A 124,600-nucleotide genomic window follows, 5' to 3' on the forward strand; every position below is an offset into this window, starting at 1 on the left:
CCGGCCCCCGGGCTCCCCTCCCGGCCGCGCAGCCGCGGTTCACCTTCTGCCGACTGCGGGGGAGCCGCGCGGCGCGAAGGCGGCGGCAGCGTCGCGAGGCGCCGCGCGGCCGTTGGGTCCGTTGGCTCCTCTCAGGTGTCTCGGCAGGCGCGGGGGCTTGCCCAGCCGGCGGTGCTTGCGTCCTACGCAGCAAAAACAGGCTGTTGGGCCGGCTCCGTGGCTGCCAGGACGCGGGATAACGAGGGAAGGGCGTTGGGCTGCTGGTAGGGCGCCTCGGCCGGCCCCGGTGGCCCCAGAGTGGCCCGGGAGAGAGCCTGTTCCGTGGGTGTGCTGGGAAAGAGGATCGGCRTTGCGGGCTCCCTCCGTGTAGCTGGAAGGGCGCCCCCGGAGAGAAACGGAACAATATGCCCTCGGCTTCAAAATGCGGTAAATACGCCTTAGCTGCAGGCGACAGCTCGTTTTCCCCTTGGTTCCCATAGATGAGGTGTTACGCTGCTGGGGAAAACATAACCAGTTTGTGATTGCAACACCTCACAGAGTACCCCTCCTTTTCCTCGCTTAATAATTTCAGCTATAGCTGATGTAGCTTCTCAATCTGCTGTTTTTTGTAAGGGGCAGATAAGTTGCTGAGTCTAATTGCTGTGGTGCGGCTTGTCTGTATCATTGCATTAAACACTGGAGCAAAAAATAGGTATACTATCATGGTAGAAAAGCTTCAGAAATAGTTTGTCACGATAATTCGTTCAGGTGTTTGTCATAGTCATCTCATCTGCTATTGAGCAGGCATTTTGAGGGGTAAATTTCAAACAGCAGTAAAGATAAGTTTTTGATGTTTTAATGGAGGGGTTTTCTTTGTTATTAACAAAGAACAGACGTGTGTGTGCACTGGTACTTTTGGCAGTTGGAGATCTGAAGCAAAACGTAAGACAAAAACAATTTATCCAAAGCTAGGGCCTACACTATTTTGGGGTTTGTGAAAGTGGAGGCTTATCGTTGAAATCCAAACTCTTACACGTAGCCCTGAGCAAGTATCTAGTAATATATTTGGTCATAAACTGGGCCTGACTCAATCATCCATCAATTTTAGCTGGAAAATTCCTTGAGTGTATAAAACTTGGTTTGTATTTTATGACTCCTTCAATTTTTTTCCATTGCAATGAGCCAAGAGCCTTTTATTTTTGAGAGAAACTGAATAGCTCCCATTTTTTCTTATCCCACTTCCACCCATAGAAAAAGCACGTTATTTCTTTCAAATTAGTAAATCATATGTAGTTTGCACCACCTTTAATAGAGATGTAAATTGGGATTAGGACCTGGGTTAGCAAACTTTGGTCAGTTATGCTCAGAATTCAATTGCTGCTGTCTGCAGATGACTGTGCCCTAAATACTACACTACAGTCTGTGCAGTCTTGGTTCATTTGAAGTTTCACAAAAGGGCAAGAACCCAAGATGCCCCTGTTCTCGCCTGTGAAATCTGTGGTAGGAATTTATCCTTCTGTTGCTTTTTGAAGAATGAGAAAGAACAGCAAGGTTTTTTTGTTTGTTTGTTTGTTTTCCTGATCTACTTAATGGGCAAAGTCCTGCATACTGATGCAGGAGCAAATATCCTTGATGGCCTTGTCCCAAGCCTGATCTTCTCTGAAGAAGCAGATGGCATCATACTGGCAATGGCCTATTTCTCAGCTCTAGATGCAGATTTATAACTGTTTGTTGAAAACATAAATACTTTCTGGTGAACTCTATTTGTCATCTAATCTCATGATGGAGAACAATCTACAGCATCTGATTTTTGTTGCAGTGTAGTACTCTATACAAAGCAGTATGTTGGCTGACAAATGTCATGTTAATTTTATATCTCTATTTGTGATTTCTTCTCAAAACAAAGCTTAAACTTAGTTATGGGAGCTTTGTAGTGATTACTCTCTTTGCTTGGAGATGTCTGTGCTCAAAAAATCACCTGATCTGCAATTCTCTTCTTGTATATTGGGTTATTAAAAGGAAGTAAAATCTAAGTTGTCTTTTTTCCCCCATTTGATTTTATTTAATCCCCAGCACTTCTAAGAGCAGGCGTTTGGTAGTTCTGTGCAGTGTGTAGTACACCTTCCTGCAGATCTGTATGTTTGTTTACTGAAGCACTCTTTTTCTTAAAGCATGCTATGCTAATATAGTATCTTGGTCTTCTCTACTGAACAGTAGGTGGTGGAAAGATCAGTATATCTGAAACACTCTTTTTGTTAGTAGTGCTGGTGTAAGGAAGGATGCTTTGTTAGCTCTTCAGCCTCACCTGTGAGCTCCTGAGTTGTTTGCCTTACCTGCTTCATCTGAAGTTCTCTTCAACAGCGAGTGCAATATTTTGTGGTGAATTGCTTTCACCAGCATCTTTCTTCCAGATTGATTGTGTTCTGGATACCTCCAAAAGTTTTCTAACTCTAGCTGATAGAACTGGAACAAGAAAGCTTAGAATGGTGAGATATTTGTTTTGTAGGTGTACTTTTAGTGGGTTGGTACGGTTTTCTCCCATACATTTGATTTCAGTTCATGAGAAAATGAATTAAACTTGTATTTGAAATTGTTGTCTTTTTATGTAGGATATTGTCCCCTAAAAATGAGACTTCTAATGGCTTTTTCTTATTTCTTCTAGTTTTACTGCTCAGACCATGGTGCTGTTACCCTGAGGTAGATTATCAGACTCCTGAAGGAACAACCTGTGACCCAGTGGAACTGGAATTTGCCAAAATGAGCATGTCATCAAGGTAAGCTTAAAACACATAGTCCAGTAAAACACCTGCAGCCTAGGCTGTAGAAAGAAAGTCCTAAGGGCAGCATGGATTTAAATTTTTTTTTTTTGAGTATTTTTTGCTGCCACTGTGTTTAGGTCCTGCTGGGAGAGACTGGCTTGTTTTATGAGTGTAATAACAGTAGGTTGTCAGTTATGTCACTTGTTACAAAACGGTGCATTTTCTGAACCCACTGTCTCTGAGCTTTTCTGGCGTATTAGTAGTTCTCCTGAAATCCTAGCTACCTGTCTATGAAGTCTYTGGCTATTAAGTCGTCTTGACTTCGGTTTGAAGCATTTATTTCATTGCCTTGAGAAAACTACATAGGGAGTCACTTCTGTTACAGTCTCAATGCTTATTTTCTTGACTGATTGAGTAGCTTTTTAATCTGGATCTAAAAAGTTTTAAGTATAGCATTATCATTCTGCCAGTATTATGGTTTATAGAAAAGCCACTTGTAAGGACATTACTTAACTGCAAAATCTAAAGGGGGTAAAAAGTACAAGAAGTAACAAAACAATGTATGTTTTGCTTGCTTTTAGTAAGTGTAAATATTTATCATCATTAAGAAGAGAGAACATCAGAGCTATGCCAAACACAACAGATAATTGTTTTCAGTTCCGAAGGAAGCATCTGGTCTTAAACAGGAGAGTAGCAAGCGTACTACCTTTATGATAATGTGCAGATATACACTCGCCCATATTGTGGAGAATATCAGCAGATGACTGCTTCCTGCTATTTTTCAGCTGTGCTCTTGGTTGTGTGACACTGTAGTTTTATATGCTTTCAGTGCAAGAAAATGCTGGTTTTACTGCCTTGAGAATTGGTTTTATGCTCAGTAATTACTTGGCAGTTTTGAATCTGTTTCCATTCCAAATCTGGTAGAGTGGTTTGAAGCTGACCTGCTGCAGTTGTCTGCTTCAGATGCTTTGTGTTAAGCAGCATAACTATTCCTCTGTCCTATTTGTTCTGCAGCCTAAATTGTTCACTGCTCACCTCTTGAGTTTTGAAATATTTAGCAATGTCTTTTGATGCATATGTCTCACAGAAATATATATTTTTTTATTTAGCAAGAAAAGTCAAAGTCAGTGTTTTAAACCCTTTAGGGATTGAAAAATGAGAATAGAAAGCAATATGTGAAAGAAATGGATGAAAGGGATTAGAAGGAAGACACAACAGATTTTGTATTTGTAAATGTGTGCTGTTTTACTAGTTTGCTTGGAAAATGTGAATGCAGAATACAGAACTGACACATGAAGCAAGCTGTTGGGCCAACCAGTCCAATGGGGGAAACTCCATAACTAGACATCAGACTGGTCGATTTCTGACCTCAACTTTCCCTGCTAAAGTTGTGCTATGAAGCAGAAAGATTTATGTGACTTCTGGGCTTCCCCTAACTGATATGACTGAAGATCGTTTCATTATCCTTGTATACCCACATTTTGTGTGCCAGCTTTCAGTGACATTCTCTAACCTTCTGGCTGGTCAAACCTAAAGAATGTAACTGAATAAACCATTAAATACATTAAGGTCATGGAGGCAAAGCAAAACATTTTCTTTGAAATAAGCTCTTTTGTAGCTAGCAATGAAATTTCCTAGAATGTTTATGTGCTGCCTTCATTTTTTTGATACATGTAGTAGCAGCTGTGGAAAAGCTGATCTGTGTACAATAGGAATCTTAAGTAAAGTTAACCCTTTTGCAGTCTTTCTAAAAGCAAATTACTGACATATGTAGAAGGAAAAATGTCATGTACTTGGTTAAATAGTGCTTGTCTGGTAGTTATTATGACTTGGAAGTGGAATTACCTTAGCGTATATTACCAGTTAGGCACTTCATGCATTTCTTTGGGAAAATGTGGCAGTTGAAGAATAGGTGTGGCTAGAATGCACCATAGCTAGACACAGAAAAGGAGAATAACATATCCCATTATATCTCAAAGAGAAATTTCAACCAAATTAAAATCAGGAAGAGCAGCAGCAGCAAATTGACTTACTTAAAAACTGAAACCTCCTTCTGAGTAAGTAAATGTGTAAATAAAAGTAGACCAAAATGATAATGGTGCTGTAGATGGGGAGTGTTTTGAGCGGGGGCAGAGCTGACCTTGGGTGACAGGCTTTGTCAAACCTTAGTTTATGGAAGAGCACAGAAAAAGGAAGGGTTTAGAAGACTGGAAAAAGAGGATTGTCTTTGTGATTTTTAATGTGAGAAGGTTACAGGGTATTAGGAAGAGTTTGGGAACAGAAACTTTGTTGCCACCCTGGCTGGAAAAGGAGCAATAAAAGAATTGCAAGTGTAAAGTTGGTAGGACTGTTAGTATCCCTGTAAGAGCTTGTATTATTAAAGAATTATGTAGTTACAGAAGCATAATAGAAATGAATTGTGACTCCCTTGCCAAGGAATGTAAAGTGAGACAAAGAAGTGCTTTTTTAATAAATGATTCCAAAATACCCAGCAGTACAATTTTCGCTGTGGACATGGGAGACATTCAAGTCTCTGCTCTTCCAGATTTGGAAAAAGAAGAGGAAGAATCTATAAAATGAGTGCCCTACTGCTGGGCTGTAGATGCTGAGCTGGTTTTGGCTTCTTTCATAATTCTGCTGTCTTATAAAATTTCCTTTGAAAGTTTTAATTTTTTGTTTGGATGCAGTAATGTTGAAACCACAGCATTTTTTTGTCTGGTGGAATTCTTGTTTTCTGGCCAGGCCTCATCAAACAAAACTTAGAAGTTTGAAAATGTTCTAACTTTTTTCCTTTTTTACTACGTTTCATTCTAGTGCTCAGTTTCTCTTCTAGATTGTATCCAGATTTGGGAATCCATAGCTCTGAAACACTGTAAGGGAGGTTGGGAGGCTTCTTTTCTTTCTTCTTTCCCCACCCCTGCCCCAACTTGTGAGATATTGTAAAGCTCATGAAAATGCCTGCTCTTCAGAGATTTCTAGTCACTGTTCAGATGAGCAGCCCAAAGTTCAAGCTTATATGTTACGTCAGATCCAGACCTTTGAAGCTCATCTTAACAAATTGAGAGCTGAACTGATTTTGCCATCGAAAGTTTCACCTTTTTTCTTTTTAATAGCATTAGTGGATGTTTGAAGTCATCAAATCTTATTTCCTGCTATATTATATGCTATCTACCTGTTTCACTGTATACTGGGTGCTATATTCGTGCCTTTTCTGCCTCAGAGGGGGAACCCCCCCMCACACACACTTGATAATAAAAATGTGGTTGATTAATCTTTCTTCTTTTCATCCAGCATCTCATTGGGTAAGATAATAGTACTATTTCCCTGGACTCAAAAATGTACTCATGAAGCTGCCTTGATAGAGAATCTTGTAAAATTTGAAAATGCCTTATAGGTGTTTTACTGTCAGTAGCTGCAATTTCTCTAACTTTTTAAAGTAAAACTACACTGATTGGTTGAAATAAACTTGAAACAAGGTCTTTTCTCTGTCAATGGAAAAATGTAGATTTATTTCAGGTCATTGGGTTGGGAGAAAGGAAATTGGCCACTTTGGTATAGTCACATGATGAAGTTTCAGTGTATTTTGGTATTCAGTTGCTTGAAATCAAACCAGTCCCTTAGCACTCACTTATTTGGTGTCACCTGTAATTTATTTTTTTCCTTTCAAGGAAAAGAATGAAATTGGAGAACATGTCGGGCACAATCCAGCATGATCTCGGATCCTCTAGGGAGGAAGTATTATCACAGACAGTGGTAAAGAGGTCAATCATTACTGAAATGTAGAATCAGAATGCTTTATGGACAATCTGGCTTGTGGAGACATGCGAGACCAGTGCTTGTAAAAATCAAATCCTACTCTTCTCTCATCTGTTGGTTTACATCTAGAGTCTCTCACTTCTCCAAACTGTTCACAGTTCTGTGAGAGCAAGGCAATGATGTGTTAGTTTTGAAGAAAGATAAAAAAGGCCCATAAAAAAAAGGTGCAACTGTCATGCARAACCATTAAACATTAAAATCATTAAACAGTATGATGGAGTCTCCATCATACTTATTCCATAGCTGAAGATAATTCATGCTGATTGATAAGTTGCTTAGCATGCTCTAAAGGAAAAATGAACAACCAAAAGTGAATGCATTAAAGCTGTGATATCAGATATGACCATTCGTGGATGAAGGCTTTGAGCTTGCAGGTGACAGCTGCTGTATTGAGCTGTAGTGTGTTTCCTCATTTGGCTGGTGTGTTGGCACCTCTCCTTGTCACTGTAAGCTGGGAAGAGTGGGATAAGCTGTATTCTCCTATGCAGTTGTGTGGTGCAGTTGGCCTGAGGATTGAGTGAAGAGAGGAAGCAGGAAAGAACAGGTAGAAGAGAGTGTAGAAGAAAATGGTATGCACCTGGGAGAAGAGGACAAAGTAGGGCTTTGTGTTAACTGGGATACGTGCTCAGTGGGGGTGATGGTGAAGCTCAAGACTTACTACTCAAAGAACCTCTCTTGGGCAAAGCRTTTTCTCCAACTGCTAGACCTAACCTTTGTTTCATTTGGTACTCACCAAATTTCTTTGTTACTCTGTTCTGACAACAAACAAGCTTGTGGCCCTGGAATTATGTCAATGGGCCTATTTAGTTAATTTGACTTTTTGTATCTTTTAACATTTGCTATTGACATTTTTAATGGAATTATAATGAAGAACTTTCACTCAATTTGAATAGTTGAGCTCACAGTCAGCCTTCATGCATCAGTTATGATAGAACAACCCCGATAAGCTCCTTTCAAAGATTAAGGTATGGGTCTTAACTTTTTTTTATGTACCATCGAAAACTTATGTTAAGTAGTTAGTCTGTGGTGTGTTTTGCTATCCTTGGTGCTTTAAAGTTATTTCCAAAGTGATGGAATTAATTCAAAGTATCACAGAAGCATCTTGTGATGGTTTGGAGCAGTTTTCATACATTCCTGTTCTGCTGATGTGGTAATTTCAAGTTTAGGAAACTAGCAAAAGAAGTACAGTTGTAACCCCCCCTCCCAGCAGGATGCACGTTCCCACCCCTGCATTTGACCACTGGCTTAGTTTTCCATTGAGGTGGTATTTCTGGGAACACCCTTGAAGCTAGATCACTAAAATGATCAGTGTTGAATAAAAATTTAATTTTTGGAGAGCTATGTGTCCTTGTTCATCAGCAAGGTGTATAAAATCAAACAATAACAAACCTCATCAGGCTTACAATTGTGAATCACTCTGGGGTAGTATGAATCTGCAGAGGATGCTTGAGCAATGGCCTGCAAGCTAGCTTCCACAGAAATAAAGAATCCTGAAATGTGGTCTAGATTCCCCACTGTGTACTGAAAGAGATGCTTTCAGTATTGTTTTTTCTTTGTTTGTTTTAAGGCACTGAACAAGTTCATCCTTATTCTGACTGCAACTGTAGCCTCAAAGGAGCTTTAGTTGTAATACTTTGTTTAGCTCACAGTCTGTGAAACTCATTGCTATAAGGTGTAGAAGTTTGATTTAGAGATAGGTGTTTATCTGAATTGCAGTATGCTCATAGACACTTGCGTTAGGTGGATATGAGAAGATACAAACCCTCTTAGGTAGGGTGAAAAGAAACTAGATGACGGAAGTTAGTGGGAAGGAGCTAATCCCGTAACTGCCTATGCAAGGTTTCCTGTGATTTTTGCTGTTGGTCATACAGCTGGGATATACTGAACTAGGAGGAATGCTGGTATGTTTTGCTACAGTGTTATTTTTCAGATATTGATAGTTTTCCTTTTGTGTATTTGCCATTTTAGGCTACTGTGCATTGATCTATTGCACCACTCACCATTCTGGTCAGTCTGTCAGCTTTTCACTTTGAAGGCAGTTTGTTTTCTATTGGTATGAATTCCTTTCCCATACCTTCTCTGCCCTCTCTCCTCACACAGTATCAGTACTGTTTGTTGGCGCTTTAATAGATTATCTAATATTGATCACCATCCAGCTAAAGAGGGGGTGTTTCTTTAAATGTCTCCCGAACTTTAAATGATCTTCTAAGGTTTTCTTTTAATTGTTCATTTCAAGTTCACAACTGGACTTAGAGAAATGACAGTTACTTAGAAATGACATTATTAAAAGCAATAAATCAGACAATTATTTAATCTCAGTAGGACTATATTTTACTCCTTAAATATCAAAGGTTTATGTTTCAAGTTGCTGATGGATTTTGGCTGCAGACTGAACTGTAGCTGCTATGGAAAATTCCAGGAAAAGTTGTAAAATGATGAGTGAAAAATGTCAAGGGTAATATTTTTTTAACGTGATTTCATTCATACGTTTATATCCAAGAATGTTTCTTTAGACCATTTGGGAGTTGTGCTGTTGAGTCATGTTAGCCCTTTACTCTTTCGCATTTGCTCCATTTTGTTTGTACTTCCCAAATCTTTTTTTTCCCATTTTCTTTTACCCTGCTGGTTTGTTCTTCTTGGCTTTATTTTTAATTAGTTAAACATAAGTGGCCTTTGACATAGCAAAGATTATGAAAGCAGTGGGACATTGGTTACTGCTTTGAAAAAATAAGACAAATATTTTTTTGTTTGTTCTCCTTTGTCTATTAGCTCTCTCCTGGGGTTGTGTTGTCAGTGAGTGAAGTTAAACGGCCGCTTGAAGTGGGGGGCATACTGGAGTTTTCTTAGGATCTTAGTTTTCTGTGTATTAGGGTAGTGGCTAGAGGCCCTAAAAAATCTTAGTTCTATTGTGCTGTGCAAAGCTAAAAATGCATAACAGCAGCCTCTAAAGCTTACAGCATGCAGCATTATGACAGACCAGAGCTGGCAGGGAGATGAAATACTTGATTTTATGTATGCAGATCAACAACCAAAGACTTGGGGCCAGCATCCAATCATATTTAAGATCTTTTGAAAATCTGCCTTCCTTACAGTCTCCTGGAAATCTGACCTTTTATAGTCATTTCAAGGTCACAGAGGGAGACGGTGGCATGAGGTCTGAACTTGTTTCCCAGCTCTGCCAGTCCAACACTAAGCTTGAGAATATACCCTTTCCACTCACTTCAAACCTTGTTATAGCTGGTACCAAAGGTGATCAGACTGTGCATATTTGGTCTCCATTTGAGATTTCTTTTGTTGTATTTCATTTGAAACTACAGCCTTTCATGATAACCAGAGGTGGAAGAGATTTGGACTAATGAGTTGATTCTGATGCAAATGGGTAATACAGCTCCCTGAATAATGAAGACATACTGTCCCTTGCCTGACTTAAACCARAAGTTGTAATTGAGATTCTAGTGGTGAAAGTAAAATTTTGTCAAAAGGAACATGCAAAATAATCACAGAATACGACCATCTGCATGTGCGTTTCTTTTCAATGAGAACCAGTTAGCATCAAAGAAGTTGCAGGACATTTTCTAACAGTTTTTATTAAAGGATATACCATCTATACTTCTGCTACCTTCCTAGAGAATGTTGTTTGGGAATTAGCACTTGCCACCTGGGACAAGTAGCAGTAGTTAAGTGCCTTGTGACTTGCATAACCAGATCTTTTGACGTCTGTCTGCTGAAACCAAACATGTCTCAGTTTCTGGTGACCAGAAAGACTGGTTTTCCTTATTCTGTCTGCAGATCCCCTCTGCTTTGAGAGAAACTGAAATAAGTGAATAATCGAGCTCTTAAATTTCCATATTTTTCCTTCTAATGTAGCTCTGTTGTGTTGCTGCCCTATTTTGTTAGAAGCCTCTCTATTAAGTGYTGTTATTAAGTGCTACTTCTCTGCCCCAAGCTCTGTGAAACTGCTCAGAAAGACAGTGGTGGCTTCATGTCCTGCATGGGATTGTTTGGGAATCACTTCTCTCTGCAACTTCAGAAGTCGGAGAAGGAGCCTTTTGCTGGAGCACACCATTGCTTGAGACATGCCGTTGGCATCCTGTCTCAATGGAAAGGCAAAGCAGGAAGAATGGCTGTGTGCTCAGGAAACTTCTTTGATAGTGGTGAACCCAAATTCCTGGCTCCTTTGGTGCTGGAGAATAGCACAAAAGCTGCCATGTAGAGCTAAAAATTATGACCGATTTCTCTATCTTGTTCCTCTTAAAAATTTTGGGGGAGGGATAGGAGGAGAGGACTTAATTAGCTTGAGCCTTTGGCTTTGTCTTTTGTGAGAAATACTTTTTGCCTGAAATAGAGATCAGCAACCTATTTTAAAAGGCTTTTAGGCAATGCTTTGGGGCCTTCCGCAATTTGAGTAGAATGCAGTTTGATTTACAAAATACTGGGTATAAGCTTGTGCCCCAGAAAATGACAGGGTTCGCATGCTGTATGTGTGGAAGCATACACAAAACACAGTGGATGTCTAAACTGAGCTTTTCAAAAATGGTCACCAAAGCATGCTAATCTTTTTTTATACTTGATCACAGCAGTCATACATGCAAATGTTGTGGCCTCTGTTCTCTGGATCTCCAAAGATTGGATTTCTGTTTTGGGGAAGGCCTTAAAATGCAAATGATCCAATAAATCTTCAGGTTCCTGCAGCTGGTCTGCAACTCAGATTCGAAAAGAAGCAAATGGTCTGTTTCCCTGGTAAAAGCCTAGGTGTTGCTGAAACATGGACTAAAGCAGAGCACCCTGTGTGTTCATGTTCAACTCTATGGAAATATTTATATTTTCATAAAACACCCTCTGAAAGAAGATTGATAATGGAAGCACTGACTGAACTGTAACTAAGCCACTACAAACAGTTTCCCCATTGCAGGAGCAGTGTTCTTGAGAAATGTCAACCTTTAAACAGTTTATATAATTATAGAATATAAAGCCCCACACTTTGAAGATTACACTGATCAGAGCTAAAAACAAAGGAAATGTCAGTACGAAATATCTGTTTTTTAGCAGTGGCAAACTACAATCACTGACACGTTTTTATTTTTCAAGGTGTTCTAAGTTATTTGACAATGAGAGCTATGACTACTATAAACAAAGATTCAGGGATAACAAGCTTCTTTAGCAGTCCTTTTCATTCCAAAACCTTCATCCAACTTGGATACCTGTGTTCCGGCATTTGCATGATGGAGATAGGTCGAGTTTTTTTGTTTTGTTTTTGTTTTTGCTTCTGGTTTACAGCTAGGGGCGGGAGAAAAGTGCCACTTTATCATACAGAAATGTTAGAGGAGGCCCCTAGTTAGTCTCTCTGTAGGAAAATAYGGTGAGTTTTTGCCCTAAATCTGTATCAGTCACGAGAGAAAAGGTGGATGAGACTTCTGACTCAGGGAAGGAGTAAAAAAAAATGTTGCTGAGAACAGTGTCTTATCTGACTTTGAACTTACTTGGCAAGCAGGAAGAAAAGAGACACAAAGCAGAATTGGAGCCCAGAAAGGAAAATTGTAGACTATGTATAATACCATTTTAATTCAAGCTTCAAAATTCAGTGTTTCTGCTGATAGTATTTTATTAATTGCTTAAGTAAGTTAACTCTGAGATGATCAGGGATGCAATTTTTGGTCTATATGTGGCTCTGTGGAAGCATGAGGTGTGAGCATCACTTGTAGCAGTGTAGTAAAGCTACTGTGATGCAATATCTATACTTTCTTCTCATGATAGCTGTGGCATATGTTGGAATCCCTTTTTGAATAGTTCGATGCTCTGCAGATCCTATAATGTTCTTCTGTACTGAGGGAAGTAAGTTTGTACAGTTAGCTAGTTTTTGATGCCCAAATATGTATCTGCTTGTAATTTAAAAATGCACATGGTACATTTGCATGCTTTACCATCCAATCTTACCCTGTTGCAGTTTTATCCATTGTTATCAGGAAATCCTTCTCTGCACCTAAAACATAACCTGGCCCTTATTTGTTTGTTTTTGAACTGTATTTTCTCCACTGTTCTCTAGCCTAGTTTTGTTATGGTCTGAGTTTGTTAAAGGCAATAAAAATGTCAGTTTTGGGGGCAGAAGCCCACAAAGGGGTTATAAATACTGTTTAGAGTTTTTAATTAAACATTACAGAAATGAAGCTAAAGATGAGGGGGAAGTTATCAGAACTTGGTGACTTGGYAGAGCAAGTGTATAAGCTGTACTAGAGAGGGAATGCAGTCTATAGTATTTACCTATCACCTAACTTCACACCAAGGCACTGCTGCTGAGAATGACTTAAAGCTGGTCATCTAACAGCATTCATCATTCTTGGAAATATCACTTACAGGGTGGTTAGTTACAGTGTAGGAATGGGGGAAAGTAAGAACCTGATGTAGAGGATTAATGTTAAACGGGAAAAATCCTCCAGTGGCTCAGTTCCTTCACATACAAAACTATGTGTTTTTAAAGATAAGCAAAAATCCCTACTTTTGCCTAATGTTCTAGGTAGTTTGATCAGTTGTTGTCTTTGGAGTCCATGGAACGGAAGCTTCTTGGACTCTGTTACCTGGCATGCCTTCAAGGAAGGCTGCTTGTGCGGAATGGTTCTCAGGATTGGATCCTGTATGAAGATGAGGATTAATTTGTATACTATTTTCAAGAGCTGTGTGTTAGCATTTCCTAAATCACTCAATCCAAACTTCAGATGGAGGTTTTCAAGCATGGTCAGTATTGTCCTGTTTCTCCTGTTGAAATGAATTGAATGACAGCAAAGGCTGAGTCTGTGATGAGTGCTTTTGAAAATATTGCTGCACTGTGGAGTTGGTGGTGGCAAGGCTGCTACTCACTCTGCCTTAGGAACACACAATTGTAGTTCCCCACATTACAAATACTCTCTAGAGAGAAGGAAGGTGAGTGAGGACACTGTTATAAATGGCACCAGAAGGGCTTTGCCTTAATTCTGTCTGGCTACCACAGAAGGGAAAATGAAATAATCTAGGATATGTTTGACTTCAATTGTACATAATGCTGTCTTGAATGAACTGATGAAAATTAAACAAATCCCACAAACATGAAGTTAAAAAAAAAAAAAAAGGATAGTGCCTTTTAAATGGTAAAGGGCTTCTGCTGTAATGTTGCTAAATATTGACATTTTAAATAGCAACTAGTTTCAGCATTAACCATAGAATTCTGACATTTTAATAGTGATCATTGGAACTTTTGTTTGATTTAAATGCTCCACTTAAATTTTTTTAACAAATTGTTGGCAGTCTGGTCATCTTTGAAAAGTGGCAGCCTCTTCTGGGACTACAACTACGGGGGAAACAGAGCTCTTAATTTTGATGGCTACAGTCAGTGAAATAAGGTCAGCCATATAAAGATGGGTGCTTGTTTCCTACTGCTGGCATTTGCATTTTGCTCTTGGCAGGAAGAAAAACTCAGCAACAGGTGAAGTGTTTTGTTTTTTTCTGAAAATGTGTATTAAAACTTCTCTTTAGTGGTCAAATGTAGTAGGCTGGAGCTTGGGAGACCTCATTCCTCCCTGAATTTGCCTTATTGGGTGGCTTTTGCAAATCCCTTCCCTCTTTGTGCCTTAATTTCCAGGGTTTAAAAAATTGAGTGGTAATGATCTTTTTAAAAAAAAAAGCATGTTGAGATTGGTGTTTTGAAGAAACTAGTTTTTACGATATTTGTAGAGACTATAGAAGCTTCTCAAACTATTTTAGAAGATGACAGCTGTGGTTTCCCTATAGAGAACTCCATCCATGCTCAATTATTCAGTGTTTTATGACCAATAATGAAGAGCTTAAAATAAAAGAAAAAACTTTAAATATAGTATTGAACATAAATGACGCTGAACTACCACTTCTGCCAGGAAGATGCTGGGAAAATCAGCACAGCTGTAGAAGTAATTCATTCAGTGCCACTTACTTCTGGCTAACTGCTAGTTTTACCATTGTTTCACATATTCTTCTAACCCAGTTCCTGCAGTGTATTTAAATCTTAAGGGCACCTGAGTGCCCATTTTAGCCCCACAAAATAAAACGTCTACTGTAAGAATCCATATCCCAAAGTTTCATATCATCTACACCATGTGCGTGGTGAAAGGAATTACCGTCCCCAGTTTTCATATGGGGAAGTGAAGTAAAATTTAAGTGAATGCCTTTTGGCTGAAGAAAACTGCACATTTTCTTGCCATTGATAGCAACATTGTAGCTTGCCAAAGTATACTTATTCTATATGAAATTTTGCTGGGTTGCAGCTTTGCAGAATGAGGAATTCCAGTAAATGTATATTTTGGTTGTGTCTATTCTTGACTTTCTTCATAAAAGAGACAGCATAAGCTATTATTGCTATTTGCAAAATCTCTTTGTGCCCCCGTACCATAGTGTTGAACTGAAAAGAGATTACCTACCAGGTTTTAATCCAAAAACTGAGGATTGCAACTGAATAAAAGCTAAGATAATGCCAACTATGAATTTTTTTTAAGTTTATATAGCAATGTCAATTTCCTGTTCAGTAAATTACTGTTTTTACTTAAAGATCAGCAGCATAGAAATAAGGTATAAAAACGTTATTGGATTCCATTTACAACATCCTTGACTTATTTGCACCTAGCATTTTAGGTTTTTTGTTTCTTAAACGTGATTTTTAATGTGGCATGGAGATTTTATTTTCTTAGGATTTAGAGTTTTTTTTCAGTGCCTGCTGAGGCTGTGGGAGTCTTTCTGATGGTGACACTGCCAAATTGACTGATTTGCTTCACTTAAGTAGAATGTGTGGTAGGGATCTTCTGGCTTCTGAGCCTGCAGGGAAGAGTCTAAAGTTCTCTAACTGTGCTCAACTGATTGTTTATATTGGATCTTACCATTTTTCAGTCTTCAGAAGGGAAGGAAAGGCAATCTCCCATGAAATTAAAATTGAGATTTTTTTTTCTTTGAGATGAACACTATTTAATAAAAGGCTTGTATGAGCCATTTCCAATTCAGTGAACTAAAGAATTTATAATGTTTTATATTCTCCAGTGTATTGTTTTGTTGCATATCTTATGTTTTGCACTAGAAACTTGAATTAAAAGATGTGTGAATGGTGGAAATGGTGTTTCAATTTTACTGCATGAATGTTAACAAATGGTAGGAAACAGTGAAACCAGCGGTGGACTGTCTGTTTTCCTGTTCAGTTTCAACAGAAGCAGGTTTAAACCAAAATGTCTAACTCCTTGGAATTAAGGAAATCTAAATTTATTCAGTGCAATGTGACTCTCATACAGTCTCATCTCTTCTGCAGCTCCTACATGGACGAGCAGGTAAGGAAAACAAAAGGCAAATACTTCTGTAAACTGGATTAGGCAAAGGAGCATCACCCATTTGGCTTGGGGTCTTTGTTTCTTTACTTTTCCACCCCTAGGGCTAAAGCCTCTACTGAAGCCAAATGTATCGTCTGTGGCAGAATGCTTAATGAAATTAATGATTTCAGAGGCTTTTGTCTCTGCAAAACAGTAACTGCAGTGCTGGGGAGGAAGGAGTATACCTGAACATAGTACCATGTGCAAGATCCATGACAGTTACTCCTGAATCTTTTCCTTCTCCTAGTCAAATACAGGCAGCCATGGTAATGGCTGAAGAATGATCCAGCCTGTGCCATGAAGGAAAGTGAGTGTTCTTAGCTTTGGGTGCAGAGTCTGAAAGTGGACAGGGGTCTCAGGGACCATGGCTTGCTTGAGAATTCATGTGACAATCAGAAACAACCCCTGAAAGGAGCCAGGTCAGCCAGTGGGAGAGATTCGGCATCAGAGAAGCACTAGTTGAGAGAATTTTAGAAATAGAAATTTTGAGAGATGCTCTAGGAAAAAGCCAGACAGCAGGTCCTGAGTTTCAAGAGGTAACTACAGGTTCTACCAGGAATCATAAGGAAAACAGACCAGAGTATCAAAACTGTGTTGTGGGAATGATCCCTGGCACATCCTAAACTCCAAACCATGCCTGAGCAATGTCTGAGATGATGCTACTTGACCAAGCCAAAACTGTGCCCCACTAAAAGTTCAGCAATGTGGAAGATCATGTGCCAGTGCTGGGGATTATTCCTAGAGCTTGTTTAGTCCACAAGGCTGAACTATTTTATCAMAGAAAACTGAAAGAGTCTGAAATACTGCTAATGTGCTAATGCTAGTACTGTTCAATATATTGTCCAGCGTTTGGGCCCACCCAGTTGCATCATTGCTTTAAAAAAGAGGAAAAAAAAAAAAAAAGGTCTTTGAGCAGCTCTGACCTTATTTTTGAACAATGTCACCTGATTTGATACAGATGCTTTATCAAGAGGTCCTTGTGATAGAGATATATCTATCAAATTATGACTGTGCTGATGTATGTGTGGATGGTGTTGCTGTGATTTCACATGTTCCAGGGCAGCCTGTTGTCCTGCATCAGAGACAGCTGTTTTGCTCAGGAAAGGTGTTTGTCCTGGTGAAGGATGGTCCCTGAGAGCCGTCAAAGCCGCAGTGTGAGCCTTGATTGTCTTTCAGGTACRGCTCATTCTTAGGAAACTCTTTTTTTCTCCAGGGAGGCCTGCAAAAGAAAGTAGAGGTTAAAATGACTAGTAGATCTGAAGCTTTTCACTTGCAGCACATCTTAACTGAAACACCTACTTAAAGTAGTGTTGCCACATGTCAAGGATTTTCAGTGAAGAGGGGAAAAGTTTGGCTGGCTTGAAATTCTCTTAAGCCTAGGTGAAGTGATCTGAGTAGAATATCTCAGCCGAGATATTCTGCTCAGTTCAATCTCAGTAGAATATCTCAACACTGTTTTTCAAAGATGTGTAACCCTTCATTGCTTTGAGTTACACTTTGTGGTTGAGATTTCTTTGTGAAGATGGCATTTCTTGCTTTCTGCTGTATAGCCTCTGAAAAGGGCTTGGGTAGGAGGTCTAGTGTGTTTTCACTTCAGGTAGAAGAATGAAGGATGTGTATATGGTTCACTGCTTCTCTGGTTTTTATGTTTGAGGGAGGGCAGGTGTGTTTCAAACTTAAAAATTTTTGGATTGGGAGACCTTTGGCCTGGCATCACATGGAGCTTGGTTAGTGATCAAGTCCACTAATAGACTCTAGCTGCCTGTAGAGGAGCAATCTGTGTCTGTTATAGTTGTATTTATGGAAAAGGACCCAGAAAAACAGGATGCCAGGGCTTTAAACCATTTTATGTTCCAGTATGAGTGGGATATAGAAGCAGAACCAGACTTGCTTCTTTGGGCTCTGAGATGACAAGGGACCTAAGCATATGAATAGAAACACTGATGTCGGGATGAAACTGATTTGAATATATGTAATGATTACATGAAACTGCTATAATAGAAATGCATTTTATTGATAGTAGGARATTAATTTTGCTTTCTGTAATGTATTGAAGGTATGTCAAAACTTCCTTAGGCAGGTCTAACTGTATTATCCTGCTCAGGAAGTAGGCTATTACAGTGAACCATTTATGTGGATGACTCAGGTTGCCTCATGAAATGCTGCTTGTGGAGTTGTGTGCAGAAAACAAAGGAGTGGGGACAGGCAGCTGAAGCATGCTGGACCACACAGCAAGAAGTCGGACTCTGAATAGTGAATTGCTGCTCTGTGCAAGTAGAAAATGGATAACCATTCATGTGTGTCAGGAGGACAGTAGGAGAGAAGAGCAAGAAAGTTTTAATTGCTTTAATGAGGTATTCCCCTGACTTCGGGATTTGTTGTCTACAATGAAAGAATTTATTGAAAGCCAGTTTGGTGTTTTATTTCTAACTTTCCTGTTCTGCTGAAGTAACTGCATTCAAATTTTCAATCAATTTATTAAAAGTGTACTTGCAATTTTTGTTCATAAGAGATTCAGATGTCTGTTCTCTATTCCACACCCAAGTATAATTTCAGTTGGTGTTAATGAGATACATGCACACATTTAGGGACACGGTGCCTCATATATAATTTATATGTTATTAAGAGACACTAGATGAAAAGCTATTATCTCTGATGTCCCAGCCCTGATAATATTTTACAGCAGCATTTACCAAACTTCAATCCATAGATTGGTCATGTTTTGCTAGCCTTCTTTATTTAATCTGCTAAATTACATGATGAGTTTAAAATCCTTTGACTTGGGAAAGTGTTTTTGCTGTCGTTTAGACAGGAAGCTGTGCTGTTACAGATGGACRTGTGACTGGAAACCATTACCAGTTACATGCCCATATAAAAAAGTATATATTATGAAGATTATGTATGTCCGTATATTTGAGACTCCCTGCTATATAAAGTTTAGCATGAAATGTCTTCCAGTGTATGGTGACCAAAATCTGTGTTCAAATATATGAAGTTTGCCATTGACTTAATTGGGATGAAAATTTTGCTGGAAAAATATGATCTTGCCAGAATCATTGTCCAGGGACAGAGGCTACAGAGAAGATGAATCTCTGTGGATGTTGTGATAGGAAATCCTGGAACATTCATGTGTACTAAAGAGATGGGCAAAACAGAAGGATATATATGTAATAGTATATGGATAGACAACAGAGGAAAAAGGTAGTGGAGAGACCTGAATAGGAAAACAAAATGATCACAGCAGTGGGCAAATAGTTGGGATTCCTGAATAATATAGAGGGTGAAGCAGTAGAGGAGCATGGGGGGTGACTGTTGATATTTGGCCTTCCAGATGATGTGCGCACTCAAATACAAAAACTAAAAGCAAGCCACCCCTTTCCGAGAGTGGAATCGGTGGAAGGGATCAGGAGCAAATCTTCTTGACATCTGTCCTCTAATTACTTTGGAAGAGAAGGTGAGCTGGGTTTGCACTCTCCCTCCCTTTCTATACAATAATAAGCATCATGGTCCCTGCCTCTAAATCTGAAATACTCTTAAAAATCTGCAGAGATCTCAACATTTTGGAGCCATGTCATTCTTTTAGTTTTGTTTGGAGCTGTACATTACTGCTCATAGGATCCCTGAAGTGAAAGCTGTGTGTCTTTGTGTATCTTTCTGGCAAACCCAATTAGTCTGTCTTTCTCAAAGGGAAGGGGGGGAGAAAAAAAGCCTGCAGAATGCCTTCTGCACAGACTGCAGGGAGCAGAGGAGCTAGCAAAGACACTCATGCGTGAGAGAGGGGCTCTTTGGTGTGTGTAGACTGTCATGGGAGGAAGGTCATTCAGGCCTATTTCTTCCACAGAAGAGCCGTAACAGTAAATCTCTGCTTTATACTGTGTCCCTCTTGACCCTACTATCCCTCACCTTTCCAAGCTGTTTGTAACCCAGCACAGCAGTGCTACGCTGTAAGTGTGGCTGTTCTCAAGTTATAAGGGGAGCATATAAGGTCATAGATGAAGGAGAAAAGTAACTTGTACAGAACACACTTCTACACAGACTGATTGTGCTGTGTCAGTAGGCCTTGAAATGCTGCTGGAGATGCTGTGGTGCCTGCAGGTTTTCTCAGCAGCTTTAGTCTTCTGTCATGGAAAGATTAATGCTGTGAGACACTTAACATAAGGGTATAAGCTGACCTCATATGCCCTATGATGACTTTTGGAACTGGTAGATAAGGTTATTCTCCAGCTTTTTTTTGCCAAGCTATTATCTTCCTGTGGGATCCTGTAAATAGTGTCATGATTTCTCAGTAATGCATAGGGGCTAAAAAGATGTCCTTTTATGGCAATCTCTTAGATGTTATACAGTTTTCAGTAAGGAGTTAATGTTGAAAGATTATTGTTATTGCTACAATGGATCACACAGGTCCATTTAGTTTTTTGTCTTTAGTTATAAAATCCAGRAGGAGAGCAAAGAACTTGAAACAAAGTTCCTGACAATAGGTGTCCTAGCAGTGACAGGAAAGAGGGAGTGTCGGCCTGTCCTTCAAGCTGGAAAGAAATGAACACAGCAGCTGTAATATTGTCCATATTCACATTTTCAGAAATACTGATCCAGACAACCCCCCTCCCCCATGGCAAAGCTCAGGAGCTTTGGATGTTCATCCTTGACTGGAAGGCAGGGAAGAAGCAGCTTTTTCTTTGGAAGGCACCCTTGGTGTACTAATAAAATCCTTCTGCGGTTTTCTTTTCCCCCCTCTTGTCTCCTTTGGAGAGAGTGGTTTTAGTGATGCCTGAATGGCTCCCTTAAGAAGAAGAACTCTGAAAATTAAGTATCTATTTTCGGATGCCGTATGTATTGACCTCCAAAACAAATCCATAGACTCCTGTTGTGTTTCCTTAGAGAATCTGTGGGAAGGAGAGAGTTGGAAGAACTAGTCACAAATCTTACCATGTTTTAAACTGTCCTAGAATGGCTTTCTCTGGGAGAACTATTTACAGTCTGTGGTTTAACAAATGACCCTATAAATGGCTTTCTTTCCAGAAAGTGAAGCTGCCGGTTGTTACAGCTCTAGCTGCAAAGTATGTAGCAGATTCTGCTTGTGAAGACTCAAAAATGAGGCAAGTTTGAACATGATTGGGACTGAATGTTGAAAAATCTTTCTTATTTCAGAACATACTTCTGTCTTGTTTAAACACATATCTTTTTGCAATTTTCAGTCTTCCAGCTTTTTTGTTTCAACAAAATCTGTCTGAAGTATCAAGGTTTTTAGTTTTGCACAAATTTTTATAGCTGCCATATTGCATTGCTTTGGTAGCAACCTTAGTGCTATTTTCTTATTAAAATCAGGTTATAAAAACAAATAGGGCTTTCTTTGTTTAAAATATTACAGAAGATTTGAAGGATGTGGATTGTCCATTTTTAAATGTCATAAATGTCTTTGCAAATCTTATGGCATCACTTGATTATATTTTGTCATACTTTATGGACATAGCTGTTAAAAGCTATTTTCAGAACTAAAGCATCTTCATGACTGTTGCTGTGGCAGCTTTTGCTGGGTCRCAGCAAAGTGTGAGCAATTCTGATACATAAATTACTTAGTTGTGAATCTTCTAGCTTCAGATAAATTTCAACATCAGAATTCTGAGGGGGAAAAAACCCTGTAGCAGTGTCTCTGAAATCTGAAAATCTTTTCTTGCTCACTGATGTCCTGTCACAGCTATTTCCTGAAAAGTGTACTGATGGTTGCCTGATATTTGTCTGAACACCAGTTGCCCTGATAGTGAATAGATGTACAGAAGAGGGCTTAGTTACAGTGACTTAGTTACAATCTGGTCTTTGAGTCTACACTAATTGTACTGAACTGGAAGCTTCCCTACTAGAGCAGGCTCTTGGCTTGCATGTCAGAGGATGCCTTACTTAAACAAGAGGACTGTAGCTGGTCTGAATCGAACCTTTAAACTTTTGAGCAGCTGGGTAACATGGTTTTCTGGTGCCTTTGGCTTTTGTTTCTCACTTGCATTATTGGAGGGATTGAGTTTTGCTTTGACTGGAATGTTACTGGTCTAGTCTGGCTTTCCTGAAGACGCTGTTTCCAGCCTAATGAGGATGTCAGAAATGCTGGGCAGGAGAAGGTTTCTGAACAATCCACCAGAAGGAAGGAACTGGTAAGATATGAAAATACTCTTACCTGTACACAGATATGTAGGTGATTGGCAGAGTTGGGAAAGAGAGGACAGAGCAAGGAATTGAAAGTTGGAAGGAGTTAAAGCTAATAACAGACCGTATATATATTATAAAAGTTGATTTGCAAGGGGCATTTAAAATCAAATTTAATATAAAATTCATTTGAGTTCTGACAATTGTAAATTTTTTTTCCAGCAGCTCTGTCCTGAGGAGCCTCACTTAGGCTGTAAGAGTTGTTACAGCCTAAGTTAGGAGATAGCTGTTATTGACCCAGTCCTTCTGTTCAGCTCCACATTGGCAGATAAGCTTTATCAGGAATTGGGAGCATCACTACAGCTCAGAGGGGCAAATTCATCCCCGAGGTAACTCCATTGAAGTCAGTGAGTTACAATAGCCCATAGGAATATTCAGTACCAAATTCATTCCTAATGTTACTAATAATTTTTATTGAAGAGCTAGATTAATCGGACTTAGTTTTTACGTCTATAAGTCTATTATCTTCTTGTCTTCTCAGCCCTGTTTTCTTCAACAGGAGCTGCCATTCTGGTCAATAGTAAGTAGTGTGTCTCTAAGGCAATTTTCAATAAAAGAATGATTTATTTGTGTGTACACACATGCACACACCCCTTGTAGCTCATTTATAACTTAAGGGATATGTCTGAATCACTGAAACCAAGACTTATAGATTTATCTTTGAAACGAACCAAATTCTACACTGTTGCAGGCCCACCAAGGAAAAATAGTGACTTAAGTGATTGAGACTTGTGCACAGAAGAGAAGACAGTGATGTGCTGTAGGAGTGTTAGATCTGGATGGGGTGGTATATACTAATCCTTTACTGAAAGTCTCTAAGTTCAGCGACTTCAGACTATATGTTTTGTTCTTTTTGAATCTTTGGAATTTGAGAAGTGATTCTCAAGCTGAACCAATAACAGATGGAATTTCTGAAACCCCAATGGCTTTCTGAAAGTATTAGTTGTTAGTCATAATTATTATTTTTCATTGCTGCTGAAATCTGTGGTTATCCAACTGAATTATATATATATATTTTATATATATATATATATATGTATAAAATACCCACTTTATTCAACCATCATAACACCATAGTTAGGTTAAAACTATTTCCTAATATATTCCTTAGCTTCTGAGTGATCCTAATCTTAGTATAAGTTCATTAGGCCTGATTCTGCTTTTGGTTTTATTTGTGTCATTCTTTAGCTAGCTAGCATTTTCCCTGGTTGAGCTGAGTGTAGAATTAAGCTCAATAACTTGAGTAGTCTTCCATTAGGGGAAAAATTAGCTTAACAAATTATTGTAACCTAAGGTATTTCAATTGTATGGAGCAGACTAATATTTGTCGTCACCTGTGATTGTTTGCATAAGGTAGAAGAGCAATATTACCGGAGTGAAAAAGTGAATTCTTCATTAGGTACCACAATGCTTGCTTTCCCTGTAGAAGGCTGCAGCTGAAATGAATCAAGAATGCCACTGTATACAGCATATACAGATATATCAGCATGTATCAGAAAAGTTGAATAATTGTATTAAACTCAGTTTTTCCTTTGGAGGCTTCATAGAACTTGTATGAATAAGCTTAATTTCTGTGAGGGAATTAAATAACAGCATTCATTTTATAGGGAAAGAATAAGGCATAGTAGGGTTACCTAAATCTATGCCATGTGTCTGAGTGTAGCTTCAGGCAACATTATGTAGCTTGGTGAAGTATACTCAATATAGGCTGTGTATTTAAAATTCCATATTATCTATTTCACATGCAAAAAAATCTTTGCAATGTTAGGTACTTTGAAGCATCTTTTCTAACCCCAAATTTTCTTGGGGTGGGATATGGTAAGAAGTGAACTACTACATGCTTCCTGAGGCTAAAAAACAATTATTTGGCATTCCTGAAGAGCACACTCTGCCTCAAGATATTGTTGTTGAAGTACTTTTTGTAATAAAGCTCAGCAAGCCATGTAATGCTTGTTTATTATCATTACTCTTAAACGTTTTTGGTGTTATTTTTATGAAAGCCAGGCAGTGTCATGAAAAAGCTCAGAGCACTATGCTGCTATGAAACCCTGAAGATGAGTCAGCCTTAAATAAGTTGTAGCAGACAACAATTGCTCTGTTTTCCAAATATGTGAAAACTATTAGCAGTTGCTAGGCAAGTTAATTTGACATCTTTTAATTGCATGGTACTTGTCAGTGAGCCAGAAAATATATAGAGTGAGCTTTGTTTGTTGTCATGTTAAGCACCAAAAGCATGCGTGTATTAGCTTACCTCTAGGTTAAGTACTAACTTCTCCAGCAATGATTTTTTTCAGTTGGGAACCTCACTYTGTGGTGGAATTGAAACTTCTAAAAGCTTTGCTGCATGTAACAACACATGACCTGGTTTGTTTATGGTTAGCAAGACACAGGAAAAGGATGTAGGAGTTGAGGTTTTAAAATTATATAGCATGTGCCATTTTTGCCCTGAAGGCATGTTTCTTAGGTGTATGTGGCTCCACTGTGTTATTTAGCCAGAACTTGCAAAGCTTGTGTATCTTGCGTATCAGTATAAGGCAATTCACATACAAATTGTGAAACTGTTCTTCTAGTAACAGACCTTCTGAAGTTACTGCTTCTCATCCTGATCTAGCCCAGGTCAGAGGCTTCAGTTAATACCCCTCAAGAGTCTGTGATGGTGACTTTGAAAACAGAATTACTGCCAATGCTCCTTTTTGCGAGAGTGAAACTTTTCTTGCTACTTACTAACCCTGTGGAGCACAGTGCAGCCCTTGCTAACTAGACTGTCTTCATGTCTGCATACAATTTTTATTTATTCAAAAGAGKGGTCATTTTGTTTTACAGGTTGTAGAGTTTTTTGTGCTTCAGGCATTTGCCTGCCATGTCACAGAGGCTTGACATTCTTTGCCCATGTATAGCAGGACTACAGTTTCTTTCCATGCTTCTAAACCATTTAAACATTTTAATCTAGTGACTTGGGAACAATTAATAATGTTTTAGTAATGTATTTTGATAGATATTTGACAAGAAGCTTGCTAAATATAGGGATTGTATTGCACAGTCCACAGTAAATGTTGTTTATAAATGGCTGAGGGTTTTTTCCTAGTAGAGAATGCAGTCTAATAGTACTAAGATGGGGAAAGGAAAGCTTCCTTTTAGAATTCTAATAAGGCTGTTCCACATTAAAAGATAAAAATCCAGCAACAACTGATGAAAAACCCCTCATTTTCATCTTTCTTCTTGGTACTGAAATCATATACCAACAACCTGATGCTTGTGTAGTCCCAGAAAACATTTTTCTGGGAGTCTATATTCATGATTTTCTTTGTTTCAAGAGAGATCCCAAGAGAGGAGTCCTTATTTTCTGTTGGAGTAAGGGCAATGTCATATCTCCTTTGGAAGAAGTAAGACAGGATGTATGGTTCTTAAAGTGTTTGGAAAACTTTTTCACTTACTCATTTTACAAGGCCTGTACTGCACTGGACTGAAGAATGGAGTAAACCACAGATACTGTTCCACTACCTCAATTGACAAGCTAACTATATACTTATATTTTTGCTATTTTAAAATATTACAGAATGCCAAAATAGGCACATGTAGCCTGAATCGATAGGAATAATTACAGTCTGGATTAAATGTTCATTTGCTATATCCTTGAATTTATGGCTCTTTGTATTTGTGTAAAATACATATTTTGTAACTCCAATTTAAATAACCTAAACAACCAAACTAAACAGAACAAACTTTAAAACTCTTCATAGTTAGTAGAAAGGTAGCATCTTTATGAACTGTTGGAAGCTCTACTGACTTGCTTCATATATTAGGCTGCAAAACACAGCTCTCAAGCTGTTGGTGACTCACAAAACAACCCTCCACCCCCACTGTTATTCCTGGTATGAAACTTCCGTTGAACAGATCATAAAATCCTTTAATGCATTTATTGTTTGAAATTCTTTCCCATTGTTTTTCAGCAAGTTTGCTTTTGTGAATCCTTTGCAAATGGTTAATTCAAATGTGTACTTTGTTGCCCATTTCACTCAATAGTGTTTGTATTCCCAGGCTGCCCATCTCTGAAATAACATCTGGAAACAGAGTCTGCCTACACATCCAGCTTTTCTCTTCACTAAAGATTGTGCCTTGATGTTGATGATGGAGAAAGTGTGGTGGATCAGTTAGGATGCTGTTTCRTTTAAACTGTGAAGCCACCACACCTTAACTTAATTAAAGCATCTAGTCTCTGTAGGCTTCCTCTTGATGAAGAGCAAAGACAAAGCTTTCGGAAAGCAATTGAGCCCATTAAGGGTGTGCATTGCTGTCTTGTGATGTCTTTTTCCACGGACTGTAGAGGGAATCTAAGTATATATCTATATTAGTATTTTAGTTCAGATCAGGACTGTGTTTTTTAAAACATATTTCCTATTTGTCTTATGCGTTTTGGCTTGCATGGAGCAATCTCAGAGCAGGTGTCAGTGCACTTTACCTTCTGTGGTGGTGTCTGCACAAGGTTGGGATCACTCTGGTTCTCCGTATTGTATTTGGTATTTGTCTTTTCCTATGGCCTTAAAGTGTGACACAAAAAATGAAGGCAATGTTATTTAAGCTTGCTAACAAAGTGCATGTTTGCACAGCTTTGTGGTCCTAAATTATCCTGTAGCAGTTCAACGTGTGCTATTGGTAGAATGAAGTTAGCCATTCAGGAGCTGCTTTGAGTTTTTTGAGCAAAACCTCCCTCATGTTTGCAAAGACTTGTCTGTTTGAAACTTCACTATGAATTCCAGTGAATGCTCATGTTGGAAGTTCCCCTCAATTTCCTCTGCCCTACATTTTTATCTCCGTATATGTGCTTATGAACATTTCAAAGGAGGTTGACTGTTAGGGGAATTACTATGCCTGAGAACTTTCTGCAGATCTGAATGCCTTTCACTGGACAGATATGGGCATGTTCACACGGCTGAATCTGAGTATATTTCTGGGTTGATATGGAAGTATTGCAGCTGTAGAAATCTTAGAAAATAATGAAAACCCTTCTCTCTAGGGATTATGCCTATTATGTCTATTATAGCCAGGTCTAATATAAGAATTTTCTCTAGCAATAAACATGCGTCAATCTAGTTGCCAGTGGTTAGGCACACAAAGTACATAAACAAGAAATAAGAGAGAATCTCTAACCCTGCAAACTTGAATCATAATAGGGGCAAAATTGGAATAAACTGTTGTGAGATTTGGAGAAAGCTGGAACAGTAGTCGAAAGCTTTTACAAAGTTCCCGTTTTTTGAAAGCTTTCTGGTGAAGAGTTTAATAGCTTTCTATAAATTGGCCTATTGCATTGCTTGACATCAGACTATTCTGTTTTATTTCATATGTATATGCATGTTTTACATATAAAACATATTACAGGAACTTTAGCTTCAGGATTACTTTATATTCCAGGAGATTTCCTTGCTACCTTAAATTTTAGATGGTATGTAAACTTTAATATTTATATATCAGGGAGAAGACACTTTATGGAAGCTTGTGCAAGACTTGGAATATCAGTATGCCTGCACGCACTTTTTCCAGCTAGATGATGTGTTTCGAGATTTTTTTTTTTTTTAATATAGTTTGAATATATTCAAATAAGATGAGATGCAAGTTTTTGAGAAAGGCAGCTTTTAGATCAGGAACCAGACAGATTAATGTTTTGCGAATTAGATTAGGGTTGAAATTGTCTGAATGAGTTTGATACCAGACAGTTAACCAAAATTTTTTCCTCTTGAATTGGATTAAGCTGTTGTAGTCACAGCAATTATACTGTGGTTTGTGGCCAGGTTGCTGCCTTTTATTATTTAAATAAATTTTAAGGAATTTTGAGTGTGACCTTTAGTAACATCAGATAGCAGCAGGAGGTTGGAAGGAAACCAACTAGCTAAAGAAATGTTGAAATGCCGGATTTTCTCAAGCATATAATAATCCATTATTGAAGAGGGATTATACTACAACTGTAAAAGATCTTTGAAATCTCTCAAAAAATTCAAAGGGATGTTTTCCTCATTTTTGGTGTTTAGTTCATATCAGTTTTTGTTTATTGCTCTGTTGGAAATGAAGCCATGCAAATTAAGAAATACTGGGGAATAATTATTGTTGCAAATACTTTAATACTCTCCTGATGTTTTGTTCTAACCAGTAATATCTGCTTATGCTGCTTGCATATGAAGACTGTTAAATAACATCGTCTGGAAGCAGAAAGAAAAGATCTATGGGAATGTCTCCCAGTCTGTCTCTGGGATTCTTATTTATCATTTTGACTTATAAAGGAAATATGCCAGATAGATTTAAATAATGATGATGCAAACCTGAATTGTGAGTACAAAGCTGGTTCAAATCCTATACAAGTAGAAGAGAAATCACTAAAGTGTAATAGCAATAGCTTCCTACTGATTTTTTTGTGAACAGGATCAAAACCTTTATGGAACAGTTTTGTGTGTGCAGTTAAATATAAGTCCTTGTAGGTCATAATTTTGGTTTTGGCCCAGAAATGGGACTGCGGCATGAGTTAAGGGACCTCAGGACCCAGTCAATAAAACCATTTAATTTACTCTATCAGCTGTACTTTCCATAACATTTCCCTCTTATGTACACGAGCACAAGTTATCTATTAAATATACATAAAAGGACTTTTTTTGAAAATGAAACAAAATTTTATGTGGAACAGGTCAGTAAATACTTTCCCCTGCTTTGGAAAGAAAAAAAGATGATAAAATTTCTTTTCTTTCTTATAAAGACAATTTCTGAAATAATGTTTTGGGAGAGCTTAGTCTTTTAGACAAGCTTTAACTTCTTGCTTAAAACTACTGTCTTTATTTGACAAAATATTTAGCCCATAAGCTATTTTTTGTTAAATTATGAGGCCCTTATTTGGCCAGTTCTGATTTTAATTTTATGGAGTTAAATTTTAAAAGAAGAAAATAATCCAAAATGTGTATTCTGGTGTAGCTACAGGACATGTACCTGGGTTGAAGATATTCCTGGAAGTAGTGCCGATATCACTGATGGGTAGAAGCAATGAAAGATATTGATAATTAATTTTAAAAAGCAGGGAAAACTGATTTGTAATGAGCTCTATCTCAGAAGCAGAGAAAAATTAAATATGTCTCTAATATAGGAAACTGAAATAACTCTAAAGTCTGTGGGATGGGTCCTAGATGGTGCCTAAAAAAAGATATTTCAGGGGATATTGCCTAAAGCAAAACCCCTGCAAAGGGTGGTAGGTTTTTTTGAGGTCTTGTCGTATGTGGGACTACTGTCTCTGAAAGCAAACAAAATAGAACCTGAGCTGAACTCTTTGTGCCCTGAACTTGCCTGCTGTGCTAACTTGTATTGTGAGGAATGTCAGAGCAGATACATCTCTAGTAGGGCTCTGCATGGAAAGGGTGAATGGGAGCGAAATTGGTTGATCACMATTCCTTTTTTACTTTTTAGTTGCTTAATTGTATTTTAGCTTTGTATTCAGTGACTTTTCTGTGCTACCTCTTTCTTGATGACAGTAGCCTCATGTACTTAAAGGGTAATGTCATTTGAGCTTCAGAAAGCATTGAAAAGTCAGTGGAAAATGTGAACTATTGAACTGACCTATTGCAAGGACAAAAACATCAAATCAGATGAGTAGAAAACAGCTCATTCTGTTCTTAGATAACAAAGAATACTTTATTCTACATGCCTAGGAGGGATATTAATATTTCAGGTTTAGTTTTTAAATAAATAGATTTAAAAATAAAGAACAAAACAGTTCAAGGGATACAGGGTCAGTGCAGTAGGTACATTCAGTTATTTGCTCTATAACATGCTTAGCAAAAAGGGAAAGAGCAAAACAGACCAAGAGGGTAACTTAATGATTTAAAGATATGGTTGGCAACTCCTAGGTTTCTTTTAAATATATTTTAAGCCACTGCAATGTTGATGCAGGCTTTTGGCCTGTCTAGGTAGGTGCATTTGCACCCAGTAGGCACGTAAGCTTCTCTTGCCAATCTCTCGGATGAGACAACTAGAAACTGAAAAACAGTCTGTTCTTCTCCAAAAATGGAAAATCAAGAAAGTTCTTATAAAGTCAATTCTTAGCCTAACTTACCATCCCATTAGGAATGGGCCTGTGCCAACTGAATCCTGAAGTCAAATTTGGTATTCGCATAATTTATAAAATCAACCCAGCTCTTTTTAAGGCTCAAACTTGCAACTTGCAAATGTGGATCCTTATCTGAGTTTTCCTAGATTGTAGAATGTTTTATGGAAAGTTTTAAGCTTTGTTCTGAATCTTACTGCATTCATGCTGTCTTTCCTTACGTCATGTTTGGTGATTGGGGGGTGGGAAGCAATATACAGAGCTTGCAGATTCCTTCTGTTTAATGTATGTGTTTGTCAGGTATCAGTACAGTGATAATGTTTGTAAGAAAAGTGAGTAGGTGTTTGCACTAGCAAGTGAGAGTGTTTGGCCAGACACTGTTTTGTGTGTATATCAAGTAAAATGTCTGAAAATTTGCTCATTCTTTTAGAATTACTTCTAGAATTTAAAACATGCTTTTAACTTTTTTCTTTACAACCAGCAGTGCTCACTTTTGAATTCCCACTTATTTGAGGGTCGTATTCATCATATTTGATACTTGTCCTTACTTGTTCTTATTCTCCTTTGTTCTTTTGGAAACTTTAAACTGTTGAGTACTGCCTTATCAATAGACTTTTTTCCCTTTGCACAATGTGGTTGTTGCTGCTCTCTGCTCCTTCAGCATTTCCTTCTTTGTGGGAGTCCTTCACAACTCTRTTTCTTTTCCCATCTACTGCTTGTCACTAGATGATGTGATATTCAACTGTCATGTCTCAGCTGATGGCTTTTGAATCCGCTTCTCTGTGCGTTAGTCTCATCTCTTACCTCTTGTCTTGTGTTAAGGTAAGTCTTGAGCCTCAGCATAGCTGAACCAACTCTGTTTAACTGGGCACATCCAACCCATTGCTCAAAAGACTAAAAGGATTGTTTCTCACTCTGCCTGCTACTTTCCATCTTCCATCCAGGCTGTGACTTAGTGATTAATAAACCGCTTTAACCTAATTTGTATGAATTTTCCTTCATGGACTGCCCCTAAAGCCCTCTCTAGGATCTTCTCCTCCCCTACCTTTAAGCACTTAGTTTTGGTAAAACTGCTGTACGAGTTTGGCTGRAGCCTGGAATTAGTCTACAATCACTATTTCAGATACTGTGTTCCTCAAGCTTCTGAAGTATTTTCAAGGAGATTCATAGCCTAAAACCATTTTGCTGCCTTTCTGCTTAATTATCATGTTCTTTGAATGCTGTAATCATCTGCTTTAATATTAATCTTACCTGTAGAAGTACTTTTTTGAAAAACTTTCTCTTACTTTATCCGTACTAGTCCACGTGTCCTCTTCCAGTGACAACTTTCTTCTGGTCTTTTTCCCTCCTGTGGCAGGTTACCTTTCTCTCATGGGACTGCTCCCTTACTTATCCTAGACAAAATGAACTACAAATGGTTTAAATGGTGTACGCGATTTGAATCATTTTGAGTAAAGTAGCCTGGGAAGCTCATACACAGGTTGCAGAGCTGGCGGTCTGAGAAGGTGGGCAGGGCAGTACCTGTAGCAAGATGCAGTGCAGCCAAGGACAGTCTTAGCGCTAGCTGACAGAGCTGACACCAGACAGCATGCACTGTGGCCTAACATGGTTCCTGCTGCACGTTCATGAAGATGGCTCCCCTTTTGCTATGTGAAATGCTTTGAAATCCATGTTTCTCACCATGGAGCTCTTGTGAACACCTTTGTCCCCTTCCAAAATTTCATCTCTAATGGTGAAAGCATGGTTACAGCAGAATTAAAACTTGGCATTAAAGTTAAATCCGGAGTACTTATTACTATCAGGTTTAATACTTGAGAGCTGGAGCTTAGGGCAAGCTGTCAGTGACCTCTTAGCAGAACACGGAAGGCTTAATGTTGTTCAGCTCTCGGGGCCACAGCTCTAATGAAGACAGTGAGTGGCCAAAAAATCAATCCATTCTAGGAATTAAAAATGGGACAAGATCCATTATCTTGCAGTGTCTGTTTCACCTCAGGCTGAGAAATTCTCATCTGTGGTTCTTTCRATGCATAGTTTGGAAGTAAGTCAGGAAACTGTTTTGCTACATGTCTATTTGGGTGCCAGCAAAGCACCCATACTTATTATAGGCTTTGATTCAAGATAAGCTTCCCTTTAATTATCTGTTGAGCAGCTTTTCCTATTTCCTTATACTGCACTTTGAGAAAGATGAACTTTCTGTATAACTGGGCCACACACATGCAAAATATCCTTTGAGCCAGGTGTTCCTAGACATCTACCAAAATGCTACCTCTCTATTTGGTCATTCTTGCGCCATAAGCAGAATAGGTGTTTTGTAGGGAATCTTTCAGGTTAGTCTCCCAGAACTGAGTGATGTGAAGAGGTCAATAGTCATTAAAAGTGAGATCTTTTGATCTATTAGTATTCTATTTTAGTGCTTCTTTTTTTCCCCTTATAAATATAGGAATGAAGCAACATTATTGTGTGGTATTATTTTAAACTTTAATATTTTAAAGTGAATTTCTTCACTCAAATTTGTCACTTGATGCAACACTGGGTGTCCTGGCAGGTTTGTGGCAATTACTATCTGCCTGTGAGATGGCAATAACATTGGAGATGAAGGCTTGCTCTGTTATGGACTGGTTTTGTCAAACTTTCTTCAGGAGGAAGCTGATGTTCTCAGATGGTTGCTGTATTCCAGTTCATAGGCTTTATTTCTTATAACATGTCAGAACTGTAGTCTTATTTCCATGTCAGTGGTCTGCTTTTGGGGCTAAATCYAATATAAGCTTTTAGTTGAGCTCCTTAGTTAACAGTTGAATTGGAAGTTGTTAATGGTCATAATGACACATAGGGATCTTTTGATCTTAGAGATTTTCTGACTTTCTGTTCTTTCCATGCACCTTTGTGTAATGTGTGTATGTGTTTATTTGCATTGATCAGTGGGTGGAATTTTCTCTGGGTCATAAACTTTATCCTGACAAATTGAAACATCTTTTGCAAGATGTATGTTCTGTCAGTCTTCAAAAGGAAGAAAAATTATTTAGGGAATAAAAACATTGATTTTAGAAAAGGAGAAAATTATCCTTAAACTCTACTATCTTATACCTAGGCATTCGCTATCAGTACTGTCGTTTGTGGCAGAAGATCAGAAGTAAAATACTCAAAGAATTTACAGTCCAGATGTAGAAAAATGTGTAGGATAACTAGGTTTAAAATAATTTTATTGATTTAAAGATTAAATAGATGTCTTCACGTTTTTAAGGTGGCCTACATTGTTCATAAGCAACAGTTGCTCAGCTGCAAGCACAGAGAAAGGAAAGATGCTTGGCAATGAAATAAAAAGCAGTTGGCACAYAGATCAATCTCTGCAAATTAGGAGCTTCAGCTGTTCTAGCAGTGAGGTTTTATAAGCAGATAAACACTGAGTAATGGGTAATGTGTGTTATGTGTATGGTCAGCAGTACAGAGCCCCGTTGCCTGTGGAGGTAAGCTGCTTTAGGCCTTTTAAAAGGTAGTGCCAACATGTGTGGTGTTCTCCATTATTGAAACTTGTTTGACTTTCCTGTTCTTTGGTGAATAGGCTTCCTATGTATAATAGTAGTAGTACGTGCAGTACTACTGATCATGTGCAGTACTACTGACTAAGATTGTTTTAATGGCAAGTAATGCCTTGTGGCTGGTGCTATTTCACAAAATTCTCTCTTCTGGTAACAATGTTAAAAGTACTGTTTAGTGGAGCATCTAGTATCCTTCTGTCAGAAGGGAAAGGAGAATTTTGGCAGTCCCAGTACAAGAGCGTGTGGCTCCTGCTATTCTTGTGTGTTCATTAATGTTCAAAAGAATAATAGTACATGATTTGCTTTGAGACAAAGTTCTTGTTGTAGGGAATACTACATGTAAGTGATTTCTCTATGTAATTTCTGTTAACAGTGTTATTCAGACCATAGGATATTGAAGTAAAGTTCCCTTAAATAGATGTTCTTTTCATGTCCCACTGATTTGCTCAATTTTAAGTTAAGGTAATTCAAAAACATCAGTGAGAAATATCTTACTAACTTTGTGTCTAGGTGATGGTTCTATTCTTGAAGTCTTTCTTACTGTACTGCCTTAATGTTGCTTTCCGAAGTAGTTGCTACAAGGTTAGTGTGGTTTTGGTCCACACATAATCCTGTAATCTCCTGATCTACTCTTCAAGGGTCAAAATAGTATCTTTTGAGTCAAATAACCACTGCGAATAGATCTCTGAAACAAAAAGCATTTTTAAGATATAAATGCTTGAATTGTTACTTTAAGTCTATATATGTATCTGTATATGAACAGTCTTTCATTTCAGTGTGTAATTTTGCACTTCCACCTAGAGATTACTTTTAAGAGTTCTCTAATTGTAGATACATGAGCAAATGTTCATCTAACTGTGGATGCATGAACAAGTTTTCCYAGTTTTGCTGGTTTTCATCCTCTTGATGTTAACATCCTGTGAATTGTCATTTTCAGATTTTATCTTTTTTGTGTTGTGTATAACTGTTTTGTTGTTGTTTGGGCTATATCCAAGTGCTTTTTTTCCACCAATGGACCAATGTTATCCTCTCTATTGCATGTTTATGGTGATCTGTGTGTATGTCAGAGAGAGATCCCATTTCAGCTGATCACCAGGTGCCACTCAGAGAATAAAATACGGGTGGTTCTGGGACATACGTTTATGACTGGCAATGCTTCTCAAACATAGCTTGAGCAAGCCATTCCTTTGGAAATCAAATTCATGCAACAGCAAGGAATCTGGAATACCATGTTGGATCAATTCCCTGGCACCTAGAAATGTGGCGTTACTGTTACGTTGAGCTTCCAGCTCCACAGTATCATGGAATTTGGACTGCAGAATTCAGTTTCTATGTGCATGAGGGAAAAACAAACTGATTTTTCCCCATCCTGTTCCCTTTGGGCCAAGCTGAGGTCTCAGTAAGAATAACATTCACTTTTTTTTTTCCCTCTCCCCTGAGTCAGGGTCAGGCAAAGCATAGATTTGAGTTGCCTGTTTGTTTCTTTTCAGTGTCCAGAATTAAGGAWCCCATATACAGCATATGAGAAAAGATAGGTGACTTGTATTCCGAAATAGCCAGCATACCACACAGCTTGTCACCAAGGTAGAAATGCTTAGCACAGCAATGTGTCCAAAATCATAGGCCTTTCAACTCAAATCCGCAAACGCATATTGCAGTCCAGCGCAGCTCTGCAATCTGTCRTCTTTCCAGGAGAGAGCTGAATAGGACTTACAATTCTGGCAAACAGTGCCTGGGAAGGACTGCTTGTACTATAGCATGTAATGGTTGGAGTAGTCAGCTGGGATGAGAGACTTGATCTCTAGACTCTCTGCATCTGAAGATTTTGCTTTTAAAATGATTTATGTACTTTCCAGGAAATACTTACTGGATGATAACCCCAAAATATTAGCATTGGGTATTCTTATATTTTTACAGGGAAACAAAACTGTCAGTCAAACTTAATTAGTGATTTGGGAAATAGTATTGTGGGGTTTTTTAGGTTTTGTTGTTCTTTCCTCAGGCATCTGCTGCAACGCAATATAACCACTAGCCTTAGAAGCAATCTGTTGCTGTCAGGTTATTGTGCATGGCTCATATCTACTGGGATCTTAAAACTGGTTATTACGTCTTCAGAGGATAGCTTAACGAAAAGCTACTCGTTGCTGGTATGTCCAAGATGAACTATTATGCATAGCTAAGAAAAATGCCCAGAGTAGGGTTTATTTATTTAACAATAGTATAGTCAGTCATTGTAGTGAATATGCAGATGTCACATGCATCTTTTAATAAGGAAATAATTTGTGTAGGTCACAAGTCTGTGAATAATCGTCCTTTGAAAGCAGCACAGAGTATGCTGTTATGAACCCTTCTTTAGAAATATTCCTTTCTTTTTGTCCAGTTTATACAATAAACAATTCATGGTTTGGATTCATTATTTAAAGGACAAGTAGCCAGCCAAGTTCTTTTGCAAGCTTAGTTCTGTATGAAAATCCTTTTTAAAGAACAAATTACAAAAACAAATACTTGCACAAACTGGATTGGAACTGCTAAGTTGAAGCACTCAGATTATGAATATTTCTTCCTTCTCACAGATCTTTTTTTCTTTTTGCTGAAATAATTACACTGAACTAAAAAGACAACAACCTGTTTGAACATGTTATCACTCTGTTCTTGATCTTTCAAGTCAAACTAGGAGCCAATAGGTCAAATGTGGCCTTAATTCTTCCTGACTTATGTTCACTGAAGCCAAACAATCTAGAAAAAAAAGAGGTGTAATCAGTCTAAGGCCTCTTTAATGAGGAATTCCCACATGAACTAGGCTAATATGCTGTAGGTGGTGAAGGGTCAGCTACAACAGGCCTGGGGAGAATTAAAGAAGAAATGGTCCTATGTCAGTAATGCTAGTTGCTAGGAAAATCCTAATCAGCTTGTTTGTAATTCACACAATTAAGACTCCACATGAAGGTACTCTGACTTCTTCCCTGGCCCTGATGAGTTGCTCAACTGCCCAGAAGCAGGGAATTGCAAAAGTGGCTTTACAGCAAAAGTGGTGCAGCAGTGCGTACTCAGTGTGGAAGGAGCAAGTCACCTGAATATACCCAAGTCATTTAATCATAAAAGGTGTTCTATATGTTAGAATGAAGTAGCCTGTTACGAAACTTGATGCAATGTTCAGTGATTTTTTTGGAAGTGTAAGTGCAGATGTTTGCAATGTGGAAGTTCTCAAGGGAAAAAGACTCCTCTATAGCCGTGGAGATGTGAACATGAGCAGTGCAGTTGGGTATGAGGGCCAAAAATCAAACTGCAAAACTGAGTAGCCTAGCTGTGTGAATTGTGAGGGTACAGCTGAGCAAATACTTCCCAAAGTTGTTCATGAATTACCACTTGGACCACAGTGTCAGTTTTAGTTGTGCTCTGTTTGCAAGCCTTCATGTTCACGTTTGTTAGTATTATAGCAAATAGTCGCTTGCAGAAATATCTTCAGAAACAATAATTTTCATGTTAGTATTTGTGGAAAGCAAATGCTTTTTGGATAAAGCTGAAAACCTAATTCTGAACATTAATCTCATGAATTTATCAGACATAGTATTGTGTGTCAATTGGTAAGATACCTTGAACTTCAAGTGTTGATTTACAAGCCAGTCTGTGGACAATTTATGATCAGRAATTAAATTATTGACCGTAGTATTCCCTGCTTGATTTATTTTTTGGTTTAGCAGGAAGGAAATCACAAAAAATGGATTTTTCATTTTGAAATGTTTCACTATTAATGTAGGTATCTTAATTTGTGTTCTGTTTTTCTCAAAACCTCAGTGACTGCAACTAATAAAACACAAAAATTGATGCCTTCTGAAAGAAAAATCTTTTCAGTGTCATATTTTTGGTTAAAATTGATTTCTCTTTGTGTAATCAGAGAATTAAATCTTTACTGAAATGGAAATCAATGGCTTCACCATACGTTTTTGCATGAAATGTCTTGTTAAAAGCAAATTAGAAAATTCTCTATCATTTAAGAGATGAATTTATAGGCCTTGTGTGTGTAAGGAGAAATTAAGGGAAGTAGGTATTGGTGCTCTTTAGCCTTCCAGTTTGTGTCTTGAGTAACATGGAACAAATTTTCAGAGGATACGTACATTTATTCAAAAGCAGAGTAGAAAAAAATATATTACTCATTTGTAAAATAGCAGCATCTGTCTATGACCAGTATTTGCATCAAAGACTTATATGTATGTAGTAATTAAATTGACTCTAATTTTTAATATCAAACAGAGCAGCAGGGTTTAGTTTGCCCTTAACCTTAAATCATTTGTTTGACTTAGGACTGCAGTAAATGCCAATTTAATGTAAATTAAATATAAAACCAAGAAGGCAATTCTGGTGTAAAAACTTCTGTGCTTGTCTTGACATCAAAATGTTCCTTTTTGATAGCCTCTACATTTCAGGGATGTGTTTCAGATTTGATTTTGATTTGCGACAAAGATTCATGTCTTCCATCAGGAAATGTGGAACAGTCCAAACAATTTCCATTTGAGAGAAGAAATATGCAAATGCTCTCTGAACTCTAGTTCCCAGACAAACCCCACAAGCTGTAATTGTGTTTGTGATTGTGTTGTACTGCATTGTTTTAGACATCAGCGTATTAAGTTCTCCTTTTCGAAGGATACTTTTATGTGTAATTCTCTTGTCTTAATTATTACTTCCTTGGGAAATAACTGTACATCAAAATGTGCAAACATGTCCACAGACACTGTGTAGGCATCTACATGATATTTTATTTCTTTATTGCCTTCTTTTGGTTCTTTATTGCAAACCATGAGAAGGGGAGAATTAATGTTGGGTCTCCTGCATCTTGCACCAGTGCTACTGACTCCTAAGTGCTTTATAAAGGGGCTGGGGGCACCTTTTCTTCCAGTAGCTTTCTATGTCTGCATCAAATCAAACCCCAACACCCACATCTCTTCAGTGGCTCAAGTTGTATTCTTAAATGCAATCTTGAGGAAATGTTTTACTTATTACATAAACAAAAAGCTTCCTTGTTTTCTGGGGTAGTTCTGACTTTGCAGTCAGTGTGATACCTCATTTGGCTTTGGTGTAAGTTGCTTTTGTTGTCCCTTCCGGGTGATGTTGTTATGAAACCTGAAGGAAAGGATGAAAAGTGGTAGGTGGGAATTAGAAGAGTAAATCCTGCAGCACRCGTTGTTCAGAGTTTCCTTTCATGTTTCATGGTGGAGATATCAGAAGTGTAACAAAGAGCACCAAATGGCAGTGCTTGCTTGTGTGAGTAGCCCAGGTCCTCGCAAGGAGGTCACATAGATTTAAACTGACCTTTGTGGTTTGAGCACTGGAGGAACAAGCTACTTTTCTTTAGGATAAGATTGCATCAGACTAGGAAATGGGCTCAGAATACATCAGAAAAATGTTTTGGAGTGAATGAAGGAAACATTTTGAGCTGACAGCATCATTGGATGTAAACACAACAGTGATGTTTCTGCAGCATGACAAACTAGAAAAGCAAAATCAACACGGCAACAAACTAGAGCAGATCAAAAGCAGAATAGTGATGCCTATGTGAATTAAAATTCTTCTGCGCTGTAGTTAGATGATGTCAGAAATGAAGCTCATACAGAAATTTGATTTTTATAAGAAAAAAGTTTGCTTGCAGTCTTAGTATATCTGGTCAGAGAGTTGGACTGTTCTCTGTGCTAGCGAAAAGAGCTGTGAACAATAGATTCCACTCCTTCCCTTAAAAAATCTGACAGTTTTTCCTTTTTGATCTTGAGACTCCAGATGCTTGAAATTTGAAGCTCTGAGCTGTTCTGTATATGAATGGGAAATGCATTCACATGTTTGTAAAGATCATCTAACTTCAAATACAGTAACAAACATACTGCTTTAATAAATATTTCAAGTATTTAAGTAATTGGTTACTCCTCCCTTTCTGCCATAACAGCATAAACAACAAAAAAAAAGAAAAAGAACAGTTTATCTGCAAAGATTTTCAAATATASGTGACGTTCCCCAACCAAGAGAAAAAATAGAAATTCTTGAAGACTAAAGAGGCATTTGATTTACCTGTCTTCCTCTTGCCAATATTTGTTTTTCCCTGTTGCTTGCTAGCCTAGTTGTGAATGTCAAGTGGGCTGTGGATCTGTATGGCTGAATTTCTATCCAGGACAATGTGAATTGTCATTGTGTAAGATCTAATGATCTGAAAAAGAACAATCAGCACTATTAAAATCTAAGCAGATGTAGTAATGATACTATTTAACTTCTACACATCCACTGTTTTTAAGATACTTTGAGAGGTCCATTACTGTGATTAGCCATTCTGTTGAAACATGAATCAATCAAGTGTACCTGTAAAGAATTATTTTGCTACTTGTCCCTCCTTGTCTTATTCTGGTGTCTCTTACCCTTTTAATTCTTTCAGTGTTTGCAAATACATATCCTATTAGTGTTTGCAAGATGTGTCAAGATTCTGAATTGCTGAAATCTCTGAATAAGGAGCTGTCCTTACTTAACCCTTCATGTTTTCATCACTTTCAAAAATACTTTGGGATTACAAGGCAATTTAGGAGGCTTTAAGCTATAGAATTAAACCTGTTTGAAAATTGAGCTATCTGTAGTTATTTCAGTTCTGCAAGAACTTCTGCATTCCTCTGCAGCTTATATCTTTGCTGTTCAGTAGTTCAAATTCTCTCTACAAAAGTCACAGCTCCCTTATGCTATGACACATGACAAATCTTCAGGTTCAACCCAACATATAAAACATAGATGGAGAAAGGCAAGTAAGAACTCTTYTGCATTGAGAGACATCCCAAGAGTACCTGCTTTCCCCACATGGTGGGAACTGCTGTCACTCAGAAGTGACATATTCTAGATAGAACCTCTAGAATATTTCACTTGTAACCTATTGTTTTGATTTCAAAAAAGCTGCTCTTTGCGATTATTTCATTCCCATAAATGGAGAAGGCAGAGCAGCTTAGGTCTTGAGCTCTGTAAAAGCCAAAACAGTTGCTTTCATAACAGCACTATTGACTGATCTAAACTTGAATTGTGATGGGTAGACGTCAAAACTATTTTATTTTTGTCTTTCAGCTATTTTTAATCTGACTTTAATGGTAGAAGAAATAAAAGGAAAACCYTTTTAGTTCTCAAATGCTGGATATTTTGGTTTAGTTCTTTTCTGGCTTGTTGCTTTTCCCTCTCTGCTTGGCCTTGTTGATGCAAGGCAATCAAGCTGGACATTTCCTGGCTTAATTTTTTTTAATGTTTGTTTTCAATTGAAATGTTTGTTTTGAATTTTGGCTTTCTATACATATTCCGCTTAGTGTTCAGTGGTATGAACACGCAATTCTGTCCCTGAGGTTGGAACATTTCTTGCTTATTTCCTGCCTTTAGGTAGGTAATGCCTAGATAGGACACTGTCTCTCTCTGTATTTTTAAAGCATGTAAAACTTAATATTTAAGTCGGAAGAAAATGAATTTTCTATGAAAGAGGCAGATTACCCTGCAAATGTGATTCTGAAAATAATCAATCTAGCACAATAATTTATTCAGTCATGGTGCCAGCTGTGTATATTTCTGTTACATCTCATCACATTCTGTTTGTACATCTGCCTGCAGCTGGTGTTTTCCAATTTGAAATAGAAGCAGCCATGCAGATTCTACTTGGATTTGGCATAAAGGTTTTTTGGGGTAGATATCAACTTTATGCAACTCTAGAATGCATTAGTTGGTTTTGAATCTGCAAGTGGAAGATATGATGATTGTTCTCTTCAGGAACTTTTTTGTGCATGTTTATGTAAATGGTATTGCTCCTTTAATGAGATCCATGCTGACTCTGTTTTCATTGTTGGCTGAGCTTGCTGAGTTTGCTAGTTAAAACTAATGAGCTTTTTATAAGACTAGAAGGCTGATTCCTTGCCTGTGCTTCAGGATTCCAGTGGACAACATAGTCTGATATATTCCAGAATACTTTTCAGTGAAAAGCATTCAATATTTGGATGCAGTTGCTGCCTGGACCTAAAAACTTATGATGTGGTGTTATTCAAGTGTTCTGAAGGAACATAGTGGGCACTGACCAAAGTGCCCACCAAAGAATCTAGTAGCAAGAGTATAAAGATGAGTTTATGGGAAACGGTTAGGCAATAGACTGAGATAACATAGGAAAAATCATATTGACTTAAGAAAACCATAGTAGTCGCTCTTAAAATATTATCCTCTTTTCCTAAATTCAAACTTAATCTTTTGAATTGCCAACACTTTAAATATATGGATGCGTACTTGATTCAGTTCTGCATGCAGTTATACATTAGCTGAAGAGTTGTTACTAGCCATTCTTTTCTTGGTCTGTATTACACAGGGATATTGTGAGTTTGGCACTTGGGCTTGAGAGATCAATTATCGCTTTTTGCAACTTTGGTCAAATAATTGAGGGCAAGATCCGTGAAGGGATTTAGTGTCCCAAGGCACCTAGTTCCAAGAACCTACAACACTGAGTTAGGCGGTAAGCATTCTGTATAATGCGTGGTGGGGGGAAAACCTTCTCAGAAAGGAAGGTCTCTTAGAGGAGATGCTGGACTTTTGAGATTGTCCTTGTGGGCTGACAAACGTCCAAGGTACTTAGGTCTTCTTGCAGATCTGGAACTTTATCTGCCTAAGTCTTGTCTGGAAATGGCATGATAACACATTCTTATTAGGAAGTATTATGAAGATGTTATGAAGATAAAGATAAAAAGAAGCTACTCTGTGACTTTAGACCTCAGAAGAGGACTAAAAAACACCTAAGATTTGTAGGYGACTTTGGAAATAGTGCTGAAGAAAATAACAGTAAGAAAGCAGGCATATGACTAAAATGGAATAAGAGGAAGTAGGTATCAGCAGATGGTTTACTTGGAAAAGATTGCCAAAGTTGCTTGCAGAAGCACATAAAATGCAGATCCTTCAGAGCTAAAGAGCTTTTGCCGCCTTAATGATTTCAAACCCTTAACTGAATATAACATTCTTCACCAAAGATGTAATAAAAGAAGGTTAAAGTGAATTTCTTTCCAGAATTTAGGAGAGATTTCAGTTGAGTTTAGTGGTCATTGTAAATCCTATGACAGGACTGCACATTTCTAGGTATCTGATCATTGCATGGAATGACCTTTCATTATTCCTTTGGACTAATGCTGAGAGAGCAGACAAACATATCAAGCAGCGTCTCACTTAGAAAGTTGGTGAAAATCTAAACACTCTACATCTCTAATGCAATGAAGTCTTATTGCATCACTAAGTCTAATCGCTTCCATATGGTAGCTGGCAAAGATACTATGAGACAGCAGTCTTTTTTTCCCTAAAGAATGTGAGAGTTATCTTAAAGAATTTTTATTTTTAGCCCACTTTTTGCCCAGAATGAGTCTTCCTGTGATTGTGCACTTGGGGCTTCCTTTGGGAAAATATGCCCTCTGGTTGTTTTGAAATGATAGAAGCATTTGAAAGTTATATCACTGTTTCATATCACTTTTCTTTATATTTAAATGAGAATTTGAACACTTCCATGCTTTTTTTAATCACAGAATCAGCAATAATTGCTTGGAAATATTTCCTTCCAAGCACAACTAAAATTATGTTTAATGACTGGGAGTCCAAATAAATTAGTGGGGCTTATGTTCTGATAATATGAAGAMTATATAATGTATAAGGATAATAAGCTGAAGGTATATGATTCATCGTAAATCAAAGTATGAAACATACTCATAAGAGAGTTTTTTCAGTGTTCAACTTTTTTAATTCAGGAACCTGTCATCCAAACCAATTTGACTTTTTAGAAACGTAAGAAGTATTTAATCGTGCCATGTAGTCAAAGGGAATAAATTGAACAGTCATTTTTTTCCACTGACACAATTTAGTGACATTGAAATCACCTTTCAGATCTCTTTAATGGCTTTGTGTGTTTACGTGCTCCTTAACTGCTTTAATGGAGACAAAAYGTTACCCAGTTATTTTACTGTTGTCAGGATGAGTAACATGCTGTGCCTCTCCTTCCAGTGTGTCAAAAAGCTTAATGTTRTAAAAAGCAGATGAAAAACTCAAGTGCAGTAGTCTGTGGTTTTTGTGTGTTAGTCAGCTTTATATATGCATGAAGGGTTCTAATATTTGGTTGGCGTATTCCATTGCTCTGCTCTGTTTAAGGTCTCACAAAACTTTACATAGATATGCTGGTGTTATCATTGTTTACAGCTGGGGAAACAGAGGGCMTTTCCGTTCTTTAGCAATTACTACACTGATTTATTGCTGGAATTATGGGGTGGTTTGGATTATGCAAGTGTGTATTTCCTTTTTTTGCCAATTCTAGCGGTATGCTTGTAGCTTGGGGGTAGGGGGTCGGCAGGGGGCAAACTGGTCTCCGAACTTTTTTGAAGCAAGCAGTGTTTGCTACTGGTAGTTACTATTTTAAACACTTCATCTGTTTTTCTCTCTCCATCCTCTTTGGATTTACATGAGTGTAATGCCCTAACTTTTTAGCAGCATTGTTGATTTGTGTTATGAAGAGAAAAGAACCAGACGTATTTTGACATTGGCCTTCAGTTTTCTCTCAAGGTATTAAGGTTTTGCAGTGCTTTTGCATTTTAAATTTACTTAGGTTGTAAGTATTAGCTCTGGTAAAAGAGGGCAAATTGAAATTTCATGTTTATTTGCAAGAATCAGAGGTAAAGTGTAGCGTCACTGTTCCTGGCATTTCTCTTTTCCACTAAAACAAGTGTCATCAGTACCTAACATGCCTCTTCTTTTTGGGGAGTTGAAAAAGGCCATAACTTAAAAGTGCCTCCCTCTTTTAGAGCAAGTTAGAAGAATAACAGAAGTGACAATATGGTTAGCCAACAGCAAACAAGGTACTTGATTTCTGTAATACTTTCAGGAGGACAACATTCCTCTGTTTTAAGTAAGCTCTGTCTAATTTCACTTTCCTAATAGTATGCTAATGCTGAGTTGAGGAACTTACTAACTGACTGAAGCTGATGCAGAAGTCATGGTAAATGGGAGGGTAAAACAGGAGGATGAAGAGAAGTGAAAATTGAGAATCTTGTAAAGAGGCTTTTGTTAAATAGCAAAATAGGTTAAAAGAAACTCTCATGAAACACTTGAAGTATTCTAAAATGATTCAGCTTTGATTTTAACACTAATCTGTAGTTTTAAACGTTTTTCATTATTAAACATTGACATACAATTTCATTAATCAAACTTTCAGAATTATATTAAAAACTTAAATCATGTTTATATTCTTCTACTAACCTTCGTGGAAGTAAGAGAAACAATGGCATAGCTTAAAAATAACACTGAGATGTGTTCTTAAAAAAAGAAAAAAAAGCTGAAGGAAGCAGTTTAGTCTCTGTGTCTGACAAATATGAAATTTTGTATTTGGTAGACAATCAAGATTCCCTAGTAAAATGTACCCTTGTGTGATAATAGTGCTTCCCATAATTTTGAGATGTTCTGCATGGAACAATGATAAGAAAATGGTTTAAGCTGTAGTAAAAAATCCTTTCTATCTACTTGTCCTCTTTAGACTTCCTGGCTGATCTATAAATTAAGAATAATGCTATTATGGCTATTATTAATTATGGTGTTTTTAACAAGAATATAGACAACAGGAGTTGCTTACCAAAAGGGTAACAGTTTAGCCTTGGGGAATTGCAGCTTCTGTTCCGTGCATTCAGACAGATTCATGTTTCTAAAAGGTTTTGATTGTTTTCTTTCAATGTGTGGTTGGAGAGCTTCATTGCATTACTGCAATTACATTCTGGAAAGGAATGGAAATGTAGAAATTAACTTATTCCTTGCACTAACTGGACACTAAAGATGTGAACTGTCTCCTGTAGGTTGAGTGGTATGTTGAGTGCCTGCTTTGGGGATGTTGTTTTTAAGTGACTTCCAGTTTTTAGAGTGAGATCAAGACGGGCTTTTGGAGGCCTCTCCACATTCCTGTTAAGCAGTCCTGCTTCAGAAACGTGCTGTCCCTGAGCAAGTGTCCCACCCCTGGGGAGATGTCTGCAGAACCAAGGGCCAGCCATCACTGTAAAGCTTTAGGTGGTATACCCCCGTTGGCAATAATATTGACAACGGAGCAGAATTTTCRTTGCAGCTTTTAATTGAGACTGCCRTAACTACATTCTTGCTACATAAGACTCTTTATTCTTTATACTYTTGTGTGCATATTTGTCAGATTTTATTTATTAATTTAAATAATTTTATACACAATATTGGAATAATCTGTTACATTAAAGCACAGCTTAAAACAGTTCTTATTTACACTGATCACACAAAGACAGAGGAATGAGGACAATACTTTACATTCACCATCTCTATCAGCATTGTAATTATAGTTGACCAGCACACATCACACACATCCATATTTATAAGAAATGTAGTGGTTTCTAATTACACACACAAGCATTTGGGTATCTCCCTTTCAAAAAATAAAATTGAAATGCCATTTCCCCCAGATAACCAAAGACATACAAAAAGGGAAAAAAAATAGGCAAAGGGACCTGCAGATTGCACAATTAATGGAATTAGGCATGAAAATGTGGTGGCTGTGTTTGGACACTTTTGGTCACTGGGGCACTCTGGAGAACATTCTTTACTAGTGGCAAGTTTTGAACTCCTGTGAAAATTTGTTCCTGAAAACTGCAATGTGGTCTCTTGCTTTGGAAGTGAACCTGTTGRATGCTAACTTATTTGGTTTAATATTAAGTCCTCTAACAACACAAAATTGCAGTCAAAGGATGCTCTGTTTTTTTGGCTTTTTTAGAATATAAATTAAAAACATATGACTTCCTTTTATGAGATTAAGGCAGCAATGGAGAATATTGTGCTACATTGTGTATTAGCTGTCGATAAAGTTTTATTCTCCTTTATCACATGCTTACATTTATAATCAAAGGCCAATGTATTATAGAACTAGACTGGCTGACTACAAAATCGTATAATGGAGAAATAGGTCCTGTGTGATAACCTTGTTACATCAAAGTTGAATTTTTCGCCTTACAATATACATTTATATTCTATGAAAAATTAAAAAAACTGGTAAAAAYATTAAAATATTTCCTATACAGAGGTACCATTATCTAAGGTAAAGTCTAGTCACTGCTATAAAAAGGCATTAAAAATTAAGTAAAACACTGGTGTAAACCAAGTAAATGCTTACTATAAAGCTCTTATTTGTAAGGCAAATCTTGATCAGACCTATTATAAGTTATTTTTAAAAGGTAGTATTTGGAGATCCTCCCTTTAATTATAACTGATATTACCCATAGCGCACACAAGCAGTCTTGCAGATAGGGTCATAAAGAGTGCAACATAATAAATCACAAATGCAGGTCACCTGCCTCTTGGCAGTGACTAAGAAACAACAAGACAGCTTTAAGAGCCCACTTAAGGCTTAGTAACTTCCTTAGTTCATTGAATTTATTCTGTTACCTCACTAAAGAAATCCAGGAGCCTTTGTTTAGCATTACAGCTAAAGAGGCACCTTTAGAAAGGAGAAAGGCAAAACACACCGGTGGCCCAATCTTGCAGTCAGTGCTTAAGCAAAAGGCCCACTGTTCTCAACATCAAAAGGGATGGCGGTAATGGTTGGTTGACGTAAAGGCTGCACCGTTGGACTGAGATCTGAGCCTTACCTGCCTGATCTGGTGTTCCCCGGCCCAAAAAAGGCTAGCGCTTGCATCTGGATATCTCACACATTCTCCTAAGTTGGTTGGTTTCATTGAAACAGTCACGGCTTCTGTGTTACTTCTAGTCTTCTGGCCATCTTTTATTTCTCGGTGTGCTTTTGTTTGCTCAAACAGTGATAGAAGTTTGTCTAAATATATTCTTTTTAAATGGCAAGAGGAAAACTGATCAAATTCTGTTATTAAAAGCATCTGTATTACCCAATTAACATTCTTCTGGCTGAAACATTTTTGTCTGCCACCTAGTTCTCTATAGTACTCTATCTGAGGCATGTAGATGCATCTAAATTTTGTCTCAGGTGATRAACAGTACTGCCTGGCAAATCAACGACCAGATGATCTTGGTCCTATGTTGATATTTTTAGTAGTAGTAATGTACAAAATATTTGAAATATTTCTGCCTTGGAAAAGTTTCTCTGTACATGGTGTACAAGTTTTGTCTGCTTAAGCTTACTTAGGGGGTGACAAAAACACCGTAATTGCACTTTTTATCACAGCTAAAGAACGTGTGTGTGCTTACTCGRTCATTGTGAGTGGTGGTGTCCGATTGTCAGCAAAAACTGCCCTTCAGGAATATGGATTATAGAGGGAAAAATGCTCAGTGAAATGTCTCCATTGAAGTCTGATTTAGAGGAGAGTGAAATAGCTGAACGGAAAAGATCATTTCCACAACACAAACACTCAAAATGAATTCTTGAGGTATAGCTATTCCATGCATGTGATCCTCTGTGAAGATGAGTGATGTAGAGTCAGAGAAGTAATGGGGCTTCGCTGAAGGCTTACCTTTTGTAAATTAAGTTCTAAACAGTTCTCTGTTTTGCAATGTGCTGTACTGGCATAATCTTTACCTAAGGAAGCCAGCATGTGGCTTCTACATGCTACTATAAAAAGCATCTTCTGGCATAGAGCACATACAAATAATTTTATGCCATTCTCAGGTACCAGCTAATATTGCTTTAATAAATGAAGATCTCTAACAATTTGGGTGTCCAAGGAGCTCACTGATTCAGTCCTGCATGGTGGTTTCTGGCTAGCATTGCTCAAAATAATCCATGTGCTGCTTAGCTGGTGTATAGATACGAACCTGGTAAGGCTGCATCAAGGACCTGTTTCTGACTTTTGTGATGTAATCTGAACAGTTTTGCTTCAAGTTTTAACAGCTTGACTTATAAYTGATTAGCTAGCTTAGGCTACAGGCACCAATAGCAGCATGGGCAGGAATCGGAGGAAGGGAGACTGAGAAAGTCTTTTCCTTCAGAGGAAAGTTTCCAGAGGTGTTTCCAGAAGACCCCTCTCTCCCTGTAATGTAACCAACACTCTAAACTTTGTTTTTCAAGGGTTTTCAGTCTGAAACATCATGTTGGCCTCTAATTTAGGGAGACTGAGTTCTTGCATATCAGCTGACCTGTGGACCATAAAAATTCTTAGCCCTGAGAAAATAGTGTGATAGAATAAACATTCTACTGCCATGAGAGGCTCAGGACATGCACGTGATTACTGCAGGTAGATTATGTGCTTTCATTTGTTGAGTTGTGATAACTGTCTTATGTGAGAGTCCCTCAGGCCCATTTTAAAATGTTTTAAATTGAGCAATGCAAATAAGACATTGTAAGTCTCTAATCTCTTGAAATTCCTGATCTGTGGTTTATATTTGGCTCTTAGGAAAGAGATTGTTTGCCAATGCCTCGTGAAATGTAGCAAATCAGTCCGGGATACTGGATGAAAGCTACCTACTCCCCCAAAAGCAARTATTGGTTAGCGACTACTCTGAATCAGAAGAAATGTAAAATGAACATTTAAAAACAAAATAGCTTTCTACGTGCCCCCTTCCTACAACCTAACAGGGCAAAATAAACTTAATTCATGTCAAAACAATAGAGTAAGAAGTGGATGTATATACAAAATGTTTGGGCTTTACTTTTTTAATAATACCATTGAAAGGATATTTTATCTTGCTGAGAAGAAATGGCCAGTTACAGGGAACTTCCTCTGGGAAAATTACATACAACATACATTGCACGTGCAGTTAGGGAATGTGTATAATAGTAACAGCCAAGTATTTCTCCTCCTACATTCTATATTTAAAATACCATGTTTGATCCTGGATTTCCTGCAAAGTCCTTCACTGTGGTAAGATATCTTTCAAGTGTTGCCAGTGTGTATGCCTCAGGACATGACAGAACACAAGAAAGACACTTCATGGTTCAAACAGAGGCCAAACGCTAAATAGCACTAGTGCTTTTTGGACTGCTGCACATAGAAACACACTGGGTCCTTTCCTAAAAATCTAAATCTCTGGAGTTTTAGTAATGTAGCTGTAGAACATGACAAATATTTGAAAAATTATCCTGCTGAATGGCAGCAGAAGGCATACAGAAAAAGGTAGATCTCTCTCCTTGGTGCTAATTAACTTTCTGTTGCTTGATGAAACAGTAAGGATTACAGGTAGGTCCATATTTCAGTGACAGAGAAGAAGGTAGGGCTGGTCAGGAGAGAGAGGCTAATGTACGATCGCCCCTTCCTTTATCAGATTTTAAAAAAGATTTTCAAGACAATATTTTCTAGAGCTGTCAAATGAGCTATTTAATTGCTTCCCTCAGTTCTTCCTACTGGCTTGCCACCAAAACTGCCAACTAGCAAGCAGATGATACTTCATCTTAAATAGGCTTGTTATCARAGTTTTCCACGTTTGGAAGTGGGCATCTCCTCCATCAGCATATACTTATCTCAGGATTTCAGGAGAGGCTGAAAATCCAAAGTTGGAGCTCAAAGTCATTCTTTCCCAAAAGAAATCTAATGTAGAAGCAGGAAGTATTTTTGGCAGAGTGGCTAAAAGCTCACAGAGACGATAGAGCATGGGAAAGGTGGTGGTAGTGGCAAAGGAAGGGACTTTAAGCTCTGCTAATCCTGAGGTTTCTCCCTCACTGAGCTTGTGACTGAGACAAATGGCACCCGTCTATGTGTTATTTTGGGAGAGCACCAGTCCCTGGAGCCAGTCTGCTCCCCCAAACAGGTATATCTGAGAGAAACAGTTGCTGCTTGGCTGGAAATTCAAGAGAGACTTAAAGGAAGATTTGCAGTTAAGAAATGATGTGGGTGATGAGCCTGACTGGGTGATCTCTTTAACTACAGTGATTGAAGAAAAGGAAGGTATCTTTGTGACATTTCATCCTTTCCATATTGAAAATACATTAGGAAGCTCATAGCAGGTGCCTATAAGGAGCTGAGTGCCAGAGCTGTGACTTTACTGGGCTATTTGTCTGTACCRTATCACTGAGTTGAGGAAAGGAGTATAACCTGGTCTTCACAAAGCTATTTTTCTTGAATAGACATTAGTCTGTGTCTAATGGCATCACTTATCATCCAGGAGGCATGAGGTAGTTGAGCATCTTATTCCATGGAGAATTAAGGACATTGTTCTCCATCTGTGGGACAGAGGAATGTCACTGTGTTATTTGAGAGACTTCCTCTGGGCAACACCTTTGCACTTAAAGCCCAGCTGTGCAATCCCTCAGTATGAAGTATTTCTTTTTCATTAGGACTATTCATGGTAATAAGATTCCCGCTATCCCTCAGATTTGCCTATTGTCTTCTGTATCAATTATAATTCTTTGCCTATAAAATCTCAGAACAAGATGGCAATAGTGCAGCAGAGTCCTGAGCTATAAATACTAAACTTAAGTTATACAGTAATAGAAATAAAAATAATGTAGTGGGTAACTGCTTTAGGAGTTGGCATTACAAATAGTCAACCCCCAACATGCTGGGTAAAGCTGATTTCACTCCCAACTTCACCCTGGTTTTAGAGCAGAGTGGTGATGAAATTTAACTTTCCATATGTGGGTTTTGCTACAGATGGGTGGGTTTTCACAAATGAACACTGATGCAGGTTGTTAGCATTTATGATCACATGCAAATCAAACAATGTAAAATGTGACAGGCCATTAAAACTCCTCGTTAAAGAGCCCCCAARACTTTCAAAAGTTAATTATATCTATGCTAAGAAACTTTTGAGCCATGCCAAGGCATGACTGAAACAGCTGTGTTATTGAAAAGTAAGGTTTATAACAATGAAAAGGTGATCCCTATGGCGTTTAGCAAACAATAAAAATGGAATTAAGTATGGAGTTGGGGGGATGGTTCTTTCTTTGAAGCACTCAACATTTTCACTGTTTGGACTCTCATGTCATTATAAAACTAACAGCAACATTTGAAACTCCCTTAATATTAAAATATATTTAGTAATGTTATTGGCCATCAGCTGGGCCAGAAAATATGACTTGCTTTACGATTAGAAGACAGCGTCCTTTGGACTTAAAGCCCTGTTTAAATAAAACCACTGCCTTGTCTGCTTTGTCGCACAGTCTCTTAAGCAAGAGACAATACTTGATTCATTCTAAAGTATTTGATTCTGTTTGGAGGGAAAGTATGAATAAAGAAAGAAGAGTTTTCCCTTCCATTATTTTGGACAGAAATCAGTGTTAAATGGGAAGGAACAAAATCACTTGAAACTTTTAAGTTGGGCTATTATAAAATATTTTTTTCTTGTATATTTAAAAAAAAAACCCATCATTTTAAATGGTCCTTTAAAAAAGGAAGCACTACATATATTTAGAAGGTAAGAAACTGAATTGAATGTGTAGAGGCAAAAATATTCAGAGGTAAGGTCCAGAGGTAAACTCCAGGCTGGATTCAACTGAGAAGCTGCTGCCTCTAAAAATTAGTATAGATCTAGTGGTAAGTATAAGAAGTAATTCAAAGCTACTGAGTCTAGTGGTCAGTGGAAGGATACTACAGTGATAAGTAATGATAGAGAACAAGAACAGCCCCCAAATGTAGAGTTTGTTCTGTGTCTTCTAGCTTGCATAATGCTACTGGAGAGAGAGAAGAGCAGGAGTAGGTTTAGAGCTGAGTATGCCTAAAATATCCTTCTAAGGTACTCAACACAGTCTTATGATGTTTTGGTAGATGAATCCAGATGATATTATAATAGCGTGCTCACAACAGCAGAATAAAGCCAAAGTTTGGTATTTTGGTGCCTCTGGGAAGATCAGCTTATTCTAAAAATCATTATCTCTATTCCTATGTATTTTATATACTGTACATTCTTTATCTGGCACAAAAAATAACAAAACTATTGTATATAAGTTGGCACTTAACTAAATAAGTCTGTAGAGTATGGATCTTATGATAAAGCCATTTTAATTGTTGACATAAGGGAATACGTTTCAAGTACAGTGTGGTATTGAAGTGTATTCTGTACTCAGTAGCCACAACAGAAATTCCATTCCTGTTACTCTTCAGCTTGTATAACTAAACTGCACAGAAAATGGCATGGACATATACAGCAAAGACAACCTTCTTCACCAAGAGAAGAGACTAATAACAAACCACTGAAAATGAAGAACCGAGTCTTCAGTTCAGAAGGATGCAAACTCATATCCCAAAGGATAGTATGGCAAGAAAGCTAATGACATTAATACATAGCTAAAGTCGCTCTTTTCTTACAATTGAGATGTGCTCTTTCCTTAAAGGTCTAAGAGCCTTCAGGTATTGTTGTTTTAAAACAGATCGTGGCATGAATATCTGAAGTATTATTACTGTCAGAAAAGTTTAATACACTTCTCCAGGATAAAAGAGCCTTTAACTTATGACTTTTCTCTGCTCCCCCCTCCTCCACTTCTACCAATAGCAAAGCTCACAAGTTTTGGTCATGTAGGGATCTCATGGCACCAAAAGATATAAGAAAAATTAAACTCAGTCTTTAAAGATCATTTGAAGCCAAGTAATAGAAGGAAGGCATTGAGAACAGAGAGCAGATATCTTTCCTCAAAGAGTCAGTAGATAAGCTCTGAGCCAGCCTGGTCCAAGCATAATCGAGGGAGCTTTGAACTTGACTTTTCTGTATTCCCAGTTTAGCTTAACGTATTGGCTTTTTCCTCAACCTGTCAGCTGTCATATTGTTAGCCAGTGCTGAAGCTGTAAGGAAACAGAAGTGATTGTTTAACATTATTGATTCAAACAATAGTAATGGGAGTTTTCAAGACATTGGTTGACAAATGCAGAGTTACAAGGAGGTCTCAAAATAACTGATAGATTTTAACTAAATTCCTGTGAATTCCAGTTGGAGGTGAGAAATGTTCAATATAAAGATTATTTAGTCATCTCTTGGTTCAATTTTAAAACTCAGAACTGCTGAATAATATATATATATATATATATATATATATATAAGACTTCTATGCTAATTTAGTTAGGGTAGTTGGTTACAAAGTTAAGATTAACAAAGCATTAACTATGCTTTAGTAATATTAGCAATAACAAAGCTATTCCTAGCTGTTCTTTGAAGGCAGCAACAAATTGATATAAGATGCCTTAGTGTTAGACATGTGGTTTTGAGGGATCATTAGGCATTTGCTTCAAAGTACAGTCTCTTCTACTCTAAGTGAAATTCATTTGCTTCTGTTTCTGCCATTGCATGTTTGGGTTTAAACGACCAGACCTGTGTAGGAACAGTGGTGTGTATCCCATTAGCACAGGAACATCTGCCTCTGAAAATGAAGTTATTACTTACAGCTGGAGCATTAAAAGTCTCTAGATAGCTGAGGGCAGGGAGGGGGGAATGAGGAGGCAGGAAGGGGTGCTGTGCTACTGCGTAACCTCACATAAATTGTGGTCATGAAACAGGAAGCCATTTCTTCCTTCTTCCCTTCTGCATCCCATAAATCTACATTTGGATTATTTCCTTTAAAATACAAAAAATATTATACTTCAAACAGTATTCTTTCCCATTATAGTTCTTAAGTTTATTTCAAAGTGAACAAAAGGCACATTTTTTGATTTGTTTTTTCCATACAAACATACAAACCACCACTATAAAATCTGGGTCATGTTTTGAGGTAGTGTGCATAATTCTAGCTTCTTTCAACTCTGAAGGCAGAAAGTGGTCCAGCATTAATAACTGTACATGCCTCATATTTGCATCCTTTTTATCCTCTACAAAAAGGAGTTGTATCAGTAAGCTCATTCTATTTGCTAAAAGGAAAGTGCTATCTGGAAACCTATAGCATATTTTTCTTTGCTGCTTAAGGAGTCTCCAGCAGTGTTTTCAGTCAACTACAGGCCTGTGGGGAAAGCAGATCCATCTTAGTAGCATACCATTTCATCACGGCCATTTTGTTGAAGCTCTAACACTGATATTTAACTATTTAGCATGCCTTGATACATACTTGGAGTTTAGAAAACGTGACTTCAGATWGCTGCGTAATGACTGAGGGAGAGGATATGACGTGTTCAAACATGCCTGATGATCTGGAAATAAATTCATCCCTTGATGAGATTTCACTGTATTCAGATATGACCTAAAATACTGGATACAAGCAATCTGTAACCTTGTGGGTTCTGCTTAGTCATTTTTTAGTGGTGGAAGGAAGGTGCCCAAAGCCTTCCAACAGTTGATGCATGTGATACTGAGCCTCCTGCACCGCATCATGCTGGCAAAAATAAAGAACCACCGACCTGTGAAAGGATCCGCGCTGAGGAGATTGGTGCAAAGCTGCAGTGGTTGCCAAAGACGGGAAAGGGTTGGTAGCAAGAAGAAGCATGGTGAAAGTAGTACAAACCTTAAACTGCCTGACACTTCCTTGAGCCACAAGATGGTGTTCATTTTCAGGTGTGATGCAGTAAGCTAGCCTCTAAACCAGAGGGGAAGAAGAAGAAAGAAAAAATCAGCCATATGAAGTGGGATTACATCTGTAATTATGGGGAAGTAGTGTGAACTTTATTTAAAACARTAACTTAAACCTTTAATATCACCGAGTCATGAATCTAACTCAGTCACTGAGAGAACAAGCTTATTATAAGCCCCTTGGTATTAGTCTTTAATATAAGGAGCAACAGTAGAAAGCTTATGCAAATACTGAGTACAAATATTTAGCAAGTGCATATGGAGGAGAATGCCAGGAACAAGCTGGTATCACAAGCCTTACATCCCCCAAATTCACACTTTTCTTGAGCCTTGTGTCAAAATGGGATTAGTTAGTTCCAATGGCAAAGGAAAAGGGGCAGTGACTATCCCCAGCTCACCCCCCTTGTCCCTCTGGCTGTCCCTTTGGTTCTGTTTGGTATCACATTCAGATTTTTGGTTTATCTTGGACTTTCAGCTAACTTGGGGAGTTCCCGTTAGACTAAGCGCATACCTTGCCCCCTACTTTGGGTTTAATAGCCACAATTTACTCCATCTTAGCTTATGATAGCTGTATGGGTGTAACATACAAGGCTTCTGCTGTATTTGTCATGAGGAGACTGAAGACCTGCTGTCCATGTGAATTGCAAAAAAACTTGTTAACACTGATTAATGAGAGAATGTAAATTTGACCAAAAGCTTGTGTATCCCGGTATCAGTAAACCTCTGCAAGCTGGCAAAAGCCTGTTGGGCCAGTACAATCTCTTCTTGGACATTTAGCTGCCACTGGAAAAAGGAGTTTGTAAACCCATGGGAATGGAACAAAATAAAGGGCTTAAAATTGCTGGAAGTGAAAACCAGAAATTGTGCACAGTGTAAGTGAGATGGTGGAGCTGATGAGAACAGGATGGGGGAAGAGTGGTTCCCACTTCAATGCTTATGTCAGAAGGGCACCTAAATGATGTAGCTGTCACGTTTCAGAAAGAAAGCATCTTATCCCTTTGCATCTGCCAGGTTTCTGTAAGGGGGATGTGTCCTATCTAGGCAGAGGTGAGATCCTTTTTCTGTGTAATTCTGTGTGGTGGTGACTTGCCAAAGAGTCTCAACGTCTTGCTACAGCCTTGTATAGCCCTAGATGTAGTAAAGGAGAGCAGTGGAACTAGATACAAGTTAGAAAGCCGATTAGTTTAAAAAATGACTATCACTATGAAGGGACAAAAGTTGATGCTGTACAGGAGTGAAGAGTTTTACTTTCTAAACACCATTAGAGGCTTTAAGAGCACAGACAAGAGTTTATAGTGACAGTGATGGTAAAATCAGTATGATCAGTGAGCCTTAATCTTGTGCCATTCTGAAATGTTAATTTGAGTAAATTGTGAGGAAAAATAGATGCAGTTTTTCCACTTAGAAACCAGGTTCTTTTTAAATAGAACAAAAATATATTAATATTACACATGCACATATAAGTGATGTTAAAAGAAGACTATAAAAGTTGCAAAGTCAAACTTCTTACAGTTAGAAATTATCAGAATTAAGGTTTCTCTAATTTGGTGCCTTTTTATTGTATTAATGCCTTTAATGACATGGTCACAAAYCGTTTCTCCTTCAGAGTTTCTGCTTTATTCAGTGCACAGACTGGGTGTACTCTGTGGGTGAAGTGGGTTTGTGTGGTGAAAGATGCTGCTCTCTAGTATCCTGGTTCTCTCACCGCAGTAGGTGAAAAGCRAGAGGCTAGATGATGGATCCATAAGCTGTGCCTATACCATAGGATTTAGGAGCGCTTCTGGATTTCCAAATCTGTTTCAGCACTTTGGTCCTATCTTGACTATAAATAGTTTCTTCAAGCACTTTGATATCGTAGCAATGATCACAATGGAAAGATCTGCAAGGAAATTAATTCTGTCCTTGGCAGAGAGTTGAAATAATTTCAGTAAATAGGGAATAGGGACACAAATTTAACGGGGGGGGGGGGAATACTGTGTGGCTGCTTTTAAAGACAGAGTACTGGGCTAAATAGGATCTATTACTCTGACCCAGTAAGGCATTCCTTATGTTCTCAGTGGATACTCATTAAATGAATGCAGCCCATCCTGCACACAGTGCTCCTTTGGGGACCCTTCCCAGCATGTAGTTATGTGGTTAGACTATTATAATGCTAAGGCAGGAGAGATCTGAATTAACTTTAGAGTCTTGTGAACTGTTATATGTACAGCGTAGAGTGATAAAACATACCTAGGACCTAACTGTGTTCAGGTAGAGCAGCTGCATGAAGACCATACCTCAGAGCTGAATATGAAGATAATATATTTTGTATATATTTTTTTGTTAACAAGGAAAAAAATCTCACCAGTTAGATTAATTATATGCATCATAAATTAGTACAATTTTTAAAGTTATGGTGCTTTCTGGAAAGCTAATTTCTGTCTAGAAACTGGAAGAGGATGCACTAATCCTACCTTGAAACACCAATCCATCAGAGAGCTGGATCCAAAAGGTCACTCATAAGTAATATGTTTGGGGAGCAAGAGAAACAAACTGCCAACTTACATCCAGTCATTTCATTACAACACTTCAAGATATTTTGCTAGCGTTCCACTTACTTCTTTAAAGGTCCCACGTGCATTCATAAATTTATAGATAATATAGGCAGGCACAAGTATCATTGAAGATAATGCTATTCCCCAGCCAATACGATTTGCCCAGAGAGGAAAGGTGTAGTCATCGTACGTCAGAGGTTTGAAATTTATTATGCTGACTATCACGACAAACTAAAGAAGAAAGAATAAAAAGAACCATGGTTTTGAGATAGGAAGAAACTGAGTGGAATGGAGAAGAGATTTCATCTGTTTGATTAGGCAGCCACCCTGAGGGATATTTCAACCCAACTTCAGTATTTACCTTCATCCTGTCTACTTTGCCCTTTGCCGCTTAARCTGTGGAAACTCTTGATCCATTTACTTGTACTAACAACCAGTTAATTCTAGGTGCTCTGGACAGAGATTATTGGTGGGAAGATCAGGTGACTGTAATTGCCTCATTTAAACTAGTAGTGTTAGGGAGGTAAAACAAAGATTCTGTAATCAAAAAAAAGCCTCTTCAGGAACTGTTTTTCTCCTTGTTTCCCAGAGGCCTAAGGTTTCATTTTCTTAGAGAAGTTTTGTACCCATTTTCCAGTGAGAAGCATGATGCAAACTCCAGCATGATACATTTACTGGGGAAAGGTCATGTGGTCTTAAGGCCCGGAAAACAGAAATGTTACGTATACCAGGGGCGCAAGAAGGAAAGTGTGGGGTACTACCCCATTTCCTTCCTGTTAAATCTGTGCAGGTTATGTGCAATATGCAGAGCTCCTTGATTTGCTTCTCTGGACCTCTATATTCTGTTCCTTCTAGCAATTGCAAATTATAGCTTGAGATTGGACTTTCAAAGGCTACACAAGGTGAGTAAAGGTACAGGTTAAAGGAAACCAATAGTATGAAATCCCGTTAATCAAATATTGATTTAATTTAGAGATTTTTTTGGACGGTGTTATACAGCTGTAGAAAGTTTTGAGAAAACACTCTGAGGAGATGTTTCCTAATACCAGATATCTGGATAGCCTCAATTTCCCTTCCCCTTGTGGAGAATTGTGTTTTGCATTAGGGAAGCTCCTAACGATAATTATTTCCAAATTATCCTAAACTACATATATCAAGTAATTACAACTGAATTTTTTTTGGCATTTATGTTTATGGTGCTTATAGCCTCAATCTCTTTTGGTGAGGCACTCCATATGCTTCATACAGTTGTTGTGAAATGCTACTGCTTAAATGAAGTGACCAATTTGCTTGAATTTTGCATTTTTAAATTCTAATGAGTAATAGAAGACTGCCTTTTTTCATCCTAATGACTATTTTTATAGCTTTCACTTATTAATTAAGTTAATTTTGGTCAATTTAATTTGCTTTATTTTTCTAATGTGTTCAATGCAGAAACCAAAAGATAGGCTATAAAAAGGTATATTTAAATTTACTTTTCCCCTACAAATCAAGATTGTAATGTCCTTTAGAAACTTGAGAATACCTACAGTCATAACAAAACTGCATATAAAAGGTAACAAAAATACCCTGGAGTCAGGATCATGAAGATCCCATTTCCACAGGTTTTAAAATATATCCATACCCAATAATTAAGTTGATGTGTCCCAGTTCTAATGCTTTCAAATGGAAAGAAAATGTGTGTTATGGTGGTGGAAAGATGCATCACTTACACTTTCACTAGGACGCTTATGCTGTATCCTGTAACTTATAAGCTTCTGTAAGAAGGCGTTGGGGCTGCTTTCCCCAAAATTTTATGCGTCCTGAAAGCTTAGACTGAGAATCACATCGGTTTTTGCTAGCTAGTTTGCTAGAGCTTTGCTCGAATTTAAAAACTTAAACTTCTAACAGTCTCCTAGTACACAAAAACTAAGGATGTTCGGTGYAGCCTTTTCCCTTTCTAAAACTTGTCAGCCTCAGTTTGAAGTGCTGCAGGCTATAGCTCCATATTAAGCTTCTTTACAGAACAGTGTTGAGAAGGCTAATACCTGCTTGCTAGATGTTTAATTAACCGATTAATTGGGGCCATAAAAAAAAAAAAATTGACAATAAATTTGGGCCTGAAGGCTGTGTCATCAAAGCCTGTCCGAGCTATCTTTAGATATTGGGTACATCAATACTGCTTTAAGAAGCACAGCTTTAATGCAACTAATATCCTAAAATCAGTGAGGTCAAATTTCCCTATATTTACCCTGACCTTTTGATTTACAGATAAGTCTAGGAGACAATCCCAATGTAAAATTGTAGTTTTGTTYTGAACTGAATCTTTGCACAAAACAACCAAATGTTCACGTTTTAGGAATTTTTTTCCAAATATAATGAAGCATTTGTGTGTTTTTCACATCAGGCAGCTTACAAGGTATATTTAATACATCTCTTCAGCGCTTCAAACAGCTAACCACTGGGAGTAATTGCATACAACTTATTCCAAGGTGTCACTCCACAATTGGGATCTTGGTGTCCGCTAATGAAATATGAATTACCATTGAAAGATGTGTTCTAATACACATATTACAAATGGAATGATTTTTAGTCAAGTAGTGTTCCTGAGTATACTGTTGCAATTTTTGTGTTCAGAGACAAAGCACACGTAAAAGGTTATGTCTCAAGAGGTGGTATACATAATACAGGCTTTGAGAGAAAGGGACAAGTTAAATCTAGTGGTAAATAACTCCTAAAATGTTTTCATCTTACTGAACTGGTAGGTATAATCAATAATACATGGTTTGGAGCTACTGAAAAGACACCTGGAGGAGCAGATGACTTGCAATAGCCAAAGATCAAGTTGATATGAAAACAGCGTATGTGTTTGTCCCTCTCTATCACTCCAGTGATACAACCAACACTTTGGACTTTTTTTTTAGTCTGGTAATAAAACATCAATACAAAAATATAAAGGATACTGACTTTTTTCAGTTACTTTTCACATTTTATATTAAGCACTTACCTTGTCACATGCTAAGTTCAATTACAATCAACTTATTATAAAATAATATCAGAAAATCTGGTGATAGTCTGAACTTAATACTTTGTACAAAGATAAAAGTACCCATGTTTCAGAACATACAACATCCATTACCAAGCACATTAGGAAAAATATCCTTCCTGGGTAACTCATCGCATGACTATTTGAGTTATTACATCATCCGCTGAAACATCTGCTGTTGATTGCTGTTAAATTTAGAATAGCCCGCCATCCTAATACACCTTGACTCAGTGCAGGAGGGCAAAGTCTGTTAGTTGTCTTTAAGAAAGTGTTCTGCAATCTGGAACAACCTGAGTGTCTGGAAACATACTTACTACCCAACACACCTCTGTGTAAAGGAAGAGATGGTTGGTTTGTTTACAATTTGATTTGACATCTGCTGGCCATTAATAAAAGCAGAATGAGCAAATCTTGAAGTAGAAGGTCAAGTGCATGGTAATGAGCAGCAGATCCAGATTACAGAAAAGTGGATCAAATGTAGTTTCCATCTAGCCACAGAACCTCTGTGAGAGAGTCTGCAAAGCATCTAATTACTGGAAATAGGAAAGGTTAACCTGGGATTTGATTGCTTTAATTAAAAGTGTAATTTTTTTTCTGTGTGCTTATGTAAGGCTGGTATGTAAGCATTATTTAGTTATTACTTAAGGAATTTGAAATTCTTTGAGAAGTGTGACCTGATGCATTCTAAGTAATGGGTCTGATTTGATTTGGTATAAAGTGGTGACATTTATTTCATTAAATTTYTCTCTGTTTTTTTTACTAACCATTTTGTATAATTTTTAGGCCCTACAAAATTTCTCTTTTTTGGAATTACTCTGTTATTCTTGCTTCCAAGATGAGGCTAGCCACAGGAGGTTGTGGTTTTAAACTGAAATCYGTAGCAGTTGAAATGAGAATGAGGAGGGGTGGTGAACCTGAGTTATGACACTCATGCCCTTGTTTACTATCAAGGGAGAGTAAAATTATGCAATGATTTAGTGGTGTGGGAATTTCAAGATTAATGACTTTAAATCACAGGTGGCCTCAGAGCCTTTTTCCTCAGCACAAACTCTTATCCCTGCATGGTTTTATTTTCTAGCAGAAAGATTTGTTTTTAATAACTATGGATGCTGGGGGATGCACTGTCTGAATCTAATTTTTAGTGTTTCCTGAGAAAAGCTACTTCCTTCAAAGCCTGCTAAAGTGAAGGAACAGATGACCACACCCACAATTAGCTCTTCCTTCACAACTGAAGTATTTTGTATAAAATACCATCAGTGCCATGGAGGAGAAAAAAGAATTAAATTGTTGTTGTCTTCTATTTGTCCTGACAATATCAGGGATAACAATGAGCATCTTGCTCTTGATACCTACTCTATATTGTAGGAAGCAATGTACTAGTATTTCTTCCATGATGAAATAGTTATCAACACTTACCAATAAAAAAGCAGGGCTAACAAATTTCCAGCACAATCTCCAGTAGAGGCCTGGCTTGAAGCCCATCATCTGTTGGATATCTTCACTGAATCTGTCCACACCTATGAGGTAAATGGAAACAGAAGGGATGTGAACATCAGATTGGCATAAATCTGAGCTGGTCATGTTGGTGGCATACCCAAATATTAGCTGCTGCTCTTTTCAAAAGTGGGAATGAATGACTTCCAAATCAGAAGAAATACAGGGCGACAACATTGGTCTCCTTTCAATGAATAGATCCGTCTTTGACTTCAGTATATCTAAGACTTAAATGTTCACAAGCATTAAAGATCTGTTGCAAACAGCATTACCATTGAAAAGGGGGATTTCACAAATATCTAGCAGTTAAGTTATGAAATAGAGACACCTTTCCTCGTTATGGTTGTGAACTGTTGTAACCTAAGCACTCAGCGCTCCTTTATGAGTACACTGAAGGAAAACCCAGACCTGTACACAAACTGGTTTCTAATAAAGAAGTAGATTGACATAATTCCTAATTATCCAAAGGAAGCTTTATTGGTTCTCTTTAATGGCATACCTCACCTTTTTTTCAGTGTTTCACTAAATACCCCAGAATATGCATTATGTCTATAACAAATGTCACTTCATCTTTTATCACCTCTTCAAGGAACTGGGTAGGCGCTTCTGTTATGCGTAAGCATGTACAAAACTATAGCAATGAGATGCAGGTGGCCTCTTTTAGAGTATCCAGTGTGCTTTTATATCAAATAAATTTCTAAAATTGTCACTGCTGTCACATCTTAATATCTACTAATTTAATGTAGCTGTTGTGGTAGATAATGGCCAGAGGGGAAAAGAGAGTTGCAAATGCCCTCTCAAATTAATCAAGTTCTCCCAAAGTCTTTAATGTTCCTTGAGTATCTGGTCTGAGATTTTTCACATTTCAGTATCTTCATGTTGATAGTGTGTGTGTTTGTACGTCTGCATAATTTAGTGCTTCTGAAAGTTGAAGTATTAATAGGTATAAAAATGAAAAGGAAAATGGAAATGCTCTTTTTGAGCAAATAGTGTAAACAGCTGTAGTGGAAATCTCTTCCCACAGCTAAAAYAAAGGAAGATCCTTTGCAGACTCCTATTTAAAAACATTATCTAGACAGTGACTTCAAAATCAGTGAATAGTTCAGGCTATCTCAGGCCAGTGTGCAAATCAAAAGTCTGCTATCCTGGGCTCCTCAGGACATACTGAGTTCTATAGCAGTGAATGAGAGAGAGGAGGCATTTCAGGTGGGTGTCTCTTCCTTCCTTATGGCTTCACAGATTTAAATCAGCATTATGAATTGCATCTCTGAGTACCATAGGAAGCCCAGCACAAGTATAATGTGTGTCCTGCGAGTGGCACTAGTCTGGTCTGGCTACAAATTTTGAGTAGTCTACAAGTGCATTTCCATGCTTTGCAGCAAAAAACAGTCTCAAGCTGTCTGTATGTAAGAGGAATGTATCTTTTTACTCTAGTAATATTAGTTCATGATAATTCACATTCTTTGGACTTGATTCTTTTCTGGAAATACTGTAGTCTCCAGTGGGACATTTTCCATCTTTAATATTTTTTAATTTAATATTTTAATTTGATATCTTTTGGAATACATATTTCTGCATTAACTGACAATTGGCTATAATTAACTATATAAAGCAAATATGCCTTTTACAGTGGTAGGACCACATCCATTTGAATGGTAGTTTCTTCCTTGTTTTTCTAATTAATTTTATTCTGGTTGGATTTCCTGATATGAGATATTATCTTGCAAAAGTTTCATCTAAGCCCAGACTATTTTCCCATTGTTTTTTTATAATTGGATGATTACTGCTACTATCAGAATGTGGAAGAAATGTCCCACTCAGAGTTGTCTTTAAAAAGAAAAAAATCTCTGACTGTAAGTCTGGAAGGTATTGGCTCAGAGGTAGGTATTTGTCTGATCAGTGTAACGTGTCATGTCAAACTACTGGTTTGTAATATGTCATTATACTAGAGAAATGTTTTCAACAAGTTTGCCTTTAATTGTGAACCCTACCAGGCAACCAGCAGAAATGCTGCTTTTTGACATCAATACTTGTTTGTTAGGGATACGGTAAATAGTTTACCACATCAGTTGCTTCTCTTCCTGGGGATCAGATCAGTAGCATTTATTTAATTTAACATATTTAATTAAATAGACAGGACAACTTGATTGACCCTTTACATTCAGTCAGAAATGTATTTACCAGCTTTGGACATTTGAGTGCAAACTTCTTTATTTTTTTTTTCTACCCAGTATTATGAACAGGTGAAGCAAGGTATCAAAATCTAAGAAACAATCTGCAAATGCTCTTTGAGTTTAATTGGATTCTATTTACAGTGCCTTCTGTGAACTTTAGAGTGACTGAATTTCAAGTGCAGTGAATCCTGAGAGTGAAATTCATCACTGTGCAGAAGGTCAAAGACAAGGACTAGATAACCTATGAATAAAATTTTTGGAAGTCCTGGACAGACATACCCAGAGCTCAAATAGTGCTTTATGGTCTATTTCTACTGAGAACAAGAAACAAATAGTCCATGCTCCGACTGCTTTTTCAATAGCATGCTTTTTTAACACTATACATTTTCAGATCACCATCCTAAGAATCAACCTGTAAAGTAGGACTTAGCTATAACTGTATATGACAGTACTTAGTGCTTGGGCTTTCTGCATTTCTTGAAAGCGTTTACCCAGTTTCCTTGTGATTCTGTGAGATAAGCCTACATTGTTGGTGACTCCTTCGGTCACTTCAAATTACTTGCCTGGAGACTTGGTCGCCAGTATGGAAATAGTCTCCTTGCTTTTTCACTGAAAAACTAACGTATACTTAGAGTTTATGATCGGATTCTGGTTCAATACACTAACCCCAAAGAGAATTTCAGTGTAATTTCTGAATTATGTAAACATTGAAGCTGCTTGGGTATGTCTCTCTGGGTATGTAATTGCTCATTAAACAGCACAGAAAATTTGGCCTATTCTATCTGTAAATCATACTGCTGTGTCAAGGGTATTAAATCAATAAGCAATAAAGAACTGATTAAGAAGAAAGTGAAAAATAGATTTGGCTATAAATGCAAGTTATCCTCCTAATAGTGGAACAATGTTCTTTGAGCTCAGTGATGGAGAGATCAGAGTTCAGATGGGATGAAAGTCTAGACATTGCCAATACCTTGCGCCCTGTCTGCCTGAAGACCTCAGCAAGTCATTTTGCTGTGCTCAGTTGCACAGAAGCTCCGGTGCAGTTCCTGGCCCTGAGGTGAAATTGCTCAGCGGCTATAGCAGAAATATTTTAAGGGCATGTTTCCAAAAACTAGTGTCATGGCTCTGACACTCATCTGGAGCCCTACAGGCAATTTTTGTATGTGTTGCTTTCTCCTCCTGTCTTGCTTGACTCTGCACACTGATGTGATGCATAGTATTCTTTTCTAACCTTGGATTTTTTTTTTCAATCTGGAAAGTTAAAAATAGTAATAATGCTGTATTTAAACGAATTTAAATGAAACCAGTAAATTTAAATTTATCGACTTAAGTAAAACCAGTAAATCGAATTAACTACACTGAATAAGAAAATAATAAGAACTATTAATAGCAATTACTCTGTTAGAGAAGTCTTTTTAGCCCTTCTCTTTAGCCCTTCAATTTATGACCATTGTCTTTTGTCCTCCTATCACGCACCTAAGTGAAAAACCTGGCTCTGTTTTTCAAAACCTTCCTTGTATGTACTGGAAGGCTGCTACCAGGTCCTCCCTAAGCCTTCTCCAAGCTCAACAAGTCCGGTTCTCTTGGCCTTTCTTGAGAGGACGTGTGCTTCAGTCCCCCGACCATCTTGGTGGCCCTCCACTGGACTCATCTTGAGTTTAATGTATTTTTGTACTGGTGGTGCAGACCAGGGGACACAGTATTGCAGGTGTAATCTAGCAAGTACCAAGTGAAAGGGAGGAATGACTTAATGTCCTGGTTATGCTCCTGCTGATAGAGCTCAGTAGCTGTTAGCCTTCTCTCTGCCAGCTCACACTGCTGACTTGCATGTAGCCACGTCCCTGAGCAGCTCTTCCTTGATTGCAAGTAGCAGATCCAGAAAAGCGTCACTCCTGGTTGCACATCTAGCACCTGTGTTAAGTTACTCTTGACACCTTCTCCTGTAAGAACCAGGATCTGATCTGTGCTTGCCTCGCTTGTGTTTCCATTCTGTGCAATCATACTTCGTCTTCATTGTCTTTTGTGCCAGGCACATGTATCAATACAAAACCATGTGAGCAAAGGATGTGTGAGAGCAGTCAGTACTTGATTGATTTCTCTCTTTTCCTTTTGCAAAGTCAAATAGTTTATCTCAGATTTTTTCAGATCAATTGACCTTAAGGGCTGAAATTTCAGTCTAAAGGATTTTCTTTGGAAAGGCTTTCACTAACTGAAAATAATAGAATTGAGGCCRAAGATCATTGCTAACTTGTACGGAACTTTCTCTAGTCGTTCGGGGAGATGCTCATGTTAGAGATTCTGACCGAGCAGAGATTTTCCTGCAAGGGAAACTGAACGGCAGATTTGTATCCCAGGGAGAGCTGTCTGCCTTTCCTTAGCATGTGTATCAGAGGAGTGAGCTCAGGGTTGCCCAAGAGGAAAAATGCTAACAAGCTAGCAGCCTTAACTGAAATACCTGTCTACTAAAACAAACTGGCTCCTCCTCCTCTTATAGGTTCAGGTGGTGTTTGCAAGCAGAAACTTCGCAGCTAATGAACATAAGTTTATTGTGAAGTAAATATAAAAATTTCCATGTTTTTTGGTCYGTGCCAAAATGTCGGAGCCTGCCTTCAGGCTGGCTTAGTGTTTCTGCTGGGTCACTAAGGCAACTGGGGTCTATCAGGAAAAAAAGGTGGACGAGATAATGCCAGATTTAATCAGTCAGAACAGTTTAAATAKCACCCGAGGCTGTAATAAGCTTTTTTTTTATAAAGCAACAGGTCATATTGTGTCAGTAAAAGCATCTATCAGCTGCTTAAGACAGATGAATAGATATTTTTCCAGTTAGAGGGAGAGAGAAGAAGGGAAGGGATGATGAAGGACAGAAGTTGCAACAAATAAATGAAACCTGACTAAGCTTGACCAGGTTACTCTGTGAACCACATCCAAAACCTAGCCATTGTAAAGCACATTAAATCCTATTTTAATAGCAGCGAGATAATAACTCGCACTTACTGAACAGTGGTATTTTTATACCTCTGCTTCTAAGCTAAGCTATGATCACTCTTCCACGTTCAGCTCTTATACATCCATTAAAAACAGGTGCCTGTAAAATTAGGTGCCTTCACTTATTTTGAGAGAAAACAGCGGATAAGCTGCTAGCTCCATGTTGATGTTGGAGGACAGAATTAGCACTTTAAAGCTAAAAAAATTTTGCTTTAGTAGGTTGAACAGCTTTACACAGGGATACCATTCCTTCAGCTCGCTCACTCCTCAGCAGTTTTTAATTGAGRGGGACAGGACAGAGTGACTAGAAGAACAGTGATGTGGTACAGATGGGGTAAGTCAGTGACTGACGGAGGTAAATGGCAGCGAGAATGATAGTGTCTAAGGACTGACTCATGTTAATTATAAACACTGTCTCTGAGTACAAATGACTTTCGGAGGGAGAACAATCATATTGGGAATCAGAGCAGCTAGTTCAGTGCAGACTTCAGGGGGAGAAGGATTTGCAGGCTGCTGTGACTTTTAAACCCTTATAATGAAGAGAAAAGAGGTGTGGCAAAATAGGAAGGTATGACATGAGAATTAAGAGAAGATAAGAAACTTATAGCCCAAGAAAGTTGATTAAACTGAAGTTTTGGTGGCAAACAATTTCAGACACAACCGATGGTTTGGATCATTGCAGTGAGCCGACTTGTAAGACCTCCCAAGGTTTTCAGTCCTAGATGGGTCGTTGAGTTAATGACAGATTTTTGATTAATTTTGCATTGCTGAACCGATTATCTCTTACCTATCTAAAAGATTTTGGCTTTGTATTGCCAAAATATTTATGATGCCTCTGAAGGAAAAACAGTATCTTCTGAAAAGGATCTCATAAAATGAGGAGAACAAATTTAAAACCAAGCCAGCAAGGAGGAGCCTGAGTGTGTATTGGGTTTTGAAAGTGGATAAGCATAACTGTTAATGGCAAGTGGTAGTRAGAGATAAGTACTGAATTTAGAAAGATAATTTGGAAGCATGTTTTCAAAACTTAGTATCTGTGAAGGTGATTGGAAACTCATTCAGTGAGGTTACARAGACAGCTGTGCTGACCGTTTGTATTTGCAAATTAAAGATTGTGTTTTTTGGAGAATATTTACATACTGGAGAAATTCTCTGGTGCCATACTGTAGGGCTGTTCACTTTAATATTCAAGGTGACTATATGGGATCTTTGGAGGAAATCCAGAAAATTCAGCTTGAAGAAAATGAGATATTCTTTTGGAGTCCTTATAATTTTACTAACTCTGTGACAGGATGAAGAACTGATAGCATCCTCCCCGAAAGAAAGAAAAAATGTTTTTTACTATTTCTTTAGCAAGATATGCCTAATTCAGACTGACCTAATTGTGCCTGATTTTTTTTTTCTGCATGATTTGGTGATTAACAACATTTTGTAATTTCCACTGTTCTGGAGGTGGAATCCCCATATCTTCTTATGTGATAGATGACGTTTTAAACACTAAATCTGTCCTTTAGGTTGTGGGGGGAAGGAGGGAATGGAAATGTTTGAAACCCTGGTCCAAGTATCAGAAACTCCTCACCTATTCAATGTTGAATAGGGATAGGTAGAACACCACAGGCCAGGCTTTCTCTTACACTCTCACTCTCTTTTGTAACTTTATAATCAGGCTTAGTTGAGTCTTGAAATATTTTTCCTGTAAGCAATGTGCAGTTTAACCTTTTTGTTTTGCTGCTTTGGGAATAGTAGTAGTCAGCTTTCTTGTCACTTATAGCACAGGATTGTGGGTTTTTGCCTTGGTGAAATTAGACAACACAGGACAGTTCTTCACAAGACTGAAGTTTCTGGAGGTTAAAGACTGAGCTCGGGCAGACTCGATGTCCCACTATTTTGCCAAATTGTGCTTAATGCACAATTTCAATGTTTTTTTCCACTAAGGTGACACAAGTGCATTCATATGGGTTTAGAGAAGTGGTAGTGGCTGTTTGCTAATATTGTGGTTATTTTATACAGCGGGAAAGAAAAAATAATTTTTTTCTTTCTTACAAGACTTACGTATCTAATGTGTTGCTTTTTGTTTATGTTACTTCTTTAGGGAGGAGAAAAATATTAAGGACAAAATAAGCCAGAGTAATTATTAAGGAAGCTGGGCGCATCTTCTGAGACTTAACAGTTAAGTTATATATTTTTTTCAGGATACCATAGCATATCTAGTTTGCACAGAGTGATTCCATCCTAATACCAGAGGTGAACTGAGTATTCCTAGAGCCTGTCATACTGAGGATAAAACCTTTTACTTGACTCCTTTTTTGTGGCATATGTTAATTCTATTTCTAGGATTTCTAGGGTGTTGCTGGATATTCCAKATCATGCAGTGAAATAAGATAGATTCTGCTGGAGTGTTTTATAATATTGTCTCAAACTAAAGGGACTAATATAGAAATTATTACAAGTTTGTAAAGACAAACTGTTGTCTTTCTATTGCATGTAGGCTTGGGATTGGCCCTGGGGAAATCATGGAAAGGAGGAACAGGAGAATCTGTATTTAGGCTAACCCACTTGCTTTGAAACCACGAGGGGTATAAACCTGCCACTGCAAGTCGTCAGCTATGTTAGCAGCTGCAGAGTACTGGCAAGATGGATAGCATTTTCTTCCCTTTGCAGTCATCTTCACAAGGCGGTTTTCTTTGGCTTTGTGCCGAGTTTCAGAATTTGGCCCACTGAACATCTGCATTCCTGTCACTATTTGTAAGTTAGATGAAAATCGCTGTATGAAACCTGGCTTGTCATGCTTTCCTGTGTACAAGGCTACATTGTTTTCTCTTAAAACAACATGCAAGCCTATCATGAGCACAGCTGGAATTTTAGAAAAGGTTTTGCAGGTGCAAAATGAAATGCTTACCATAAAACCAGGAAACTCCAATTGCCTCCATTAAAACAGCAAACAATATAGAAGTCCCAGCTGCAAATGTGTCCAGAAGTGTGAGCACATAAATTCCACCCTAGCATTGGGGAGTTAAAACATGCATTAAAACAAAGTCACAAATGAAATCACTTTAGTAGTTTAGTTTCTAGTTAGCAGAAATCTGCTTTGCTTGAAATATCGTAAGTATTCTAATATGGAGCAGATGCCGCAGACGTAGGTTCTTRTTTGCATACCAAATAGTGGAATCATATTTGCAGCTCTTTTATATAGGCTTTCTTTCACCTACATCTTCGCTGAACTGGGAAACGCGGTGTAGCTTGATTAATGAGCCTTTTGGCACTTGGGGTGTTTTCACTGGAAGTTGGATGCCCTGCCTGTTTGGCGGCATGCTCAGCAGCTTGGGATGCTGGGCCTGTCTACAGCAGTTAATGAAGATCTTAAATTAYGGACAGGATTGGAGTGCTACAAGAGTTTCCACGAGCCATTATCACTCAATTTCTTCTGAAGGCCAGTTATTCTGTAGTCCCTTGAATGTGCAGTCCTAGACTGGCTCTGTTCACCTGCATGCCCACATCTCCCTCTTTCCCTGTTGCCRCAGAGGGAGCGGTTGCACGTGAAGTCTTTGTCCCCAGGCAGCCTGGGAACAGGGCAGCTTTGCCCTGTGTTGTTAACCACCTCGGTGGCCGCAGCATTAGCCACCCTTTGCTCGGCGGAGACAGCAACCCACATCATCTTCCTTGACAAAAGCATGTCTCTGCAGTTTGTGACTGAGAACTGTAATTGCGTTTACTAAAGTCTTGCTTAATTGCTTTCTAGACAGAATTTAACTACATTTTACCTCATTATTACAATATGGTAGGGATTTGTGTAAATTACTGCTTGTTTTATTGAGTGTGGGCTTAAGAGGAATGGAAGAGTGTGGTGTGTTTACTTGTTTCAAAATGAAGCTGAACAAAGTGTTTTAAGATGCATGTAAATAACTACAATGCTTGCAGTTGAGGTAGATTTTGATAAAATTCTTTTTACAACCAAATTTAATCTGAATATGCCTGTTCAGAAGAGGAGGGAAAGGAATTATTTTCTGTTTCTAATTTTTCTATTTTGTATATCTTTTATCAATGGTATAAATAGCACTTATGCTATTTAGCTTTCTAGGTGACTTTCATCTGTGCAATCAATCAATATTTTCTTTTTTTGCTGATTAAAAACATGATCTTTTGGAAATAGATGTGCATATTTGCAAGAACAGAGAACAGTATTTAACCCTTGTCTTGATTTTTAGTTGTGGAGACTCATCTGAAAACTGAATGAACTTTGTTGTTGTGTTAGAAAGAAAATGTGGRTTTGTTGAATGGCATTTCAGTTTGACCTGCTTATTTTTGTTCTACACCTGCTCTAAATGAATGCCTCTGCTGTCAAAGCCTAGCAAAGTGAATAACAAATACAATTATGTAAAAAACATGTTTTGGAAATACAGCCTCAAGATTTCAGCGGGCAAAATCAAACAGATTATTTTAATATGATGGTATCACAAGGGTTTTTCTTTGTGTTTTATGTACGTGTTAGAAATGTTCTTCAGTTAGGTGAAGCAATACATTTGAACAAGTCTGGGCAGTTCAGTGCATTGCGGCTGGCTAGCTGAACTCCATCCTGCGTAGGTGCCATTATCGGAAAGAGCTCAATTGCTATCTTTAAYTGCTTTAGCTCCCTTCAAGGCAGTGGAATTGCACCTATTGGCACCTGTTTAGGATCTCAGGCTCTTACCTGTTCAGGAGCACCTGTTTAGGCTCTTGCCCACTGAGTTTCTCTCATACTTTAGAATTTTTTTACCCCAATTGAACATTTGAAGAAGGAAGGAGCATGTCCAGTTCTTTAGATAACAATAGGGACAGCATGGTATTAAAAGGACAGATATTTAAAATATGATATATGTTTTTCATTTCTCAAATGCTTTCCAGTGTGAGGAAACTATAGTAAAGTTATTGAGGTATTCTTTTAGTATAAAAAGAGCTTTGTCAACCTGTAAACTTATGCCATTTCARTAATTTCAATAATAGATCTGGAAACCATTCTGGGGGAAGAAGAGAGGTTTGAGCACATCTACTTTCATTGTGGCAACCTCAAATTTAGCATATTTTCTGACACTTTTGACGTCTTTGCCTACAGGGCTTTTTGCCTTTTTGTCAAAAATAGGAAGACGCTCTCACTGCAGGACATCTGACCTAGAACATTGTGATCCTCATTCTTCAATTAACTGTCAAAAGCCTGATGAGGCAAATGATTCAGGATGAAGAAAACCTCAGGAGATGGTTGTGATAAATGCAGTACACTAGATTTTCAGGATAGGTTATCAATGTGCTTTTTATGGTGTTAGTAGTAGGAGATCAGCTCTAGGTACATTAAGGAACATATGGGAGGGAGAGGAGATTGTTATTCTAAACTCCGCTTTCACAAGAAGTAAATGCTTCTGTTAGTAAATTTTGTTTGCTTCAAGAAGAGACTAGGCAGGTGACAAAGGACATGATCACTTGAAATCCATAGTTCCTCACACAGGAATAAATGCTCAACACAGTTCCATTGAACATGATAAAATAACACCAGGATTGCACAAACTTCTTTGGAATGGATGCTTGTGGGTTCAGTTAATAGCTAATAATCTTGTGCAAAAAAGACCAGAGAAGCATTATGGTAGGTAAGACTCAAAATTAAGAGACTGGCCATGAAGTTGGTTAAGAATTAAATTTATCAATAGCAAAAAGTAGGGCTGCCTGGGACACATGTATTTCTATCTGATGGGGTTAACTGCATTTTTAAGGTAGCTTGCTGATGGAAACTTTTGTTGTACTTACATTGGTGATACAAAAAAGGGCAAGTAGGAAAGTGCCAAAAGAAACACTGAAGGTGAAGAGCTTTCTGTGCTGCTTGAGAATTTGGAAATCATCTGCCAAGCCAGTGATGACAGCTTCCATTCCACCCATCTGAGGAAAGGAAGGCAGGAGCTCTGGTTAAACAGGATTGACACACAGTCGAAATACAGATCAAAGAATGTAAATCAGATTGTAATTCATTCCTAAACTCTGTATGGTTTCTGACCTTGCAGCCTTACGACACTGGCATGCTGAAGTACAACTTATTTTTCATGGGTAGAGAGCTGAGGATGCGGTCAGAACTGGACAGAGTGCCGTGGTTGGTGGCTTGGTTGCCATACTCTGTACTGACCCTTTGCTGCCTCCCTGGGCTAGTACATAGAGAATACCTGGGGAAAAACTGGTAGCTTAACTGATCTAACTCCTTCAGAGATTTTTGAGAGAGAGAGAGAACGAGAACCTGGGGAAAATCTATTGAGCAAAGATTCATTTTAGCCATTGATTATCCAAATCCAGTCTGACACAGACCAGGAGATGTCACTAGGTAGTAAGCATGATTTCATTTTTCTGTTTACTCCATGAAGGAATTTTACTTTGCTTTCTAGAAGTAAATGCTGAACATTAGCTTTTCTATTTTCTTTTTTAAAAAAATACATTAAATGTACTTTCCAAGTTTTCATTGAAATTGCTATTATATAGGTTGTTTTGAATTTTATTTTCTTTATATTAGTGAAAGCATTCTGCCCCTCCTCCACCAAGAAGTTCTGTGAAAATGAATACAAGCCTCCTCATAATGATGAACAAACTTATTTAATATTTTAGAATCCTTCAGGAAGACTGGATTCCCTCCTCTTTCTCTTGCTGAAAGAGCATGACAAAACCTGGAGTGCTTGGTGCAGTACAGTAGTTGGTTAGCAGACACTGGCATATTCTGGCCTTTTCCTGTAAGAATTTGGAGAAAGCGACGCCTCTCCTTGGAATCCGTAGCTGCGAATTGTCTTTACAGAAGGAGTGATTCCAATCCAGAGCCAAATGGCTGGGGGTGGTGGAGCAGGGTGTGGTTTTTGTGGGTGGGTTGGTTGGTTGTTTTTGAAGGAAACTAACATTCACAAGTGAAAGGGCCCGAAACCTAGTCTTGGCTTTTATTCACTGATGTTGTGGGGGTGGCATCTGTGAATACAGTTAAAGGTAGATTAATATTTGACGTTCTCAGAGATGGTTACCACACTGGCACTTTAACAGACTTGGAGAAATTGGAAATGGAAAGAGACCCTTTGGGTTCTCTTGGCTAAGGGCCACTTCTTACTGTATGGCTGTGCTTATTCCAGGTGTTTGTTTTCCCTGGCAAGCCAAGCCAGATACCTACCACAAACACTGTGTTTGCAAACACCACTTGTTCTGTTTCCTGTCCTTTTCATTGCTGTTTGCCAACACTGGCGTGATCAGATTTTGCTTTCCTTAAGCATTTTGCAAATTCCATTTTTGTACAGACATCTGTATTTCTGGGCCAGTGCAGGTTTATATGCATGAGTAAAAGTATTCATGTATTATTCTTCATCTTTAGTTTGGGCTAGCAAGAAGGGGAAAAATTTCGTCATTTTATCAGCTCATAGTATTTTAGTTAGCTCTGCAAGATTTTTTTTTTTCTTCCTTAGCAAGAGTTCTACAGTCTAAAACCCTATGTCTTCATTCACTCAAATGTATTACAGCCTTAAATTTACTGCACTAGCAAAGTTAAATGGGATGTAAAAACTTGTCTGTATTTTAATTCTGCCCCGTTTCTGCTAGTCACTTACATTTAGCATACTGGAAGTATGCTAAATCTTTCTTTTCCAGCCTTCATAGTTGCTTATAGTTGAAAAATGGCCAAAGTAGAAACCCAGATATGATCTTGCCTCAATCTTTTGAATAAGGATCTTAGTGTAAAGATTAAGCCAAACTTTAATGAGTCTGAGCTAGAATCCAAAAATCCAAACACTTGAGAAACATTTAGACCTGGATCGGAACTTTGCAGCTCACATCTCACTCCAAAAGATCTCATTCAGCTATTTGCCAGTGATGATCAAAGCTTCCTTCTGCAACCTTTTTTTACCTTTTTTTTTCAGTTTTGCTCTTTTCCCTGCCAGTTCTTTCTTTCCCATCCTTGTTCTAGAAAATGAACAARGTTTTCTGAGGTTGCAAGCAATAGAAAAAGTATTTTTTTTTCAGCAACAGATTCCTAGATCAGCTGTATATATTCTGAACTACACAAGAGGCTTTTATGTTTTAGAATAGTGAAGTGCCACCCTATTAAACATGATGAATATTTGTTCATGGCAATGTTCTTTGAAGACCCCATTTGTTTTTCCCCCAAATAAAACAACTTTTAAGCTAAATATTACAGGATGTCTGGATGCGTCTTTGGCAAGAACAAAGCAGTACAAAGACTGTTAGGGTACTTAGCATATTTTCTGTATGGCTAAAGTTTCTGTGATCCTGAATACCATGGTACAGTCATCACTGTAGAAAGAGGAAATGCTCTTTAGTGCTGAGTGACAGCCAGAAAACCAAACCTAATGCTGAATTTAACTGGAAAATGAAGTAAATCTTCTTGCTGCTAGTTCTTTAATGTTATTCCCTTGCTGTGCAAACATAGATGTTTTAGTCTTCAGTTCAGCCTTTGTTTTATGTAGATTAGACATTTTTGAGTAAAATAAGTGAAATGAAACCAGTGTAGAAAAAATCTGGTGTGATTATTAATAGTGATTACATTTACAGTAAATTCACTATCATGGATAGTCTAAAGAAAAAAGATGAGGCTATCATTAGCTATTGTCTGCATTTTCAATAGATTTTCAGCACGTGTGAAAATCTCTTCTAGAAACCAATCCATGTGTTACTGTGCCACCTTATACAAGTGGGGTTCAAAATCTTGCTGCAAGTTTGTGGTAGTAATAGCAGTTCATAGCAGTGCTCTTGGATCGTACCATTTAAATAGTAGTAATTGTTGATGAACAGGCCCTACCTAAGGTCATTAAAAAAAAAAAGAAGAAAAGAAACAGTGAGTATTGTCTGCTGGCTTGTAAATTATCTGATCTCTTCCTAAACCTCTTAAATAACATGAGTCTTTAAATATGCTGCCAAGAGTAATGTCATTGGTATGTTGGCTGTGACTGGGAAAACAGTTTCAAGGAGTATACAGAAAATTTATTTGAAATGTAGCAACCCCCCTATTTAAGACTGATACCTCTTCAGTTATTATAGAAGATAACAGTAAAAAAACCCCCAGCATAGCTAGAAGGAAGAATACTCACAGAACTGTCAATGCCAAGAGTAAGGAGCATGATGAAGAATACCACAGCCCAAAACGTAGATCCTGAAAGAGTTGAAATTGCCTCTGGATAAAGGATGAAAACTAAACCAGCTCCTGAAATAGGAAAAGAAAAAAACCCCCAAACTTCTAAGTGATATTTAGTTTACTAAACTTCTCAAAGCGTTTCTTAACTTCTCAAAAGTGTTCATTTTAACAAGATAAATTATGATGAAGTTGACTGTTATGTTAGTATACATCCTAGTCTGTGAGTAGTTTGTCATACTTGGAACAAAAAATTGTGTTATACTGAAAAAAGATCTGAAATATTTTAATAATGTACTTTGCAAGACAATTTTGAGTATATGAATCTATCCAATCTTTCTTACACTTCTCATGTTTTTTATGCGATTCATACCCTCAAAGCCTTGAGACAGGAGCTCACTAAACCTTACTAGCTATTTTTCAGCTGTGTGGTGAAAAAGGAACGCTGTGGACAGGCAGTCCACTGTTTGGAAGGAGAATTTTTGGATATGATGAAAGAGAGATGGGAACAGAAATGGTGGGTGGCCTGTTACCAGGGAAAAGACTGCAGCTAAGCTCACCCAGAACCATTTAAAAGCAGTAACCTACAGCACTGCACAGCAGCGTTTTCCCCAGATACTGTGCAGCAGTGAAGGCCTGTTTGCTGCACAGGCTGGTCTTGTGAAGGACAAGATGTCAGGGGATCCTCAGTTCAGTAGAGCTGAGATGAATCAATACCACTTACAATTTGCATTTCAGCAAGGTAATTAAATGCAGGTTTTTAGTGCCCAAGTAATCTTTCAGGTGACTTCCATGAGATCTTTCACCTCCTTGTTTGAAACAAATGTAAACATATTTGCAATAAATGGTGGAAGAAAAGTGGTAAAACTAGTGTAAAATTCACTTCCTACCTTCAGTGGCTACATCCTCAATTTTAACTTTGTGCTCGTGAGCCATGTAGCCCAATATGGAGAAAATTGCAAATCCTGAGATGAAGCTTGTGACACAGTTAATGGTACTAGTCAGCAAAGCGTCCCTAAATATGATGGAGAAAAGAAGATGCCAGTGAAAAAAAAACTTTAAGAACTAGATGAGAATTATGTTATAGTGATAGGAAGATTCTGGTGAAAGTGATAATCAAGCAATTATCCTGATGATCAAAAGCTTGTATCAGCATACTGTGCTATGATGAGTGGACCAACTGTCTCTAATTTAGATGACACCGCACGGGTTAGATGGACTAATATGTAGTCTTTGCCTGGATATGACCTTTAGAACAGAGGACATGCCTCTGTGAACATCAGTGATGCCAAACAGAGCTGTAATAAAAATAAAAAATTAAAAAAAAAGTAAATATTATTTCCTATCATCAGTTACCCTTCCTGTCAACATAGGTGCCATATACCAAGCTTTATCCTCTTCTGGATATTACTATATTTTAATAGCATTGAAGAATTTAGTATGTCCTGCACTTCTCATTAAAATGTTCCCCCATGGGAAGGCTGCAGGATCAAGAGGGATCAAATTGGACCCATAAACTCAAATTCTTTTCAGTTATTAAAGAAGATTGCTAGATATTTGTCACTGATAAGGTGATGACAGTATTTCTTGTTTCCCGCAACTCAAAAAGGCCTCATGCAAGTGAGTAACGTTTCTTTTCAATTAGTCACTGAGTGGATCAAGCGATCAACTCTTTATAAACTGAGCTGAGATAGTTTTACATGCAAAATACCGGGGGCTCACTCGTAGGTGCACTCGTAGGTGCAGATTTTCATATTTTCTGGCTCTGATTTTCAGTCTTGTTACTCTAGCTTGCATTACTGACGTTATTTCTCTCACAGAAGGTGTGTTGAGGTATAGATGGGAGAGTATAGTGGTGAGCTGTGGCCTTTACTTGGAAACACAGTACTTTTCCAATTTATTCTGTTACAAGAAAGCGTTTTGAACATAATTAAGATAATATCAGCATGTTCTACAGTTATTTTACCAAAAGAAGGGTATTTACAGGTGTTTTAAGTGTTTTGCATTATTGAATTAAAGTGTGCTTTTATTGTTAGAATAGAAACACTATTTTATGAAACCGTGCATTACTCATACAGGGAAGGCAAGGCCGATAAAGCAACACTGGGCAAATATAATAAGCTAAGAACAAAATAATATGATTTCATGTATTGCCTGTGGTGTTTTCTTTGYTTCACACCTATGTCTTTTAATTTAGGAGCAAAATTAGTCAAATAGCAGCTTCCCACATAATTTTGTTCTGTATGAGAGTAATGCAGAATTATTTGCGGGAGACAATAAATGTCATATTGGAAGACTGATATGACTAGCTTCTATCCAAAGGGTTATCCTTAGTAAATCACCTAGTCTGACTGATCAGCTGGTAACCTACAGTCATTCTGGGTTGAGTACAAAGCTTACTGAAGTCAGCGGAARTATTCCATGATTTTGGCTTTGGATCCAGTCAAAGCAATTCAAGTCCATTTCTTCTCCTCCACCTTTCCACTTTAACATTTTTTGTCATTGCTTAGTTCACAATGTGTCTATAATACGTGTACTTTCTGAATTTATATTTCATGGGAAATTTTTAAAGAATACTTGCTTTCATTCCAAAATGGAATGATAACAAAACTTTTAAATGTTAGAAGTTCTCTGAAGGTGCAGAGCACCAAAGTAGCTCTGGCTGAATTTCCATGGCAGTGATTCAGCAAAACACTTATAAATTGAATTGATTTAAACTGCCTTCTTAAATTAGATCCCAACATAAAATATCAGAAACATAACCCCAAAGCATGAAAACACTTCTGGAAACTGGAATCGTGGTTTTTAGTTTCTGGACCAGTAAGATTCCATCCCACGTTCACTGTTGCTTTTAGTGGTACTTTTGAAAGATAAACACAAGTACAGTTTACACAGCTGCCTAAAGTCTAAACTTAATCCCATTCTGTTTTGTAGTACAGCAGAAATCTTGGCAGGCTCCTGTTGCTAAGATTTCAGTAAGGAAGACAGAGATTCAAGTTTTGGGTTGGTCGCGATGTCCACACAAGATTGACCATCATTAATAAATGACTGAAGATAAAAAGATATCTAAATACTTATTCTAGCTGTAGTTATAGAGTAAAATAATATTGTTCTGAGGCAGTAATGAAAGAATAGGCTATCATACCTGTAACAGTTGTTGTCAAACTTATTGTAACTGGCAAACGCAATTAAAACTCCAAACCCAGCTCCTAAGGAGTAAAATATTTGAGTGGCTGCATCAATCCATACCTGCATAATGAGACCAACATTATTAGAGTGTTAGTTCAGTCCAAAAGATACATCAGGGAAATGCAAGAACTGTACAAGACAACTGGCTTTGGAGGTCTTGTGAAAATAAATGATCAGCGCTCATGAGATTGTAGTGCTTTGCAGCCCCCAAGAACTGTCACATGGAGTACAGTCATGCTCTGAAGCTGCTTACCATGAAGTGGTAAGTGCCAGAGCAGTGGGCAAGCTCCCAGTGCATGCATGCTGCTCCCCCTGTGGGGTATGCCTGTGGAGCTTTGATTGAGTACTGAAATGATGACATGATCTTTCTTCTGGGTGACACAAATATACTTCCACTAGTGCTTGTTCCAAGTTAGTTTCAAATGTACAACCAGGGATCTAAAAATAGTTAACAGGTCAGGAGTTGCAGAACACTCTTTCCCAAAAGAGAGCTTTCTTCATGGGTCTGTTATTACACTTTATATGATGCTTTCTTGTTTCAGAAGCTGAAGTATGACTGACCTGCTGTGAAGAGAACCATCCAAGATATCTGCCACCATCTTTCCCATTTGACTGGAAGAGTTGTCCCTGTGATAGTCATTAAATTTGAGTTTTGATGTAGCGGAGTCATTTTAAGAATTGTCCACTGGGGAAGATGTGTTTTTAATGCTATGTAAGAATAATATTTTCTGAACTGAATCTCCAGCACAACATCCACTCAAGATGTGCAGACAGCAATCAGGAACAATGTCATGGTGCTGGCCTCCTGAATTACAAGCCTGAAAATAGTCTTCTCTGGCTAATGAGGGTTTCATTTAGTCATTACACAGAGATATTTAAATAAACAAAACATCTTCCAGCTAAATTTCAGAAGGGTAATGAAATAAATGGCGTGAATAATCCTTAGCACTTCCCAAAATGAGATCTTCAAGGTTTGGCTAAATCTGCCAAGTGCTCAAGACATCTCTCTAAAATCAGCCCCAATGTATTTATTCAGCAGTGGTTTACTAACAGTTCTAAGGAGCTTGAGTTCCACCTGCCCTGGTGGTTTTATGCTAAGCTTTCATGTTTGGCCCAATCTAAAGAAAGAGGTTTATCCTGTCCTAACATGATATATGAAAGCACTTAGGCTAATTATCTTTTTTTTTGACAGAGATGCTCTCAGTTACTGCTTGCTGAGGACTGTGAATCATTCATTGAATCCTGTTGGATTTGGAGGGAAATGTAATTTTATGGGCTATTGAGAGCTGTTATTTGAAAGATGATATAATGAAAAACAGTCTATGATGTGCTTACTTTATTGCAAACCAGAATGGTTACGTAGATGTGATTTTTCTCAAATTGCGGTTCAGGGCTTAGTTGTCATGAATTTCTCACTAAACAGCAAAAAAATCCTTAAAATGAATTTCTTGCTCATTCCTTTTATATCCAGTTGCATCTTTATGTTCTATCTGCACACAAAGGTGGAGATCAGACAGGGTCATTCTCTCCAAAGAGTGTTTAATGTATATTATGGAAGTGTAGAGGAATGCATAAGCCCCTATAATTTTGCTTGTGTTTTTTAAACTTCCCATAACTGGTGGTGTTGACAGTCAAGTGCATGAAATCTTTAAAGATAAATATTGTGTAAACTATAACTAGATCTGCATACTGTTACCATAAAGTACTTGATATTTTTAGTGATTCTCTAGGTCTTTTGTGTCTTGGTGGTTGAGTTGTACTCATACTTCTGCTCTTTTACCGTTCAAGCGCTGTTAAATATCTGCGTAAGTCCTGTTGTTTCAAATAAGAGGTTAGCACCTGCTGTCTAGGAAGGGAGCTATGCACATATGTAAGTGTTTATTGAGTAAGAGTTTTGGCCCATAATTTCTGTTTCCTGATGAGCTGCTGAGAAGACCAAGGTGAAAGAACAAGGAGCAGAAACCAGAAATTCCCTTAGAACTAAGATTAAATGCAAAACATTCCTTTTGTTTTAACAAAACAGGATGCTAAACAGATGGTGGGGCTGRTTCTTCTGCCGTTTACACTCACACTGCTCTGTTGGCTTCAACTGAATGTCTTCTGATTCAAGTATAGTCTAATACATTTTATGGTAGGATATTAGTTTTTATGTGCATTAAAAATGAAGAAAAATCTCACAGGAGGCTATAGTCAGTCTTTCCAGCTTCCTTCCTGTTTGCTTAAACTATTATAATTTTTGTGCATATTCTTTCTCATGTATGTGGATTTAAAGAATTACTGCGCTGTGTGGAGAGGAAACGTGCACCCCAGACATTAATGTAATTTTCAGGAAACTTGTTACTGTGTACAAAAGAGCAAGTGCCTCCTTCCTGAGGTGTCCGATTTAACTGTGTTTAACACTGTTCCTTTTGCAGAACAGGAGCAGAGCTGCTGTTTTACATGGGTGCTCAACTTTCTTGTGCAGTGGAGCCAAGAGTATTACAGCTTTGTAGCTCCTGGACTTTCAGCAAGGAGCGGAGCTAGGCATTGGTCTAGTTAAGAGCTCCTCAGATGAATTTCTTTCTCTCTTTTATMGAACTGACCCTTTGTGGGTTCAGATAGCACTGACAATTGTGATGTGTCAGGGCGTGCTCAGTTCTGTGCAGGATGTAGCCCTAGGAGATGAGGGGGACATCCATTTTGTGATCACGATGCTCTAATGTCTTTTGTAAGAGCGCTGGCAGAGCATACTCGAGCTCATCACCGTTTAAATTTGATTTATAACATTTTTGTGTTGGATAACAATTCATTTGGGAAAAAAATCATAAGTCAGATTCAGGGACACGGTGGCAGGAACTGAAGCAGGAGTCTGTTCTTTCGGGGCCTGGGGACAGAAACTAAGCATGCAAATCCATTGCACCAGCAGGTGGCCCAATTTCCAAATGGGAGAAGGCTAATGTGAGCAGCAGTTTGGGAAGCTTCTCTTTAAAACTGGTCTTAGTCTTTTGTTTTTCTACAGCAACTTTTTTTAAAGTCATCTAAAAAATTTAGTCTTAGAAACAAATAACTTTAGGGTCAGCCAACTAGCAGCTGCACAAATGTTAAGCCAAGAAGGAGCAGTGCTCAGAAGTATCTTTCCGAAAGCAGAAGGCAGTTATGAGTTTGGAGGCCTAGACTTTGAGCTGATGTGAGCTGGCACAGTTCCATAGACATCTATTTGAACTTGTAAAGTTTTTGTTCCAAATACCACTTAAAATACTAAGAAAAAAATTAAGTATCATCTTTGTTCATCCTTGCATCTTTTTATTTATTTATGCGTATGCATAAATGTGAACCACTGAGGTGGCCAGTGCTTTGGTGACACGGGTTGATCAAACTGCGTTATCTGAACTGGGTTTGAGTACTCCAAACTGAAGTGAGCTGGAGTTTGGGTTCTGGTGATAACTCTTGTTGAAGGAATCCAAATATGGGTTATGCCAAGCTCCTAAAATTACCATTAAAAAAACTGAGGAAGGATTGTTTGGCTAGCAGTATATGAAATAGCTCTGGATGCTAACACTCAAGAGATCTTTGTCTGCCTTTTTAATTACTTGGGCAAAATCAGTGGAGTAAAACCAAGATGCAGTGCAGAGGAAGTGCATGGTGCAACTGTGTGCAGACTACCCAGGCATCTCTCTGCAAGCTGTGAATTTCCAAGGCAGTTCATTTCCTTCTGATACAGCTATGTCCTTTTCTATTTCATACCCAGCTGAATAGCAGGGTGGCCGATCCAGAGATGTCTGTTTTATAAATGGTTCATGCTATTTTTAGAATAGCACAGTGGTAAGATCTATCTGTAGCCATCAGATCTCTGCTGTTTATAGAGCTGAGATGCTGGTGATTTTATGAGTTAGACTTTGTTGCAGGTCTTGCTTTACAATGGATGAAATAACTTAGTCCTGAAGTACTCCACAGATTGAGTTGATTTGGTTATATTTCRTTAGAATGTCTTACAATATCATTAAATGATACAGTGAAATATACATTACTTTCAATAGTAAGATAAGAACATCTTACAATTGAAAGTCTCATTCATTTAAAGGACAATGGCCTGGAGGGTTAATCCTGACTTAATATGTTTACTAATGTGTTCAGATGATGTTGTTTTTATTTTATTTACTATGTTAACATTTAACCTTGTGATTCAAGAAGCAAAATCACCTTCTTGAGGGAATTYGTAGCTTTTTGAGAACTAATTTTTTGTATGACCCAATCTTCCTGTATAAAGGATATTGCAATCTACAGAGGGCACAGGCAAAGCATGTACTACTTAAGGGACTGCCAGACCTGAAACTGCCTTTAGACAGTTTCTAGTGACCAGAATAATTTGGATTCTGGTTGAGATATTCCTGTTGTCATCGTTATGAAGGTATTGGAAATTTAGCCTATCGGAGGAAGTGGAATTGTACTTGTACAAAAGCAAAAGCATGGCTATATCATTTCAGAACTTAGCTCTAATAGTTACAGTTTTAATAATAGATGGATCAGTTTTAATAATAACAGGGAATGAGAGCAGAAGAGTGCACTTACTGTGGCTTCTTTTAATCTTCTGAAATCTATGTGCAGGTATGCATTTATTCCATTGTATGCACCAGGCAAGGTTATGCCATGTATTAACAAGACAAATAGTACAACATAAGGCAAAGTGGCTGTTATCCACACAACCTGCAGACAACAGAGATCCCAAAAGTTAATCAGCTATTACAAAAATTTTAAGAACATGTGAAAAATACAACTGACACTTTCTTGGGTTCTATTCTGTTTTATGGAGAAGCTCTTGGTTTGTTTTTTATAGGCTGTCTCAAGGGAAAGTGCTGTTAAGTATTATGAAGAGTCCATATGTATGTATATGAATATCAGTAGGAGAAAATTTTGTCAAACAAGACTTGTTGGAGTGCTTATGCAGTACCAGCGTTCGTGTCTGACTGCTGATTAGCTGTTCAGCTGTGGGTTACTGAATAAGTGCAGTGTTTGCCTGATGTTAGGTGGTGATAATTCCATGAAAATGTACACAAAGCTCTCAAATGTATCCAACCCTAGACTTCCTGGTGAGGTGTTTTCTGAGGGATGTCAAAGAATAAGTGCAAATTACTTGCAAGGTTATCAGGTAGTTCTCTTGTCACAGCGTTATTTCTCATCACAACATTTTATATCATAAAAGCAAAGCATCTTAAGCCATCAAAACATTAGTAGACTTGTCTGAGAACAGGAAGCATGTGTCAGACTATTCAAAGTCTCTTCAGTATTTTCTGGATGAGACCACTAATGCTGAATTGAAAATACTACGCCAATAAAATTTCCAGTTTGAACATCACACAAACCAGACTTGTAGATAAAATAAAGGCTGAATCTGAAGTGTATATTCCATGCAGTAAAGTTCATATACAAAGGCCTCTCCCATGTTTTGGTCCCAGAGGGTCCCTCAGATGCAGTGATTTAGCTTTGATTAGTGATTTAGTGATTTAGCTTTCTAAAATTAGGAGACTTAATAAAGGAGTTGAGATAGAAGGAGAATATTAGCTCTACCTTTCCTGAAGTCTTCACGCCTTTCCACAGACTAAAGAAAAGAATGATCACCACCACCAAGAGGCAGAGGGACAGCTGCCAGCGCGGCAAGCCGAGGTCGTGGATGCCACGGCTTTCGTGCAGGTGCAGAACTCCTCGCCTGCGTACCAGACACACAGAAACAAAGCAAAGTCACGAGGGGAAAAAAGCTTTTATATCTCTCATTCTGCGGCCAGATAAAGGGATGCTGCGCTGCAGTACTGATGTCACTGGCAGTTAGTGAAATCAGTTTTGTGAAGCCACATACCGTGCTGCTTCCCGCAATGCCTTTCTGTTCTCAGTGGCCTGTCAGCGCCTGCTTAGTAGGTATCCTTGTCATAATGGTAGCGCTCTCTCTGCTCCTTCATTGRAAGTGTTTGGGGATTTTGGAAATGTCATTCATTGATTCCTGCTTGAACACTGAACAGATGCTCAGAGAGGCTACAGACTCTCCATCTCTGAAGAATTTAGAACTTGGCTAGTCAAGGTCCTGGGCAGACTGATTTACCTTTGAAGTTAGCCTTGCATTGAGTAAGGAATTGTAGGACCTTCAGAGAGCCTTTTCAACATAAATTGTTGTGTGATTCTAGATGCGCTGGCTGCTACCTGCTCCTCAGCAGGTTCCAAAGCTGCTGTGAATTTCTATTCGAATAGGCTATTGTGAGACTCCGAATGGGAAAAGGGCCTGCACAGGAAAGGCAACAGTGAGTGAATTTAAAATAGGTATAGTGCTCTGTGGTGCTCCCTGAGGTAAGGGAGAGGTAGTAGAAGAAATGCTGATGATGCTTACCAGGGTAGGTTAATTCTTTTGAGATCTATACAGTGGAATTAATTGAAGCATAGAAAAGGCTCTTTGTCCCCAAGACTTGTTACGCTTATGATTAGAGTTGTCAAAACACATTTCTGCATGCAACAGGGATATGGGCTAGCTATTATAATGGATCCCCCTTCCTTTAACTCAGTTCTAGGCAGTTGGAAGAGTCTGTTGCTGCTTTTTAAAATCTAAAGAATGCAGAAATGTTTTGTTGTACTTAACGCTGTATTTGCGAAGAAGAATGGCATTGCAGTTCTCCAGCTCCTCTGCACTGGTGGAGAACTGTGGAGCTAACTCCTGGTGGTGATACAGATCTACAGGCTGTTGGCTCAGGGATTCAAATTCTTTGTGTTTCAGTTCCCATCTAGATAAAATGGTCATAACCTTTTTGTCTCCTCCCTTTTCTCTCACCTTTATTTGCTATACACTGCTTGGGTAAAATAGAAAGTTGATCTCAATTGGCCTCTCTTAGCACTGTGATAGTACTAACAAAAGAAATCAGAATAAGCACTTTTCATTAGGGGATCTTGACATATTTTGTGAAGGAAATTGCATGTTGGAGAAATTGAAGTACAGAGTATTTGCCCATGGTTGCAGACATGTAGAGACTGAAGCCCAAGGCATCTAATTCCAGCCCCGTTCTCTGTCCATGCACAATCACTTACTAGATAGATGGTGCTTCATGGTTAACTTAAGTTCGTCTTATTGAACCAGAGTTGAATAAGCCCCAAGACAGATCAAACCTGTGTCAACTTAAATGGGTAAAACTGAAAAATGTCTCTGAATTATTTAAACTGTAGAAACATTCTGGGGGAAGAAAGACCTATTAGAACAAATCATCTAGTAATATGAAAGAGTTGCATACAATTCTCTTTTGATCCCTAAAGTATCAAGATATGATCAGCTAAGAAATAATTCTGCTTTGTAGTTTATAACATTTGATAAGAAATGCTATATTTTTGGACTGGTTCTATAATTTTAGCCCTGATTGGATAAAAGATACTTTTAGAAAGCAACCTTCTAAATTAAGCAGCTGATCTATTTTTGTTGCATTGTAAAGCTAATAACAAGTGAGGCATTAAAAGGGTAATGATTGTGTCTGTGGCATATATTCAAGAACCTTCCTGCTTAGAAATAATAAGGGGAGCTCAGTTCTCAACTATAAGCTGTAGAAACAATAAAGCATAGAGAGAGGCAGACTTCTTGGTATCTCATCTAAAAAAACCTATATCTGTAATTAAATGTAAGTTAATAAATAGGTGGGTCTCATTCAATATTTGCTTAAAGTGTAAATGGAATGAACATTTCTGCTGGTAGAGTATATTTGCGTTGGGATCCCAAGATGTAAAAGGATCTCGGGCACAAGGTATCTGATTCCACTCTAAACTAACCAGTTCAGGCAGTGATAACGGTGTAGCTGCAAAAGGTTTCCCAAACGTCAGAGCATTTCTCCAGGATCTTGGGAGGGATTTTACAGTCTGTGCTATTACAGTTACACTGCTATCACTCTCAGAGCTGGACATCGTAAAGAAGGTCCTTTGGATTACAAGGTATAGATGCACCCTCAGAAAAATTAAATTTGAACTTGCATTCTTTATGCCCATTTAAGTTTTTATTCTTCTTTGCCAAATATTCTTCTGGATTTGTAAGGAAGCCTGCTCCCTTGTGTGTTGGCTTTCCAAGAAGCAGCTGGCAATGGGTCTCACTGTTCCACTTGCCAGAACTGCCATTTCAGATGTGGGATTTCAGGGATTTTCAGGAGAATCTCCTGTCCAAGAGTTCTGTTAATCAGGGCAAGGGTTCATAAAATAGGAAGAGAAAAATACTTTTGTAACCAGTCAAAACAGCTGTACAGCTGAGCAGCTAAGCAAGGAAAACTTTAGAGACAGCTGCTGTTCATGAGCTCTCTAATCCCAAGGTGACTTTTGCTCCCCCCCCCCTTTTTTTTTTTAACCTTTTTTTTGCCCTTTTTTTTTGGTGATGTCTGAAGATAAGTCATAGGAGCTTTCTGAAACTTGTCTTTTTTGTGGGTTGCAGGGAAGTAGCTCATAAATGTCTGTTAGAGACTATATTAGTGTTCCTGCTGCACAACAAAGTGAAAGATCCAGTGCTAAGACTGGCATTTGGCCTAAGATGCACTGACATCTGAAGAGGTGGAGGGAAGCAGCTGGTAAAGTATTAGGTAGATTAAACCTTCTTGGCTTGAAGGATATAGGTCTGTTCTTTGAAAAATGGTCATTTTTTAGGGAAGAGGCAAATTTGAAAACCTAACGTTCATCATGTTCATCAAAGGTAGTCATTGTACATCAGTGATGCTGTTGCAGCATCAGTTAGCAGCTCCAGTTAACCCAGTTAGCAGCTTAATTACTTAGTTTCAGGAGCACCTGAGGGTGCTTTTACTCTATCTCTGTTAAGTGATAAGGGGCAGTGATAAATCCCTGAGTGGACCCTTTAGATTATAGATAGTCACTTCCCTTGTACTGGCTACAAAGAGAAGAAATGTGAAGTAAGAGATACTGCAGGATTCCCCATTCAAGAAGCTCGGAGGTCAAAGCACCTGAGTTCTCAGCCCTCTGATCTTACAGCAGTATAATGCAAACTGGCCAGCAACCATTCCTGGACTGAGGTTGCCCTTACTAACTGAAGAATTATCCCATTTCCCAAAATTGTACAGATGTGTACAAGTCATAGTCAAAATGGCATAAGCTTTACAGGTCAGTTGACTAGATATAACCTGGAACATTTATTTCAAAGTAGACCTGCTAATTTTTCTCAAACAYGTGAGTCAGGGAACCAGATGACATACAGCACCAACTTGTATCACAGTCTCTGTCTGTCAACTTCTTTTAAAGTGTGTCTAAACCTACTGAGAATGTCTAAGTAAAAGCTTCTGAAAGTCACTCTTATTTCAGAAATAGAGGTATTTGTCCAGTTCTACTAACAAAATAAACTGACATAATTGACAACTCTGAGTCATGGAGAAAGCCTGAAAGCAAAAATCAAAGGTTGTAAGACAACTGGAATTAGTATTTTGCCTGCAGACTATCATTATTGAAGAAAGAATGAAAGTAAATGAAAAATACATGCAAAAGGAAGAAGAAAATGTTACCCGAGGAGGGGGAAAAAAGGATTGAGAACAGACACTATTAGRTAGAGCTGATAAAGTAGAACAGGGACCTATTACATTATGCTGAGCAAAATACAAGAAGAGCTAATAAATCACTTCAGCTTTCTGATATTTTAGTCCGAGTTCTAGCAATATTTAGTTAGTAGAGCGCAAGCATCAAAGAACATGCATATGACTGTGTTTGTTCTTTTTTTTTCCCCCCACTATCCCACACTAGAGATAAGAAATTCACTTTTATCATGGATGTGTGCGAAGGAGCCTGATTTATGCAAAGACCACTTTCTGTGTAGGGGAGTGTGAATTACATCTGCAATGACTCTGTGACCCTTTTACACACCCAAGACTGTACATCACTATAAATATAGGTCCCAGGATTTTTTCTATCTATCTGCAGAAGGAGCAGGAATGAGAAGGGATTTCAGCTTGAGGTTGCGTTAAGAGATTCTGCTTTTTCTCTTTGGGAGACTTTATTCTAGTCCTCTTCTTTACTTTGCTCTCTGCTGCGAAGATTTCCCTAGTCACCCAATAGCCTTGGCACCAGTTTTTGCCTCCCTTCCACGCCACATTCAGCCAAAGGAAGGTAGTTCACCTCTCTTGAAACCAGCGGGCTGTTTGCTGTACCCCTGTCTCCTGTTTTGTCTTGGTGCAGCACTTGGGTCCTCTTCAATTTGATGTCAGTTCCCAAAGAGCCAACAGGAAGCCCAGCTGTTGGGCATTCCCAGATAACCCTGACTAAAGACACATTATTGAAGAGGCAATGCATGGCTGCTCGTGGGAATCAGGAGCTGAAGGGTCTAGTTGTAGCTCTTACAACGGGTAATGTGGAACAAATCACTGCTTCTTTCCTCAGCACACCCATCTACATAAAATGAGGATTATTATAATTCTTTGCTCTGTCTCCACTCTGAGCAATTGAGAATACATTCTTTATGGAAATGGTGAATATTTGAGTCTAAACAGGGAACCAAACCTAATGGAGGAAAAAAATGCTGAGGGTCTTGGTCTGAAAATTACTCCATATGTTCCATCCATAGGCAGAAAAGAGGAGATAAGAGTTTTGGGTGTAGAATTCTCTTGGATTTATTTCTCAGGCTGGTTCTTTCTAAGAAGCCTCTCATGTAATTCATGTCTAGCGAGATACGCAAGTCTGTATTTTGGAAATTTAGTAGGTTTTTGTACAAACAGGTCAAGTTAAATGTCTTAGAGTAGGCCTTGTTTTTTCCAATCCAAAGTCAATTATAATTTTAGGTTAAAATCCAAGTATTATTACATATCTGTGTAGCCTCATTATTATTATTATTWTTTTTTTAAAGGTAAAAGCTATTGGTCTAAATTTGTGGTGGTGAATAGAAGGGGGTGATCCATTAAAACAAGTTTTATGTGTTGGATCAGAATTGTTTAGATGGCAAAAATGTCATCAACTTACCAGCAAATTAAGATGTTAACAAATATATCTTATAGTCTGACAGACTGAGATCCTCATGACAGAAAGATTTTTATTAGAAACAAAATTATGTTTTTTAGTGTTTGAGAACATAATTTCTGAGTTCAGGGGTGTCTTCAAGAAATGACTGCTAGTACTCAATTTTTGAGGATAAAATTTCGACATTAAAATCTGCTCATGACAAGCAAATGCATGGAATATGGATTGTGACTTTGAAAAATAAGGTCTAAGGAGTTGGCCAAGTGCTTCTAAAAGTTAGTAGATGCTTCTGAGTGATCAAACCCAAATGCCTTTCATAGAATGAGTATCAGCAAAATTGGTAAGATATAAATAGATATAGTCCATGTCTGAGTCGTATTCCCTATTCTGGTAGTTTTTTATGACTTAAAGCTTAATGCAAATTGTAGATGGAAGATGCTGAAAGGACTGACACTATATACAGTGTGCAATCTATAGAAATTAAATTACATACTCGATTTAGAAGGCAATTTGAAACATGCTAATTGTGCTCGATTAGAAGGCTCTCCTACATGTATCTGTTGTTATATATTTGAGCAAGCGAGGTTCAGTCATTGCTGCCAGTTTTCTTCAGAGTATAAAATACAGTTGATTCTCATTTTGTCTATGGAAGATTATCTGGATTAAGCACCTGTGGATGGAGTTTGCCAAGCTCCAGGGATTATTAGTTCATATACAGTACTACTTAAATTCAGCCGTACTGTTTCCAGGGTAGTTTGGGTCCACAAGCTGCATAGCTGCATCTGAGCTGGGCAGAGCCTGTGTTACATACAAACTCTGTGGACCTGAGCTGACTCCATACAGACCTAACATCAGTGTCTCAGCACTATACTTCTGGAGCTAAATACCTCTAAAATATGCACTAAATATCTCTCCCACAACCCGGAGCACTGAGCAGCATGCTTCAGAAATAGCCCAGGGACTCTGCAGGAGCCAGCTTGTGTTCAGCTGGACCTATTCACTCCAGCTCTGTGCTGGACATGTCGCTGCATTGTGTTTCACCAACACCTTTGGGTTTTTTAGTTTCTCAAGAATTTCAGCTCCCTCTTGTGTTGGATAATGGAGCTATATAATGGACTTCAAGCTATATTTTGGGAATCACCTAACAAAAGATAATTTACAAGTGGCACTCTGGTTGACATATAATAGATCATTATTTAACCTGAATGAAACTATTTCTTTTTGAAGCAGGATAATCCAGAAATGATTCTCACTGAAGTCTTTACTCTGCTTAATTCTCTTATTTAATAGTGCTGATGTCCCTTCTTGTTTGTGCCTCCCTTCAGCACATTAATGTCTGCACAGCACTCTGAAAAAGAGGTTTTCAAAATCTGCCTTTACAGCCACTATCTTGAGATTTGCAGATAGAAAGGAAACAATTTGACCCTTCAGTTGCTCTAACCAATACTGAACTCACGAAAGACAAATTTGCTAGGAGAAAGTCAACTATAGGAATAGGCCCTTGCACCCCAAACTGAGGACTGCTGAAACACTAGCTCTGACATGACATCAGTACTCTCTCATAGAGAGCATTTGATGAAGGACAGGTGAGTCCAAATAGTGAGTCCAAATAGATGGTTGCTTGTTGTTTAATTATGCATGATACGTCTGCTGGCTTTGCCTTTAGCCGCATGTGCAGGTGGAGATGTTCCACAGAGAAAGGCTCTGCCTCTGATTGCCAAGATTTCAATCTAAGGTAACCTAGGGTAGATGCTGCAGCACTGACCTCAGCTGCTGTAATTGTTGCTCAGAGCCTCAGACCACTACCAAACTACACAGGACTCTATGTAAAGTTCAACAGTTTGAACTCTTCCTACAGGTTAATACAAAGCATGCCTATTGCGTGCAGTAAACATGTAACGTGCCTCTCCTGATATTTACAATATCTCATAAAAACCCTCTGGAAATTTAAGTTGGCAAAGTGGTTGTTCTTCTGCTCTTTTGGATTTGCTACACAAAGGCTTGTTATGGTTTAGGAATCATTTCCATAAAGTTGTCCAAAATCTGAGAACATTTGTAGACACTTGTATGGATTCACTTCCACGGTACTCACATTTAATTTCTTTTCTCTTTGTGTAAGTAAATGGTCAACAAATGTGAAGATGTGAACATACATGGAAAACAAATTTCGAAGCTGCCTATGTAAATATATGTGGAATAGCTGTTTTTATTTTGTGCACATGAATACTTGCACCAGAGATTTTTGTGCACTCAGTCAAAAAAGAGAAAGATTACTGTGGTATTAGGCCAATTCYAAAGAAGTCAGCACAGTCAAAAAGTAAACATACAATGCCCAGGGATGCGCATGTATAAGTCCCAGACCACAGCGTCATAAATGATGCACCCAAACATTTGCTAAATATGCCAGTGCAATTAATATATTTTTCATATCTGAAGCCATCTGCTCATGGCTATTCCAGTGGGATAATGTGACTGTAGATTGCCCAAATAAAGTATTTATTAATGTACCTGATTCTAAGCCCACTGAACTCAGTGCAGTTCTTCAGTTACTTTAGTAGATTTTCCAGTTTGAAGGTACAGAGCCTGGCTACAATTATGGTTAGTCTTTGCATGATCCCTAGGAGGCTAAACAGATGACTGCTACCTAACCTTAAACCTGGCAGAAACATCTGGCAACTCTTTCATTGCAATTAAGATTCAAAAGATGAGTAAGTCTAGAGGTTATTACTTTCTCATTGCTTACCAGAACTCTGATATTTGCATACAGGGTGAGGATGTTGCATGAAGAAATCTCTTTAAGAAGCTTACAGATAAGAGATCTATTCAATGGAAGCTTTTTGTCCAGGAAAGTGGAGAACTGCTGGTCATTTTTAACATGAGCTTAGTGTCTTGTCTTACCACATGTCATCAGTAGAATATAGGACTATCCATTCTCATGAGTCCTTGTTGTCTGATTTAGTTTTTACTTATAAGCAGAATTGTTTATGCTTACTTTTGAAAGTGCTCTGTCTTTTTGGAGAGGTTGCTTCACAGTCGTTTATATGAGGAAGAGTTGCTGCGTCGTCCTTTGGAGCACACAGTGTAGATTGCTGCATTTGACATGATACTGAACAACGTGGACCCTTTGTCTGGTCTGTGATGGTATTTTCTATGAAGACTTGTATGCCAAACCGGAAACTTGTTGGTTCATAAAAGTAACTTTTGCTTTATAGGACAAGGATTTTTGCAGAATATTGTTGCTTCACGCTCTTCTCAAATTCATGCTTATAAATACGGTAGATGTAGACTGCTGTGACTCAACATTGTCTTTATTCCATGGGCTTAGGCAGCTTTTTTACAATTACTTGTATCTGGGCAGTCTTGCCTTCACTGAATTGTGAATTCTGTGAATTTCCTTTACTGAATCTGGCATGAAAATTTCACTGTAAAAATGTGTTTTATTTCTTAGGCAGAAAGAACGGATTACAGCCCTGAGGGCTATGAGAAGAAAATAGCTGTAGCTATAGCTCAGTGCATTGTTGACAGTTTCACTAACTATTTTGTTTAAAAAGTTGCCAGAATTTGTTCATAGAGCAGATCATGCTTTTTACAGGAACAGTGCGTTATGAGAAGAATAGTGCTTTTGTTCCTCCAAATTGGTATTTTTGATTGTCAGCCTAAATGAAAGCAAGATGGTAACAAACTCTTCCCAGGCACAAGACCTGAGAGAGCAAATATAAATTATGTCCATATTCAGATGAAATATTTAAATAGGAATGATAGAATAGGTATGGGAACTTTTCTTCCAGTGATGCATTTCTGTTCTTCTCAAAAATGTGTTTTTTGGTGAATCATTTTAACATATATTGAATGACTAGGAGGTCATTTGCATTCTGTGTGGTTAATTCCAACCCCCTAGGAAGTAATTGAAGTACTGCGTGTCTCCAGAGCAATGTGGAATTCACATTTGATTCCTAACTGGATTTCTCTTATGACTTACTATTTCTAGAAGAAGAGCACCAGTTGCTATCAGCTTTTGGAGTTCTTTCTTTGCTAACTTTTCAGTGTATAAATATTTTATAACTGATTTCAACCCTCCCTAATGAAGTATTGTAGAGGGCCCACTCTCCTGTATTCCTGTTGCGAGCAACTCTCCCGTTGACGTCAATGGGATCTTGGCCTGAATTGAGCCTGAAGGACGGCAACCAGACTTATTAAAATGAAGAATTCTAGAATAGTGTAGAAACACTTCAACTCAAATTATTGCCCAACTCTTCAGGCTTTAAACCAACAGCCAAATATGTTTCTGAGTCCCTCTGTCGGTGTCTTGGCATGGGAATTACAGTCTGAAGTGATTTCTTCCAAGTCTGAGAGGCTTAGAGATTTCTTTGCTGCTGCCACTCCCCCGCTTCCCCCCCCGGACAGCTGGAAGATTTGGCCTACATTCTCAGTAAGGTTTCCCATCTCTTTCTCTCTCTCTCTCTCTCTCTCTCTCTCTCTCTCTCTCTCTCTCTCTCTCTCTCTCAGTGGTGAAAATCATTATGCTTCTGTTGAACTTAGTGGTACCTTTCCTTGAAGTACTAGGTAAAATAAAGGTCAGAGTACTCTCACCTATTCCTACAGTTTATCCCTGTGCTGGCGGAGGTCGAGTTGGAGAGTCAGCCCTGGCAGCTGCATCGATGAAGGAAAACACCTACTCTAAATCAGTGTCCAGAGCAGCTTTGTGTGAAGGAGACTTGTCCCAAAGAGGAAAGGACTGATAGCTGTTTCTTTTTTTTTCTTCAGTGTAACCACAGCAGCAGTCAGCCTCTGGCCTGTTTTGGAGGTATCTCTTTTCACTTATTTTCCCAAAACAAAATAGATATTTAGTGTTTCTGTTCTCCCTCCTTAGAGTTCAGCCTGCCCACCAGAAGGCAAAAGTTCTCATGTGTTCTTGATGTCAATACCCAGCCTAGAGAACCATGTTCAAGCTATACCACTTCCCGTGAAGTTGTGATGCTGCAGACCTATAAATCTTTGCTTGGGCTTTTGGCATCCTTAACACATTCCGTGCAGTTTTCCATAAGCTGCAGTGCATCCCATCAACACAGAGCAGCACAGTCCTGTTATGCTGGTCACTATGGCTGAAAACATAGCCATAAATACTCCAGACTGGATGGTCTTCTGTATACCTTTTTAGTACTGAGGAGAATAATGGAACTTATTTTCACCTCCACTGACAAAATTACTGCTTTGYTGAAATAATAAAGCCTACTCCCTTTCCGTGGTATTTTTGCAATATGCACCAATGCTACTGCTGTTTTTTGATCCCTGTTTTAATAACCTTGATCATCATACATCATTGCCTAAGTGCAGAGGCAAGGCTTCTACTGAAGTTTTACAGTGCCATCGTTTGTCATGATTTCTTTATGGTGTAAAAGTAGTTGCTCTATTTGCCTTTCTCTATATAACTAATCAAAACTCAAAATCTGAAATTTGTCATATTAAATCTGTTGCCTGAAAAGTAATTTTCTTTTACTGCTTGTATAACACAACACTGGGTAGCAGGACAAATCTTGAGAAAGTAAACATGATCAAATAACTTGGAAACAAGCATCTTCATGATGATGTTATTTCAGCAGTCTGACTCTTGTATCTCGTCTTACTGAGGGAAGGACCAGTTATTCAGTCTAAAGCTTAGGATTGCTGGCTGTAAGCAGTAGACTGACCTGCTGCACGCTATTATCAGTTTTCCTCTGGTAAAGATTTGTTTTAAAAAATGACTAATGGCTCTCTACCAGGAAGACTTAGGTGTAATTTCTCCATGATCACTCGGGTGAAGTTCAGCAGTAGTTCAAGTGGTAGCACAAGATGGTGTAAGGACACCCAACAGTCATAAAGGAATCCCAAGAAAGACTAATGTAACTGAACTGTCAGTGTTCAAAGTTTCCTTGAAGAGGTTTTCAGAGGGATGGTAACCAGTAACAATGTACTGCATCCAAAAATGATGCATTGTTTTGCAAACCCACTATACTGATGCAAATTTAACATTACGTCGTCAGTCCTGTTCCCTGACCCTGTTGCACACAATACGAAACGTCACAATTGGAAGATTCAGCTCTCCCTGTTATAAAAAGATCGTGGGAGTGAGTTAGGTTATTTGTTATAAGCAAGAGAAGAAATACTATTTTCTGAATTGGGTTCTGTTTATTAGGTTGGGTCTGAAAACATGTAAACTTTGCATAAGTTTGGGTCCACACCTGAGCTTTGCAGCTGGACTTGGTGAGCTAATCCAAATACTGGATAGTGAACAGACTGCCCCTTGAGATACCCTATTTTTGCAGCTGGGGAAGCAGATCTCATGAACTGCACTGGGTGGTTATTCTTTCCCTTTTTGCAATATAATCTAGTTGCTAATAACTACAGGGCCTAGGAATTTCAGTACTGCTCCAAAATTCAGGGACCAAATCATAACAAAAATCAAAGTCCCTTTTTTTTTTTCCTTGGCTGACTAAGGTACCTTTTAAAAACTGCACCTTGAATACCTTTTGTGGTAAGGAAAGACCTGAGTATTTGAAGTTTCAGTGTACAAGCAGAGTTGAGCTCTGCCCTGCAGATCAGTGGAACTTAACTCAGATTAAAATGTGTTGAATAGATTGATGAATATTTACTTCACCCACTACAAATGCAAAATCGTACCCCAAGCATGAAGTAATGGGCAAATGGATAGAATGACTTTAAATCATTAACGAGCAAAGCAAGAATATGGGGATTGCATTTTGTTTTAAAAAGGCTTAAACACAAGCAAATTATAAATAACTTTTTTCTTTTTTAAATGCTGTTCATATGGAAGCTGTGTAGCACTGCAGTTCCTCATCTGAGGATGCTGAATAATATTATTTCTCATAGTTCACTCTGAAGTCATGTTCTTTAGCTGACTATGTACAGTATCCTTCTGCTATAAATAATCTTCCATTCAAGTCATCACCACATCATATAGTTTCTTTGTAAGGGCAGTAGATTTCCTGCCTGTCATTCATTATCTGGCATGGCAGTGAGTTCCTCTGAACTCAAAAACCCCTTATTAATTGTTTTCAGAGCACTGTTTACCCACACCCCTACCAACAGGTTGTGGTATCACTGTTGATCTTTGTGTGCTGTCTTCAGGAAGAAAAAGCAGCCACAAATGTTTCCGAGTTCTGCATACGGACCCCTCAGACCTGAGCCAGGCGTGGTGTCACACACACYGGCTTCTTTGGGGTAGCAGCGGTCCCTTTGTTCCTGCGGGACAGGATTCGCAGCTCAGCTGGTATCCTTCCATTCCCAACACTAAAATATGAATCGATTATTCAGATGAATTTAACAGCTGATTCAATTAGCCTGATGCCCACCCTCCTTTCCCTATCCTAATCAAATCCCATTTTCCCCTGAGGACCCAGAATGTGACTACATATACAGGTTTATATCCTTGTTTTGTACTTTAGTTGTTCATTTGTATACCTCTTTGCTTTTGATGTGAAGTGTTTAATTTGAGCRTGCCTCTGCCTGTCTTGGCCTGTATTGCAGAATGCTCTTTCACTCAGGAATTAGAAAAAGCCCAGCTTTTTACAGCTGTGGCGCGCTCCTCCCTGCTCAGTGCTTCATCTCACTTCATTGAACTACTGAAGCAGCTGAGCAAACAGAAATCTGCTCTGAGATATTTTGCAGGCAGAGAAACAGGCTAAATCTGTTGAAGAAATGATTATTTTCAAACCTTAGTCAGCTCAGTTAGGCATGCAATGGTCTTTTTCATAATATTGCTGTGTATCCTTGTTCTGGCAAAACTGGCGCAAGCAAAAGTGGAATGTGAGGGAAGATTTGTCTTTTGTGTCCAATTCCATGTGGCTCAGTGGCAAATACTGCATTTTTACTGGAGAAACTGAAGCTTGCAGAGGCAAGAGTCTTAGTCACAAACAGGCACAGATCAACAGTACAACTGCATTTTAATCTTAGTGTTCTGATGCTTGTTTTAGAAGCTGGATGCTAAGCAATTTTACCTTGCAGAGGAAACACTCTTAGACATAGAATTTTGAAGAAATAGCAAAGTCAAGTCAACACTTACTCATAAAATTCAGCAGCTGGAGTGAGCTTGTACTTAGAGTACTTGGTGCCATTGCCAAGCACTGATGCATTGAAGAGTTTGGGATCTGTACAGTTTGGGCTATTCCAACTGTTGCCGCAGTTCGTCCAGGGGAGCTCAAATGTGAATGATGAAAACAGATAATACAGAGACCAAGCTATGATAACGTTGTAGTAGAAACCCACGTAAAGAGCTATGAGTATCACTGCATAGCCTACACCTAGAGACAAAGGAAAACTAGATTATACATTGCATTTTTATGCAACAGTAGATGCAAACACTGTAATATAGAAAAATTAAGCCATGCATTAGTTGCAAATTCATTTTAGATCTTCAGACTAAAAAGAACTTGTGATGTATACATACACATATGCACACACAGTGTCTTTGACCTTAAAACAAATAATTGCATTAATGGTTTTGAGAGAAGACTGGCTTTTAGCAAATCCAGTTGTGTTTGCCAGCAAACAGAAATTAAGCAGTTCAATGACAAAATTCTGCTCTTGTCCAATTCTGTTGCCTTTTTTTTTTTTTTTTTTCCCCCCAATGAAGAGGATTGCAAGCCCATGTTAGGAGTGAAACTCATTTCATAATGCCAGAGTCCTTGGCAACTTTACTCGGAAAAGTAAAGCTCAACGCTCGGGGTGGTTTCCCTGTGCCTCATGATCCCCCCAGAGCTGGTCTGGAATAGACATCAATCTCGTGTTTCATTCTCGGTGTTACTCTCCACATTGGCCTCCGCCAGTTTGTAACTGCAAATATGCACGAGACGTGAAGTCTGTGCTGATCCACTGAGAGCCTCGGTGGTCCTTGGGCGTGCCAGTAAACCTTGGTGAATATCAGGCTTGAGGCCAAACTGTCCTGGGACCTCCAAACCATTTCATTATTCCCCCAGGATTACACAATAGAAATCATGGCAAACTTTTACTCTAAATCTTAAATGCTGGGCATGGTATTTGGTGAATCCCACTATAATGCTCACTCTGTTGGCCTTGAACGTGTGTTTGGCATTTTTGCCTGGTGAGGCGTGCTTGGAGTGTCTGTCTAGCGAGAGCCGCAGAAAGCGTTCCCGTGAAAATGGACGTTTCCACTAGTTGGGGAGGGAGATTTGGTGCTAATACCAGAGCACACCAAAGGCTTGTTGTCAGAATTGTTCGGGAAGCTTATTTTACCTTAGCTGGTATGATTCTCCCTTTAATCTGTGGGCAGCTTTGTTCTCTGAATCCCACCCCAAAGGCATCTGTATTATGTTTAACAGGTAGAGACTACAGAGCTCTTTCGTAACTGTCATCGGTGCAGTATCACAACACTTAGGTGTAGACCTTTATTCTAATTTTCTTCAGTTTAGGTGTAGATACTGCATTGGAGGCCTAACAATCGCTCAGCAAAGCAGGGAAGAGCACACACTTCGTGTGTTCATCCTTGCTTCAAGTGAACATAAGGAGCAGAAGCTGACTCGGAAGGAGTCGGTGGTTCAGGCTGCTGCATCTACCACAGTTACTCTTTGCTCTTCAGGAGGTTTTTAATACAGAAGCCAGTTTGCTCATCCCTAATGTGAAAAGGAAGATGAAACTGTATCTTCAAATCCTTGTTGCTCGAATGGGTCTGGTACGTTAACATTCAAACTCTAGCGATACATTACAATAAATAGAATAGGAAAAAAATCATCTAAGGGGATGAATGTTAAAATATTAAGTACAAATAATAAGCATTGCACTGAAACTGGATTTTTTTTGTTTGTTTAAAAGAAGTGTTTCTGAAGCTCCTCCAGTTCAGGAGGACAATGATATTTAATATCAAAGATGCAAAAATAGTAGACCAAATGCATCTTAAATGTCACTCCTCTGAGATCATAAGAATGCTCAGAAATGAATTTTCTCTCTCGTTTCTAGATCTAACATTTTTTTTAATGTAATGCTGTACCACCCACACTCTAAAATAAACCCTGGAAAATGCAGAGATGAAAACAGACTGTGTTGCAAAGGTTACAGGATATATTTTTAATCACATGCATTATGAGAGCATCTCATTAGAAGCAGAGTTCTTAGAGTTCATAGCAATAATACTCATAGCTAAAATTAGTACTATAGTGCTGTTCATTTAGAGAAGCTGTTATAAATTTGAGTGTAGACTGTGTACTTTTCATTTAAGTGAGAGATTTGAGTTAACCCAGAAACATGTCAAAAGCATTACTAGAGTTTAGCAGTAAAACATATTTAGGTTTTATCAGAAGATTTGATCAAAACCTTGTTAACAGTGTTGTTGAGTTTATACTACTGCTGAGATGCAAATAATACTCAATGTTTCATGCTTTGTTAGAATCAAATAACTTATGCTGCAGATATTATATATTCCAGAAAATAAGAACATTTAAAAATCAACGTTAATGAATGTTTAGTCCACCCTGAAAATGTCAGTTTAAAACACAGCTGGAATGTCAACAAGACTATACATGAAATAAGCTCTGTTTTCCTTTCTCATCTTCCTTTCAATCCTGAAGTCAACAGATAGACTACTTCTGAGCTGAGTGGTATTTGGCTCAGACACTTTGTGAGATCCTTACAGTCTAATTTTGCAGTTAGGATTTCAAAATCCTCCTTGCCATCCAAAGGTATTAACTGATACCAGCAGGAAATTTGGTTGAAGCAAGGGTCTGCCGGTTCCTGGGCACTGAGATGGATTTGGGCTCCCATGAGGGGATTATAGCAGGGTTAGGTAAATCTATGTGGATTCATTTTCAAATTTTTAGGCACTTTTTTTAAGCTTGCTTATTTATGTGTTAGGTTTTTTTTATATATGTCTAATTTTCCTGTGAGTTTCGGGTTTGACTGATAAGAAAAACCCTGCAGCTTTCCTATTCTGCAGTGTTAGGCTCCTTAAAGAAGAAAGCTGTACTTTGAGAAAGAAGTCTAACATTTACTCAGTGTAACCTATATCCAAGTACCGGATCTGCCAAGTTTGGATTGCTATTGTTAAGCTCTTCAGCTTTTGTCAGTCTTGGGATGAACGTGATCTGAATTTTAAGCTGCTGAGAAAATTAGTAAATCAGCTGAGCTCGGGTGTATTCATTTCAGTCACTTCAGATAGCTCTGGGTTGAAAAGGCTTTCACTTAAGGTTTTAGATATAATCTGTTATAAATGTAGAGCAGCTCATACTTTTTGCTGGTGAACAGTTCTTAAGAAAATTCTTGAGCTTCCTTAAGACATATTTGTTTTGTGTTCAGAAAGAATGCAGTTTCTTTTCCCCGGGGGATCCCTTGAGCTCTGCTCAGTGCTCCCAAACACCTGACCCCAGCGATCTCTGGGTTGCAGAACGATTGCAGCTCAGCGCTCGGGACAACGCTGCTCAGCCTTTTAGTCAGTGACGCTGGAGAGTTAACCCTAGTGGGAAATACTCAATGGCGGTGGTAATATGCAGGTTTTAATAAACGCTTTTCATTGCTAGGTTTGAAAAGCACTTTGCAAAGTCTGTCAGAATTGTTACTCCCATTTCATAGGCAGGAAAACTGAGGTACCAAAGCACAGACAATTTATTTGATGTTACCAGTCATGGGGCCAAACTAAAGTCTTCCAAACTCCATTTTAGTGGTTTACCACCGTAGCGCATTGGCTTTTGCAACAAAAGCTCCCCAGAATGAGTTGAATGGAGTCAGCAGTTGTGTTAGTTGCTGGGGGGGAGAGGACTGGAACGAGCTGCATGGAATTTGGTCTTTTTGAATGTTCGCATTGCCAACGGCTYCTTCTGCCCAGAGAAAGCCAATTGCTCTCATTGCCCAGCATGGGGCGACAGGGAGGACGGGGCTGAACTGCTCCTTCTATTCATTGCTCTCCCTGCGCTCCTCGGGGATAACCCTGAAGATGATTTCTGTGCCTTTTCCCATTTTCTGCTCCACCTGTGATAACAAATAGGCTTCCAACTTTGAGTTGCGGAAAAGGTCAGCAAATATCATGCTGTGTGCGGAGAGACGTGGGAGACCTTTGCCGTGTTTGTGGTCCCGACGCGCGGCCCCCTCCCAGCTCTGCGCRGTGCGCGGATGGACGCTTACCTTTGAAAACCGGGCAGATTTTCCACACTGTGGCGGCCCCTTCGCGGTTATACTGCCCCAGCGCTAACTCCATATAGAACAGGGGCATTCCGGCAATGATGAGGAAGAGGATATAGGGAATAAGAAAAGCACCTGGAAGCAGAATAATTAGACACCGTATTCTACATTTTGGTTACATTTAGCTTTCCCTACCATTCCACTTTTAACTGACTAGAGACAAAGCCACTGCCTTTGGGAACTAGAAAGGAAATTTCCGTAAAGAACCACCCATGTTTTCTTGTCCCTTTCCCGTATTTTTTTAAGGTCTCAAAAACAGAATCCCCGAACAAAGGTGTAGAGCACGGTTGTTATTTCCCATTAATGTTCCCCCTCTGCTTTTTTGTTTCAAAGGGGAAAACTGTCCCTGGAAATTAATCCCTAACGGCAGAAAGCAATGCAGAACACACTTGCAGAGCTAAAAGGGAGCAGGATAATGCAAAATTCTGTTAAGCTTCTTTTGGCATGGTGTGTTGAGAAAGGAGTGGAATATGGGCCCTTTTTAATGAGGATTATTTAACCTCTTGAGGCCAGTAACAGAAAGAAAGTGGCTGTGTAAGCTCCTGTAAGTGCACTTTAAATCACACTGTAGGGTGCCTGCAGGAATCCTCTGGCTTGCAAACAACCGACTTCTGTTCAGTCATTTGGGAACTGGACTTCTATATTTTGGTTGTTGCTACAATAATTGCCCTTATTTTTATGAAGCACGTTAGACAAAACCCTCTTCTCTGATGCAGTGATCCTCATCAGTGTGACTGTGGAGTGTGTATGATGCTTGGTCTGGTTTCACCACAGCACCTTTATATTGCAGCAGGACAGCCCAGGGCCGCTTGCAGCCTCCTGAAATACCTAATCTTACTTGCTTAAGGATTCGCAGCTCAAGTTCTTACCACAGAGATTGTCAGTGGTGGAAAAATCCTGCTGTCAGTGCTACTATCATAAAAATTGTTGCCAATTGAAAAGTGAAAGGATAATTTAATGTAGAACCTATCTGAAATTTTTTTTTGCTGTATTATATGGTCTGAGTCACAGAAACAAGACTTTCCCTAACAGCACGGCTATTTCATAAAACAGTCGTAGCTGGTGTCGTGTTTAATAAATGGATACTCTGTCAATCWTCTGCTTTGTGGTACCTTTTAAGTGTAGTTCTTATTTTATTGCATAGCTTGCTTGGTCCAGAACAGTTCGATTCTTTTAAAATTTGTGAGTATAAAAAACAGGTAGATTGTCATGATAATTGAGGAATTGATAGAATAACGACATATCTAGGATGTCTGACTGGTCTCCTTAGGAGTTATCTATCAGAAAGAAAATGGATTGTGAAAGCTATGGTTAAATTGTTCAGCAAAAGAAAAAAAATAAACAGCAACAGCTGTCTTTCCCTTCCTCCCAACAGCACACAGTAGTAGGAAACTGTACAAACCCTTAAAATCTGCTGTACTGGTTTATGAATTTGAAACCTTTCCTTGCAAAAGGAAATGTTAAGTTTGCACTGTGTTTCTAAACATGTAAACTTACAGAAGGTGTATGGAGTCCTTAAAAATATAAAATCTAAAAGCATGACTGCAGCTGTCTAAAACATGCCAATAAGTAGGATGAACTGAATATTTTAAAAATACTTGTGAAAGTACTGTCATGTTTTTAAGACTGAAGAGTTGTTACTCCTTTACCTTTCATGTTTGCTTTTCACAGATATCACCAGTGTGAGCTGTTGAGCATGACTGTTCCGAGAGGGAATTTTGTGTACACGCTGGAGAATAGGAATGGAAAAGTAGACTGTTTTCTTAGTCAGACCACAAATCTAGTTCTAAGGGTAATGTAATGTAGCGTAATGACAGGGCCCATGTATCCTGCATTCAGTCAGAAGTTTAGACACTGGAAAACTGACATCTTRCAATGAATCAGAGAGACAAGGTATATCAACAGAAACAAAGAAYAGTTTAGAGGTTTGAAAATGTTTGAGGTTTGAAAATACAAGCTGAATTATATTGGCTGTATCATTTTGGGGGGAAGAGTCTTTTTCATGCTATTTAGATGATGTGTACTGTGAATGCAACCTGCAGTCACAGGAACAACTACAGAGCAAATGATGTATGTTTTAGTAATGTTTCGGTCTAATTCATAAGCCCTCTTCTGTGATTGTGCTGTTTGAACTGTCCTGTGTTTGAATATTGTACATGAAAAAATACTTGTATTTCAACAAATACTCAATACCCAGTAATACTCAGCTAATGCAATCTGGAAGAGTGCATATTGTTTCCACTATATCCAGTATCTAAAAATACCATTTCAGGTGGGTTTACTTTCATAGATCTTGTACACGACAGCCTTTCAATTGCCATACTTGTCTCGCTTGGATAGTATTACAGTGTGTGGAGCTGACTCACACACCTAGCGTGGTATATTTGGGAGGTATTTGTTGGAGATTGCACAGAGAGCTCTTTGATTAAYTTTAATGTCAAGAGACCATGATGCCACAAATTAAATAGGGAAATTTGTATTTGAGAAAATTAATCCTGGACATGTGTAGTGAATTTGAAATTGTAGTTTAAATTATGTGTTTTCTAAGTGTGACTAATACCTTGATGAACTGTGAAGTGTACTGTACTTAAATGATGCTTAAGCAAGCATGCATATTTGGCTGCAAATCATTTCAGGCTTTAGTTACAGGAAATTTTTTCCTTTTTTTTCCCCCATGAGAGATTAATAAGGTGCAGTGTACTTTTCGTCAAAGACTAGTTACAGTGTGGCAGAGTTTCACAGCTGGGGTTTTCTTTCAGGTAACTGTAAGATGGAGAGTGAGGTGTTTTAACGTCCAGATGAATATCAAAGTAAAGGTGCTTATTCACAGTAAGCTGTCTCAGAAATGTTTTGGAAACTTCTGGCAATTTCTTGTTCACCAGCTTCTGATTAGATTAAAAAATAACAAAAAGTCTGGTATTTTGTCAATATTTTGATATTTCCTCTTGTCTTTGTAGCTGATAATCAGAATCAAACAGAAATAATAAGAGGAATGTGTTAAACCTAGTCTGAGACTTACAGAGAAGGTTTAGTACACTTTTCCTGATCTATACCAACACAGCTACTTCATGGTGTTCCCTGAACCCTTTCTGAGATCATGGGCACTTCCGAGGAAAATACGGTGATGGTCAAAGTATCCAAATTACTACAAACTAGAATGGGTGCAAATGTTTATAAACAACATGTGTGTGACACATGATCAACCTCACTCTGATTGCACAGAGGCTCTATCATAGGGCTGCTGTGTGCATTATCTTCTGGACCGTAGGTGGTGTTTGGGAAGGAGACCTGATACTGTCCTCTGTGTGTGTGCGCGTTTCTAATGACCTGTGGGCAAGGGAGAAAACTGACTGGCATCCTCGCAGGCCTCTTGCTAGATGTCTATTGGTGTGAATTTAAGCATCGTTCCAGATTTCTATGAAAGAATAACCTCGCTATTAATGCCTACCTGGTCTACAAAGTTGAAACATGTTAGGAAGGGTGACATGATGCCAAGTATGTCACTCCCTTTGGTGCCACTGGCTATAGAAAGTGCTGTGCTTTAACTGCATGAGGCCAAAGGGCCAGTCAGGTTCATACAGACCAGCCAGCTGGACTCCTAGGTGGCACGTGGTCTGGCTAACACTTCAAACCAGAAAAGTAGCTTGCCAAGATCTTGCTACCTCCAAGCTGAGGGATGGCAGCCTGTGGGATTACCACGCTGGCAGTCATCCCCTGGGAGCGCTCGAGGGGCTTCCATGCCCCTTCGTGTGCTGGGATGCGRCTGGTCTCACAAGGCAGCACTGATCTCAGCAATCCCTAATTGCTCCTTATTTCCCCTCACAGCTGAAAACTAGAGTAGTTAGCAACCATGATACAGCCCTGGCATAAGAGCCGTACTTTGACCTGCTACTGAGTCACATGCAGCTCAAAAGCCATAGGCTGGCCGCTTGTGGACTATTGCAAATTGCTATTTCCATTAACAGATTTCATGAAATCCATATACATACACATATATGTATATACGCACACGCACACCCTTATATATATATACACAAACCCTTAAGATGTACCAGTGTCTACATGAATTTGAGAGCGCCATACCTCTCATGTAAAACTAGATGAGGTCAAACCCTCCATTTCCACAACAACCATCTGTGTGAAACTTCAAGCTGAATTTCCCACAGAAGTTTTTTTAAAAAAAACAATTGTTTTAATGCAGGACAAAATGTAAGGAAGGGTTTGCATCCCTGTTCAGTGCCAAAAAAACCTTTTAATTTTGGTATAACAAAATCCACTCAAAGAGTTTGTCTCTTCCCTCTGTTCTTCAACATTCACAGTGTCCTTGGGTGGGGGAAGCAGAGAGGAAAACAGCTCTAAATACCTCTCTTCATCCTAAAAGAAGGACTCATTGTCCTTTTAAATACCAGGGAGAAAGAACCACCGACTTACTAATGATTGAAAAAGTGTCATTTAAACAGCTATCATGATCCAAAAAGGATTTGTTCATGCAGATATGAGAAGCAGGCCAGGACAGAGGTAGCTGAAACATTTTTGAACAATTCATCCTGGTCCATTATTAGCCTTCTGCTTTTGTTTCCCTGAATATTCTGGTCAAAATGCTAACTGGCAAGGATGTCTGCTAAAATAACAAACTGTGAGCAAATATTGTGGTATATTTTCAGATAGGAGTGTTTCCAGTATTTGTGCCGGAAATGAGTTTAAAAACAATGATCTTCCAACTGGCGAATTGAAATACAAGCTGATCTCTGTATCTGATCAACATTGCTTATTTTTTTTCAAACTGTGAATAAATAGTACTTGAAACAGTATCAGCAAACAGTTGACAGAATGAAATATGTTTGCTTGGACAATGAGGAAAATGTGTGGAAACTGTAATCTGTGCGTGCACACTCTTACGAATAAAAAAGGAAGTTTCTGCCGCAGAGATCTTGAAATCTCAGTTGTGCAAGATCACCAGAGGTAGGGCAGCACAGAGAGGCGGCCGCTGAGTCCTGCCAACAAGGGGAGGCAGGGTAGACCTAAGTCTTCGCTGACTGTAGAGTAAAAGCAATAAGGGTTTGCATGGTACAGCAAAAGGGAAGTCAGAGATGCAAAAGGAGCAGGATGTAGCTGCAATGTCAAAGCCAAGAGGATGACTTTAGCGGCACCTGTATGATGATGTTGAGCCCAGCCAGCAGTAGATTATAGTAGTCAAAAATAACATTCTGCAAAATGGATTGCGCGACATACTATAAAAACTTGAGCAGCTCTTTGCATATATAAATTCTCCCAAGTTTGCAATAYGATCTTCCAAGTATGCAACCTTTTTTATGGAAAATATTTCTGAACCATAAAACCCGTGGTGCTGTACCATCATGAGTGACATATTTCTTTTGAGGCCCTTATATTTAGCTAATCCTTCTAATAACCTGTTGCTAGATTTGAACCTATTTATATTTCTACTCTCAGTTTAAGCTCAGAGCCTTCAGTTTTTCCAGGATTCCAGGATTTTTTTTTTTTTAGAGTTCCTTTCACTCAAAAGAAAGTGAAAACAAATAGTTCCCAGAAGTGGTTCAGTGCTGTTCATGGGCTGATGTCAACTCAAGCCTGCATTTTTTGTCTTGAGTTGTTAACCTGCTGCTGCCTTGAAATCACTTGAAGTGCCTTGAGTGCAGTTCACTTATAAACTGGGCAGTGGGTCGTACCAGAAGGGGTTACCTGAACTCTTGCATACAAACCCTATCATCTCTTTTGCTTTTTGTTACAAGAGTAATGAGTTAAAGAAACCCATTAGTAGCTATTTTGAACAAATTAGAGTTAAATATACCCAGCCACTCAAAGCAGCATGATTCATTCATAAATAGCGCCCAAGTCATTGGTTAAGGTCCTATTTACATAAATTAATGAAAAGATCACACTTTACAATCGTGCATAGTTTAAAGATAATCACAGGAACAGACAAGAACTGAACCTAGGCCCATGTCATTTGATGGGAAACTGAAGACTAAATAAAGCAAAAGCATGATGGGCTTGAGAAACTGTAAGTCAGTTGATCTGAGATGGCCAGTGGGGCAACGGTAGCATGGGAGCGAGCTGAGGCTTTGGGCCTCTGAACCTGTTTGTTCGTTTTTGTTTGTTTTGTCTCACTCAGTTGTGAACTAAAATGAATGTTTTCACCATTCATGGATCTGTCTGGTGTTGATGGCAGAAGCGACTGTTTGATACTCTGATGTGACCTCCTGTGTGACATAGACCACAGATTCCTGCTGCCCACCTTCACAGCACGCTCGCTGCTGCTTGCTTAGGAAATGAATTAAGCCATCCCCRTCTTCTGCTGAGAGTGTAGAAGGTCAAAAATCTGCTTTGCAAGGCTGCAGTAATAGCATTTGTTTTTACGTTATACCTCCTTATGGCTGAGTTGGTATTGTAGTTGGCCTCTTTGCTCCTAAATAAATGAATTGGGATGGAGGTGAGTTTTGACAGTTTGATAGTTTGTAACAATGTGAAGGTCGAGCTGCTAACATTCCTGCCCAAATCCATGTTGTTGATGCTGTGCTTTTTTCTTTTTTAACAACGTGGCCAGTTTAAACAAGAAGTAAGAGACAGACAGTAAGTGAACAGGAATGTGGAGCCAGCCTGTAGACTGCTKCTTTTATGTGATTTGTGAAATCCCTATTGCTAATGTTCAATAAGGCAGGGTTTGAGAGGAGAGGTAGTGCCCTCTCCTAGGGAAGCTGACACAGTTGAGGAAAAAATAGCAAACTTTCTCCTTCCCAAGCCCTTCAGAAGGGAAGGGCACAGTGCTGAACTGCGGGGTCACAGAGTGGATGCTCAGATAGAGGAGGCTGCAGCTTCACAACAGACAGGGMTGGGAGCTGAAGAGGTGTTAAATTAAGAGGAAAAATACCATTGCATCATTTTATTAGTAAGACTGTGCCTTTGTTGGTAGTCTTCCTCCAGCTTTGCAATCACTAGGGGCGACACAAGTATATATTCMCCTGCAAATGAATCAAATGAACAAAACCACCCATGAAAGCTGTAGGCTGAACTTGAGATGCATAAAATCAGTGTTTGTCAAAGTGTACCTTGATTTATCAGAGGTAGAATATCCTTGGCTAAAAAATACTTTTGAGTGAAAACATCAGAAGCTACTTGCTATGAGCTTGTAGATCAAAACAAGTAGTTTTGCTGGATTCCAGCACTGGAAAATCCCTAACATAACCTCATGTGATAGGTTTTCCTTGAAATGTGATGTGCTGAAAAATTTTGTGCTGTACAGAATATAGCCATGTACGCGAAAGGCAGCAATAGTTCATCACCTTTAGCTGTCTCTTTTAATGTAGAGAAGTCCCTGCTTGGTGCCAGGGAGATGTTGGCAACTACAGCTTTACTTTGGTTAAGGTACGGACTGGTAGTCATAATTTTCTCTCTCTTTCCCTCTCTCCTTCTCAGAGAACCTGTATGTTCATTTTTGTTTTGTATTGCTCAGCTGTAACCTAGAATAAATGTTTTCGCTGTTCATGTATCCATCTGATTTTGGTGCTGGAAGGGACTGTTTAGATACTCTGCTCTGACTTCCTATATAACTTAAACCACAGCATTTCAGCCAGAAAGACATAGTCCTGATTTGATGATACCAGGAGAATCCTTTGCTTGCTTTGGTAGTTTATTCCATTGGTTAATACCCCTCAGTGTTAAAATAAATAAATAAAAGATACCATATTTCAAATATATCTGACATTTGATTCTTRCTATGCTTTCCCTGCTGAATTAAGAAGCCCTGTAATACTTGCTGCTTCCCRCCTGTGAAGATGCTTAAGCACTGCTATCAAGTGTTTCAGCTTTCTTTTCTTAATCTAAGCAGACTGAGTAAACTGAACTACTGAATTATAGTGTAATGGTGATTCTTGCTTTTCTGTCTAAAATTCCCTCCTTATTCAGAGGTATTTCTTGGTATAGCAGGTTCACATGTTGGCAGGTTGAAGAGTTATGTGGGCACTTTTAGTATCCACGTAAGTTATGCACCTACTTCGAGCTGTTTTAGGTATGCTGAATTATATCCCTGAGATGTTCTCCCCCTTTACTAGAAAAGAGCTTGGGATGAATCCTCTGCATTTCACCCCTCATTTGGGCACGGTGAATCCTTGCTTTGGTGTCCCTAGCCTGGAGCCAGGACCCAATTAATGTTCTCAGCATTGCCCTCGTGGCAGCACTTGCTCTCCATTGTGTGTTGGTGCACGGGGCTACTCGCCTCCTGCTTACAGCACCCGCGCTGGGGGCCTAAAGCGAGCTGGCAGGACTGCCCCAGCAGAGCTAGTTAGATGCACAGGAGCTAGCGCGCGCAGCGAGACAAGGCAGCACAAATGCCTTGAGTACAGGTTCTGGTTCACAGCACAACCTCAAACAGAGGGTGTCTCATTTAAAGACTGCTTTTCTTTTTCAGGTTGTCTTTAGCTGTCAAAACAAAAAGCAGCCCCAAAGTCAAGCACCCTCTGGAGAGGACGCAGTCCCCGTTTTAGGCAGCATGAGATTCATAACTGTGCCAAGATGAAACAAAGTGCTTAAGACGTCTTAAATCAGCTCTAGACAAGTGCCAGGCAGCTTTCAAGAGGATTAATACACACACCAATAGGAGGTAAATGCTTCGAAATTCTGCTAGAGAAGAATCAAGTATAAACATCCTGAGGTACACTTAAAACTTGCCTTACTATTTAGTGATTAATCCCATTTTAAGTTGTAAGTTCAATTTTTGGACTCAATGACCAAAGCAAAACATTCCTTTTCCTTCCAGGCTTTATTAGAGATTTATTTGAAATACTCTAATACTTTCTGGACTATCTTAATCTTTACAAACTGCTGTACAACACAATCCTCTAAATTCTTGCTGTCAGTAAAGGGATATGTTTTATTGCAGAAGTATAAGACAGTTTTAAGTTCTTATCTGTAAGAATTCTCATAGATCAAAATGCAGCTTTACTGTAGTGGTTATAAATGAAGCCTTCAGGACTGATGCTCTTTCTACTTCCAGTACAGGAAGCAGACTAACCATACTGTAAACTAAATATAGTGCATATTTGTACAGGGCTTTAGAGTAGAAGGCAAACACAGATGCATACAGTTTAAAATCATTCCCCGTGTTTTATTAAAGCCCACCTATGTTTTCTGTCAACACTACTGAGAAATATTCTTTATCTACAGTTTTCTGGTGCACCTATATTTCTTAAACATGCTATATATACTGCAGAGTACACATGTATTTTACATATAGAGATTTTGAAATTAAGTAGGTTATCTAACCATAAGTAATACTTTCTTATTTACACAAGACAACTTTCATGGCTGTGTGTGATTCTGTTAGCAACTATTTTGGCAAATTTACCATTACAGTGATGGCTGCTACTGCACAGTTGCCTAGAGCAATGCAAAAACCCTGCCCTCTATTAAGTGTCAAAGATTATAGTCCTTATCAGATCGTGCTGAAATTTTAACGGGCTGAATGAGGATGGTTTCCAAATGGCTGTTGTTTCTTTACCTGGTACCCTTCTATTAGCACTGCTGAGCACAAGAATTGCAGAAAGATTGTCCCAACATTTTTGACAGAAACCCTTTCCATTTGGAAAAATCCTGTTTGTAATTTGGACTAGGGTAGTACTGGTAATATTCTGGATGCAATGCACAGCCATCAAGTGGGGTCTCTGAGAAATTAGGCAGTGTGGGCGCAAAGCAAAGCTTTTCAGTAATGCCCTGCAACAGAAGCATGGTCGGAGCTAGTTCTCCTGATGCTCCCTTGCTACAAAGGGTAAACTGGGTCTCACCTAAACCAGCCTCCAACCACAATCTTGCTGCAACAGTCTGGCTATAGTGACTAGCCACATCCTTTCTTCACGCTTTTTGTCCCACTGCTCTCCCTGTTCTGTGGGAATTAATCAGACACAAATTTTTATTCAAGTTTGAAACCTAAGCTTTATGTTTTTCCTTATTTAATGGACTATTTTCCTAATAGGCTGCAAGCAACAAAGTAAATTTTCCCCAGTCCAGTGTGTCCAGTACATACTCTATCGCTGCCATCCTGTCTGGGGCCTCCTTGCTTGAAATGCCATAGAAGAATGTGAAAATGACCTCAGGGCCTATAAGAGCTCATTGCTAAGATGAAACAGAGGCCTGTTAAAGGTTTGAAGCAAAATTCTTCTTGTTTCATCCCAGTGCAAGCTTTTGCTAGGTCAGGTTGTGGGGAAATTTTGTTTACTGATTACACAGACCTTAAGATACATCAGTGTGGGTGAGCCTGGTGTTTTTAAAACATCACACAGCTTATTCTTTTTATATTTCTGAACAGGTTTTAATCACATAATACCTTATCCCTGTGAAAAAAAATTTAGGAGGAAAAAATGTAGGTAAACTTGAAGATGTCYAAATCTGTTAATTTAAGGTTAGAGACAGTGATTTTATCATCAGACTCAATATAAGTCAGTGAAGGATTAAACTGTAATTTAGGAATAACCTGGTAACTGTTTTCTGTCACTTTCTTTTAGGAAAAAATGAAGGAAGGGAAAGAGAGACTTGTGCTTATGCCAGCTGTATTCCTCGGCACTCCAAAATACACTTGGCAATCTAAAAGTTCAAAAAAATTAAATGCATCAGGCCCCAGAATAATTTAAAGTGGCTTAAAATATAAGAACCTCTAATCCAATCCTTTTATTTGCCTTTTGGCTTTTAGAGTCTTGTACTTGCTTTATCTTTTCCCAGTTTTTCTCTTTAGCCTTGAGAGCGAGAAGGAGATTCTTACCCAACCATTTTTCTCTATGAAACTGTGAGAGCAAAAAGCACTTCTTAAAATAATATTTTTTGTTGCTTGAACCCTGTGTAGGAGAGTGCGCAGGTCATAGTCTAATTCTCATGGAGTAAATTCATGTTGTGTACTAATGGCCATCATCTATGTAAGTCCTGACATTCTGCTTATTAGGTAAAGTCCCGAGTTATTGCACTGTGTGAAGATCAGCTATTAGTCAGTGGAAGTCTTCTATATCAGTTTAGTCTGAATGCTTTTCTGTTCCTTTCCTCTGTTGCTCTACTCACATAACTCTGAGTCTGGAAATTCTGTCTACTTAAAAGTCCTTAAGAGAGGCCACGTCTGTTATTTGGGTTGAAATTCTGGCTCTGGTGACGTCAATGGAAAAAAAACACCCATTGACTTCTGCTGGGTCAGGATTTCTCCCTTGTGGTTTATGCATCTATTGATTTTAACTAAAGCTGTAGAGTTGTACACAAATGAGAAACAAACTGCAGAAAAGGAACAAATGATCAAACTCTTCCCCAAAACAAAATCCTGGAGTGTCTCTGTTCTTGCCAACACCTGCCTCATGATCTCATTGACACATCTGCATTGCTCTTTAGGGAAGAGACAAAAGCACTCCAGAGCACAAGCTCTTCCTTAGTTTTGCGATAAATCTTATTTATAAGATGCCCGTATGCAGGTATTTCTGCAACAATCCCATCACTAATCACTCCTCATTTGGGGGCACAAGAGCTTTTGAGCTTTCTTTAGCATCAGGCTCGTTGGGCATCAGTGGCCAGATAGCGCTACGTACTGAGGAAGACTCATGTAACAAAGATGCTTTTGAATGGCTCCTAACCTGTGATCTTGAGGTTTCGATAACACTTGACCTGAACTTTTTAATATCATAGTTATTCTGATACAGTTAGCTATTCTTGCTCGCTGAACTCTTTTCACTTTGTGGTGTTTTGAAATAATGATGTTTCTGCAATGAAGGCAGCATGCTGAGGCATGCTGGAAGGCGTGTTACTTTAACACAAAAAGCAAATAGAGAGATATGGCTCTTTATTCTAGAATGGTGATGAAAGTCTGCGTGGAGCTTGCCTGTTTTCCAAAGCTAAATCTTTTGAGGGGGTAAGGGGACTGCAACAACTGACCTCCTAAATATAAAGTCTTTGAAGAAGTACTTCTTCCTGTATCATTCTTTGGAGGGAAGAGACAGTATCTCCATTTTAATGTTGCACTCATTCAAAAGAGAGTGAGTTCATGGGGTAACATCTTGTTATCTGTGTGGTGTTTCCTTGCTATCACTGTGGAAATGCTGAGAAGCCACCTCCTTGATGTGAATTAGGCATCACTGAAAGCTGCCGTTCCTAGAATTTATTAATAAATGAAATGAATCAGGAAATCCAAGAAGAGTCTGCTTGGGAACGATCACTGCTGTTACTGGGCAGCTCTGTATTTGAAAGCCATGAGCCACCTTATTAGGTTCTCCAGTCATTTGTTTCTATAAATGCAGTACATTGCMTTTGCATTAATGATCAGGTTCTAAGGATCTACTGCTCCACCTTGTGGTCTGAGAAAAGTTTTGGTCTGTTTTTGTGTCTGCAGAGCCGCGTGTCGGAAAGCCCTCCCCTCTCATTAAGCCTCTCCCCTTTCATTAARCTGGAACTTGACATCAGTATCATACTTGCCCCAAGAGATGTAGATTTTAAAGGGAAGTACTGTGTTGTCACCTTTGGCTTGCTTCAAAATAGACATGGCAAGAGATGTTTGATTACAGGAGTGAAAAAGGAAGAGGGAGAAACAAAAGTTAAATCAGTGAGGAGTGCTGTTCAGTACACATAGTTCAGAAGGTGCAGAATAAATCATAATTAGCTAGCAAAAAATACAATACCACACTACAGCAAGACTCGGCTGATTTTTTTCAGTACCTATGATAGGCCCATGGCAACAGCTTGTTTGGATGGTGAGGAAGACAATCAGGGTGTAGCCTTCCACACTGCCGAGGGGCCAGCAAACCAGCTGCTGACCTCCCGCCATCCTGCAGCCTTCAGGAAAGACGAATGCTGTGCAATTGCCCAGCCCCAGTCCYGCCTGCCCAGCAGCGTCCCACAAGCTGTTTCTCAAACACCACCACTGTAGCAAGACGTGGCTTTTTACTCACTGTCAATAATTGCAGTGCTTGGAAATCGTGCAGTATTTTTGTCCAGCTCTRAAATAAAGACTGTAAAGCAGTAGTATTGTGCTGTTGAAATCGCAGCTCCTGTGCACTTCAGTGGGACAGGATCAAACCAGTACTGCTCTTCTGAGCCCCCGTTTGTTGCGCTAACGTGACATGCATGTTCTAGGGAAGTAGCTTATAACAAAGCAGGCTAAGAAAGGCTTTTTATCTGAGTAGTCTGACAACAGCAGTCTGATGGTGTTGGATCCCTATTTTGAATGCTTAAATTAGCATATATTCTTAAACAAGGGTAATAGCCAGCAATAGCAACCAGTTAATACACATTACGAGCACAGTTTTTGTGATCATTTGTATTTTTGCAAGTGAGTGATTGTGCTTATAAAGCCTTAAACAAAGAGTAGGAGCACTGGAAATTACCATCTTCTATCAAAAGAATTATTGTATAATAAGGGTGGCCTACTTTACTGCATACCAGCAATCAGAACTCTAGTCGTAGAAAACATTTATGGACTGGCAAAAGACAACTGGCCGTCCATCTCTGTCTGAATTTTATTTAGTGATGTGGTATCATGGAACTCTGTGCACTGGAAGCTTGGTAACGTCTTCTGGATGAAAACGAGTGTAAAGAAATACATAGCTTATGTAGCCGGAGCTCTGTGCCGACTCTCTGAACGGTAGACCCTAGTTAGCGAGGCGGAGCACTGTGCTGTCACCTTTGTCAGGCTTCAGGAGGGACATTACAAAACTCGTTTAAATACAGAGTAGGGGAAAGGAGAAGGAAGAATGAAAATAAAACAAAGAATAGCCGTGATAAGTAGTTTAGAGGTTCTTTCCTATGACCTTCATGAAATAGATTTCTTGGAGATGTGAAAAAAATGGTATCTCACAATACAAGGAGCTCAGCTCTTCCCCTCGCCTTCCCCTGGCCATTTATGGAATGAAGACAAAGGTTTCAAAATTTGTGTGGCTAAAATTAAGTAGATGGAATCCATATCAAAGTTAAGATGCTGAGTTATGCTACAGTTATCTGCCCAGGATTTCCATGAGAACAGGGGTTGCTCAGCATTACTGGCAGGCTAGGCACTTTTGGTGCTTCTTTCTTGAAGGACTTTAATGTTTTTAAGTCCTTCAAGCTTCAATGTCTGTCTTTAGGAAGCCAAGTTTTGTTAGTGTCAGTATAAAACCTTTCATTTGAACCCATTTTGACTTGGGCATCAGTGCACAGGATTTACACAATCAGGATGAAATCCTGCCATGCAAGGCCCGAGCCTTAACTTGGAGGCAGGGAAAAGGAAAGGGGAAGATCGAGGAGTTGTTGTTGTTGGAGGGAATTACAGGTTGTCAGGACATGGCTAATAGGCTGCTAACATGGATCCTGTGTCTCCAAATGCCTTGAGGAAGGGAGCTGAAGGCTCATAATCACGGCGATAATCCTGGAATCCTTACAGAATTGTCACTGAAGCTGGATGGGCAGGGAGGGGGTTGTCCCGAATACAACTTATTTCAACTTCAATAATAGCCATTTCTTCTTGTCACATTTCAGCTCAAGAAGTCAAGAGTTAATTGCAAATTAATCATAACTCTTGTCATTTTTTTTATATTCTGTATAAAGAATATGATTGATATAGAGTGATGGAAAATACTAGGAGCAAGGTTGTACTAAAAGATCTAGAGCCGTGTTACAAAAAGACTCCTTTTAAACTTGTCTCCTGCTGCCTGAATTGCAATGTTTTAAAATAAATATGTCTCTAAGTATAGAATGTTCTAGGTCACAGTTTATTATTTTGTAATGTTATGAGAGCAATTAGATACAAAATTATCTAATAATTACAGTATATCTAAATGCTATGATGTTTACAGTGGAAACTGATATTAGAAAGCCATGCTACAGTTTTTAACTCTATTTAAGCAATTGGTGAGCTTGGGACAAAGGCATTAGAATTTAATAAAGAGATTTAAAAGATGTTAGTGAGAAAATAGACTAGAAATAGATGAAGCTTGGATGCTTGCTTTTCCAGCTTGGATAAGTATCCAAAACCTGAGATCCCTAGTCAAACTTTAAGGAACCTCCTGTATCTGTTTTAATAGGTGTTAATATGAACATAGGCAGCTTCCAAATGTGACTTTCAGAACTCGCTTCCTCAGGATGGATATACATCCTATTGGAATGGCTTTCTAGGGATGTTTTGGTACTTTAGTTTCTTGGTAGAACTGAGAAGAGCATACAGGAATGAAGGGGGAGGCGGGGAGACCTTAAGCAAAAATTTTAAATTTCCAAACAACTGATCTAAGACACCAGTTTGCTATTTGATGCCTTTTTTTGCCTCTTACTTTGGAGTAAGTGCTTCTGAATAATAATCCAAATGTGTTTGTTCAGCATGGTTAGAAATGGGACATCTTTGCTTTTGTCAGAACAGCTTATTTGGTTCACACCGGCTTGGTTTATTGCCTTGCTAACATAGAGCAGTGAAGGTGGCGCGCTGGTTTTGGTGGTTGATTAGTGCACTCCTGAGATCTGTTCTGAATCCTTGGCCTGCATCAATCACAGGACTGTCCTCTTAAGATGTAACCTCAATTTAAATACCATGAACCTTCTCTAGAAACTGTATAACTATCAACTAAGGGTTATTAGACTTGGTCTGGGACAGATAACCTGCATTCAGGCAGATTATTTAGCTGAGCACCTCTGTTACGGGCTAATGACTTGTACACTATTTCATAACACCTTGCGCCAGAATCAAAAACTAGGTTTAGAAGTGATGAAGGGTTTGAGGAAGAGAGATTCAGTTCTTCCTTATCAAGTATTCCTGATGCTTCCTATGTAATAGGTGTAAGGTACAGCAGCTTGCAATCCTGGAGGCAGGACAGTTGTGCAGAGCTATTTGCAGAGGCAACAAGACTGCTGGGCAAGTGGAGGAGAAGAGCAGGGAGCTGCTGAGGAGCAGCTGGCACCTCTGGCACGTGAGCTGCCAGGCGGGCAAGTGAGCCTAGGTGAAAACAGCGTCCTGTATCCGCCAGGAGCCAAATGGCAAGTCCAGGGAGGGAAAGGGAAGTAATGAAGTCCTGTGCGAAAAGGAGGAGAGCAACTGTGAGCTGGCTATGAGTCTGGCTCTGGGACAGGAGGGACTGTCACGTGACATAAATGAGTATTGTCCCAAATGTCTCACGATGCCCTGGAGCCTGAAGCTTGTGTCTCCAGTGTGGAGATCAGCATAGTAGTCTAGGGGCTGCGTGAGCGCACTGGTTTGATATGGGAATGGGATTTGAGAACCCTGTATTAGGAAACCAAAGTCACTAGATTTGCATCCAAGCTTTGATGGATTGATGAATCAAACTTTTGGTGTAGGCTTTTCAGTGACATTACTTCAAAGTTGATTTATTATCATCATTGTTGTTGTTTTGAAAGGTAAGACCCCAAATTAGGGTCAGCCACCTTTGAAGGGTAATGTGCCAGATTGTATTCTTCTTTCTCAAATGAGTGATTAAATTTGCTGGCAGAGACTCAGCAAAAGGCAGGAGAGAGAGCATCTTGAAAAGGCAAGGTGCTGCTGAGGAGCAGTATCTTGCGTTTGTGTGTGGTGGTGCCCTGGCYGGGCGCCCAGCTCTGTGAGAGGCAACGCTTGCGAGTCGTCTCAATGTGCGACAGCTCCCAGCTGCTGGCTCCCTGCTGGCCCTGCTTAGGGATATTGGAGTTTGGTTGTATGCTGTCTTTAGTACCYGGGCTGTAGCTTGCTAAATTCTGCGTTAGAGCTTATGGAAGTACGAAATAAGAAAGGGAGCATTAGGACAAGCTGTAGGATACTTCTGGTCTAAAAGCTATTGAKTGCTGGTGAACTGTTCTGTGAAGCAAATAATTTGTCCTACAAATGTTGTTGTCTAAAGACACACAAGAAAATAATGTCTCAGATGAGGTTAAAGGTGTATATTATGATAGCTAGAGAACTGTTATAATATTTATCTGCAGCTTTTTTCTGAATTCATGAAAAGCTTAATCTGATTCTTATGATACAAGTCTCTAGTGACTAATCTGACAATTGCATGCTTCCTAATGAATAGTCTGAACATGACTGACCTTGCAAATAGTGTGGCTCACAAAAAGAAATGCTATATTGTTATAGATTCTTTTTTTCAGAAATCTCAGTGGAAAATACTAATTTTGCCCATGACTGCAAGAAAGCTAAGTAAAAATGAAYGTTAATACTAAGAGTATCTTGTACAGAAACTACAATAGCTTTGTTAACTAGCACTGAGCATCGTCCTCCCCCACAGAGAGTTAATCATACCAGGCATTACTCAACGTCATTTGGCAGCAGTATAATTTTAGATGTATTCCAAACTATCAGGGTAAATCCTTCCCTAAGTTGATGAGAATCCAATTTTAATACTCTTCTCATTCTTTCCTTCACTATAGCCTCTTACTGAACTGGAGAACACTTAGGAGGTTGGACATGTTATAAAGACTTATCTTGAGTACAGTGATGTTTCTGCTTAAAAACAGACTCATACAGCCTGGGAGTTCTTTTTTTCCTTCCTTCCCCCCTCCCCTTTTATAAGGAAAGCTCTTGCCAGAAATGAATTCTAATGAAGATATAGCACTTGTGAGAATAGCCAAGCCAGTAGAAACGATTGAACTTGATGATTTCTCCAGTGACATACCCTGCTCTTTTAAACTCGCAGAAATGGTCTGCACAAGAACTGTTTGATCTGCTGCAAGCAGTACTTTTCCTCTGTGTTGAGAAGAGCAGTCAAATGTATGTAATCTGCAATGTTTATTGATGAGCCAAACTGATGAGGCAATCAATGTGCAAGAATCCCCCCCTCTGCAGTATCGGAGTATCACCTTATCTGCTTAATGAGAACTTGCAGAAAGCTGCCATCTGTACGTCGCCTCCCTGCCATTTTATAAAGTGGTTTAGAGCACACAGCATATCCTGCTCCCAAGAAATCAGGGAGGGCAAGATTGCACCCAGTCTGCTCATTACTAAACTGGCCTGAAAGTTTTCTGYGGCCTGTTTCCCATTACAAAGCGGCCGCTGTATCAGTGTCTGCCCCTGTAAGGCAGGCAAGTTCTGTGAAAGAAAGTAACTGATATAAAAAATAAACATGATAGCTTTTCAGATCTTACTAAAGATTTGGGGATTTTTTATAGTGGAAGAATGTTTCCAGAAATCACAGTTGTTCACATGAGGGTTACATTCTGCCATCTATCTTTGTGCAGAAGTCCCATTGGGGTCTCTCAGCAGGCTACTCCCAAAACACAGATGTTTCTGACTATTCATTCAGCATGTTTGTGCTGCTGGATTCTTCTTACTCTCTAGCTTTTTTGTTACTGGGGGCTTATTAAAATGCAAATAGATTTTTGTTAACACCACCAGTGCTGTCTCCAAAGTTACACACCATTAAAAAAGGTTTATAAAACTACCACTGGGTGGTGTACACCTAGAATGAGTAAAACTCACTRAAGTAAGCTAATGGGAATTTTGTATGTGTGGAACTCCAAGAACTAACCCAAAAGGCTATATATCTAGTTTTTAATCAGGAAACTTCCCTGGAGCTCATCAAAGGAAGAAGCTCAAAGATTTGGCTAGTAAGAGGTGGGCGTGTATATGCATCTACATTCTTGTAAATTCAGCTTTGAATGAGGGATACAATGTGTATTTATACTTTCCTTCTAAATTCCCTTAAGTTCTCACGCTTTATCAAGAACCACCTATTTTTACAAGCAGGGAAAGGCAATAAGTGTGTCTGATGGCATCTTAATCATAGCCAGTCTTAAGTACGTAACAGTCCTCAAGTCACCTAGGTCACCCTTTTCAAATGTAAAGGGGGATGCCATTTTCTGTTGTACAGTTTTGTGCGCTTACTTCTCCTTAAATGTTCTGATACAACATTTAACAGCCCCTGTATAACCTTCTTGAGTGTAGACTTTGGAAGAATAATGGAATTTCTTTTTRCCGAGATAGTACAAGCTATGCTGAAAACAAAAGAAGTGTTACAGTATCTTAGTGGCTTAGAACTTCTGGCATTGCAAGGTACTTGCTTTTCGCTGCCTATTTCCTATCAATCTGTTGAAGATGCACAGCTCTGTAAGCCGCATTGGACTACCTTTTTCTGAAGTCTGCTGTAGTTGTAAGTCATTGGTGGGGCTTCAGAGTAAAGAGAAGCTCAGGGAGGAAGAGGAAGGGCAACATTTTCCTTTGTTTCCTTTGTTTCCATTCAACACAACTCAAGTTTAATCTGTTTAGTATTTTCCTTTATCTAGTAGCTCCTTCTCAATATTAAAAGGCAAACTGTAACCTTATTGTGGGCTTCTTTTAAACCTTTTTTAAAGAGCAAGGCTTAGCAGTCTATACAAAGTATGTCATCTCCAGCACCAGAAACCCTGCCTGTTTTTTGTCTCTTTAGCTTGCTCAGCAGCCCAGCAAAAGTACTAAGACGATGTAACCACATGTTTCCCCATGTCTGTTAGTGCCTCTATTTTTATGACATCTCCCGTACAGATACATAAGCCAGCAGTTACCAGAAACCCGCTGGATTCTTCCTTTGAGTTAGCAAACCTTGTTCTAGTCCTAGTAAGGTTCCCTCCTGCAGGAGCAGTGTGAAAAAAGATGTTTAAGAGTGTCTGTGGATGTAGGACCGGAATGATGGCAATGAAAGCCAACAGCATCCCATTGCCCTCAATGCTCCTTGCCTCTTGTTCTTTGCTCTTGTAGTAAAATTGCCCATAGAGCACRCAACCCTCCAAACCCCGTTTGACAGAGAGAAGGAATTGAGTTGGCTTGAAACTCAGTAAGGTACTTTTAGACCAAGAGTTTCTACTAAATTAGGTTGATATATATGTCCAGCATGGAGGCAAATGATGGGAAAATTTTAAGATACCATAGAGAGAACTTTTGTAAAGAGATGGAAGTGAGCTGCTAACCAGTCCCTGTTCATATTTCTATTCCCCGCTTCTCAGATCAGGTCTACCCTGGAAATTCTGCCATGATTGAATACTACGGGCTGAAATACTGGTGGCCATGGTTTATAAAACAGCATTGATCTCCAATATCAAGATATGATTAAACATCACTAAACCAAACACAATCAAATTGTAAAAATTAGTTTGTCCTCATATCAGCCAAAGCTGGTGTGTCTTCATCCAGCTTTGTTAGCTAATGTGCTCCCTGAGAACATCTCTTCTGGAAAAGCGAGCTGTTAAAGATTTTTGAGCCTCAGGATTATTCTATCTTTGATTTCATGGGAAAATAAACCTTTTCAAGTGCCAGTAAAGAATGCTGCGGTGTTATGTGTGTGTTCAAAAATGGTGTCCTAGGTATTGAGATGCTTCATATCGCTGTATGTTTTCTATGAAAGGGCAGAGGAAATATAATAGTGTTTGTAATCTCAGTATCAGCAAGCAATTCTCAGTCGTTCTGTAGAGTCAGATAGCATAGGGCCTTCTGCCGTTGCTTATAAAGGTCCCGATTCCACTTTGATGGTATGGAAGACTTTGTGGAAACTTTTCACTGAAAAGTGCCTCTTGTACCTGTGAAGTAATTGGCTTTCTATCCACTTTAGTTTGGAAGTACTTAATTTAAAAGATGCTAACAAAGATCCAGGTTTCTCTAGCTGAGTTGACAAAAGATAACACGTGGAGCATAAACAAAATGCAAGGGGATTGCAGACTSTTACCTCCTCTGCCTGAGCTAGCAGCAAATTATGAAGGAAATGAGTTAGGAATCTGATTAAAAGTGACCCAAGGTATGACAGAAAAGAACTGAAGTGCTGTGGATGTCAACTTGTGCTCTGTGAATTAGGGGGGTGTATCTCTCTCTCAGATCTCCTGGTCATCTTGCAGTCTTTAGGAAATGGTGCACTCATACAGAGTTGCACGAATGACATTTCTGCTAAACTTGCACTTGACACTATGGAAGCCTCCTGGTTTCAGGGGGAATGGATGTGTGTTGTGCAGCTGTAGTGTGAATTGCTTGAATTATTTTTGGACATAAGGATGGAGTTTATTTTTCTATACTAACTACTTCCTTCAGCCTCTCCGGGTGGCAAGTGGGTAGGTTATCTGGCTCTCCTCAGAAGTTTTGGAGGTACCAAATCAGACCAGCCTCTTCTAGTTTCATTTTAAGTTCTAAGGCCTGGTGTAACTCAGTGTTAATTGATAGRGATTTTTCTGTCCTGCATTCCTTTTTTCATAGGAAGCAAATATTTTATGGTGCAAGTGCGAACCATTAGCCTTTATCACCAGGCAACCACATTATCAAGACATACATAGCTATCTTACAGAACACGCTTTCTATCTAGCGGTTCTTCTATCTGTATCATTCACCATTCACACAAACAGTCTCCATCTGCCAGGCATGGTCTGTTCTTCCTATGTGTGATTTGCAAGCACCCCAGGCACCTGCCCAGCTTGCAGATGGTGTTACTCCATCACAGCGCAGTCAGCACCAACAACACACTACTGCAGGGCATGAAAGGGCCTCATGGAGTTAAGGTCTTACTAAAGATGTGCCAGGCTATTTGAGCTAATGGTAGTTACTGTGTGAAATTTTTTTGTTGCTGTCCTTGCCAAAATGTGCAGGAGGCGAGGTTTTGTTTTAATAAGTTTTCTATCTACTCAGGGGAAAAATAACCCTCAAACTGCACAGTCTAGTGCAGAAGCCCAGTGCCCGCCTTGAAACTGCCCAAAAGAAACCTTTCACTGGTCCAGCGGTAACTTTTCTAGTTGCCTTTTTACTGCTCAAGGATTCTCTCTCTCTCTTTTTTTTTTTCTTGACGCTGTTTTTTGCAAACGAGAAAGTGTTAAGCGGGCTAAAGTGGCTGCGGCGGGCAAACGCGCCTGTGCTCACAGCCAAGTTGCCCTCGGCGGGCTGAGCGAGCAGCCGCCAGCCCGGGGGCTCGCAGGGGCGCAGGGAGCGCGCGGCGGCGGCGGCGG

At 38.7% G+C, this 124,600-nt stretch overlaps 1 protein-coding gene across 1 annotated transcript; it reads right to left on the bottom strand.

Moving 5' to 3' along the window:
• Nucleotides 1-53,364: 53,364 nt before the first annotated feature.
• On the bottom strand, nt 53,365-102,797 carry SLC6A2 (solute carrier family 6 member 2). The gene is made up of 13 exons (XM_026068843.1): nt 102,671-102,797; nt 98,607-98,844; nt 85,166-85,304; nt 84,170-84,304; nt 79,578-79,681; nt 77,323-77,447; nt 76,392-76,504; nt 73,081-73,209; nt 70,208-70,307; nt 62,072-62,172; nt 57,694-57,861; nt 55,032-55,103; nt 53,365-53,388 (listed from the first exon to the last, which is right to left on the bottom strand). The coding sequence occupies exons 1-13, from the start codon at nt 102,756-102,758 to the stop codon at nt 53,365-53,367; spliced, it is 1,536 nt and encodes a 511-aa protein (XP_025924628.1). The 5' UTR covers nt 102,759-102,797.
• Nucleotides 102,798-124,600: the final 21,803 nt, after the last annotated feature.

Source organism: Apteryx rowi, unplaced genomic scaffold (genome assembly GCF_003343035.1).
Source record: "Apteryx rowi isolate R43461 unplaced genomic scaffold, aptRow1 scaffold_28, whole genome shotgun sequence".
Lineage (NCBI taxonomy): Eukaryota > Metazoa > Chordata > Aves > Apterygiformes > Apterygidae > Apteryx > Apteryx rowi.

Coding starts and splice junctions, on each gene's coding strand:
- SLC6A2 (XM_026068843.1), bottom strand. CDS start 102,758: ATGCCCCTGTTCTATATGGAGTTAGCGCTGGGGCAGTATAACCGCGAA. Junction 98,845..102,670: donor AATCTGCCCGGTTTTCAAAG/GTAAGCGTCCAT, acceptor CTTTGTCTCTAG/GTGTAGGCTATGCAGTGATA. Junction 77,448..79,577: donor TTTGACAACAACTGTTACAG/GTATGATAGCCT, acceptor CATCATATTTAG/GGACGCTTTGCTGACTAGTA.